Consider the following 133,909-nt stretch of genomic DNA (forward strand, 5'->3'; position numbering starts at 1 on the left):
TACTATTTTCTACATTGTAGAATAATAGTGAAGACATCAAAACTATGAAATAACACATATGGAATCATGTAGTAACCCAAAAATGTTTCAACAAATCAAAATGGATATTATATATTCTTCAAAGTAGCCACCCTTTGCCTTGATGACAGCGTTTCACACTCTTGGCATTCTTTCAACCAGCTTCACCTGAAATGCTTTTCCAACAGTCTTGAAGGAGTTCCCACATATGCTAATCACTTGTTGTCTGCTTTTCCTTCACTCTGCGGTCCAACTCATCCAAAACCATCTCAATTGGGTTGAGGTCGGGTGATTGTGGAGGCCCGGACTATTTGCATTGTGTACCCCCCCCAACCCCTCTTTTTACACTGCTGCTACTCTCTGTTTATCACATATGCATAGTCACTTTAACGATACATGCATGTACATACTAGCTCAATTGGGCCACCAACCAGTGCTCCCGCACATTGGCTAACCGGGCTATCTGCATTGTGTCCCGCCACCCACCACTCGCCAACCCCTCTTTTACACTACTGCTACTCTCTGTTCATCATATATGCATAGTCACTTTAACCATATCTACATACATCTACGACCTCAATCAGTCTGACTAACCGGTGTCTGTATGTAGCCTCGCTACCTTATATAGCCTACTATATATAGTCTTTTTACTGTTTTATTTCTTTACTTACCTATTGTTAACCTAATACCTTTTTGCACTATTGGTTAGAGCCTGTAAGTAAGCATTTCACTGTAAGGTCTACACCTGTTGTATTCGGCGCATGTGACAAATAAACTTTGATTTTGAGGTCATCTGATGCAGCACTACATCACTCTGCTTCTTGGTCAAATAGCCCTTACACAGCCTGGAGGTGTGGTAGAGGTCATTGTCCTGTTGAAAAACATGATAGTCCCACTAAGGTCAAGTGTGCCTTGAATTCTAAATAAATCACTGACAGTGTCACCAGCAAAGCATCCCAACACCATCACACCTCCTCTTCCATGCTTCACGGTGGGAACCACACATGCAGAGATCATCCGTTCACCTACTCTGTCTCACAAAGACACAGTGGTTGGAACCAAAAATCTCAAATTTGTACTCATCAGAACAAAGAATAGATTTCCACCAGTCTAATGTCCATTGCTCGTGTTTCTTGGTCCAAGCATTTTTATTGGGGTCCTTTAGTAGTGGTTTCTTTGCAGCAATTTGACCATGAAGGCCTGATTTACAGAGTCTCCTCTGAACAGTTGATGTTGAGATGTGTCTGTTACTTGAACTGAGGCTGGTAACTCTAATAAACTTATCCTCTGCAGCAGAGGTAACTCTGGGTCTTCCTTTTCTGTGGCGGTCCTCATGAGAGCCAGTTTCATCATAGCGCTTGATGGTTTTTGCGACTGCACTTGAAAAAACTTTCAAAGTTCTTCACATTTTCCACATTGACTGACCTGCATGTCTTTAAGTAATGATGGACTGTCATTACTCTTTGCTTATTTGAGCTGTTCTCGCCAATAATTATTTTTTGTTGTTTTGACTTTGTATCATTTCAAATCCAAAGTACTGGAGTACAATGACTATGTGTTTAAAGTGCAGACTTACCTATTTATTTTATTTTACAATATTTATTATTTGTGAATAATGATGTGTGAGAAAGTTGGAAACGCATAAATATCATACCCCCAAAAAATGCTAACCTCCCCTTTTATTGTAATGGTGAGAGGTTACCATGTCTGGGGTGGTATGATATTTGTGAGTCTAACTTTTTCATTATCCGTAATCATGGCAGCATCCACATTAATGTAGAAGTGTTAAGAAACATATTCTATTCTTATTTACAACAAAAGCAACTCCAAAATGACCCTATTTACTTTTCAATTCTATCAGGCAGAAAATTATCTGAAACACAACCATATATTCAGTTACATGTAATCTGACTACAAAAAAAGAAAACTTAGTAACATTACCAGCAAGAATATTGTAATCAGGTTAGATACTTTTGAAAAACTAGATGATTACTTCTTGGATTACTTTTAAATTAAGAAAGGATGTTTGCGGCAAAAATACATTGACACCTTTATGTTTTCTCAATGACATTCAATTCAGCATTGAAAAAAGGCACACCACAATTCCGAGACCACTATGATGACAGACCAAATGCGTTTGATGGATCCTTTTTTGTCTTCTTCTAATGCTCTTAAGGGGAAAGTAATCAAAAAGTAACTGCAAGTAATCAGATTACATTTCTGAGTTTGGATAAGCTAAAAGTTACGTAATGGATTACAATTGACAGGTAACTAGTAACTAATGGATTATATTTAGAAAGTAACCTACCCAACCCTGCCAGGAATGCATCTTATGGAGTGAGTAGGGGGGACTAGACTCAAGAGAAAGTGGGTTTGAAACTGAGCCAAACAGTAAGGATCAAGAGTACAAGAATGTGCTGTGTTACCTCACTGCTCCCATCCTAATCAATTCGGAGCCTGAGCATGTAATCAAGTTTTATCTAACCTTCCTTAATATCTTATAAAATATTGATTTAATTTTATCTTTAATCCTAGTAATCTTTTTGTGTACTTTCCCCTTACCTCCCCCTTATGAAAGCAATGCTTAGATCAGAGGGCAAAGTTGAGCTGATACCATATCACTTATACCCATTCAGATCTACATCTAGGGGCTGGTGCTAGGAGTGAGGGCTAGGAGTAGTTTCTGGACCAGGCCTACGTAATGCATGGGCAACTTCAGAGAGACTTGCTAGGTGCTGAAGCTCCCTCAAAAATGTTTAGCACACCCAAGATATAATGTATTACTAGATGCATGCTTAATAGATTGCAACCATAGATTGCAACCACCCCTACTCAATGACCAAGCCACCTCTTAATTCCAGTGGGTCACAAGATTACATACACTGAGTTGACTGTGCCTTTTAACAGCTTGGAAAATTACAGAAAATTATGTCATGGCTTTAGAAGCTTCTGATAGGCTAATTGACATCATTTGAGTCAATTGGAGGTGTACCTGTGGATGTATTTCAAGGCCTACCTTCAAACGCAGTGCCTCTTTGCTTGACATAATGGGAAAATCAAAAGAAATCAAGACCTCAGAAAAAACATTGCAGACATCCACAAGTCTGGTTCATTCTTGGGAGCAATTTCCAAATGCCTGAAGGTACCACGTTCATCTGTACAAACAATAGTACGCAAGTATAAACACCATGGGACCACGCAGCCGCCATACCGCTCAAGAAGGAGACGCGTTCTGTCTCCTAGAGATGAACGTACTTTGGTGCGAAAAGTACAAATCAATCCCAAAACAAAGGCAAAGGACCTTGTAAAGATGCTGGAGGAAAGAGGTACAAAAGTATCTATATCCACAGTTAAACGAGTTCAATATCGACATAACCTGAAAGGCCGCTCGGCAAGGAAGAAGCCACTGCTCCAAAACCACCATAAAAAAAGCCAGACTACGGTTTGCAACTGCACATGGGGACAAAGATCGTACTTTTTGGAGAAATGTTCTCTGGTCTGATGAAACAAAAATAGAACTGTTTGGTCATAATGACCATCGTTATGTTTGGAGGAAAAGGGGGTGGCTTGCAAGCTGAAGAACACCATCCCAACCGTGAAGGACGGGGGTGGCAGCATCATGTTGTGGGGGTGCTTTGCTGCAGGAGGGACTGGTGCACTTCACAAAATAGATGGCATCATGAGGCCATGCAAATTATGTGGATAGATTGAAGCAACATCTCAAGACATCAGTCAGGAAGTTAAAGCTTGGTCGCAAATGGGTCTTCCAAATGGACAATGACCCCAAGCATAGTTCCAAAGTTGTGGCAAAATGGCTTAAGGACAACAAAGTCAAGGTGTTGGAGTGGCCATTACAAAGCCCTGACTTCAATCCCATAGAAAATATGTGGCAGAACTGAAAAAGCATGTGCGAGCAAGGTGGCCTACTAACCTGACAGTTACACCAGCTCTGTCAGGAGGAATGGGCCAAAGTTCACCCAACTTATTGTGGGAAGCTTGTGGAAGGCTACCCGAAATGTTTGACCCGAGTTAAACAATTTAAAGGCAATGCTACCAAATACTAATTGAGTGTATGTAAACTTCTAACCCACTGGGAATGTGATGAAAGAAATAAAAGCTGAAAAAAATTATGATCCTAACTGACCTAAGACAGGGCATTTTTACTAGGATTAAATGTCAGGAATTGTGAAAAACTGAGTTAAAATGTATTTGGCTAAGGTGTATGTAAACTTCCGACTTCAAATGTATATCGCCCCAACTGTTGGGCGCTAGTCTCAGAAATCCCAGACCTAGGTATACCGGAACACTTTTAATGTGGAAGGCAACCGGTCTGCCAAGGGAGACTAGATGTTAGCTGTAAGACATACATGTAGAATAACATGTAGAAGTGAAAAGCAGTCATAAAGTAAACAGCCTTCATTTGGAAACCACAACCTGGAATCCCCACCACCATCAAGCATCCAGGAGCCAAGTCAATATCAGGGCTCATATTAGAAAAAAGGGATATAGTTTTAAAAATACATAAAAAAAAACTGTGTTTTTTGGTCACCATACAAAAGCGATTAAAATAAAATAATTTATCAATTACATTGCAGGTGAACATATTTGCCTATGACAAAAGTGATAGATATGGTGCTTGAATAGAATTGAAATATTAGGTGGTTATTTTAGTGGCTGACTGATGTGCTCTCTACAAATCTGATATCATTACAGGCGAGACGGTTCTTTCAAGGCATATCAATATTCTTGATTGATTACAATTGTAACACTTTCAGAGCACTCGTCTTGCATGATAAAAGATAGCTATGCTAAATAACGTACCATATATTTTAAGTGGCAAACACTGACAGTACTGAGAGCTCACAGTGCATGTAATAAATAAACCAATAAATACTGGACATATAGAAGCATCTGGACATGCACAATATGTAGTGTTTTAGGAGCTCAATGATAAGTAATGCATGATCGTGTTGAGACTGCTAGGAGAGTCATGTTTCATATGAGGCCTCAGGCCAACCATCATATCACACTGACAATGTTTTTTAATTTAATATATCAGCAGATCTTCCATTCGGGTAATCGTGACTGACAGTGAGTGCGAACAGATGGACACACCAACTTTCAGTGAGTGCGAAGAGGAAAAAGGAACAGATTGACACTGCACAGTAGCGGTCTGCAACTAATCACCAGGATACAAAACAATCATGGAACACCGAGGGGTTAAATAAGGGGTTAAAGAGAGGCAAAACAATGACAGGCGAGTTTTTGTTTCACTTAGCTAATCATAGGTTTCTGACAAGTCACATTATCTCTTTCGTCACGCGTCATCAAACAAAAACAGTTCCATTCCAGGTAACTCAACCACAACATTAGTGTTTTGAGAGAATGACAAGTTGAAAGCAATTAAGATAGCATCAAACAGCATGTTAATTACAGAAGGAGAGAAGGAAGACAGACGGAGAAACTCCAACAGAGAGATAGAGAGAAAGAAAGAAAACCGAGAACACGGTCAATGAGCTGAGCTGCAGTGGGAGAAATACAAAATTAAAAAGAGGAACTGTTCTGCACAATAACTGTGCTGTGAAATCCTCCCTCAAGAGAGAGGAAGCATCTTGTGTAAATGATTTTAAGAAAACACATGGCACAGCCTGAGGGAGAACATGGGAGGGAGAGGGGTGAGGAGGAGCATGTGTCACGATCCTCACGCCAAAACGGCCTGGTATTGTTGCAATCAGAGATGTTATGATATGTGAAGAGTGAAGACTAACAGCAGAAAACAATATATCTGTCTGGCGGTGGATCAGGTTGTATGTGCCTGGGGGGGTGGGGGTTGGACAGACATGAACTGAATATGAGACAAACAGCTCCATGGAAGCACTATGAGATAAGTGCTGTGCTATGAGGAGAAAAACACTGACGACGTGAAAAACAGGAAAGGGTGAGATCAATAAGTGAAAATAGTCAATGGGGTGAAATGTAGTGTAATATAATATGCTGGCGCAGCAGCTGTAGTAATGGGTTATTTGGAGATGCATACAACATACAGAGATCCTGTCTGCCTGAAGTGGGCCTTGTAGTGTCCATTACGTCATTTCCTTTCATTGTTCGTGATACAATCATTCCTATTTTAAAAACAATACCTGGCTACGCACAGAGTGAGTCACACACAAAGAAATCCAGTGATGAACAACTTATCTAGTAAACATATCAACATCAAAACAAACCAGCATAAATTAGGATATGATAAAAATGACATTCAGAAGAAGCAACACACAGGGTTATGCATCTGTAGTGGAGATTAAATAGACTATGACTAATCGCGTTGTGCTTTTCCTTTCTCGTGCTGTTCAGAGAACAAACAAAACACAATTTCCCTTTTTTAATTCTCGCAATGGTGTTAAAATTATGGGAAACAGCAGGTAGGGTAGCCCTTAAACATGATAAAAAAATTATAAAATGAGTTAAACCACACATGATGAAGAGTGGAGGGGTTTTGTTTCTTAAAACCAGCCGAGTTTGTGGCAGTGTCTGAAATGCCACCCTATTCACTACTATGGGCTTCTAACCTATGGGTCCTGGTCAAAAGTAGTGCACTATATACACTGAGTGTACAAAACATTATTATTTTTATTCTACCTTTTATTTAACTAGGCAAGTCAGTTAAAAACAAATTCTTATTTACAATGACAGCCTAGGAACAGTGGGCCTAGGAACTGCCTTGTTCAGGGGCAGAACGACAATTTTTTACCTTGTCAGCTCGGGGATTCGATCTTGCAACCTTTCGGTTACTAATCCAACACCCTAGGTTACCCGCCGCCCGATTAAGGACAACTTCCTAATATTGAGATCCACCCCTCCTTTTGTCTTAATACACACGGGAAACTGTTAAGCATGAAAAACCCAGCAGCGTTGCAGTTCTTGACACAAACCTACTACCATACGTCGTTCAAAGGCACTTAAATATTTTGTCTTGCCCATTCACCCTCAATTGTCTCAAGGCTTAAAAATTATTTGCCCCTCTCTCCTCCCATTCATTTAGACTGACTGAAGTGGATTTAATAAGTGACATCAATAAGGGAGCATAGCTTTCAACTTGATTCACCTGGCCAGTCTATGTCATGGAAAGAGCAGGTGTTCTTAATGTTTTGTATATGTTATTATAGGGTGCAATTTAGAACGTATCACACCTGTGATTCAGGAGCTGTTAATAGCTCTACAAAAATGTGTCCTGCGCTGCGGTAAATAACAACAAGGTTAATCACCACATAAAATGAAGTCAATCTCCTCCAGTCTCTTCAAGGCGGTTGCCCGTTTCTTCTCTATATCTTTAATCTCTTTTCTGGATTTGCACTTAGTCCTCAGCTGTTGTTCAGCCTGGCTGCCGTCCAGATGCTCTGATTGGCTGTCGCCACCACCTCGAAAGCTTTTTGCCGAGGAGGATTTCCGTGCATTCTTCTTATTCCCGGTACCCTCCCCAACCCTATCGCTGTCGGTGGCTCCACTCCCTTCCTCCTCCTTACCCAGCTTCTTTTCCTCCGCCTTGGCTAGCATAGCTGCGCCCTCTGCTGAAGCTGGGCTCAGCGGGGCAGACATGGCCGCCATCTTGCCGCGCACGGCGCCCAGGTGGCTGCGTACGTACTCCTCGTTGGGTGCCAGGGCCAGCGTTTCCTCCAGGCAGCGCTCCGCTCTCGGCAGGTCTCGCTCCTCGAAGTAGACCACACACAGGTTGTGTTTCCCTTGCACGTTGGTGGGGTCCATACGGAGGATCCTGTGGAAGCAGATCTTGGCACCCTGGATGCCCTTCTTGTGGTTCATCAGGATATCCCCCATGAGAATCAAACCTTTAACATAGTCTGGGTGGTGGTGCAGCAGCTCGTCTAATACAGGCAGGGCATCCACCTCCTGTCGAGGCTGCGAGTAGAGCAGGGCCAGGTTGAAGAGGGCGCTGCGGAAGCCCGTCTGTGGACGGATGGCCTCCCTCATCCAGCGCTCGGCTGCAGCATTCTCGTTGGCGTCCATGGCAAGCATCCCCAGGTTGAAGTAGCCGTTGGCATCGTCTGGAGGTCAGGTAAAGACGGTTGGACTCCGGACGGAACCTGTGTTCACCTGGAAAACACACACAGACAGAGAAAAATGCACACACACATGCACACACACACATAATGGTTAGGGCATAACAACAACAACAGTCATTGTTTATTTTGTTGGAGGTAGGTGTGATTTGTTAAAAAACGTGTTCTCATGGCACAATCACTATACTGGTTAGTGGGTAAAGGTGGGGCACGCACACTCAGCAAGTCACAGGTGCAGATTGTGTAGCAAAAACTGTACGATAGGAATGACATTCAATAAAATGTACACACAAGTTATACTGCCCAATGTTTCACCGTGACGTTTTATTACATCTATCGGTGCCTGCATCTGAAGAGTGTGCCAAGAGTTTTCAATTTTCTTTATTAACTTATTGTATGTGCCCTGTGCCTGTAAACTATGCTGGGTGTACGTGCAGCCGCGCACCGCCTCTGACCAACAACCCCGTAGGGTGCCAGCAAGAGTCCCTTGGCACTAAGTCAAAAACTCACACCTACAATTGAATCAACAGTTGGGCCTCTGTGAACAGAATGAGAGTAATACCAAAAGAGAGAAAGAGCACAAAGAATACAGGGAGCCAGAACAAAAACATTGGTGGTGAGTGACAGCATTATCAGAACACTGATATTAACAATAACACCAAGAGATCCTAAATTAATCTGTCATTTTACAGCTGCAGCGAACCGTGAGTGATCCGGGCAGAGCCAGGGGAGTGCCGAAACACACACACCTAGTGGGTAGGGTTAAGGTGCATTTATAAAAAAATATATAATAATTTTTTTGTCCAATTCCCAAATCTGAAATCCTTGTCGACCCAACCTGCTATCATGGTACATTTGCTCGCACCATGGGGGACAATTAATCACACTGGTATAACTTGTTAGTCTGCAAATGTGAGGAAAGTGTCGATGAGTCGCGCGCTGGGACTTTTGTTTAAATTCACCTTCAGGGTTAGGGAGCACTGTTCAGGCTCTTACAAAGAGGATACGTTACGCTGAAAACGAGCGTGGGTAAAGAGAGCGGCCCAGGAGGAGGGGAAGGGGGTGGAGGGAAAGTCAGCACCAGGAAGAGGAGGAGGAGAGGGGGGGAGGGGGGGAGGGAGGAGGCACCAAGGCAGCACCAGGACTGTGAACTTGGCCGTGAACTCACATGGCTGTCTGGTTAAACAACGACATACCTGAAGGGCTCCAGTTCCATTGAAACCAAGCCTCTTCAGTAGAATAATTAAAGACGTTAGGTTTGTTAAAATAGAGCCCTTGTACTCTAACACAATGGTAAATCTAACGGTATAGGTCCGGGGGTGTCAGAAATATTTTTTGATATTTTCACAGCCATTATTATGAGCTAAATAGCTGCCGGTGGCATGAAAGGCTTGGGTTTAAATCAATAAATAAGTTGTAGGTGTGACGAGGGCTTGGGCACTCACTGGTCCAACAAGGCGTCCCATAGCTTAATACTGCATGCGTTTGTCTTGAGTTCTGTAGGTTATTGATGGTCTTTGCGTTGTCATCAACTCCAATTCGGCTGGGGGCACGAAATATTCTCCTCCTAGTCCATTGTGGAATAAAACTACAGTTTATTAAATAGCATAGGCTAGTGCGTGACAGCTCAATATGTTTGGAGTTAACATTGTTGTAATTGGCTTCAATGAGTATAGGCCTTTACACATTGCACTTCTCCTCAAATAAAAATAGAAGGCTCCTGTAAACTGTATTGTATGTCTGAGGCATGTTCTCAATAAGCAAGACATAGCCTAGGCCTACTGTTGATATGGCGTTATAGACTGAATAGCCTACGTTTGGAGGACCGTGTCTTTGGTAACAGGACAAGAGGCGCTCTTTGGAAATAGGGATGGATACAAGCCTAATGGAGTATGCACTGCAGGTAGGCCTATGTGAATTGTGAATAATGCAAAAGCATGTCGGCAAAAGCCTCACGAGTAGACCATTTAGAAACTTTTTATGCATAGGCTACTTGGCTAATGCATGGCCAGGATAAGAAAGACACCAGACACATTGTTGTGGAACCAAGGGTAGCCTATTAAGGGCTTTGTTTTTTTAATCAAACAAAAAAGGAACCGAATTTAAATGTTTCTAAATAGGAGTGTCACTGGATTATCTCATCTCTCATTCTATGATGGGCATATAGCCTACATGGAGTTTTTTTAATGCACAACCAAAATAATACCCCTTCCACCTCAGCGCAAGCGAGCTCATATAAGAAAGGTGAACTACCAATCCTGACACTAGGGTTTGAAAATAGAAGAGAGACGGCTGTAACAGGTCGAAATTGCAACCGAGCGTGCGTTTGACAATTGCGCTGGCTTGACGCCGGCCAAAAAGAGAGCCCCTAATCTCTTATCTGTTCATGTTTATTAATGACAAGATGAGTCATTAATTGTTGATTGATAATCTACATTTCAAATGGGACTTCCTGATTAAATAAAGGTTAACTAAACAAAACAACTGCTACGTGCTCTGGTTGAGCCTGGGTCGTATTCAGTAGGAGCGAAACGGAAGCAAACGGGCCGATACAGGAAGTGTCATAACAAATGCTTATTTTTCGTTTTCATTATCATAACTCATTTTTATCTACATCAATTCTCTATTGTTGTTTGTTAAAGGGCCAATGCAGCCATTTTGATCTCAAAATCAAATCATTTCTGGGTAAAAATGGTGATTGTTTTCAAAAAGAAACAAAAATAGCCACTTAGAAAAGAGCAATTTCTCATGCAAGAATTTAGCTAGGACTGTCTGGGAGTGGTCTGAGTGGGGAGGGGGGGGAAATTGAAAACTAGCTGTTATTGGCAGAGAGGTTAGAACTCTCTTTCTTATTGGTCTAACTCATTTCTTACACTAAAATGGCATCATCATCATTTTCAGAATTTCACAGTAGTATTACGACCTCAGTGTGGAAATATCTATAAAACACAGGGAAATCATGTTTTTGACCCCACTGGGCCTTTAATGATAATCTGTTTCTCGCTTCCTTTCTCCTTTACGTACATACTATGATGTAGAGCAGAATGTATAGTGAATATTTTTTATTTTATTTTTATGAACCTTAATTTAACTAGGCAAGTCAGTCAAGAACAAATTCTTATTTACAATGACGGCCTACACCGGCCAAACCCGGACGATGCTGGGCCAATTGTGCGCCGCCCTAAGGGACTCCCAGCAACGGCCAGTTGTCATACAGCCTGGATTCAAAACAGGGTGTCTGTAGTGATGCCTCTAGCACTGAGATGCAGTGTCTTAGACCGCTGCGCCACTCGGGATCCCCAGCAGTCAGCTTGGTCAGCTGTGTTAGAGCAGTCAATAACTGGCTTTTGATGAACACTGTGACACTGTGACACTGTGATATGGTAGACTGTACAGTTGACAAGTAGTCTGACCAGACAAGTAGTCTGACCAGCCAACTGTGTTACAGAGCCGATTAATGGCTTTGATGAAGGATGTAAACAAAATACCTTATGTTGGTGTAGAATTAGGGCTGTTGCGGTGACCATATATATTACCACCACACCGGCAGTCATGAGAGTCGTCACAGTAATCTCCTTTTATGCACTCTGGACATGTGTTGTTAGTACCTAACTTGCTAACGACGTCAGGTCGCTAATGGCCTGACACTCAATGCTCTATTGTCCCTCTGACCACTCTGACATCAATGCAAATGCAATCGAAACTCACATCAAACACTCATCATCAAAACAGTATTATGCCTTTAAAACTCAGCGTTAGTCAAACATGTTTGACCTCAATGTGATGATCAATATGAAGAAAGAAGTTCAACAACAGGTTGAAACTGAGTGGAAAACGTGGTCATTGTGGATGTTGTTTGAAAGCCAAACAACAAAACGGACAGAGTTTTCTAAGATGATAATTTATTCAAAGCATTTAAGACGTTGCATGTAGAACAACCCTATGCATATTAGAGCTTATGTATACGCATAGGCCTATATATGAGCCCAAGCCCCCCTCCCCAAAACCTGAATTCAAATAATGATTGTGCCATTATACAATACATAGCCTAATAGCCTACCGCACGGCAGGCTATTACGCAAGGCATTAAAAAAAAAATGATTTACGTAATCGCCTTTGAGTGTGGACTGTTATGTATTGTTACTTTCTATCCACGAGTCTGGGAGAGAACGTATAGGCTTTGGCAATACAGGGCGGCTTACAGAGTTCGCCTACAATTATAGTGAATTTGTATTTTATTTTGAATAGCCTAGTATTAGGGCATTTAAAAAAAAAAAATAATAATAATAAGCTGACATTACATTTAGCTACATAATATCTCACCACTGTGCGTTTCCATCTCCCTCTCTCTCTCCTTCATCCATTTCTCAAGCGCGCAGAGATAGGGGCTGTCAACAGTTTAATTAAATATGTTTTGTCGTGAAAACATGATACTATCGATGTTCCCGAAAAGATTTCACTTGGTTTCCCAAATTAAGCATTGGGTAGCTGCAGGAACAGAGTTGAAGAGCCCATAGCATACAGAGTTTGGGCGGAAAATCACCTGTCGCGCAGCGAGTGGCTGCATACTCCTCTAACAGTGGTTGATGCGTGAAGTGGAACTATTCCTATAAGCCCAGACATTTCTATATGCAATCCCAGATGAAAGCAGAGTTTTGATGGTTTCCACCAAAAAGTGGAGGATCCCAGCTGCTACTATAGTTATTTCTATAAAACCGGAGTAGCCTAGCCAGCATGATTTAAACTGTGGGAAAGCGGTCTCCATTCACTATTTGAGTGCATAGGGATGATTCCCCTGCTCCTTTTCCTACCCGTTTGATAATGGAACATTTTCATTATTATTTTTTTTGTTGACATATGAGTAAAGATTAAATTGGGAATAGTCTGATGGTTGAAAATATGATCACTTGATTAGAGAACAGCGTGTGTCGCCTGAGGCAAGTAACAGAGCGCAAGCTTTTTTTGTGTGCTACTTTTCAAATAGTCAATAGCCTATAGTCGCATCATGCAGCTCATATATGTTTTGATTTCGAAGACATTCTAAGGTTTGTATCATTCACAACAAAATTTGCCAAATAACTATAAATCTAGCGTATAGGACCTGTTTCAAATGATAACGTTTACGCTCAACATAGCCACTTCATATTCACACTCGCTCCGGAATGGGAAAAATATCCTTTCCATTTTATTCAGCTAAGTTCAATAATATATTTTTTTACAATAAAATCATACAATATAAAATAATGGCATGGGACTCATAAGCATATCTTGTCTGATAAATGAAGTAAACTTAAGTCTATGGCATGACTCCTATTTGTTTTTTCTGTAATACATTTTCTTCATATCATGTTTGTTCAGACCTGCCAAAAATAAATTGATTTATTGTGATGGTGTATATTAAATGGATTTACTATACTTTTTTAAATGTAGATGTTCCAAAGGCGTGCATCAGCGGCTTGTAAGTGTGGAGGCCTGGAGATGCTAACCATGTTTATGTTCATTAACGGTCAATTACCATGAGACCGGCAGTCAATCGCATAACAATAACTGGCTGACAAAATGTCATGACCGCCGGAGTCCTAGAATGACTGCTTATGTAATTGATTCATTTAAGTCTAATTAGTCATTTACAACCTACGTAAGCAGTCAATTGACCCTTCGCTGAGATGAATTAATGTAATTGACTGCTTACGTATGTTGTAAATTAATTAATTCAACTTCTGATGAAGGAGTGGCTACTGACGTATATGGTATCCATTCAAATATCAGTAGGCTCAAGGTTGTAAGTAAACAGTTATGATATAAATTGTACATCATACCCTGATGGAGGTAGTAAATACACTAAATAGACTTCTGATGAAGGATGTTAAGAGAAAGTCAACAGCCTTGTTCAACATCATTATTCTGATATATGGTGTAAACTAACCACCTTGCCTACTGATGTAGGATGTTAGTAAAGGGGCCTTGCATGCTGATGTAGGCTTGCTTGAAGTCAGGCCTCATGCTGATGGCCTGTCTGTAGAGTTGGTCAGCCTACTCCAGGCGTGAGTCGTTGGTACGGATCAGGTTTGCCAGGTTAATCTACACGTTCAGGTGGTTGGGCGTCACCCTTCTTCCCTGGAATGATCTTGAAGGGCAACATAATAAACTAGTCCTTATCTGTCATTTGTTGACGATTGATCAGTAACTGATCCATGACGCTTATTCCACATGAAAGATATTAGATCACACTATATTATATGCTTGCAGTTGTTTTGGTTTGTTATTAACTTTGTTCTGACAGGTTAGGGGTACTGGACACTAGTTTGCTATTCCAGGTGAACTATAACGACCAGAGAACGTAGAGCAGGAGTTCTCAAAGTTGGGGTCTGTGGCCAGATCTAAAAATATATATATATTTTTTACATTACATTTTTTAAATGAACATTACTAACAGATTAAACACATTTTGGCTGAGGGATCCATGGAATACATTTAAAGGGTGTTAAATAATACAATGTAATACATGTATAAATATATGTCATTCATTCATTAAAGTGATAATTCAGAATTTTGGCAATGAGGCCATTTATCTTCCTTCATACTGGACACGGACATACAAATGGTATTGACGTGTTCATCTGACTCTGGGGAAATAGATAAAGGGCCTCATTGCCAAAATCCCAAAGTATCCCTTTAAAGGAGGTATATGTCATATTTTTGCATTGTAATTTCAGACAATGTCCTTAATATATCTGCACTAATAGTGTAATGACGTTTCACAATATGTTATCCCACCCAAAGAATATTGGGCACACACAAAAATGCACTTGAATGGTGCAGCCTTCTTATATTGTCAACAAAAGGCATCTCTTGTTGTCAAATTGACTGGGGCAAGCGTCAAACATGTAGAAATTGCCCCAGTCAATTTGACAACAAAAGATGTTCCTTCCCAGGGCCCAATACTTGGTTTGTCCGGCCATGCACTGCCAGTCATAGTAAAACTCATTGTATGCTATTTCTATCTCACTCGAGTTGTGGGGTCCTTGATTAACTTGCCATCACAAAAGGGGGTCCCCCGGCCCCAAAAGGTTTGAGAACCCATGACGTAGAGAATGTAGTGAGCTTATGGTACATTTTTAACTCTGTTACACTCACCCCACAGAGATCCAAGCCGTCAAGCTGAGCACAACTGCGCATCCGGGTCATGGCACCACTGTTACCCAGGTCAGTGTGCTGCTAACAGCTTAGCTTCCTCCACTGTCCCGACTGCCCGATCCTGGGCTCGAACCAGTGATCCTCTGCTTCGCAACGCACGTGACCTCCCTCCTTGATAACGTTCTAACTTGTTGAGCCACCCAAATGGTACCAATTGGATGGCTCCACCCTTAACTTTTCAAGCTAGCTGTGGTGTGAGCTTACGGTACATTCTTCACTGTTACACTAACATCACTTTTCATGAGATTTAGGATCTTAATTTGAGAGATAGCATAGCAGGAAATGCAAACTTGTAGTGTATTCAAGGCTTAAAAAGGTTTCTAAAGTTTGTAATTTCCACTTTAAAATGTCAGACTTGATTTGCACTAAAGAAAAATGTCCATTAATTATAATCCACATAATTATTCACATTTCCTGTTGCTGCAGAATTATATTCCTGCTGTAGCAAACTGGCTCAAATTAAGATCCTACATCTGTACAGACGTTTCGGCATGGCCTTAAAATTACAAAGCAATCAACAGAAGAGACAACACGTTACTTTCTTGGAGGCCTAATAATGACTGAGCAGGAAAACTAGCATATCAATCTAATTTCAAAGCCACCGACAGCCTCTGATGTGGGCAATATGCTTCTGGCATGGCCAACATGAGAGTGGGATTTTTTCACAGTGGGATTTTCTTGGAAGAAAAAGATCAAATGTGTATATATAATCCCACAGGCATACACATACAGCCAGAGGGAAAGAATATCTGTTTCTTTAATGTTTTCTAAACCAATTTATCGAATCAGAGTTTACGCAGTTTTTCAAATAAATTATGAGAACATGAGACTGAGGCAGGGACTTCCTCCATCGACAGGCTCACAGAACCGTATAAAACACGTACTAAAGCACCATGTTGTCTGTTTCATGCCATGGGGTTGTCAGTCATTGGATTCCTGGACATAAGCGGAAATCTGGATATAGAGTTAACTCGTTTGGAAAACCAGTGAATAAAAGAGGCATGATCAAAATAAGTGTAGTGTATCAAAGCGATTATCATTGGGCCCCACGCGGAAATCCTGTTCAGTCCTTTCAGCATCGGTCGTCGATACATGATGGCCATAGCCGCTTGCATGCTTCAGCTGAAAAATCTCTTTAAAAGCTCAGACAAGGCCTCGCCTGTTCCGTTTCGTGATGATAAAATTGAAGAAATCAGCCCCGCTGCTTATTCAATAAATCGTCATTTGTTTCAAAGCTGACCCCTCGCATGGGAAGTACAGTCAGGCCCTTCAAATTATTATTATCAAATAGGCTATAGTCCAGAAGTTGTTTTTCTTGGAAGTTTGGGGTGGATGAATTGAGGGAACTGTCACCCATAAATGACAAAGAAACACCACATCAACGCTTACCTACAATAATGACCAAAGGATTTTCACATGCCAGTCATGTTTGTAGGGATTTCAAATGGTATTTCATTATGTTTTTAACAAGGAGATTGGATCACAGAACTCGGTTTGTATTTTATGAACAATAGAATAGTGAGAACTGGGCAGTTACAGAGAGAGACCGACAGTAGAGATGTAGTCTAGAGTCTGCAGCGTAACCACTAGGCCAGGCTGAGGCACTTCCATTTCCTTGATTCCTGAGATAAACCAACTTTGAGGGATTGGGGTAGGAAATCAGGCTGGCCTCCCACTGACCTCTAAAAACCTAACCTCATCAGAACTGAGGCGACGGAGCTGTATTTCTAAGCATTAGACAGCTGAGCATCACCTCAGACTATTAAATGATCAATTAATGCCAAAGGTTTTTACAAAGACAAGTCTTCAGGAGACCTTTAACATTTAAATGATGATAAATGATCTGTCAAGAGTGAAGAAGTGCCCCTTTAGTTGACGTAATTCCTGAGAGATTATGGTAATTGAAGCTGCACTTAATTTTGTAGAATATTGGCCTGTTGGAAACTACAACTCCCTACTTACATTGCACAGTTCGGGCATGATCTGATTTATCTCTAGAGAAACTGCGCATCGAGACCACAAAAAGTGAGGGGAAAAAACGACATTTTGGTTTGGGTAAGAAGTCAGATAAGAGGCATGGCCTTTATTGACCTCGATCATCATAATCTCTTCATCATAACAGACTAGAGGTGAATGAGTTGCACTGATGAGCATTAGACAGCTAAGCATGATTTAATGACTATAAAATATTTAAATTCATGCCAAAGAATGGCGCTGGAATGTATAATGTCTGTTTTAAGGGCTCCTGGCCCATTCTGCTATTTTGTACCCCCCGCTAATCTTAACTTTTTTTTGTACATAATGTTTCCACCATCGTTTCCTATGACCGAAAAGAGCTTCTGGACATCAGAACAGCGATCACTAACCTTAATTTGGATGAAGATTTCTACTTCAATGAGTCAGCCGCAGAGGACATACTGCTCACCCGGACCAGGCACTAATCCCCGACACTCAGAAGAGAAAGATGGCGATATAGAGGCCGATGTGCGGGTACCCTGATAAAACTACAGCGGAGAGTAAATAATCCGCCTCTACCCAATGCACATTCACTGGAGAATAGTGCTGAGCGATTAACCAAAATGTCGGTTAGTTATGCCCAAGAGGGTGGTGTGTGTCCTTGTTAACAACAGCTGGTGCGCAACCTCTAATATTAAGGAAGCCTCAAGGTTCTGCTCGCCTGATGATAAACTGTAGATCAGGGGTACTCAACTCTTACTCTACGAGGTCCGGAGCCTGTATGTTCTCTGTTCTACCTGATAATTAATTCCACACACCTCGTGACACAGGTCTAAATCAGTCCCTGATTAGAGATGAACAATGAAAAAATGTAGTTGAGTTTGAGGGCTGTATATCACACTATTTACCGAAATAGTTTATCTATATTTACCACTACAAACCTATGCTGGCACTAAGACCGCACTCAACAAGCTGTGTAAGGCCATAAGCAAACAAGAAAAGGCTCACCCAGAGGCAGAAGAAATCTGTCTTACCTCATTTCTACCAGCATGTCACCTGTGCAACGAGAGGCGAAAAAACTATACACCACCTTTACTCCACACACAGAGACGTATACAAAGCTCTCCCTCGCTCTCCATTTGGCAAATCTGACCATAACTCTATCCTCCTGATTCCTACTTACAAGAGAAAAAATTCTAACAGGAAGTACCTGTGACGCGTTCAATACGGAAATGTTCTGATAAAGCGGATGCTAAGCTACAGGAATGTTTCGCTAGCACAGACTGGGATATGTTCTGGGATTCATCAGATGGCATTGAGGAGTTCACCACATCAGTCACTGGCTTCATTAATAAGTGCAGACGACGACGCCCCCACAGTGACTGTACGTACATATCCTAAGTAGAAGCCATGGATTACAAGCAACATCCGCACTGAGTTCAAGGCTAGAGATGCCGCTTTCAAGGAGCGGGACTCTAACCCGGACGCTTATAATAAATCCCGCTATGCCCTTCGACGAACCATCAAACAGGAAAAGCATCAATACAGGACTAAGAAGGAATCCTACTACGCCCTGTAGCACTCACATCTGTAGCCATGAAATACTTTGAACGGCTGGTCATGGCTCACTCACATCAACACCATTATCCCAGACCCCGCTCCAACAGATCCACAGATGACGCAGTCTCTATTGCAATCCACACTGCCCTTTCCCACTTGGACAAAACTAACATCTATGTGAGAATACTGTTCATTGACCACAGCTCAGCATTCAACACCATAGTGCCCTCCAAGCTCATCACTAAGCTAAAGACCCTGGGACTGAACACCTCCCTCTGCAACTGGATCATGGACTTCCTGATGCGACGCCCCCAGGTGGTGAGGGTAGGCAACAACACATCCGCCGCGCTGACCCTCAACACGGGGGCCCCTCAGGGGTGCGTGATTAGTCCCCTCCTGTACTCCCTGTTCGTGACTCCAACACCATCAATACGTTTCCCAACGACACAAGGGTGGTAGGCCTGATCACCAACAACGATTAGACAGCCTATAGGGAGGTCAGAGACCTGGCAGTGTGGTGCCAGGACAACAACTTGTCCCTCAATGTCAGAAAGACAAAGGAGCTGATCATGGACTACAGGAAATGGATGGCCGAGCAGGCTCCCATTTACATTGAAGGGGCTGTAGCGGAGAAGGTCGACAGTTTCAAGTTCCTTGGTGTCCGCATCACTAAGGATCTATCATGGTCCAAACACACCAACATAGTCATGCAGAGGGCAGGACAATGCCTCTTCCCCCTCAGGAGGCTTAAATTATTTGGTATGGGCCCTCAGATCCTCAAAAAGTTCAACAACTGCACCATTGAGAGCATCTTGACTGTCTGTATCACAGCTTGATTTGGCAAGTACTTGGCATCCGACCGCAAGCCTCTACAGATGGTCGTGCGGACGGCATACTACATCACTGGGGCCAAGCTCCCTACCATCCAGGACCTCTATACCAGGCGGTGTCAGAGGAAGGCCCTAAAGATTGTCAAAGACTTCAGTGCCCCAAGTCATAGACTGTTCTCTCTGCTACCACACGGCAAGTGGTGCCGATGCACCAAGTCTGGAACCAACAGGATCCTGAGCAGCTTCTACCCCCAAGCCATAAGACCGCTAAATAGTTAAATACTGTAGTTAACCAAATAGCTACCCGGACTATCGGCATTGACCCTTTTTGCACTAACTTTTTTGACTCATCACATACGCTGCTGCTACTGTTTATTGTCTGTCACTTTATTCATAGTTATATGTACATATCTACCTAATCACCTCGTACCCCTGCACATCGATTCGGTATTGGTATCCCTTGTATATTGTGTATCTATTATTACGTGTTTTACTTTTCTATTATTTCTCTACTTACTTTCTCTCTGCATTGTTGGGAAAGTCCTATAAGTAACCAATTCACTGTTAGTTCACACCTGTTGTTTACATTTATATTTACATTTAAGTCATTTAGCAGACGCTCTTATCCAGAGCGACTTACAAATTGGTGCATTCACCTTATGATATCCAGTGGAACAACCACTTTACAATAGTGCATCTAACTCTTTTAAGGGGGGGGGGGGGTTAGAAGGATTACTATATCCTATCCTAGGTATTCCTTAAAGAGGTGGGGTTTCAGGTGTCTCCGGAAGGTGGTGATTGACTCCGCTGACCTGGCGTCGTGAGGGAGTTTGTTCCACCATTGGGGTTCCAGAGCAGCGAACAGTTTTGACTGGGCTGAGCGGGAACTGTACTTCCTCAGAGGTAGGGAGGCGAGCAGGCCAGAGGTGGATGAACGCAGTGCCCTTGTTTGGGTGTAGGGCCTGATCAGAGCCTGAAGGTACGGAGGTGCCGTTCCTCTCACAGCTCCGTAGGCAAGCACCATGGTCTTGTAGCGGAGGCAAGCACCATGGTCTTGTAGCGTTTACAAAGCATGTGACTTTTTTTTTGTTGAGTTGATTTCAAAAGGCAGGAGGCCTCAGGTGCTCCTTTAAGATTGTCCTGTTGATCAATGATCTGTCATGTGTAGAGATTAAACCAGGTGCCAGGACATCATTGTAAAAAATACCTTGTTCATACTTGACTGCCTGGATAAATAAAAGGTTCAAAAAAAGGTGTGAATGCAGCTGACAACACATAGAAAACACAACTTAATTAACACGTAGAGGGATTTTGTCTAAAAGCCTGGCACAATGAGACACTATTCTTCCCACTCGCTGCTGTTACCTCCCAGCTACCGATTCCTCTCGTTGTCATGTCCCTCAAAGGATGATGAAGGTGAAACGTTGTGAAAAACAAACAACTGATGATTTCCCTCTTATATACACCTGGGTGCTGAGGCATTGTTGGCCTTGTGACATACAGTACCTGTGGCATGAGGGATTTGGCAACCAGGTAGGCTTCCTCAGCCTCCTTGGACTTGTTCAAGTTTTTGTAGGTCACATTGTAGGTCACATCGGAGCCCACATTCATATGGGCTCCAATGTCATCTGCAGGGACATGCCACATGACAATGCACATGGGTTTAGCTATGACAACAACTTGGCAAGGATATCAAGCCTGAATGGGGTTTAGGGATTAGTAGTACTGTACATGCCCATGCAGTCAGGTCAGGTGGCGGTTTGGCTGGACAGTATATCTGAACTGGGCTAATCTGAGGGAGTTTAGAGAAACATTGTATGTGTGCCAATTGCCACCCTATTTCCAATATAGGGCACTACTTTTGGGATGCAACTTTTCAATAGGACCACACAATACACAGCTCTACAACGGTGTAGTGATGGAGAAACAAATCTATACAGTTAAGTATCACAACATTATTCTTAGACAATATTATTTCGATATTTGACTCCATATATACAGTGGGGAGAACAAGTATTTGATACACTGCCGATTTTGCAGGTTTTCCTACTTACAAAGCATGTAGAGGACTGTAATTTTTATCATAGGTACACTTCAACTATGAGAGACGGTATCTAAAACAAAAATCCAGAAAATCACATTTGTATGATTTTTAAGTAATTCATTTGCATTTTATTGCATGACATAAGTATTTGATCACCTACCAACCAGTAAGAATTCCGGCTCTCACAGACCTGTTAGTTCTTCTTTAAGAAGCCCTCCTGTTCTCCACTCATTACCTGTATTAACTGCACCTGTTTGAACTCGTTACCTGTATAAAAGACACCTGTCCACATACTCAATCAAACAGACTCCAACCTCTCCACAATGGCCAAGACCAGAGAGCTGTGTAAGGACATCAGGGATAAAATTGTAGACCTGCACAAGGCTGGGATGGGCTACAGGACAATAGGCAAGCAGCTTGGTGAGAAGGCAACAACTGTTGGCGCAATTATTAGAAAATGGAAGAAGTTCAAGATGACGGTCAATCACCCTCGGTCTGGGGCTCCATGCAAGATCTCACCTCGTGGGGCATTAATGATCATGAGGAAGGTGAGGGATCAGCCCACCTTCAAGGCACACTTACCACAGCATTTTGCAACGATATCCCATCTGGTTTGCGCTTAGTGGGACTATCATCTTTTTTTCCCCCAACAATACAATGACCCAACACATCTCCAGGCTGTGTAAGGGCTATTTGACCAAGAAGGAGAGTGATGGAGTGCTGCATCAGATGACACGTCCGGATGACCCATCCTCTGGGGCAGTTTGCCTAGTGGTTAGATCGTTGGGCCAGAAACCGGAAGGTTGCTAGATCGAATCCCCGAGCTGACAAGTTAAAAATCTGTCTTTCTGCCACTGAACAAGGCACTTAACCTACTGTTCCTAGGCTGTCATTGAAAATAAGAATTTGTTCTGAACTGACTTGCCTAGTTAAATAAAGAATACAAATCTAATCACATATTACATTACATGGACTCACTCTGTGTGCAATAATAGTGTTTAACTTGATTTTTTAATGACTACCTCATCTCTGTACCCCACATAGGTCCCTCAGTCAAGCAGTGAATTTCAAACACAGATTCAACCACAAAGACCAGGGAGGTTTTCCAATGAGTCAAAGGGCACCTATCGGTAGATGTGTCCAAAAATTCAAAAGCAGACATTAGATATCCCTTTGAGCATGGTAAAGTTATTAATTACACTTTGGATGGTGTACTGTATCAATACACCCAATCACTACAAAGACACAGCCGTCTTTCCTAACACAGTTGCCGGAGAGGAAGGAAACCAACCACTCAGGGATTTCACCATGAAGCCAATGGTGACTGTAAAACAGTTACAGAGTTTATTAACTGTAATATGAGAAAACAGAGGATGGATCAACAACATTGTAGTTACGCCACAATACTAACGTAATTGACAGAGTGAAAAGAAGCAAGCTTGTACAGAATAAAAAATATTCAAAAATATGCATCCTGTTTGTGTAGCGTGGTTCATTCTGCGTTGTGTATTTTTTTAATTAGGACGCTGCCACAACTGATGGTCTGCTCGTTGAAATCTTTTTATTTGCCCTGCACACGAAGAGACAACACACACGTTACCCTTGGTGCAGTCACAGCTCTCCGGCACCTTGCTAGCCGAGGGTCAGGCAAAAGAGCGCCAAAAGGAATTAACAGGTGCAGCGTGCACACACTCGCTGCACAACAGCATATACAAGTAAAACTATACAGAACATAATTCTGACAAAATAAAAGACATACCTGCACACGAAGAGACAACACACACGTTACCCTTGGTGCAGTCACAGCTCTCCGGCACCTGCGCGAGCACATGGACACTCACTCAACAACTGTCACAAGTACTCAGAAGTTACAACAGATACCCCAGTCAGTGAGCTCTGTGAAACTTGTTAACATAAATTCCTACACTGTCCACACTATAACAAACGTATGGTTGCAAAACAGTACATTGTATAACCTTATGACGGTTTTATATTAAACAGTTTCGGAGCCAAGGACAACATACCTTGCTAGCCGAGGGTCAGGCAAAAGAGAACGATAAAGTGGTATGGGAATACAGATAACCCGCGATGGGCCAAACCAAAATATACAAAACTTTTACAATCACTTGTATGTACAATATTGGTATGAAAAAGTGTTTGTACACCAAATAAAAACATTAGCTATGCAGCTGTAATTAAATAAAAAAATACACTGAATTATTATTATTATTATCAAATTATTAACATCCCCTCTTGACCTGGCCTATTTGAATTGGTCCTTGTGTGCAATTTGGTGCGTAATCTAGGGGAACAACATCACACTGCTACATTCACCCCCACTGTTTTACACTAGATTATAGGCCCAAAACAAAACACATTACCTCAAAGGTAACAAAGCAAAGAAAAAAAAGAAAATTCACACCCACAGGGCGACAAAGTAACCCAGTGTAGTCCCTTAATTCTAGACCCACAAATGGTCGATCAGCTGAAAAGCTATCCCGCGAAGGATTAGGAAAAATAAGGGGTAGCTAATCCCTTATTCAACCGTATACGAAAAATGCCATATACATTTTATGCCGATGGACTACACACAAAGTTACATGAATTGTCAAATATATTAGACAAACCCACAAATCATTCTAAGACATGCTTAGATTCCTACATTCCTACAAAAGAAAAGGTAGGCAATATCCTACCGTCACTGAGAAACCAAGAACTGTTTCATTTCCTGTGTAGACATAGTTTGGATTAGCCTATCCACTGGCTTAATAAGTCTACCTAGTCTAGTCCGAACACCCTCACCCACAAACCTAGCAGGAATGTCACAGACAGCACTAACCCTGCTCAGAGGTCTAACCTCAGGATGGGGAGTACTACAGATCCGCATCTCCGGAGCCAGCACACTTTCAGTTACCGACTCAACACTAGTAGTGTCAGACGACTGATCAGAATCCTGGTAGATTGTCACAGACCACACTGACGAAGCATCTTCAACCAAGGTAACATCATCCACACTGAATGGAGTTTCGCAATCAGAACTCTTGTAGGCTTCGGGGATATCTCTCTGGTCCACTTCTGCTGAGCACACTTCACTTAAGGGGACTTCATACAGTTGTTCCACCTCACTTTCATCAGCCGGGACTTCACCATCCTCTTGGAGTATCCTCCCAGAAGACTCAGGAAGGCCTGCTACCCAGTGGACAGTCCTGGCGTCACTCCCATCCATTTGGCTGGACTTTGCAGACATCTCAGAGATCACGTCACCACTCGATAGAGATTCGTGACCCTCAGGTTCCTCCCACGAAGGTAAAGGCAGAAAGTTGACTGGCATAATCAGGTTCCTATGCACAGTTTTGATGCGTCCAGTGGTAGGGTGTTGGATACGATATGTGTTCAGTGAGCTGTTCTTTGCAACCACTATGTACACCACACTCTCCCAGCGATCAGCCAGTTTCTTCTTGCCCCTCTCCCCCTTGTTAGCAAGTAGAACTCTATCTCCCTTCTGCACCGAGTGACCCTTAGACCGTCTGTTGTAGACCTCGGCTTGTCTCTTTTGTTGCTTACTGGCATGCTGCTGGGCCAATGTCATGGCCTCTCTCAGATCCTCACCCAGAGACTGGACATACTTATCCACATCTACTGTGTCCCCATCCAACAGCACACTTTCAAACATAACATCTACCGGCAACCTAGGGGTGCGTCCGAACATCAAGAAGAAGGGTGGAAACCCAGTAGTCTCATGAACAGTGCAGTTATAGGAGAATGTCAATGTGTTCAACATCTGAGGCCATTTAGCCTTAGACCTAGCTGGCAGAGCTCTAATCATCCCACCCAGTGTGCGATTCAGACGTTCTGCTTGACCGTTACCCATGGGATGATAAGGTGTGGTGTGGGACTTTTCAACACCAGATAACTGAAGTAATTCTGCAATAAGTAAACTCTCAAAGTTAGCACCCCTGTCAGAATGGATGCAATCAGCGAACCCATAAATGCAGAAGAAATTATTCCAGAGAACACGAGCAACAGTCTTAGCAGACTGGTTTGGACATGGATACGCACAGGCCAGCTTAGTAAAGTGATCAGTCACTACTAACACATCAATAGACTTGTTGTTTGAATCTTCGGCAGTCCAGAAATCAATACACACAAGTTCTAAAGGTGCCGTTGTCACAATGGAGACAAGTGGAGCTCTTGCTTCAGGCTCAGGTGCTTTACTCAACACACATCTCTTACAGTGGGCCACGTATTCCTTGACATCCTTCTCCATAGATTCCCAGTAAAACCGCTGTCTCGTGAGCCACAATGTGCGCTGCTGACCCTGATGACCAGCATCATCATGAACTCCCTTCAACACAAGGCCTCTCAAAGACACAGGTACAACATACTGGAATATTTTCTTCTTACTCACTGGGTGTTTTGAGACACGATACAGAATCCCTAACCGCGTGGTGAGTTTCCCCCACTGTCTTAGAGTATAAACTGTTTCTTTAGCTTCAAAGACTCGCTCTCTCCTAGATGGGCGCCGGCCTCTATCTACAAAGAACATTACTCTGCTGATGATAGGATCCAGTGACTGGTTATCATACAGCTCCTTGTGTGTAAGGACAGGTAAAGGGCTCTGACCCATGGACATCAACTTCTCAAGGTGCTGCACATGTGAAACGGCCCTCACTGTGGCACCATCATCCCATCGGCGATGGGCCTGGAGGACAGCAGACACCTCTTCACAGGAAACCAACCCACTGACATCGTCTCCAGCTCTACTCAACTCACTCCCAGGAGCCATAGACGTTCCACAGCCAGCCTCGGGCTGCTCACAGGAGAGACGGAACATGTCTTGTACATCATCCAGTCGAAGACCTCTGGCTTCCTCCAGCAGGACATCATATGGAATTCTTGTCAGTCGGTGCAGAACTTTGGAGCGGACAAATGGCTCTCTGCTCAAAGCATCAGCAACGACATTCTTGGGCCCTGGTATGTACTGGATATCAAAATCAAAAGGTGCCAGCTTTGCAACCCATCTCTGCTCACATGCATCAAGTCTCGGCTTTGTAAGAATATATTTGAGTGGATTGTTGTCGGTCCACACCGTAAACTTATGCCCTCGCAGCCAATGGCTGAACTTATCATGAATGGCCCATTTCATGGCTAGAAATTCCAGCCGGTGAGCAGGATACTTGGATTGTGCATGATTAAGAGATTTACTAGCAAAAGCTATTGGCCTGGCTATGGCCTTCCCATCTTGCACTTGGGATAGTACAGCTCCCAAACCACTAGTAGATGCATCAACAGAAAGCAAAAATGGCTGAGAAAAATCTGGATGAGCCAGCAGTGCCTGGTCAACTAGTGCTGCTTTCAAAGCTTCAAACGCGAGTTGACATTCAGCAGTCCAGTCTGCAGCAGTGAGCCTGCGAGAGGGACCAGGCCTCTTTCTGCCCTTGCCTCTCCTAGGCTTCTTCTGACCTGTAGTCAGCTGAAACAATGGCCTAGCAACCATGGAACAATTCTCAATGTAGTGTTGATAGTATACTACCATACCAAGGAAAGAACGGATTTTGCTAGGAGACGGAGTGACACCATCAGCTTCCATCATCTCACTCTCAGTCACATTCAAAATGGTTTGAACCTTAGCAGGATCAGTGGCTACGCCCTCCTGAGAAATGATGTGGCCCAAAACCTTAACAGACCTCCTCAAAAACTTGCACTTAGACGGAGACAGTTTAAGATTGTGCTCCTGCAACCGCTGGAAAACCATCTCAAGTCTCTGCAGACTCTCTTCCTCCGTCTTAGCAAAAACCATCAGATCATCCAAATAGCAAATGAGACTTAGAAAGTTTTGGTCCCCAAAGATGGTCAGCATCATTCTCATAAAAGTAGCTGGGCTGTTGCAAAGGCCCTGAGGCAAACGATTGTACTCGTGCAGACCTAAAGGAGAGGAAAAGGCAGTGTATTTCTTATCCTCTTCATGCAGTGGCACATTGTAGTACCCAGATGTCAAGTCCATTGTGCTGAAGAAGGCATTACCTCCCAGCGCCGCCAGTACATCAGCCTGATGAGGCAGTGGATGAGCATCCTTCACTGTGCGGGCGTTTAACCACCTAAAGTCAGTACATAGACGCAAGTCCCCATTCTTTTTCCATACCAGCACCAATGGTGAGGCATACTCGCTGCTGGATTTTCTGACGATTTCCTTTTCCTCCATATCATCCAGTGTTTCCCTGAGTTTTTGGTAATCAGCTGGAGAAAGCCTACGATAAGGTAATCGAAATGGGCGGTCATCAGTCAGCCGTATGCGATGGCAGAACTCTTTTGCCTCTCCACAATCCAGGCTATGTCTAGAGAACACCGTGTCATACTTCTCAATTAAGCCGACAAGTTTGTCTTTCCAGAACTGTGAAACTGGACACTCCTCAACAGACAGGCCTTGAAGTCCAAGATTGCTCAGTGTACTGTTGTCATTAACTACACTGCCACCAACTGAACTCTTAGCTGTAAGACTGCCATGTGAGCTGTCACATTGTACTTTTGCCACGTTCTGGTAAGCAGCTTGCTGCTTGACATCATCAAAATCCTCCAATGCAATACAAGGGTACACATCTGCCACTTTAGCATTTCGTCTCAGGGTAACTGGCGAAGTTGTTGGATTCACAATCTTCACAGGGAGCCATCCATCCCCCCACAGAGGCGTAACTACTCTCCCTACTAGTATGTGTCGATTCACACAACGAGACGTGCTGGGCTCGACAACAACAGTACTGCCCACAGAGAGTTTTGTCTTTGGAGGTAAGCGGCCCCACACCAGATGCTCACTCATGGGTTGGAGCGTTACTGCCCTCTTCAACTTAATGGTGCCCACTTTATCTGGGATGGAGTCTCCTCTCCATCTCTCCAGATTTGATAGGAGACGCAGGAACTGGCTGTCCTCACACTGGCCAGAGGGACCTGGCGTACCCACCACCCGCCAGTAGCTGTCATTTGATTTGAACTGTCTAATCAGAGACTTCAACACGTTAGTGCCAACAATGAGTTCATCAACCTGCCCATCTACAATCAGCACTGGGACTACATAACTGAAGCCATAAAGCTGTAGTTTCAAGTCACACATGCCCACTGGGCTAGTTTGCGTCCCACCACAACCCACCAGTATGATGTCTGAAGGAGCTAGAAAGTTCCCCTCTACCACTCCTGCCTCCCTCAACCGAGGTACAATATCTGCGCGCAGAGTAGTAGCCATGGACCCACTATCTAACATCCCCTTCAGCTCAACTTTATCCTGTACTAGCACGGTGGTGTAAAACAAACTGTCATTCTGAGAAATTCTCATTGTGTTCTGAAAAATGACTGTGTTGTTCTTGGGTACTGACTCACAAAAATAAGAATAAACAGATTGGATATCATCATCAGTGGAGGAAAAATTAGACTGCCTCACATTGCCCTCCTCAGAATGGAGACTTTCTAGTTTTCCTGAGACCTGCCAGTCTGTCCACATACAGGGCTCTTTCGCTTCCCAGTCTCACTACAGTCAAAGCTCATGTGGCCAGGAGAGAAGCACTTGAAACACAGCTGGTGCATCTGACAGTGAGCTTTGGTCCAGTGATTAGTGCTTCCACAGACAGCGCACTCACGCTCACGTTTGGGGAACTGTTTACGGGGCCCTCTGTTCACAGACTGAGTATTGCTGACAAGAGCCTTCTCTAGCATACTCAAAACTTTCTCTAATGTCCCACCCTCAGATACAGATTGGGCCTGTTCTGGTTCACGGCCACATCGAGAAAAAGATGACACATTAGGTCTGCTCTCAGGATCCACTTCCTCCTGGGGGGAGTCGAAGACAGCAGCCACCTGCTGTGAAAGTTGTGTTCTACATGCTTTACGCTCCCTTAACAGTTCATCCAAACGATCCTGTACCTCACTGGCTGTCCAGTCACGAAGGGGTTTGCATTTGAACACTTGGGCCAACTCTTTATCAGGACAGTTGCGTACAAACATGACTGCCAACTCTGAGCACTGAATGGGCAAGGTTCTACCCTCACTTACAAGGTACTGTTCAGCTGCCTCTGCAGCTTTGTTAAGCCTAATCCAGAAATCTAGTGGACCCTCATTAGCATATGGTCTCATTGAATAGAAATCAGCTAATGGCATACCTGAGTAGACAGTATCCCCAAAGTGTTGCTTGAGAACACTGAACACTGCCTTAACATCTGTGACAACAGGGTTGTTACGCATCCAGACTTTGGTCACATCCCGTGCCCTCCCCATGAGCCTAGACATCACCTCCCCAACATTCTCAGACCCAGTGTAACCCCTCTTCTCTAGGTAGACTCCCATTAGCTCCTCCCACTCCAGGACAGAGTACTTATCTGAGCCATCACCCCTGAAGAAAGGTGGAGCACTAACCTCTGACTTCACAACCAGATTCAGCTTGGACGCATCAATAAAAGTTGACCCACATTGTTCAGGGGAATGGGCAGGAGAAAGACTTGAAGCCCCAGGCTGCAGTAAACTCGCTCTGATAGATTCTCCTATCTCTGAACCAATCTGCTTAATAAGGTCACTAAGCTGACTCGGTGTCCCATTATTACTGAGGACTGGGGACAATGGTACATCAAGAGACAGAGGTGGGAGACCCTGGTCAGGTGGAGTAAACAGCCTACCCCTCCCAGTGCTTGTAAACTCAGGACTAGCAGCCACTCTACTCCCAGGAGCTGACTGTACCAATGGTGTAAATGCATAGACACCCCTCCCTCTACCCACACTAACCACACCAAAATCCCCAGCATAACTCATCTTATGGACTTGAGAGTCTTCCATGGCTCAATAGAGAACTAAACTACAATGTAATTTACTGCATACAAATACAAAAAAAATGCAATAAACAAATTCCCTCAAAACATGCAAATAAACACCAATACAATTATCTAGTGAATATGCTACATTCACCTTCACTATTTACAGTATACATTCACTTATAGCAAACCATCAACAAGTGCGCATGCGCGGGTCGCGCATCTCCTCCACATGCACAGCTCCGGTGGTCAGCTTGAGCTAACCAGTCGGCAGGTCGCGGCACCAGTTTGTAGCGTGGTTCATTCTGCGTTGTGTATTTTTTTAATTAGGACGCTGCCACAACTGATGGTCTGCTCGTTGAAATCTTTTTATTTGCCCTGCACACGAAGAGACAACACACACGTTACCCTTGGTGCAGTCACAGCTCTCCGGCACCTTGCTAGCCGAGGGTCAGGCAAAAGAGCGCCAAAAGGAATTAACAGGTGCTGCGTGCACACACTCGCTGCACAACAGCATATACAAGTAAAACTATACAGAACATAATTCTGACAAAATAAAAGACATACCTGCACACGAAGAGACAACACACACGTTACCCTTGGTGCAGTCACAGCTCTCCGGCACCTGCGCGAGCACATGGACACTCACTCAACAACTGTCACAAGTACTCAGAAGTTACAACAGATACCCCAGTCAGTGAGCTCTGTGAAACTTGTTAACATAAATTCCTACACTGTCCACACTATAACAAACGTATGGTTGCAAAACAGTACATTGTATAACCTTATGACGGTTTTATATTAAACAGTTTCGGAGCCAAGGACAACATACCTTGCTAGCCGAGGGTCAGGCAAAAGAGAACGATAAAGTGGTATGGGAATACAGATAACCCGCGATGGGCCAAACCAAAATATACAAAACTTTTACAATCACTTGTATGTACAATATTGGTATGAAAAAGTGTTTGTACACCAAATAAAAACATTAGCTATGCAGCTGTAATTAAATAAAAAAATACACTGAATTATTATTATTATTATCAAATTATTAACATCCCCTCTTGACCTGGCCTATTTGAATTGGTCCTTGTGTGCAATTTGGTGCGTAATCTAGGGGAACAACATCACACTGCTACATTTGCACAAGGCACTAGAGTAAAACTGCAAAAATGTGGCAAACAAATTAACTATATGTCCTGAATACAAAGCGTTATGTTTGTGGCAAATCCAACACAACACGTTATTGAGTACTACTCTTCATATTTTCAAACATGGTGGTGGCTGCATCATGTTATGGGTATGCTTGTCATCGGCAAGGACTAAGGAGTTTTTTGGGGGATAAAAATAAATGGAATAGAGCTAAGCACAGGCAAAATCCTAGAGGAAAACCTGGTTCAGTCTGCTTTCCAATAGAGACTGGGAGACAAATTCACCTTTCAGCAGGAAAATAACATAAAACACAAGGCCAAATATACACTGGAGTTGCTTACCAAGACGACATTGAATGTTCCTGAGTGGCCTAGTTAGAGTTTTAACTTAAGTTTGCTTGAAAATCTATGGCAAAACTTGAAAATGGCTGTCTACCAATGATCAACAACCAACTTGACAGAGCATGAATACTTTTTAAAAGAATGTGCAAATATTGTACAATCCAGGTGTGCAAAGCCTTTAGACTCACAGCTGTATTCGCTGCCAACGGTGATTCTAACATATATTAACTCAAGGGTGTGAATACTTACGCAAATTAGATATTTCTGCATTTCTAAAAACATGTTTTCACTTTGTCATTATGGGGTATTGTGTGTAGATGGGTGAGAAAAACATATTTAATCACGTTTGAATTCAGGCTGTAACAACAAAATGTGGAATAAGTCAAGGGGTATGAATGATTTCTGAATTCACTGTAAGTTGACCTAAGAGTTGTGCAAAGTTAGTAGAATCTTATTTAAAATGATTCACATCTGTAATGGCTGCCTAAGGTCAAGTATTAACTCTGGGGTGTGAAGACATACAGTGCCGTGAAAAAGTATTTGCCCCCTTGCGGATTTTCTAACTTCTGGACATCAGAACTGCGATTACTCACCACGGACTGGCAGAATACTTTTTTTCCTTTAACGAGGCCGACGAGCCCAACGTGAATGATATATTGCTTTCCCGGGAAAGTCGTGAAGAGGGCACGACAAAACCTATTCTACAGCTGCACCATCGAGAGCATCCTTACTGGTTGCATCACTGCCTGGTATGGCAACTGCTCGGCCTCTGACCGCAAGGCACTGCAGAGGGTAGTGCGTACGGCCCAGTACATCACTGGGGCCAAGCTTCCTGCCATCCAGGACCTTTATACCGGTGTCAGAGGAAGGCCCTAAAAAATGTCAAATACTCCAGCCACACTAGTCATAGACTGTTCTCTCTGCTACCGCACGGCAAGCGGTACCAGAGTGCCAAGTCTAGGTCCAAAAGGCTTCTAAACAGCTTCTACCCCCAAGCCATAAGACTCCTGAACATCTAATCAAATCGCTACCCAGACTATTTGCATTGCCCCCCCCCCATCTTTTACACTGATGCTACTCTCTGTTGTTATTATCTACAGTATGCATCGTCACATTAATAACTCAACCTACATGTACATATTACCTCAACTAACCGGTGCCCCCGCACATTGACTCTGTACCGGTACCCCACTGTGTATAGTCTCGCTATTGTTATTTTACTGCTGCTCTTAAATTACTTGTTACTTTTATTTCTTATTCTTACTCATATTTTTAACTGCATTGTTGATTAGGGGCTTGTAAGTAAGTATTTCACTGTAAGGTCTACTACACCTGTTGTATTCGGTGCATATGACTAATACAATTTGATTTGATTCATGCTTGAAAACCCCAAAAACGTTGCTGAGTTAAAGCAGTTCTGCATGGAAGAGTGGGCCAAAATTTCTCCACAGTGACGTGAGAGACTTATCAACAACTACAGTAAGTGTTTGGTTGGAGTCATTGCTGCTAAAGGTGACACAAACAGCTGAGTGTAAGGTGGCAATTACTTTTTTCACAAAGGGGCATTGGGTGTTGCATAACATTGTTTGTTAAATAAGTAGGTAATTGATGTGTTATTTGTTCACTCAGGTTCCCTTAATCTAATATTAGGTTTTGGTTGAAAATCTGGTAACATTCAGTAGAAAACAATATGCAAAAGTAGAAAAAATTAGAAAGGGTACAAAAACTTTTTCACGGTACTGTACGCAATCAAGGCATCTTTATTATTATTATTTTTTTTATTGGCTGAAAATGTATTCAATTTTTCTTTCACTTTGCAAATGTGGAGTATGTTGTGTAGATCAGTAGGGGAAAAAAATCTAATTTAATCCAATTTTAAGGCAAGTAAATGTGAAGACTGTGCATGGGGTGTGTAGACGTTCACTAGCGACTGTACATGTTTCCTGCTCCATGACATGACCTGTATGCACAAGCCATGTTGGTAGAGGACAGGCATATCTGGAGGGTTACATAGTACTATACTTTAGATTAGCCTACCAGTATATTAATTTGCTTCCCCTGCCTGCAGTCACAAAATTTCTATGAGGACAGACAGAAATATTAAGTTCTACAAGTCAACCATGTCACACACTAACTTGTATGAGCTCCGTTACCCTGTATGTCCTATACATAGTCACACGTGTTGAGTTCCATGAAAGGCGTTGTCACTAAATGCTGTGTTCTATGAGAGTCAGCCCAGTCACACATGTTAACTTGCATGACACACATGTTAACTTGCATGACAGTTAATCCCCACTTTAAATGAAACTGTATGACATTCAGCCCTAATTTGAGTTCTATAAATTGGCTGAGATAAGGTCAATCACACATGTTAAGTGTGAACATTTAAGCATTTTTGTTGTGTAGATACACCAACAGCTCTCTCCACACTCCAACTGACCGGAGGAGTCTGGAACATCTCTACTCAGCCAGCAATAATATCTGGGAGACATGGATTTATTTGAATGGCTTTACTGAACAATAATTCTTGGGTCCGTCCCAAGAGCCCTGGACTATATAAAAAGTAATGCACTATATAGGGAACACAGCCCTTATTTCCATGGTCAATGCAACTTCTGTCTGTAGCAGTATAATCGATTAGTAAAGTTTTGCGTGATTCAATTGAAAACAGACAGTTTGAGAAGGAGCTCAGCCAATAGGGCTCGTTTCACACAATACATCAATGTTTGCCACAATAACACTGTTGAGCAGACACAATTATATTGATCAAAATCAATGGTATCTTGTCATCGTTTCATCTTCTACCATAGCTTTGAAGTCCAGCAGAGAATAATATAATGGGAGGACGATAAGTCTGTCTTACCTGGTTGGACGCAGGTGGCCTGAAGGAAATATCTCAGAGCTTTTTCGTAATTGTTTTGATTTTCCAGAGCATGGCCAACATTGTTCCATAGCGTGGCATTGTTCTTGTTGACCTGAGGGGAGACAAGGTAATCAAAAGAAAAGTAAAAATAATGACATGCTCCATTTCTTTGTCTTTCTCAATATAATTACAATATACTGTGTATTTGTGTTGTAATTATATTGTATTACAAAGAAGATTGATGAACTCTAGTCTAGGGCTGTGGCGGTCATTACATTTTGTCAGCCAGTTATTGTCATGCAAAACACTGATGGTCTCAAATTATGTCTCTGTAATCTAGCAGGGGTCGGATGGTCATCTGAATCAGGGTTAGTTCGGCAGCTGGGGTGAAAGAGCAGCGATTACGATAGAGGAAACCAAGTCTAGATTTAACTTTAGCCTGCAGCTTTGAAATGTGCTGAGAGAAGGACAGTGCTCACCAGTACTAAACCCTCAGAGGTAGTAATAACACCAGTGGGAAGAGGGGCATTCTTCTTACCAAACTACATGACCTTTGTTTTGGAGGTGTTCAGAACAAGGTTAAGGGTCGAGAAAGCTTGTTGGACACTAAGAAAACTTTGTTGTAGAGCATTTAACACAAATTCCAGGGAGGAGCCAGCTGAGTATAAGACTGTATCATCTGCATATAAATGCATGAGAGAGCTTCCTACTGCCTGAGCTATGTTGTTGATGTAAATTGAGAAGAGCATGGGGCCAAGGATTGAGCCTTGGGGTACTCCCTTGGTGACAGGCAGTGGCTGAGACAGCAGATTTTCGGATTTTATACACTGCAATCTTTGAGCGCGGTAGTTAGCAAACCAGGCCAAAGACCCCTCAGAGACACCAATACTCCTTAGCCGGCCCACAAGAATGGAATTGTCTACCGTATCAAAAGCTTTGAACAAGTTAATCAAAATAGCAGCACAATATTGCTTAGAATCAAGGACAATGGTGACATCATTGAGGACCTTTAAGGTTGCAGTGACACATCCATAACCTGAGCGGAAACCAGATTGCATAACAGGGGGAATACTATAGACACGTTTTTCCAACACTTTTCATAAACAGGGCAAAATAGAAATATAACATTTAGGATCAGCTTGATCTCCCCCTTTAAATAAAGGATGAACAGTGGCTGCCTTCCAAGCAATGGGAACCTCCCCAGAAAGGAGAGACAGGTTAAAAAGTTTGGAGACAGGCTTGGCGATGATAGGGGCAGCAACCTTAAAGAAGAAAGGATCTAAACCATCTGACCGACATGTTTTTTTGGGGTCAAGTTTAAGGAGCTCCTTTAGCACCTCGGACTCAGTGACCACCTGCAGGGAGAAACTTTGTAGTGGGGCAGGAGGGAAAAAAGGGAGAAGCATCGGGGATAGTCGCATTAGAAGGGGTGGGAGATGAGGAAATGTTGGGCGGGCAGGGAGGCATGGCTGAGTCAAATAGGAATCCTGACTTAATGAAGTGGTGATTAAAGAGCTCAGCCATGTGCTTCTTGTCAGTAACAACCACATTATCAACATTAAGGGACATGGGCAGCTGTGAGGAGGAGGGTTTATTCTCCAGGTCTTTAACCGTTTTCCAGAACTTCTTGGTGTTAGACCCACAGAGAGAGAACGGCTCCTTAAAGTAACTAACTTTGGCCTTCCGGATAGCCTGAGTGCACTTATTTCTCATTTGCCTGAACGAGAGCTAGTCAGCCTGCGTGTGCTGAGCCATTCGCCAAATGCAATTCTTGAGGTGAAGTAACTCTGCAAGATCACGGTCGAACCAGAGGCTGAACTTGTTTTTAATTCTCATTTTCTTTATGGGGGCGTGTTTGTTAACAATACCATTGAAAATATCAAAAAAGAAGGTCCAAGCGTCTTCGACAGAGGGGATCCAGCTGATTCTATACCATTTTACAGATTAACATATTACGATTACAGATGACAGGTTAACAGAACATGAGTTGGCCTATTACTCTATGTTATCTGGCATGCCATAGGCTGTAGGCTTGTTCATTTAGCAGACAAGATATGCTTATAAGTCCCGTGTCATTATTTTATATTATATGATTTTATATTAAGAAGAATATAATTGAATTTATCTGAATAAAATAGAAATTATATTTATCCCACTCCGGACCAAATGAGCATGTGACGTCTATGTTGAGCGTAAAAGTGATCATTTGAAACAGGTCCTATACACTACGCTAGATTTATAGTTATTTGGCAACTTTAGTTGTTAATGATACAAACCTTAGAATGTCTAAGAAATTAAAACATATCTGGGCTGCATGATGCGACTATGGGCTATTGATGATTTGAGAAGGTCGTAAAAAAAAAGCTTGGCTCCGTTCCTTACCTCAGGCGACACACACTGTTCTCTCATCAAGTGATCGTATTATCACCCATCAGACTATTCTCAATGTAATATTATCTTGACTAATATGTTAAAAAGAGATCATCTGCCTATGCACTTCAAGAGCGAATGGAAGCAGCTTTCCCGCATGTTGTTCGTTCGGGTAGGCTACTCCGATTATTTCACGCCATGCATCAACCACTGTTTGAGGAGCATGCAGCCTCTCACTGAGCAACATGTGATATACTGCCCAAACTGTACCCTATGGGCTTCCCAACCCTGTTCCTGCAGCTACCTAGTGCTTAAATTGGGAAACCAAGTGAAATCTGTTCGTGAACATTGAAAGTAACATGTTTTCACAACAAAACCTTTCATTCAACTGTTGACAGCTCCTCTCTCTGCGTGCTTAAAGAAAGGCGAAGAGATGGAAATACACAGTGGTGAGATATTATGTAACTAAATGTAGCCTAATGTGTCACCTTATTAATTACGCAATTATATTTAAAAAAAATCCCTATTACTAGGCTATTCAAAATCAAATACAAATTCACTATAATTGTAGGCTAACTGTAAGCTGCCCTGCACAATCAATGAACCAACAGCATCGCCTAGGACTATACGTTCTCTCCCAGACTCATGAATATAAAGAAAGAAAGAAATACAACTGAATGTGTTTAGCTTAAAACATTTTTTTTATATATATATTTGGGAGGAACAACGGATGAAAATAACAATTGTGGAGAGTTTATTGTAAATTAGGCCAAGAATGAGGAGATCTGGATGGCATACTTTCAGGGCAGAGGTGAAAAGCGTGTATTCAGATTCCCAGTCCCAGTTTCTGTTGAAGGTCTTGACTGTGTATGTGGTGAGGAGCACTCCGGTCACCAGCCAGGATATTTTCTTCATGTGTCTGGTCAATAAAGGGAAAAAGTAAAAAGAAACATTTTGATTCTGTTAAAAGACTGTATATCACCCAAATAATACCCCTCAAATTGATAATGCTGTCTAGTTCGTACAATTTTGTTTGACATTGTGGCTGAAGAGAGACACTGTGGGCTCGTTTCCTGGACACAGATTAAAAGGTAAGCTTTTCTTGTGTTTTGTATCATATTGTACAACAGCTGACGAAACTAACACTGTAAAAGTGTGACAAAGTTGACAGGGGTCGCGTGAGTTTCGAAAACCTGCCGAGCAGAAATGACAATAAGAAGCATTTTAGAGCTGTGTTTACAAAACGCAGCAAGATATTTCATATGAATTGGATTTTATTCGGTGTGAAAAATGCAAAATTCTGCGTTATCGCGGCCACCGTTTGATCAGTGTTATTTCCTGATAGTTGCTGGAATCTACAAAGGACCTTATAATCAGCCTGGTTGCATGGGTGGGAGTTTCGGCTTGCCTGGTGTCATCACCAGGCGGACAATTGGTTAATACACTGAATATACCTTCTTTAACTTGTCTCCTTCCCTTCATCTACACTGATTAAAGTGGATTTTACAAGTAACATCAATTAGGTATCATAGCTTTCACCTGGTCAGTCTATGTCATGGAAAGAGCAGGTGTTCTTAATGTTTTGTGTACTCAGTATAGACTAATAACAAAGTAAGGCTCCAAACCTTCTGCCAATAACATCCCATTCAGACCACTCCCAGACAGTTGCAGCTAAATTCTTGGTTGAGACATTCTCTCCATTTTAAATGGACAACTGTTACATTGTTACCCAGAAATGATTTGATATGGTTATAAAAACGGCTGCATTTGGGTCTTTAAGCCTAGTCTTGGATAATTGAAAGTGCTTCTTAGTCTAAGACTAGGTTTATTATCAGTGTCCGGTATACCGCCCCTGAGAGTGGTCCATTGTTAAAGTGCTTATTTTATGCTTTGGAGACATTTAATACCCCATTACACCCTATGGGAGTTTGTGTTGGAAGGGTACTTACTCACTCCAAATGGTCCCAGATGTATTTGTGTTGTCTTGCCAGCTCCTTTGATCATTGTTGTAAAGACAACACAAACAGATCTGGGACCAAGCTAACTACTGTACTACTCACCCTTTGTGGGAGACAATCCTGAAGCCGTGTGCCACGAGAACACAGAATCCAATACTGGGGACATAGAGCACCCTTTCTGCCACCACAAAGCCCACAGGGAAGAAGAGGTTGGAGGCTGGGATGAAGGGGAGCACGATCAAAGAGAGGGCCTGGAGAAAAAGGGGAAGGAAGAGGGGGGGAGGAGTAGGGAACAAAATACAAATAAGAACACAATGAAAGGCATGATGAACATAAGCCTCCTTGAATACACTTATCCTGCGAATTACTGAAATGCTCATTTTGAATGGAAGAGTGCATTGGCACAGAGGCATGGGTTCACATACACAGTGTACAAAACATTAGGAACACCTTCCTAATATTGAGTTGCACCCCCCTTTGACCCGAGAACAACTCATCGGGGCATGGACTCTACAAGGTGTCAAAAGTGTTCCACAGGGATGCTGGACCATGTTGACTCCAATGCTTCCCACACTTGTGTCAAGATTGCTGGATGTTTCTTTGGTTGGTGGACCATTCTTGATACACACGGGAAACTGTTGAGTGTGAAAAACCCAGCAGCGTTGCAGTTGTTGAAACACTCAGACCGGTGCGCCTGACACCTACTACCATAGCCTGTTCAAAAGGCACTTAAATATTTTGTCTTGCCCATTCACCCTCTGAATGACACACATACGCAATCCATGTTACAATTGTCTCAAGGTTTAAAAATAATAATTTAACCTGCCTCCTTCATCTACACTGATTGAAGTGGATTTAACAGGTGGCATAGTATAAGGGATCATAGCTTTCACCTGGATTCACCTGGTCAGTCTATGTTATGGAAAGAGTTTTGAACACTCATAGATTTAGCTGTTTGGACTCATATACTCAGTACACACACAATATCAGTTGAACACTTTACATTACATGTTAGCATGTCTACATAATACATCATACATCCATACATACAAGGCAAGATAGAGTTTTCCCAACTATATGTTATAGTTCGTTATAAGTGACCATTTCAGGTTGATCAGAGGACACCAAGACAAGCATGTTAGAGGAGTTACTTATCAGTTTGCACACCATATCAGTAGAGCACTCTCCCTTGCATTACCAGTAAGCATATCTACATGATAGATTAAAGAGATCCCTTTCGTATACTTTTTAGATAGTAGTTCTGAAAGTAGCGCTCCCGAGCCAAAAGTGGTCCCTGAAAATTGAGTACCATGTTACATATGTGCAGATACAGTATGTGCACCACGGCATTGCTCTCTCTCGCTCTGCTGTGTGTGCCTCTTGCTAGACGTCACTCAAATGGTGAGGGGCTGAAGCTCATTGGTACAACTCAAATTGATATGGGGCTGGCACACAAGGGGGAAAATGAAGGAGAAATGGCGCAGCGACAGCTTCCAGAAAAACAGTCGCCTTCAAACTAGGGATTCCGTGGCTAATTGAGGTAAGGCTAATTCTGCTTATAGATGATGCATGTATGAACTTCATTGACACATTCAGCCCAAAGCGGAAGGATTAACAAATCATTAGTAGTCACCAAAGTTCCCGGAGTACGTCTTTAAGCAAGGTCAAATTTGCCTGGCATGCATGTCACTCTCAGGAGATGTTTTCAAGTTTTTTACTGCTTGTGAACAAGGGAACAGAGAAACACTTGGCAGGGAATGCAATGCATGTTATATACCAGGGGAATAGGTGTGCAGTATGGAATTCAATGACTGACCGCCAAGTTTGAATGTCACTTGCATAAGTACAGTGAAATGCCTTTCTTGCCAGCTCTTAACCCAACAATGCAGTGACTGGATGTCCTATTGAGTTCAGCAGTTTAAAAGTGAGATTGTGTGACTGTGAAATTCAGCAGTGCGTTATGTTAAATGGTTCGCTAACCACAAAATAACCAGGGGTGTCAAACATAACGTCCGCAGGCAGTTTGCCCGCCTGCTTTCTGATTTAACGTGGCACCCACTTGAGCTCTCGATAACTAGCTTGACAGAGTATTTTAAAATCCTATTTGAGAAGTACAAAAAGGCAGCCAAACGTGGTTTACAATGAAGCAATTGCTTCAGTGGACTCTGAACTTGTCTTGGAGCTACGAGTTATGAATCTGGAGAGGATTAGGCATATATCAGGATAACATTGTATTGTAAACTGTACAAGATCAAATGTTACGTTGTGGTGCCATTTCAGGCACAGGCCAATGAGGCTGTGTCCTTCATTTACTGTTAATATGTACGCTTTAGGCTAATCCTTCCCTATAGTTAGGGAATAAGGAAAGTTCTTAATATGTTTTATGAGTAGTGCATTACCCTAGGATGGCAGTGAATTCATTCTAAGTGGCCTTTCTCCATTCTGATCGTTTTGAACTTAACCAAACTAGGTCAAAACTGACAGTGAACAAGGCTACATTTTTAAGGTACACATCGTCTTATAAAGTCAGGATCGCTCTGGTGTGCACCTCATGTCACCAACCACGTTGTTTAGATTTTGGTCTTTGTTGTGACACTAGTTCAATCATAAGTCTTTCTTGTGTCTGTCTACCAAAACATTCAACTGCCATTACATCACTATACCATCAAAAGCCCTTTGACCTAATGGAGAGAAAAAACCTAAACACTTTTAATTTCAATAAAAACCTTAAACCCGCCGGTTTAGCAGTACTTTCAGACAAAAACTTTGCGCATTTCATCCTCAAAAGCGTCATGACGGTCAAAATTACCACATGCATATTTAACAGTAGAATAGCCGGGCCTTGAGGAGTACCAATAGCCACCAGTCTAATAAATCCATTTAACTAGAAAAGCCTGGGCTCATTGCCAATGTCATTTGGATGTGTTTATGAAGTTGTTAGGTTATACTTACCAAATGTAAGTATTTGAAAGAACTTAACAGTTTCATTAGTTTGTTACTGTGGGCTATATGTAAAAACGAAAAAAACACCTATGAAACACAAAGCATGTGTATTGAAACACAGTAAAAGCTTATGTGTATAATGACAAAACAAATGAAAATACCCAAACCGCAAGACACGCGGTCAATGAAGAAAATAGCAGTAGCCTAAATATCAGTATAGCGTGCTTGTGAACGGTGAAAATCAGCACAAAAGCAATCATGGTATTATAATGAATATAAGTGTCGATATGACAGCGGTCAAAAATAGTATTATTGTCAGTTATTAGACACATTATTTGTGGCCTCGCTCCTGCTTACAGTATTCTGTGCGTCTTCACGCAATAGTTGGATCTCATTTAGTTGTTATCCTTTAACTCACAGCTGAATTAGCTGTCCGGTTCTGTTCTAAGTGCATCTGCCTACCTTGCAGCTTCTCCTCCCCGAAAAGCAGTGCACAATTTGGCACACAATGCATCTTTACTTGGACCTCATGTGTCTCTCAAGCAGCCTGTGTGCCAGACTCATGATGAAGTCTCTTCTGGTCTCTTGGGTGTTGTTCATGCACTGCTTGAACAACACGTGTGCGTTGATGGCAGCCAAGTCAAGCATGTTGTAAAACACAGCAACAGGCCAGCGGAACGTTCCGCCTTTCAGCTAGTACAGCTGTGCCATTTGATCCGAAACATTACCCGAAACCTGCTCGCTCACCCGCTGCCCGATATGGCTCCTTTCCCAGATATGGAAAGCGGTTCAGTATGAATCAGAATAATCATCATCATAGATGTCATGATCTATTTCTTCTCCGCCATCCGAGTCGTTGTTATTCAGATCTTGCAGCAACGCTAACACAGCATGTGCATCCATTCGTCTTGGTCCCATTGTAAATTATGCACGCTCACTGTGTATCTTACTCCAAGTAGGCCTAGAGTAGACAAATGAAACTGCTTGGATTTGGTGGACTGGTATAGGGTACAACGTTTTGAGATTATAATTAGAATAGATTAATAGAATAGGCCTGAATGCAATGGCCGCCCTGTTCTTCATTCCCAGTTGGTGATTACATAATTATGCATCGTCCATTTCCCCTCATCGTTCATTTCAACTATCGGAGAAGGAGCGGAGCAGGCTGGGGAAGATCATAAAAAAAAATGACATGCCCTCCTAAAACTGGTTATAACTCCAGTTCTGTTTGCGATATTAAGATTCTAACAATGACAATGTGTTGTATAGACATATTTAGGAAAAGCGAAGGACAAGGGGGACATTACTTTAAAAATGGTAATTAAACATTTAAACTCGTTTTGAGACATGATACACTCCGCCTTTCTAGTGTTAATATACACAATCACAAATAAAGCCATTCATATTTCGTTTAGGAAGGTCATAAAAAAAAACATAATACAAGGCAATTTATTTAAAGCGAACAGATTGGCATATTTTGAGTTGTATTTATCTGAGCTTAGTAGCTGCGCCATGCCAATGAAATCAACTTGTTCGTTTAGCAGACATCAGTCCTACCACAGTCAACACATATTTTACAGTACGAATATAGTGGAATATCCCAAATGGCTATTGCTGATAGTCACCAGACGCCTACTCCCATGAGGAGTTCATGGAGCCACGGTTATTCTAGGAAAAAGTAATATTTTGAAACAGAGACCATCCGCACAATTTGTACAGTTTTTTGTGTGCCAAAAATCGGTTGATTCAAAACTTTGGAATCTGCTCTTTCTGATAGGGTATAGCAATCAAAACATCTGGAATGCACGCTGCACAGGCCATCAGTCTCGTCATTTTCTATTTGACAATTGATAATATTGTCACCCATCAGACTATTATCAATTTAATCTAGTCTTTAAGCCATATCTACAGTATTATTATTATGTGAAATTAGTTTTAATATAGTTTAGGTGTTGTTTGGACGGGCCAGCTGGGTAGGCAACTGTTTTCTTACAGTCAGAAAATACACTATCACCTTATTTTAGTATTTATAGTCTATTTGCTTCTGGATCAATCAATCAACACATTTTGTGACTGATTACGATTTGCATTTGGTGTCCTGAGGTTTCTTATGATCTATTTTAGCATAATAAATGCATTAATTTAGTATTTATTATTTATGATGGAATATTTATACAATTGAAATATCAACGGAAATTAGGAAAAAATAGGAAATTACTATGAAATAACAAAATATTTCAGATGTGTAAATTGCCTAGTTTTTATTTGATAGGTTTATTATTTGTAATTTCTTAAAGTAATCATCATCTCTGCTCAGGCAGTAGCAGCCAACCAGCAACTATAACATTAACTCTGTGTAACTCTCCCCATAATGTACTGTCTTTGTTCATCCTATTTAGGAAGACTAGTTCTTCAATGTAGATAAGGCATATTTTCACAAACTGTCTCTATCCCTCTCATCATTGTGTTGTGTACATTCCTCTCTCATGCAGTCTATGTGGTCTGTGTGTATCTAACCTAACATTGCAGACGTAAAAGTGTATCCGACCCGGAAAAACACTATTTTCACTCTCCGAGCCGGAAAGAACAGGCGCAATGGATTATGGTCATTGTAGTTTATTAAAACAGACAGTGGTCACATCCCAAAATATACAGGCCCAGGTGCACAACTGAGCAAGAGAACAAGTGCATTAGAGTGTCTAGTTTGAGAAACAGGCACCTCAACTCCTCAACTGGCAGCTTCATTAAATAGTACCCTTCAAAACACCAGTCTCAACGTCGACAGTGAAGAGGCGACTCTGGGATGCTGGCCTTCTAGGCAGAGTTCCTCTGTCCAGTGTCTGTTTTTTTGCCCATCTTAATCTTTTATTTTTATTGGCCAGTCTGAGATGGCTTTTTCTTTGCAACTATGCCTAGAAGGCCAGCATTCCGGAGTCGCCTTGTCACTGTTGACGTTGAGACTGGTGTTTTTCAAGTCCAGTTGAGGACTTGTGAGGCGTCTGTTTCTCAAACTAGACACTCTACTTGTCCTTTTGCTCAGTTGTGCACCGGGGCCTCCCACTCCTCTTTCTATTCTGGTTAGAGACAGTTTTCGCGGTTCTGCGAAGGGCGTAGTACACAGCGTTGTACGAGATCTTCAGTTTCTTGGCAATTTCTCGCATGGAATAGCCTTCATTTCTCAGAACAACAATAGACTGATGAGTTTCAGAAGAAATTTCTTTGTTTCTAGCCATTTTGAGCCTGTAATCAAACCCACAAATGCTGATGCTCCAGATACTCAACTAGTCTAAAGAAGGCCAGTTTTATTGCTTCTTTAATCAGTACAACAGTTTTCAGCTGTGTTAACATAATTGCAAAAGGGTTTTCTAATGATCAATTAGCCTTTTAAAATGATAAACTTGGATTAGCTAACACAACGTGCCATTGGAACACAGAAGTGATGGTTGCTGATAATGGGTCTCTGTATGCCTATGTAGATATTCCATAAAAAATCTGCCGTTTCCAGCTACAATAGTCATTTATAACATTAACAATGTCTACACTGTATTTCTGATCAATGTGTGTTATTTTAAATGGACAAAAACAAGGACATTTCTAAGTGACCCCAAACTTTTGAACGGTAGTGTACGTATGTACAAAATGACAAAGTGTAGACCTGGATGGTAAGATAAATCAACATAACATTCATGTAAGAAATGTAAAAAATATAGAATGAATATATGAAATAAATCATTATTTTGATTCTATGATTTTTGTTAATTTATTGGTAAGAATGTTCAAGGATGCAGTTATGAAATGTAGTGTTTAAGAAAACTCTTACTGTATTTTTGTAGTACTGCACAAACAAATTGCACTGTTCAGGAAAAACGATTGGCTTCGTGTCCATAAAACCAGGGTCCAGTCTACTCTCTAGAGTCCCCAGAATACAAAACAGGTGAGTATTAATATATAAAAAAAACAGATAGGTCATAGGAAGTGTTGCTGGACTTTTATTTTGAAAATGTCACACAATCACAAAAACCCGAACCCATAACCCTGCTACTTTCAGTCCAAAAACCCAAGTCCAAGATGGAAACATAGATTAATTTCGACCAAGGTGGGTTGAAGAAAAGCGCTGTTAATCACCATGATAACCGTTGATAGGCTATAGGTGTAAGTGACCTGGTGAACACTAACCTACGGCATCATGATGTTACTAGAATACTGCCTCAAATATATATATACACAGTACCTGTCAAAAGTTTGGACACACCTACTCATTCAAGGGTTTTTCTTTATTTTTACTATTTTCTACATTGTAGAATAATAGTGAAGACATCAAAACTATGAAATAACACATTTGAACTCATGAAGTAACCAAAAAAGTGTTAAACAAATCAAAATATATTTTAGATTATTCAAAGTAGCCACCCTTTGCCTTGATGACAGCTTTGCACACTCTTGGCATTCTCTCAACCAGCTTCACCTGGAATGCTTTTCCAACTGTCTTGAAGCAGTTCGCACATATGCTCAGCACTTACTTGTTGGCTGCTTTTCCTTCACTCGGTGGTCCAATTCATCCCAAACAATCTCAATTGGGTTGAGGTCGGGTGGTTGTGGAGGCCAGGTCATCTGATGCAGCACTCCATCACTCTCCTTCTCTGTCAAATAGCCCTTACACAGCCTGGAGGTGTGTTGGGTCATTGTACTGTTGAAAAACAAATAATAATCCCACTAAGCGAAAAGCAGATGGGATGGCGTATCGCCGCGAATGCTATGGTAGCCATGTTGGTTAAGTGTGCCTTGAATTCTAAATAAATCACTGACAGTGTCACCAGCAAAGCATCCCAACACCATCACACCTCCTCCTCCATGCTTCACGGTGGGAACCACACATGCAGAGATCATCCGTCCATCTACTCTGTGTGTCACAAAGACACAGCGGTTGGAACCAAAAATCTCACAGACTTATCAGACCAAAGGACAGATTTCCACCAGTCTAATGTCCATTGCTCGTGTTTCTTGGCCCAAGCAAGTCTCTTCTTATTGTTGGTGTCCTTTAATAGTGGTTTCTTTGCAGCAATTCGACCATGAAGGCCTGATTCACGCAGTCTCCTCTGAACAGTTAATGTTGAGATGTGTCTGTTACTTGAACTCTGTGAAGCATTTATTTGGGCTGCAATTTCTGAGGCTAGTAACTCTAATGAATTTAACCTCTGCAGCAGAGGTAACTCTGGGTCTTCCTTTCCTGTGACAGTACACATGAGAGCCAGTTTCATCATAGCGCGTGATGGTTTTTGCGACTGCACTTGAAGAAACTTTTAAAATTCTTGACATTTTCCGAATTGGCTGCCCTTCATGTCATGATGGACTGTCGTTTCCCTATGCTTATTTGAGCTGTTCTTGCCATAATATGGACTTGGTCTTTTACCAAATAAGGCTATCTTCTGTATATCACTCCTACCTTGTCACAACACAACTGATTGGCTCAAACGCATTAAGAATTAAAGAAAGTCCACAAATTAACTTTTAACAAGGCACACCTGTTTATTGAAATGCATTCCAGGTGACCACCTCATGAAGCTGGTTGAGAGAATGCCAATAGTGTGCAAAGCTGTCTTCATGGGAAAGGATGGCTACTTTGAAGAATCTAAAATATATATATTTTGATTTGTTGAATACTTTTTTGGTTTCTACATGATTCCATATTTCATAGTTTTGATGTCTTCACTATTATTCTACAATGTAGAAAATAGTAGAAATAAAGAAAAACCCTGGAATGATTAGGTGTGTCCAAACTTTTGAATGGTACTGTATAAACTATACAAAAATATAAAAACAACATGTAAAGTGTTGGTCCCATGTTTCATGAGCTGAAATAAAAGATCCCAGAAATGTTTCATACGCACAAAATGCTTATTTCTCTCAGATTGCGTGCAAAAAATTGTTTATATCCCTGTCAGTGAGCATTTCTCCTTTGCCAAGATAATCCATCCACCTGACAGGTGTGGCGATACCAAGAAGCTGATTAAACAGCATGATCAATACACAGGTCCATTCTCTCCAATGTCGTTTTAGAGAATTAGGCAGGACGTCTAACCGGCCTCCGAACCGCAGACCAACATGTAACCACGTCAGCCCAGGACTTCCACATCCGGCTTCTTCACCTGCGGGATCGTCTGAGACCAGCCACCCAGACAGCTGACGAAACTGATGAGTATTTCTGTCTGTAATAAAACCATTTTGTGGAGAAAAACTGAATGGCTGGGCCTGGCTCCCAAGTAGGTGGGCCTGGCTGCCAAGTGGGTGGCCCTAAGCCCTCCAAGGCCCACCAATAGCTGCCCCCCTGCCCAGTCATGTGAAATACATAGATTAATAAAACTAATTAATTTATTTAAATTGACTGAATATATATATGGAATTCAGTCAATATATATATATATACACAGGTGAAGTGGGAAGTTTACATACACTTTGGATGGAGTCATTAAAACTCGTTTTTCAACCACTCCACAAATTTCTTGTAAACAAACTATAGTTTTGGCAAGTTGGTTTGGACATCTACTTTGTGCATGACACAATCATTTTTCCAGCAATTGTTTACAGGCAGATTATTTCACTGTATCACAATTCAAGTGTGTCAGAAGTTTACATACACTAAATTGACTGTGCCTTTAAACAGCTTGGAAAATTCCAGAAAATTATGTCATGGCTATAGAAGCTTCTGATAGGCTAATTGACATAATTTGAGTCAATTGGAGGTGTACCTGTGGATGTATTTCAAGGCCTTCCTTCAAACTCAGTGCCTCTTTGCTTGACATCATAGGAAAATCTAAAGAAATCAGCCAAGACCTCAGAAAGAAAATTGTAGACCTCCACAAGTCTGGTTCATCCTTTGGAGCATTGTCCAAATGCCTGAAGGTGCCACGTTCATCTGTACAAACGATAGTACGCAAGTATAAACACCATGGGACCACGCAGCCGTCATACCGCTCAGGAAGGAGACGCGTTCTGTCTCCTAGAGATGAACGTACTTTGGTGCGAAAAGTGCAAATCAATCCCAGAACAACAGCAGAGGACCTTGTGAAGATGCTGGAGGAAACAGGTACAAACGTATCTATATCCACAGTAAAACGAGTCCTATATCGACATAACCTGAAAGACCGCTCAGCAAGGAAGAAGCCACTGCTCCAAAACCACCATAAAAAAGTCAGACTACGGTTTGCAACTGCACATGGGGACAAAGATCGTACTTTTTGGAGAAATGTCCTCTGGTCTGATGAAACAAAAATAGAACTGTTTGGCCATAATGACCATCGTTATGTATGGAAGAAAAAGGGGGAGGTTTGCAAGCCAAAGAACACCATCCCAACCATGAAGCACGGGGGTGGCAGCATCATGTTGTGGGGGTGCTTTGCTGCAGGAGAGACTGGTGCACTTCACAAAAGATGGCCTTATGAGGGAGGAAAATTGTGTATATATTGAAGCAACATCTCAAAACATCAGTCAGGAAGTTAAAGCTTGGTCGCAAATGGGTCTTCCAAATGGACAATGACAACAAATGACAAAAAAGTCAAGGTATTGGAGTGGCCATCACAAAACCCTCACCTCAATCCTATAGAAAATTTGTGGGCAGAACTGAAAAGGTGTATGTGAGCAAGGAGGCCTACAAACCTGACTCAGTTACACCAGCTCTGTCAGGAGGAATGGGCCAAAATTCACCCAATTTATTGTGGGAAGCTTGTGGAAGGCTACCCGAAACGTTTGCCCCAAGTTAAACAATTATTATTATTATTTTTTAATTTTATCCCCTTTTCTCCCCAATTGTCGTGGTATCCAATCGCTAGTAACTATCTTGTCTCATCGCTACAACTCCCGTACGGGCTCGGGAGAGACGAAGGTCGAAAGCCATGCGTCCTCCGAAGCACAACCCAACCAAGCCGCACTGCTTCTTAACACAGCGCGCCTCCAACCTGGAAGCCAGCCGCACCAATGTGTCGGAGGAAACACCGTGCACCTGGCCCCCTTGGTTAGCGCGCACTGCGCCCGGCCCGCCACAGGAGTCGCTGGAGCGCGATGAGACAAGGATATCCCTACCGGCCAAACCCTCCCTAACCCGGACGACGCTAGGCCAATTGTGCGTCTTCCCACGGACCTCCCGGTCGCGGCCGGCTGCGACAGAGCCTGGGCGCGAACCCAGAGACTCTGGTGGCGCAGCTAGCACTGCGATGCAGTGCCCTAGACCACTGCGCCACCCGGGAGGCAAGTTAAACAATTTAAAGGCAATGCTACCAAATACTAATTGAGTGTATGTAAACTTCTGACCCACTGGGAATGTGATGAAATAAATAAATCATTTCTCTTTACTATTATTCTGACATGTCACATTCTTAAAATAAAGGGTTGATCCTAACTGACCTAAGACAGGAATTCTGAAAAACGGAGTTTAAATGTATTTGGTTAAGGTGTATATACACTGCTCAAAAAAATAAAGGGAACACTTAAACAACACAATGTAACTCCAAGTCAATCACACTTCTGTGAAATCAAACTGTCCACTTAGGAAGCAACACTGATTGACAATAAATTTCACATGCTGTTGTGCAAATGGAATAGACAAAAGGTGGAAATTATAGGCAATTAGCAAGACACCCCCAATAAAGGAGTGGTTCTGCAGGTGGTGACCACAGACCACTTCTCAGTTCCTATGCTTCCTGGCTGATGTTTTGGTCACTTTTGAATGCTGGCGGTGCTTTCACTCTAGTGGTAGCATGAGACGGAGTCTACAACCCACACAAGTGGCTCAGGTAGTGCAGCTCATCCAGGATGGCACATCAATGCGAGCTGTGGCAAAAAGGTTTGCTGTGTCTGTCAGCGTAGTGTCCAGAGCATGGAGGCGCTACCAGGAGACAGGCCAGTACATCAGGAGACGTGGAGGAGGCCGTAGGAGGGCAACAACCCAGCAGCAGGACCGCTACCTCCGCCTTTGTGCAAGGAGGAGCACTGACAGAGCCCTGCAAAATGACCTCCTGGTAGCGCCTCCATGCTCTGGACACTACGCTATACACACACACACACATTTTTTATTTATTTAACCTTCATTTTATTAGGCTAGTCAGTTAAGAACAAATTCTTATTTACAATGACGGCCTACACTGGTCAAAACTGGACGATGCTGGGCCAATAGTGCGCCGCCCTATGGGAGTCCCAATCATGAACTGTAACTCAGTAAAATCGTTGAAATTGTTGCATGTTGAGTTTATATATTTGTACCGTGTATTTGATTTGTCTAGCCAAAATGTTAGACCTGATGCATGTTAAATAAAGAATAAAATTCAACAGTTTACACACAATTAAAAACATTCAATATAGTTTTGGTAAACAACTCCAGCATATATTTGGCCTTGTGTTTTAGGTTATTTTCCTGCTGAAAGGTGAATTTGTATCCCAGTGTCTGTTGGAAAGCAGACTGAACCAGATTTTCCTTCAGGATTTTGCCTGTGCTTAGCTCTATTCTGTTTAATTTTATCCAAAAAAAAGGGAGTACTTGCTGATGACAAGCATACCCATAACATGATGCAGCCACTATCATGCTTGAAAATATGAAGAGTGGTACTCCGTGTTGTGTTGGATTTTCCCCAAACATAATCCTTTGTGTTCAGGACATTTATTTTTTCAGTTTTACTTTAGTGCCTTATTGCAAACAGGTTGCACGCTTTGGAATATTTTTATTTCGTACAGGCTTCCTTCTTTTCACTCTGTCATTTAGGTTAGTATTGTGTTAATCCATCCTCTGTTTCTCCTATCGAAGCCATTTAACTCTGTAAGCCATTTAACTCTGTAACTGTTTTAAAGTCACCATTGGGCCCATGGTGAAATCCCCGAGCGGTTTCCTTCCTCTCCGGCAACGGAGTTAGGAAGGACGCCTGTATCTTTGTAGTGACTTGGTGTGTATTGATACACCATCCAAAGTGTAATTAATAACTTCAACATGCTCAAAGGGATATTCAATGTATGTGTTTTACCCATGCACCAATAGGTGCCCTTCTTTGTAAGGCATTGGAAAACCTCCCTGGTCTCTGTGGTAGAATCTGTGTTTGAAATTCACTACTCGACTGAGGGACCTTACAGATCATTTTTACTCCTGAACTTATTTAGGCCTGCCATAAGAAAGGGGTTGAATACTTATTGACTAAAGACATTTCAGCTTCTCATTTTTAATTAATTTGTAAACTTTTCAAAATACATAATTCCACTTTGACATTATGGGGTATTGTGTGTAGGCCAGTGAAACAAAATCTCAATTTAAAAACATTTTAAATGCAGGCTGTAACACAAGAAAATGTGGAAAAAGTCAAGTGGTGTGAATACTTTCGGAAAGCACTGTATAAATTCTACAGACCCTAGTGAGTAATCCGAACCCCACTTTTACTTCCGCACCTAGAAAAGTAAATCTAAACAAATATGTATTTCATATACAGTGTACAGTATATACATACAGTACCAGTCAAAAGTTTGGACACACCTACTCAATCCAGGGTTTTTCTTCATTTTAAATTATTTTCTACATTGAATAAAAATAGTGAAGACATCAACGGTATGACAGAATACACATGGAAACATGTAGTAACCAAAAAACACAAATGCTTTGCTCATTGCAAAAGAAGCTTGAAAATCTGGAACATTTGTTGAATATCACTGGGGGGGAAAAAAATCCAAATCGAACAGTCGGTAGTAGACTACAATCTACAACACCGCTGGGAGGAAGGCAGTTGATTACTAACATCACTGGCCAACAACACAACAGCTCATTCAAGTTGCACAACTCTTAGGACTAGGGGGTTTCCCCACACCCAGATGAAGTCTATTCCTGGACAAAAAAAGCACTTTCAAATGGAGATTCTCAACCGAAAGTGTCCAGGACTGAACAGTAGGCTATTAATCTGGTTCTGGAAACCCAGCCCATCATGGAGAACTCAACAGTTCTAATCCTATAATTAGGAATGATCGATTATGAATGTTCTAGTTCCAGACTGCTAAGAATTACTCAGATGTTCCACACTATCATGACGCCTCAAGTGTTGAGGTAAATTATAGCCTGGATTCTAACAAAAACGGGAATTTTATGTCATTTGCACTACTGTCAGGACAAACATTCTATATCTAATGGAAACAACCATAAATGGCAACGGGTGGTGTACTCAAGTGGTTTTATTTGGAAGACCCTAAACAAAGCACAGCAACACTCCGTCAATGTAGCCAAAACAATAAATGTTTCCTGTTGCTCTAAAATGAGTAGGCTATGGGGGATTTCTTGTAATAATCGCTAAATCAAATAGGACCTATATGTAGTCTCATCTTATCCTTAAGCAACCTGTTCAATATGGCCGCTTTCTCTATTAGGAACCAGAGTAAACTTTTTATTGTTGTATTTCTTTAAAGGTCAACTGCCCCTTAGAAGTTAAAACCAACTTATCTGGTTTTAAGCAGCCTACGTGGCATCGATGAGTCAGAAACATTCATTCTAGTGTCAAAATAGACTACAAAGTGTAAAGTAGGATCATTTCGGTCATAAAGTCAATCTCATCCAAAACTGAGTTTTTTAAGTGGGTTCTTCACGACTTACTGGAGGGTTGGGTATGAATTACTTACATGCCCACTTTTAACAATGATGACCAACAGGGCACAGATGAGCGGTTCCAGGAAGTGAATTCTCAACGCAATCACCCGTTGTGATAATTATTAGTGATAGCGATATTACTGTGCAACGTAGACGTTCTATTTTCTCCCAAGATTGCAAGACAATTAGGATGTTGATGAAGTGCCTATCGGTTTTGAATGTTTCAACCTCTGTGTTGAGAAGTTGTGTTTTTACCGTCAATATCAAGTGCAAAGAGCACTAAAAACAAGACTAACCATGAGCCTTGTGGTCTGGGAAAGATCGAACAGCGGACATATAGAGAGAGGAGGCAAGACAAAGCGAAACAGAATATTGTGTTGTAGGACAGCTGAGCTGACTCAAGAGCGGGCATTCAACTCGCAGTTGATACCGTTTCCACAGTAACATGACATGACGTGATGAAACGTTGAAACTAAGTTTTGAAACTAAAACTTTGTTCTCTCCATAGCAAAACTACCTTAGCTTACCTCACTGTACTCATTACCGGCCTTGTTTGTCGTGATTGAATGGCAAAGACAAACCCAAGAAAACCCAACATCAAACCACACCCCCAAGACAATTGTAGTTTGCCTTCAGTCGTAGCCGCTAGCATTTCTTAATGATCATTGATGAAAAATAAGGCCAAATCAAGAAGTGCAGTCGCCCTTTAACATTATAAATGATCATTTGTGGTGGTCTTTGTCTCATAGGGAGGGTAAAAGCAACATTGTGAGGGAGTTCACTGACCCGTATTGAGTCACAGAGAGAAAACAGCGAGGAGAAAGAAGTCATGGGTCTGTTACTCTGTTACACAATATACACTCCTCCCATCCATTTCTCTTCCTCTATCTATGGGCAGGCAGAGGATACAGTAGTAGATTCAGGGCAGGCATCCACACTGCTGAACTTTCCAATGCACAAAATCTGCCAAGCAGGGTCATTCAGAAGAGAACATTAGTTGTACTGAGCCAGGCTGAGGATACGGAGAAATGCTATCTGTTGGGACAAAAGATTAAAACAACATCCCAGGTTTCTAGTTGTATGTTGGACAGAATTTGAATCGTCTCGAAACAGGGCCACATCTTCCCTTGATAAAAACAGCAGGGTTGGTTATGTGTTAAGCAGAGGCGAGTGAAACCCAACATCAAGAGGTCATCATTCACTTTATACAAGCAGAGTGAGTCAAACGTTTGGCTTCAATATGGGAATTCCCCACTGATGGTTTGATGTCTTCGGCGTGCGTATAGTTATGAGGTTCACAAACAATTAAAGGTCACAACTGGCAAACTTCAGGTCAGACACAACAAACCATACTAGTGCAGACAACACAAACGACACATGCAGAAATATTCCACAACTTTCCGCACCACATAAGAATATCCATGTCAGCTGCCAAACGCACATTGGACAATGAAATGTGGAAAAGTAATAGAAAAAGAAATGTCATCTGATCTGGCAAAACCACAACAACTAATCAAAAAGGCAGCCAGATCCACTAAAGCACTGACACGTTTTTACAAACCACAAACTCTCACTACACTCACCATGAGGACGGTCTTGGTGGAGGAGTTTGAGTGGCGCAGGTTGTGATAGGCCAGCAGGCCCAGGAGGCTGTAGAAGGCCAGGGTGGCAAGGTTCCTCAGGTCCAGAGGGCTCCCCACCAGACGAATGGTCCCCATTGTCCAGGCACAGCACAGCTCTGATGGGTTGAGAAGGAGCCAGGCGTTCAGTGGCAGCAGGTAGTTGAAAGTCGGCTGCCTGGCCAGAGTGGGGCTGACTGCCGCAGGGTTGTCAAACCTGGAGAGGGAGGAGAAAGAACGAAAGGGAGAGAGAAAATGGCTGAACGAAAATAATAATGACAAAAAAAATGGGGAAGGTGAAGGGGAGAGGGGGTGAGTAAGGCTCACCGCCCGCTGGGTTATCAAACCTGGGGAGGCAGGGAGGGAGGGAGAGAGAGAGAGAAGAGGAGAGAGAAGAGAGAGAGAATCATGGAGAGAGAGAGAGAGAGTCAGAAAGAGGGTGAGTGGATATTTGACAAGTTGGGTTAATAAAACTTGGATGGTAAATGGGAGAGAGCGAAAGAGAGAAAGAGGGTGAGTGGACAATTAATAAAAAGTTGGGTTATCAAACATGGTGACAGAGGAGGTGATAGAGAAAGACAAATGGCAGGTGAATAGAAATGAGAGTTCCTGCCTGGAAAGGGAGTGGAACAGGCACAAAGTGGGTGAGTGGAGGCATACGCTTGACTAGACCAGGAGGGTGTGGACGAGAGGAGTAACTGAGAAGATATACGTTTGTTTCTGAGAACCAATTTGTGCCAATTTAGCACTTATTAGCACTCAAGAAACATCCGTGCACAAATACTGTATGCTACCGTCATCTTTGTGGAGCCTCCACTACCTCCTATCTATAATTTTCCCTTATAACTTTGTGAATGAACTGGCATTCATGACTCACATTCTTCGGGACCAAGAGCATTATAGTGTGTCACAAATGGCTCCCTATTCCCAATGTAGTGCACTACTTTTCACCAGGGCCCATAGGGCTTTGGTCAAAAGTAGTGCATTATATAGGGAATTGGGTGCCATTTGTGATGGGGCCTTAGTCTCCATGGCTCTGAGGGGCACCATTCAGACGTAATCTGTAAGGGTTAAACCAATTACTGCTAGCTCCCACACATAAATATAGTGATTATCCAAATATGCACCATTGTTATGTCTGGGAACTGGTTATTTTTCTGATAACACTAATTATGCGATACAATCTAGAGACTGTCAGTGGATTAATTGATGAAGAATTTTAATAGAAACTAATCTTTAGGAATGTTAACTGCATGATGCCATCAATTGACATCAGGTTGTTTATGTCTGTGATTGGATATTAATAAAAAATTCATGTTGGGCCTCCCGGGTGGCGCAGTGGTCTAGGGCACTGCATCGCAGCACTAGCTGTGCCACCAGAAACTCTGGGTTCGCGCCCAGGCTCTGTCGCAGCCGGCCGCGACCGGGAGGTCCGTGGGGCGAAGCACAATTGGCCTAGGGTCGTCCGGGTTAGGGAGGGTTTGGCCAGTAGGGATATCCTTGTCTCATCGCGCACCAGCGACTCCTGTGGCGGGCCGGGCGCAGTGCACGCTAACCAAGGTCGCCAGGTGTGTCGGTGTCGGTGTTTCCTCCGACACATTGGTGTGGCTGGCATCCGGATGCGCGCTGTGCTAAGAAGCAGTGCGGTTTGGTTGGGTTGTGTTTCGGAGGACGCATGGCTTTCGACCTTCGTCTCTCCCGAGCCCGTACGGGAGTTGTAGCGATGAGACAAGATATTAACTACTAACAATTGGATACCACGAAATTGGGGAAATTGGGGAGAAAAAGTCTTCTGACTCCCTGACCTTGTTTAGGTTAACACCTGGAACCCAAAACAATATTTCACATTCTATTGGGGAATTATAGAATCTGATCATGGATTTAGTTTCTAGTCCTGTATTTCCAAAATATGTCTGCAACATATCCATCAATGCGGGTTCTATTTCCCAATACCTTTAACAACCGCTCCGCTTCTCTCTCCACAGGGCCACAGTGACTGCCCACACGTCGAACCTCTCAAGCTGTGAAATACAAGACATATTTCACTGCATAGATGACCAATTACATAGGATAGGACCCCAACCCCATACATGGTTTAATGTACACTGGACGGTAACCTCTTTGTAACATGTTTCATGTACAGTCGACCACTGACATAGGATAAGGTCCAATCCCCACGCATATTAACATTAAATACTGCAAGGATACAATTTATGTCTCTGCATTTGAAGTTTGAAGATAATTGTCATCAGGTTATTGTTAGTGCAATTGCTTGGAGTTTCCAGGTACAGTAGCTTGCTCCTCTCAAATACAGGGAAATACACCTAACTACTCCAAAGCTGGCTGGTTAACACTTCGTACTCAGTATCCTTTTAAAATACACTGGACAGTTGTAACCGCTTGTAACCATTTGGGAAAAGTGAAAACCAGGCCAGGCCTGTTCTATGGTCATGGTGTTCTGGAATGGGGTTCTGGTAACTTTCCCAGATGTGGAGAACAATGTTTTGGCGCCATGACATAGGAATGTTTTCCACCACCACAAAGCACAGCTCAAACCTGTTAGGTCTGATGTAATTACTATACTAAATATGCCGGTGAAATTATGTTCACACTGCAATGCAATTTATTTTGTTTTTAAGACAAAATTGCGCAATCAAATGATGGATAATAGATCTGATATAAATGAGTTTATGCCATGTGTGAATTATGCCATTGTTCGTGTTCCATTTCCACTTGATTTGTGGCTGTTGGTTTCACCACTTTGAAGCCGTGATCCGAAGAGCCTGTATTTCTGCTCCATGCTATCACGGGAACTGCAACAACAGCCCTTCAAACCCCAAAGAAAACATTTTGCTGCCTTGAAAATGCAGGTCCAATATGTATTTGGTTTCTCAATCGATCATGTAAACAAGATCTGTTTCTCACTGTATCTAGGCCTACACTTTTAAGGTCGAACAATGTTCATTGATTGGGTAACAGACAATTTACTGTTCCAAGTGGCAGGGCTACCATGAGCAGAACAGAGAATCTAGATTTCCCGGGTCATGGCTTCAATAGAAAAAATGATTTTATCTTGCCACGGAAACACATCCACGGCTCCACCCACCTGGTAAAGACGGGAAGCTGTGATTGGATGACCTGTACCCTGATGATGACCAGCAGCAAGGTGCTGATGATGAGGATTACGAGCTTGAGGAGTGTCTGCAGGGCGGCATAGGGGAAACCATCTTTACCCCTCAGCACCTGGAGGGTGTCCAGCAGCATGGGTAGTGTGAACTGAGAAAAACGAGGGGGAGGGGGGAGAGACGAGAGAAAGAGAGAGAGAAATAATTAACTGACTGATCTGTAAAATGGGAATCATGATGGGGTGAGGCCAGTTTTGTGTACTTTAGCTTTTTCATTCCAGTCTAGTCAACCTCCGGTTGAGAAACACTAATAAATAACTGTGCATTAGGAAAGTATTCAGACCCCTTGATTTTTTCCACATTTTGATACGTTACAGCCTTATTCTAAAATGGATTAGATAGTTTTTGTTCCTATCGATCAACACACAACACCCCATTACGACAAAGCAAAAACAGGATTTTAGAAATTTTAGCAAAAAGAAAAACTGAAATATCACATTTACATAAGTAATCAGACTTTGTTGAAGCACCTTTGACAGCAATTACAGCCTCAAATCTTCTTGGGTATGGCGCTACAAGCTTGGCACACCTGTATTTAGGAAATTCTCACATTATTCTCTGCAGATCCTCTCAAGCTCTGTCAGATTGGGTGGGGAGCGTCGCTGCACAGCCATTTTCAGGTCTCTCCAGAGTTGTTAGATCGGGTTCTAGTCCGGGCTCTGGCTGGACCACTCAAGGACATTCAGAGACTTGTCCCGAAGCCACTCTTGCATTTTCTTGGCTGTGTGCTTAGGGTCATTGTCCTGTTGGAAGGTGAACCTTCACCCAAGTCTGGAGCAGGTTTTCATCATGGATCTCTCTATACTTTGCTCCGTTCAGCATGATGCTGCCACCACCATGCTTCACTGTAGGGATGGTGCCAGGTTTCCTCCACACGTGACGCTTGGCATTCAGGCCAAATATTTCAATCCTGGAATCATCAGACCAGAGAATCTTGTTTCTCATGATCAGAGTCCTTCAGGTGCCTTTTCCCAAACTCCAAGCAGGCTGTCATATGCCTTTTACTGAGGAGTAGCTTCCGTCTGGCCACTCTACCACAAAGGCCTGATTGGTGGAGTGCTGCAGAGATGGTTGTCCTTCTGGAAGGTTCACCCATCTCTACAGAGGAACTCTGGAGCTCTGTCAGTGACCATCGGGTTCTTGGTTACCTCCCTGACCAAGGCCCTTCTCCCCAAATTGCTCAGTTTGGCCGGGCAGCCAGCTCTAGGAAGAGTCTTGGTGGTTCCAAACTCCTTCTATTTAAGAATGATGGAGGCCACTGTGTTCTAAGGGACCTTCAATGTTTCAGACATTTTTTGGGACCCTTCCCCAGATCTGTGCCTCGACACAACCCTGTCTCGGAGGTATGCACTGTCAACTGTGGGACCTTATATAGACAGGAGTGTGCCTTTCCAAATCATGTCCAATCAATTGAATTTACAATAGGTGGACTCCAATCAAGTTGTCGAAACAGGATGCACCTGAGGTCAATTTTGAGTCTCATAGCAAAGGGTCAGAATAATTATGTAAAGAAGTTATCTGTTTTGTTTTTTTATACATTAGTAATACAAAAAAAATCGAAAAACCTGTTTTGCTGTATCAATCAATTGTGTGTAGATTGATGAGGAAAAACATTAATTGAATCAATTTCAGAATAAGGCTGTAACGTAACAAAATGTGGTAAAAGTCATGGGTCTGAATACTTTCCGAATGCACTGTATACCCAGATGAATCAAGAATCTTTTATATTTAGGACACTTTATAGGCCTCTGGCTTTGGCTCTCTGATGATTTGTGTCATGTAACTAATTTGTCTATTTTTGATCTAGGGGAAGGACAGCCGACAAAACAGCTGCTCACCATCATTCCATCTCAAGTACCTCTTTTGTGGTAAAAATGGGAGCTAGCCAGTTCAACAAAAACAAAATAGTCTCATAACTCAAATCTATTACTGGGGTTTTGAGTGAGGGCGTGACCGTGCAGTGTGATGGTTGGATTAACAGCATGTTGCAGTGTGGAGTGAGGTTACCGGTGCTGGCCCGCGGTGTCTTACCCCTTGTGCAACAAACACCTCATGGACACAGCAGATGCCAATGACTGTGATTCCCTGCTCCTTGCATAATGTAGCTGCAGCCACCAAAACCATGGTCACAGCAATGAGCGTCCACACAAGAGAGAAAGTCAAAATAGGAGTAACATAGAGAATGGGTTGTTGCCAGAGGTCATAGTCAGATGCCCAATCATATCCTAATAAAACTTAGGTGCTGGGTTAATGAGTACCCACGAACAGAAAGACCCAGTACACAGTATGCAGGGCTTTCTGTCCTTTATGTTGCCAGAACATCCACTCAAGAACAAAACTAAAGAGCCTTGGAAACCATTCTAAAAATCGGTCAGTTGGATTTAGTGGAATTTATAGTGAAATTAGCCACATTGTGTTCATCTAAAGGCCCCTGGAATTAATCCCCATCAAATCCCATCAAAATAGTAAGTATTAGATGGTGCTTGTAATGGGGAAGAATGGTTGAGATGGTTCACCTGGTTACGTAACAGTGACAAGATTCACAGTGGAAAAAGCACTTCGAAGTGAAGGTACTAAATGAAACAGTTGAAGTCAGAAGTTTACATACACCTCAGCCAAATACATACAAACTCAGTTTCACAATTCCTGACATTTAATCCTCCAAAAAATTCCCGGTCTTAGGTCAGTTAGGATCACCACCTTATTTTAAGAATGTGAAATGTCAGAATAATAGTAGAGAATGATTTATTTCAGCTTTTATTTCAATCGTCACATTCCCAGTGGTTCAGAAGTTTACACACACTCAATTAGTATTTGGTAGCATTGCCTTAAAAATGGTTTAACTTCGGTCAAACGTTTCAGGCAGCCTTCCACAAGCTTCCCACAATAAGTTGGGTGAATTTTGGCCCATTCCTCCTGACAGAGCTGGTGTAACTGAGTCAGGTTTGAAGGCCTCCTTGCTTGCACACGCTTTTTCAGTTCTGCCCACAAATTTTCTATGGGATTGAGGTCAGGGCTTTGTGATGGCCACTCTAATACCTTGACTTTGTTGTCCTTAAGCCATTTTGCCACAACTTTGGAAGTATGCTTGGGGTCATTGTCCATTTGGAAGACCCATTTGCGACCAAGCTTTAACTTCCTGACTGATGTCTTGAGATGTTGCTAAAATATATACACATCATTTTACTTCTTCATGATGCCATCTATTTTGTGAGGTGCACCAGTCCCTCCTGCAGCAAAGCATCCCCACAACATGATGCTGCCACCCCCGTGCTTCACGGTTGGGATGGTGTTCTTCGGCTTGCAAGCGACCCCATTTTTCCTCCAAACATAACGATGGTCATTAAGGTCAAACAGTTTTATTTTTGTTTCATCAGACCAGAGGACATTTCTCCAAAAAGTATGATCTTTGTCCCGATGTTGTAACGCTCGTCCTCCTCCTCGTCTGAGGATGAGCATGGATTGGACCAAAACCCAGCGTTGGTTGAATACATATCTTTTAATAAAGCAACGAAGACGAAAAACACACTTGACAAAATACAAAACAAATAAACGACGTGAACAAACGAACGAACGAAAACAGTACCGTGTGGCGCACAAACACAGACACGGCAACAATCACCCACCAACAAACAGTGAGAACAGCCTACCTTAATATGGTTCTCAGAGGAAACGTAAAACACCTGCCCCTGATTGAGAACCATATCAGGCTAGTTGACAACCCAACATAGAAACACATAACATAGAATGCCCACCCAGCTCACGTCCTGACCAACTAAACAAGACTAAACAAAGGAAATAAGGTCAGGAATGTGACACATGTGCAGTTGCAAACCGTAGTCTGGCTTTTTTTATGGCGGTTTTGGAGCAGTGGCTTCTTCCTTGCTGAGCGGCCTTTCAGGTTATGTCGATATAGGACTCGTTTTACTGTGGATATAGATACTTTTGTACCTGTTTCCGGCAGCATCTTCACAAGGTCCTTTGCTGTTGTTCTGGGATTGATTTGCACTTTTCGCACCAAAGTACGTTCATCTCTAGGCGACAGAACGCGTATCCTTCCTAGGCGGTGTGCCATCTGTAAACAATTGTTGGAAAAATTACTTATGTCATGCACAAAATAAATAACCGACCGACTTCCTCACCGACTATCGGTCTTATATAACTATGATGGTCATAATGCTTCTTGACAGTGTCATAAAGTGTATTTTCGTAGTCCAAGTGACACAGGATGCCCATAACGCTTCATGACAGTGTCATAAAGCATATTTTCTACAAGTTATTTAAAATATGATGAAAAAAACATGACTGTAAAGGATTCATTACAACAACAAGAAGGATTTAAGAAACACACTTTCAAACGAAAGGAAACTTCGTCAGGGAAAAAAATTATTTGAATAATTGTGGGTTGACACTTATGTAGGTGTCATAACCAGCCATAAAATAACACATATGTCAAATAGGTGTAAATATATGGGTCATGACAGTGTTGTGACTATATTATGACAGGTTATTTCAGCTGTAACGTTTTATGAACAATGCGTGTCAAGTAAAGTGTTATCAAATATTACTAAATTTGCCCAAGTTTGTCATAAGACACGAACAAAATGCATCAGTGATTCGTATTTCCTGCTACTTTCTGAGGAAACAACAAGAATGTCCGTCTGTGTGTGTGCGCGCGTGGGTCTAACACCATGTGTAGCCGTTAGCAATGTTGCTAATGAAAACATTCTTCTGGTAGAAGGCAAGGCTTTCCCAAATACCTTCTCAGTTAAATGTTAATTACAAAGTAGTCTATGCTTTTTTTCCCAAAGTAGCCTAAAGCCTATCGGTTTTAATAAAACACATTATTTGAAGGACAAACATTATTATGGCAATTCATATCGTGCAGTAAAACTGTAAGACTTTAAATCAAGAGAAGACCGGTTAAATCTTAAAAAGTGTTTAATGTTGTATTACTTCCCCTAATAGTCCTGATCATAAAGACCTAGACAATATCCAAAACTACTAACAATACACTGAATTCATACCTTTTCAGTAATTAAAATTGTAAAGTCATGTCACAATACCACTACAAATGTTTCTAATCTGGGAGGTAAACTCGATAAAGTATTCAATAATTTTGCTGTGTATTTCAGATGTAATCAAGGCAGTAGAATGTACCAGAAGCCACCAAAGCAGAGCTCATTTGGCAAAGGCCCCCCCGAACAGCTACTTCTTCTATTTGGCTGGCTATGTACTTGTGGAAAACACTGGTAATTACTTACGTTTTCGTTCCTTGCATGCAAATTCACTTGACAGATTGACTGTTTGACATAATAAATGCAAATAATTGCAGAAGTGTATGTTCTGTTTGAAGAGCCAAGGGACACAACAGACGCAATGAGAGCTTGATGGAAGGTAAAGCCTAAGAAATAGTTTGTCTGGTATAAGAATAACAACATACACATAACTGCCAACATAAAGTGTCTTAATAGGGCATTGGGCCACTACAAGCCAGAACAGCTTCAATGCACCTTGGCATTGATTCTACAAGTCTCTGGAACTCTATTGGAGGGATGCAACACCAGTCTTCCACAATAAATTCCATCACTTGGTGTTTTGCTGATGGTGGTGGAAAATGCAGTCTCAGGCACCGCTTCAGAATCTCCCATAAGTGTTCAAATGGGTTGAGATCTGGTGTCTGAGACGGCCATGGCATATGGTTTACATTGTTTTCATGCTCATCAAACCATTCAGTGACCACTCGTGCCCCGTGGATGGGGGCATTGTCATCCTATGGGGGCATAGCCATGGTAGCCAAGATAATGGGCTGCCCAGCATTTTTATACATGACCCTAAGCACGATGGGATGTTAATTGCTTAATTAACGTTGGAACCACACCTGCGTGGAAGCACTTGCTTTCAAAATACTTTGTATCCCTCCTTTACTTAAGAGTTTCCATTATTTTGGCAGTTACTGGTACAATATTGAATTGTATATTTGGTTAAAGGCTGTATAAACTAACAACTATATTAACCTCTCTAAAACTGGCCCTACTGAGGCTAAATCACCATGGTGAGATATAGGTGAACATACCGGAATCAGCCGATATTAGCTAAAAATGCCAACATCGGTATCGGCCCGATGTCTAGTTTAACGCCGATGTGCAAAACCAATGTCAAAGCTGACGTGCATACCTATATAACAACACAGATAGATGAGAACATCTTTGTATATAACGTAGGTAGATGACGTAATGACACCACGTAAAATGTTGCGCTACACGTGCAACACAGCATTCCTAACTGCCCACAATGTCTGCTGTGTGGACCGAGCAGTCAACAAATCGAGCAGTCATTTGAAAGAGTAAGGACATTGCGGCGAGACAACTCAAAGGCGAAATCCATTAACGCCAAGATAATGGAATTCATTGCCCTTGACAATCAACCGTTCTCTGTTGTGGGTGATGTTGGCTTTCGCCGACTGGTCGAGCACCAGCACACTTTTATATTTATTTTTAAAACTATTTTTCAGAACCCCTACCGGAGTTACACAGTAATAGCGTCACTGTTATTAGCTTAACGACTGACATTTGGACCAGCGATATCTCCCCATGAGCATGCTGAGTCTGACAGCACGGTGGGCCATCGAGGATTTCGTACTGAGGAAATCGTAGTTAGTGCATGCTCGTCATACCGCTGCTGCCAATTCAATGGCATTTGAGAACATATTTGAAACTTGGAAACATGAACACACTAGCTAGCTCCATTCGAACAAATTACTTGAGAAATAAGCTCATCAACTGCGCCTGCAGCAGACGTGATACCCCCCTGTCATGGCACTGAAACGCCTGCTCAACAAAACTGGCAGGGATGTAAACAAATGTGCACAAAATTTGAGATAAGCTTCAAGCATATGGAACATTTTGTGCGTATGGAACATTTCTGGGATCTTTTTTTTCAGCTCATGAAACATGGGACAAACACTTTACATGTTGCGTTTACATTTTTGTTCAGTGTAGTATTCTTATTCTAATTCCTAATTCTAACACCACTGATTCTGTCACAACAGTGGAGTAAGCATGCCCATTCTGACTTCGTCAATGCTAAGTGAAGGTCAAGGTTGAAGGTTTTGTTCATATCGGCTACCGAGAGCGTTATTATACAGTCATCCAGAACAGCTGGTGTTCTCATGCATGCTTCAGTGTTGCAAGCCTCGAAGCGAGCATAAAAAGGCATTTAGGTAGTCTGGTAGGCTAGCGTCACTAGGCAGCTCGCGTCTGGGTTTCCATTTGTAATCTGTAATAGTTTTCAGGCCCTGCCACATCCGACAAGCGTCAGAGCCGGTGTAGTAGGATTCAATCTTAATCCTGTATTGACGCTTTGCTTGTTTGATGGTTCATCTGAGGGCAAAGCGGGATGTCTTGTAAGCATCTGGATTAGTCTCCCGCTCCTTGAAAGCGGCAGCTCTAGCCTTTAGCTCGATGCGGATGTTGTCTGTAATCCATGGCTTCTTTTTGGGATATGTACGTACAGTCACTGTGGGGATGACGTCGTTCATGCACTTACTGATGAAGCCGATGACTGAGGTGGTGTACTCCTCAAAGCCATTGGATGAATCCCGGAACATATTCCAGTCTGTGCTAGCAAAACAGTCCTGTAGTATAGCATCCGTCATCTGACCACTTCCGTATTGAGCGAGTCACTGGTACTTCCTGATTTCGTTTTTGCTTGTAAGCAGGAATCAGGAAAATATAATTATGGTCAGATTTGCTAAAAGGTAGGGTGGGGGGAGCTTTGTATGCATCTCTGTGTGTGGAGTAAAGGTGGTCTAGGATTTTTTTTTCTCTGGTTGCACATGTGACATGCTGGTAAAAATTTGGTAAAACTGTAACTAGTAAGATAAGATAGTGACAATGAGTTGTTACATGTTCATTTCCTTGAAATCAGAAGGGGGAAAACCAGTCAGTCACTTCCCCATTCATCCCTCTCTCGTGATAACCATCACCGTTCAGAAATCAAACCCCTGAGTCATTATCTACCTTCTGACTTTCCTTCAAATCAGGCATCTACTGTCATTTTCCTCAGCACAATGCCATTATCTACTTCTCAACATGACCGCCCGCAGCCTTTAACAAGCTTCTCTTTCCAGTGAATTGATTGAGCTGACCGGACACTCAGAATGCTCAAACCCGTGTGTGCACACAACAAACAGGGGGACAATATTGGTGGAGGGCTACAAGTAGACTCACCGATGGAGTGGTCGGCTCCTTTAGATCTGGTGTAGGCCAGGAACACTGCCAGGAGGAAGATGGAGGACAGGAGCTCCCCTCTTCCTACAACACCAGTCACCTGCCAGAGGAACCAAAAATATATATTTTTTAAAGTCAACATTTCTTGCACAAATAAGTTCTTCTTTCATAAAATGAATCGAAGAGTTCCACTTTCCCCATGACAGCCATTACCTGTCATAGGCACAAAGTTGAAAGTAAACGGTCAAAGTTAACGTTTCTGGCACAAAGATGTTCCCTCGTCAATCAATCATCCTTTAAAACACTTCCTGCTCAGTCTCTCTGGAGTTCACACTTCTCAACATGTCTCCCAGGCATGCTTGAAATTGGCTGAAACCTGATTCTCCATGACAAAGGCTAACCTAAACCTACAATATGCACCCAACTGAAAACAACAAGTCCGTAACTGAAAAGTATGCCCGCCACCTAGCCTAGAACTAAATCATGGAGGCAGACAACAGAGGTAACTCACACTGGCTCCTGCCGGCCAGGGGCCACTTATAGAAATATATGAAGGATGATTGCCACCTTATGGAAGTACATGGAACTGCACATGTCCTGTTTTCACAAACGCAGCTGGGGCTGGTAAATCCTGAACCAAGAGGAGAGCAAATCTGTGTCATGTTCAGTAGGGAGAAATTGTTTTGAAACACAATGAGGTATTAACTGAACTTGACCAGTAAGAATAAGAACCTTACTGAAGATGACCCAGGTGAGGTTGACACACCTAACCTGACCGCATAGATGTCCTAAGAACAACACAGAGACTGATACACAATTGCTAAACACTAGACCGTGACAGTCTCGCCTGACGACTCAAACTTAATTCTTCCGATGCGCTATCGTTCACTACATACAGTACTTCAGTCTGAGACTGCAATTACTGAAGTGTTTCGTGGTGACGTCAAAATGAGGGTGTTGTACAAAACAAAGTCATCAGCAATTGGATCATCTCTAACCAATCTGAGAATCAAAGCCAATGACGAATTTTCAAAATGTCGCTTTACCCGTGTGTTTTGGCTCTGGCCCAACCCATCGATTTCTGGGACCAGTCAGACGGACTAGAACGTATTTACAATCTAGAAATCGTAGGGCATGTACTCAGATCCAGATTCATTGCGGAGAATAAACTAACGTCTGTGGGTGTGTTGTAGCATTTGGCCAAAGCAAGGAGTTTGTGTAGCCAGGCAAGTGACAGTCAGCCTCTTAACAACATACAGTGGGGAGAACAAGTATTTGATACACTGCCGATTTTGCAGGTTTTCCTACTTACAAAGCATGCAGAGGTCTATAATTTTTATCATAGGTACACTTCAACTGTGAGAGACGGAATCTAAAACAAAAATCCAGAAAATCATATTGTATGATTTTTAAGTAATTACTTTGCATTTTATTGCATGACATAAGTATTTGATACATCAGAAAAGCAGAACCTAATATTTGGTACAAAACCTTTGTTTGCAATTACAGAGATCATACGTTTCCTGTAGTTCTTGACCAGGTTTGCACACACTGCAGCAGGGATTTTGGCCCACTCCTCCATACAGACCTTCTCCAGATCCTTCAGGTTTCGGGGCTGTCGCTGGGCAATACGGACTTTCAGCTCCCTCCAAAGATGTTCTATTGGGTTGAGGTCTGGAGACTGGCTAGGCCACTCCAGGACTTTGAGATGCTTCTTACGGAGCCACTCCTTAGTTGCCCTGGCTGTGTGTTTCGGGTCGTTGTTATGCTGGAAGACCCAGCCACGACCCATCTTCAATGCTCTTACTGAGGGAAGGAGGTTGTTGGCCAAGATCTCGCGATACATGGCCCCATCCATCCTCCCCTCAATACGGTGCAGTCGTCCTGTCCCCTTTGCAGAAAAGAATCCCCAAAGAATGATGTTCCCACCTCCATGCTTCACGGTTGGGATGGTGTTCTTGGGGTTGTACTCATCCTTCTTCTTCCTCCAAACACGGCGAGTGGAGTTTAGACCAAAAAGCTCTATTTTTGTCTCATCAGACCACATGACCTTCTCCTGGATCATCCAGATGGTCATTGGCAAACTTCAGACGGGCCTGGACATGCGCTGGCTTGAGCAGGGGGACCTTGCGTGCGCTGCAGGATTTGAATCCATGACGGCGTAGTGTGTTACTAATGGTTTTCTTTGAGACTGTGGTCCCAGCTCTCCTCAGGTCATTGACCAGGTCCTGCCGTGTAGTTCTGGGCTGATCCCTCACCTTCCTCATGATCATTGATGCCCCACGAGGTGAGATCTTGCATGGAGCCCCAGACCGAGGGTGATTGACCGTCATCTTGAACTTCTTCCATTTTCTAATAATTGCGCCAACAGTTGTTGCCTTCTCACCAAGCTGCTTGCCTATTGTCCTGTAGCCCATCCCAGCCTTGTGCAGGTCTACAATTTTAACCCTGATGTCCTTACACAGCTCTCTGGTCTTGGCCATTGTGGAGAGGTTGGAGTCTGTTTGATTGAGTATGTGGACAGGTGTCTTTTATACAGGTAACGAGTTCAAACAGGTGCAGTTAATACAGGTAATGAGTGGAGAACAGGAGGGCTTCTTAAAGAAAAACGAACAGGTCTGTGAGAGCCGGAATTCTTACTGGTTGGTAGGTGATCAAATACTTATGTCATGCAATAAAATGCAAATGAATTACTTAAAAATCATACAAATGTGATTTTCTGGATTTTAGATTCCGTCTCTCACAGTTGAAGTGTACCTATGATAAAAATTACAGACCTCTACATGCTTTGTAAGTAGGAAAACCTGCAAAATCGGCAGTGTATCAAATACTTGTTCTCCCCACTGTATGTTGACAAGACATCACTGTTATGCAGCATTATCATCTCTCAACCACTTGCAACTATTGAATCCAATGAAACTATTCAAAGCATGCATCTTTCAGTTCCATCTTTAGGATTATCAATGTCACACAAACAAAGTTCTAGTTGAATATGTTCACTATGAATATGTTCAGATACCAGACACAGATGCACACAAACTCTGAACTACACATTCAGAAAGAAAGCCATTCTAAGATGCTAATAAAGACAGAGGCATGCACAACGGTCTCTTTGTCCATGTTTATCAGGAAGGGGAGCTTCATTGCTCAGTGTATCAAATGAAAAACAAATGATCTGTTGAGAGAGATTCCAGACCAAGATAACGTGCAGGCCATTGGCCGGGCCAAGGGCTACTTAGTGAATTGTGAAATCGGTCCTTTCAAGCGATTGAGAGGCTGCACTCAGCTGAAGGAGAGAACGACATGAGGAAGATGAGAGGGAGTGAGGGAGCACTAGAGCTGTGTAACGTTACAACTCCCTTTCCCAGAGTGGCAGAATGTTGTCTTTGTTTCACTATTCTGTTTTTGTTTTCAATTCTTCCATTCCGTTTTTCTAAGGCCTGTCTGGTTGCCGGTGCAACTCGGTTGAATGTGGTGAAATACAAGTACAAATTGGGGGTAAGGGGGTTAGCAAAGGCAAGATGAGAGAAGTTGTTGTTGAGGTAGACAGTAATGACTGAGATTAGTTCAATTTAGTTAATTTCCAAACAATTCAGGCATTGAAAGGGACATTAACCAACTGAATGTCCAACTTGTATTGAATTCCATTCTTTCCATGTCACCAATGCATGCAGGTCTGTATAACTATTATAGCAGCAATGTTGAACGTTCAAGCTGCTGCACAGACACTATGGGATTGCTAGTCTAGAGCGCCCGGTTTAATCTAACTGCTTAACTATTTATCTGTACATGGAATTGTATTATACATTTTTTTACTCATGTTTTCCGAATGTTTACAGGAAAATGCCACGGGCACTATCTGATGTGTGGAGACACTTCACTGCAGCTAATGTAGAAGGAAAAGCTGTGTACATTTGCAAATACTGTGCCAAATCATATGTGAAGAATGCAACAAAGATGCAGAATCATCTGGCCAAGTGCATAAAGTTCCCTCAGCGCTCACAACAAGCAACCTCTGACAAACGTCCCTCTACTTCTATTCGAGGTGAAAATGATGAACCAGACACCTTATCGATAGCAACAGCTCATGGTCCTCCTGGAATCAGAAGTTTTTTTGACTCAATGGAGGAACGTTGTCACCTCTGATGCTCACAGGCAATGTGTATTGGAAGAGATTTCAGAATGTTATTCACCCAGCATACACCCCTCCAACCAGACATGCTTTATCTACTCATTTATTGGAATCAGAGTTCAACAGAGTTCAAGTGAAGGTCAAGCAAATCATAGAGAAAGCAGACTGTATTGCAGTCATCTCTGATGGGTGGTTGAATGTTCGTTGTCAAGGAATAATTAACTACATCATCTCCACCCCTCAACCAGTATTCTACAAGAGCACAGACACAAAGGACAACAGACACACCGGTCTCTACATTGCAGATGAGCTGAAGGCAGTCATCAATGACCTTGGACCACAGAAGGTATTTGCATTGGTGACAGACAATACTGTGAACATGAAGGCTGCTTGGTCTAAAGTGGAGGAGTCCTACCCTCACATCACACCCATTGGCTGTGCTGCTCATGCATTGAATCTGCTCCTCAAGGACATCATGGCACTGAAAACAATGGATGCACTCTACAAGAGAGCCAAGGAAATGGTTAGGTATGTGAAGGGTCATCAAGTTATAGCAGCAATCTATCTCTACCAAGCAAAGTGAGAAGAATAAGAGCACCACATTGAAGCTGCCCAGCAACACCCATTGGGGTGGTGTTGTCATCGTGTTTGACAGACACCTGGAGGGGAAGGAGTCTCTCCAAGAAATGGCCATATCACAGTCTGCCGATATAGACAGTCCCTTCAAGAGGATCCTCCTGGATGATGTATTTTGGGAAAGAGTGGTAAGCAGCCTGAAACTCCTGAAACCTGTAGCAGTAACCATTTCACAGATTGGGGGAGACAATGCCATCCTGTCTGATGTTCAGATTCTGCTTACAGATGTAAGAGAAGAAATCCGTACTGCCATGCCAACTTCAGTGGCGAAATACACTTCCATGCAAGGGCTTTGGGATAGAGATGCAATATGGCAGTCGTGCCAACATATCTCATCAGCCACCTGGTGGAAGGGACTTGGTTAATCTGAGGCTCTTTCCCCTGTTGCCTCCATCACTCTCCAAATCCCACCAACATCAGCCGCCTCAGAGCACAACTGGTCCTTGTTTGGGAACACACACACCAAAGCACGCAACAGGCTGACCAATACAAGGGTTGAAAAATGTGTGGCCATCCGGGCAAATGTTTGGCTTTTAGAGCCTGACAACAAGCCATTCTCAACAAGGTTGGAAAGTGACAGTGAATATGAGGCCTCAGAGTCTGATGTTCAAGAGATGGACATTGAGGAGGTCCAGGGAGAAGACATGGAAGCCTGAGAGGAAGACAACCAAAGCTTTAGTTTCTAGACAATCATTTTACAGATGTATGTTAAACACATTTTTGAGAGATGCGATGGATCATTGGGGATCATTCAATTTTCCATTTATTTTGTTGTTCAGTGAAATCATCCCATGTGAAGAGTCAACTCATTTAATTAAAATTCAATTCATAATTAAATAGTTTTTTATATATTGGAAGGATTTAATAATTTGCAATTACGTCTACTTATGATAAGGTAAATATATACAATGCAAAAAAACATATACATTTAAATAGTATTAATATCAATTTGCATATATTTCCAGTAATTCCCAGATTTGCCAGTTCTTGCTGTAGGATGTTACCTCACTCTTCCACCATTTCTGGAGGGAATGGCCCTAGCCCTCACCCTCAATCCAACAGGTCCCAGACGTGCTCAACGGGATTGAGATCTGGACTCTTCGCTGGCCATGGCAGAACACTGACATTTCTGTCTTGCAGGAAATCACGCACAGAACGAGCAGTATGGCAGGTGGCATTGTCATGCTGGAGGGTCATGTCAGGATGAGCCTGCAGGAAGGGTACCACATGAGGGAGGAGGATGTCTTCCCTGTAACGCACAGCGTTGAGATTGCCTGCAATGACAACAAGCTCAGAACGATCCCGCTCCAGGGTAGTCCTTGGTGTAACGCTCATTCCTTCGACGATAAACGCAAATCTGACCATCACCCCTGGTGAGACAAAACCGCGACTGGCCAGTGAAGAGCACTTTTTGCTAGTCCTGTCTGGTCCAACGACGGTGGGTATGTGCCCATAGGCGACGTTGTTGCCGGTGATGTCTGGAGAGGACCTGCCTTACAACAGGCCTATAAGCCCTCAGTCCAGCCTCTCTCAGCTTATTGCAGACAGTCTGAGCACTGATGGAGGGATTATGCGTTCCTGGTGTAACTCGGGCAGTTGTTGTTGCCATCCTGTACCTGTCCCGCAGGTGTGATGTTCGGATGTACAGATCCTGTGCAGGTGTTGTTACACGTGGTCTGACACTGCGAGGACAATCAGCTGTCCATCCTGTCTCCCTGTACCGCTGTCTTAGGCATCTCACAGTACAGATATTGCAATTGATTGCCCTGGCCACATCTGCAGTCCTCATGCCTCCTTGCAGCATGCCTAAGGCACGTTCACGCAGATGAGCAGGGACCCTGGGCATCTTTTCTTTGGTGTTTTTCAGAGTCAGTAGAAAGGCCTCTTTAGTGTCCTAAGTTTTCATAACTGTGACCTTAATTGCCTACCGTCTGTAAGCTGTTAGTGTCTTAACGACTATTCCACAGGTGCATGTTCATTCATTGTTTATGGTTCATTGAACAAGCATGGGAAACAGTGTTTAAACCCTTTACAATGGATTTTTACGACTTATCTTTGAAAGATAGTGTCCTGAAAAGAGACGTTTCTTTTTTTGCTGAATTTATTAAAATATTGTACATTGCGCTAATGTGGACAGTTTGTCTACTTTTTTTTTTTTTAGTTTGGCGTGATCCTGGACAACACCCTGTCGTTCTCAACTAACATCAAGGCGGTGACCCGTTCCTGTAGGTTCATGCTCTACAACATTCGCAGAGTACGACCCTGCCTCATGCAGGAAGCGGCGCAGGTCCTAATCCAGGCACTTGTCATCTCCCGTCTGGATTACTGCAACTCGCTGTTGGCTGGGCTCCCTGCCTGTGCCATTAAACCCCTACAACTCATCCAGAACGCCGCAGCCCGTCTGGTGTTCAACTTTCCCAAGTTCTCTCACGTCACCCCGCTCCTCCGCTCTCTCCACTGGCTTCCAGTTGAAGCTCGCATCCGCTACATGACCATGGTGCTTGCCTACGGAGCTGTGAGGGGAACGGCACCTCCGTACCTTCAGGCTCTGATCAGGCCCTACACCCAAACAAGGGCACTGCGTTCATCCACCTCTGGCCTGCTCGCCTCCCTACCTCTGAGGAAGTACAGTTCCCGCTCAGCCCAGTCAAAACTGTTCGCTGCTCTGGCACCCCAATGGTGGAACAAACTCCCTCACGACGCCAGGTCAGCGGAGTCAATCACCACCTTCCGGAGACACCTGAAACCCCACCTCTTTAAGGAATACCTAGGATAGGATAAAGTAATCCTTCTAACCCCCCCCCCCCTTAAAAGAGTTAGATGCACTATTGTAAAGTGGTTGTTCCACTGGATATCATAAGGTGAATGCACCAATTTGTAAGTCGCTCTGGATAAGAGCGTCTGCTAAATGACTTAAATGTAAAAAAAAATGTAAATGTGTAACTACATTATAAGCTTCCATTTTAACCACATAAATTGAATGGAATTAGCTTAGACATTCTTTTTACCTCAGATTGGTGATATATAGTCATCAAGATGATACTGAATAGATTGCTTTAAACAGATTCATATATTTGGTTTGGTACAATTGCTTTTATCATACGCGCCTATCCGTCGAAGGACTCATTTTCATACTCAAATGGCACAGATAATTTGGTGCGCTCTCTGTATAAAAGTCGCTGGCCACAAACAAATACATGGATTTGACAGTCAAGCTATTCCTCAAATGAAAGCCAACCCCTGTCGCTATGGTAGCCTAGTGGTTAGAGCGTTGGGCTAGTAACCGAAAGGTTGCAAGTTCAAATCCCCGAGCTGACAAGGTACAAATCTGTCGTTCTGCCCCTGAACAAGGCAGTTAACCCACTGCCTACACGGCCCTGATGACTAGGCCGTCATTGAAAATAAGAATTTGTTCTTAACTGACTTGCCTAGTTAAATAAACGGAAAATAAAAATGGTGCAGCAGTGCACTGAATCTCAGAGCTAGAGGAGTCACTACAGACACCATGATTCGAATCCAGGCTGTATCACAACCGGACGTGATTGGGAGTCCCATAGGGCGGCGTACAATTGGCCCAGCATCGTCCGGGTTTGGCCGGTGTAGGCAGTCATTGTAAATAAGAATTTGTTCTTAAGTGACTTGCCTAGTTAAATAAATAATTAGGCGAGGGGGGGTGCTTTGTAAGAACAAAGCATATTTAAGCTATTCCTGTGCTTGTAGCCAATCAGAATCCACAGATTTAAACAGAAGCAGCTATTTTCATGTCAGAAAGCTGCCTTAGACCACTGTGCCACTCGGGAGCATGGATGGGGTAAGGATTTAGGGGTAGTTAATTCAGCTTGTTAGTTCCTAGATCTGTGCCTACACTATGAGCAGACTTAGGGCCTCCATGTGGATGGAGTGCACAGCCGCTGCCACAGCGAACAGCAGTGTTTTATCTGATCCTAGATCTGTGTTTGCCTACAATACGAGCAGACTTACGGCCTCTGTGTGGATGGGGTGCACAGCAAAAAGCAGGGCCGCCGCCACCAGGCTGGAGGTCTTATCCAGGAAAAGACGACAGATGCGCAGGAAGAGCACACACACCACGGCATGTAAGCTCCACGTTGAGCAGGTGGTAGGATTCAGAACTCAGCTCACTGAAGAGGTAGTTCAGCCGGAACGTGAGCACGGTCAGGGGCCGGTAGGACTTATGGCTCCTCTCCTGTGGTAAGAAACAGAAATATGGAAGGGAGAATAGTGCTGTTGTGAATATAGGTGATTTTGTTGGAACTTGCAATCAACCTCCTCTGACTATCATTATGCCAAGAATCAAAGTTCACCAATATACACCACAGCCATTGATTAATTGAACATATACTGAACAAAAATATAAACGCAACATGCAACAATTTTATTGATTTTACTGAGTAACAATCAGCATGCCAATTGTACTCTCCCTCAAAATTTGAGACATATTTGGCATTGTGTTATGTGACAAAACGGCACATTATAGTGGCCTTTTGTCCCTAGTACAAGGTGCACCTGTGTAATGATCCTGCTGTTTAATCAGCTTCTTGATATGCCACACCTTTCAGGTGGATGGATTATCTTGGCAAAGGAGAAATTCTAACTAACAGGGATGTAAACACATTTGTGCACAATATTTTAAAGAAATAAGCTTTTTTTGTGCATATGAAACATTTCTGGGATCTTTTTCAGCTCATGAAACATGGGACCAACACTTTACATGTTTTTCAGTGTAAAATACCTTTGAACTATTCACAGCTGAGATTCAAATAATCCCTTTTCACTTGATCATCTGCATGTTTTGAAAGGGGAGCATAAACAAAGTAAGACGTGGTGCATGACATGTGTAATCTTGTGCACCAAACACTTCCTTCCCCAAGCTCGAGGATATTTCATGATAGATTCATCACCTCAGACATGGGTGTGCCCCAGAAGTCATTGAAGAACAGGTTGCAGAGTGAGGTGGCAGGCCGCAGGTCCTTGTTGTCCAGAATGGCTGAGACATCGTCGAACACAAAGCCACAGGATAAGCTGTTCCAGTAGCATCCCAACACCAGTCCAGTCAAAAGAAAGAAATTAGACTAGAGAGGTTATCTTTATTCATTATCATATCATGGTTCACACAATACAATGTGCTCAGCCCAGATTTGCTAGGATGCCACTGACACAGCTTGGTGCTGCCAGGTCAGGTGACAAGACTGGCATCATAACAATGTATGCCTTCAGGTACACTGAGTAGGTCTATGATCAATACCCATACAATGCAGACATATTATATTAGCAAAAAAACTATGACAATTGCATTGAGGATGTCGTATTAAAACTTGAAAGGCAACAATGTAGTTAGCTAGCTAGGCAACTATATCAACCGAGAACAAGATCCTGTAGTTGCAGTCACGCTAGCTGGTAACTTTAAAAACATTGTCATCCAGCTAGGCAGCATTGGGGTTACGTCAGGATTTTTGCAATTAGGCTTTTTACTTTATCTACTTCCACAGAGTCAAATGAACTTGTGGATACCTTTTGTAAATCTCTGCGTGCAGTAAGAAGGAAGTTCGCGCAATGACTGGAAGTCTATGGGTATCTGCTAGCTAACAAATACCCACACTCTTACTTCTAGACATTGTGTTAGCGACACTGCCTATAACGTCCTTACTTGACACAGATGCATACAAATGGTATCCAAGAGTTCACCCAACTCTGGGGAAGTAGATCAAATCCCGAAGTATGCCTTTTACAAACACACGAACGTTAACTTAGCTAGCTAACGTTAACTGTTGTTGAAGATAACCTAATCGCCTCTTGCATTTCCACTTGATTGTTCACGATTCATGGTCTAGTTTATCCACTGCTGATGAAAATAGTTTACAGTAACATGTCCTAACATATAACATTGTTACAAGAAACATTTAGAAACAAACGTTAACGTATTCGGCGATTGACATTCCAATTTGAACGCTAGCAAGCCAATAAAACCCCAAACTTCCGGGGCAAAGTTTAAGCTAAAAAGGGGCACTGATTTCAGAAACAGCGGTGGCTGTAACGTGTTGTCCCATATGTACTGACACTATCAAAAAGAGGAGAACACACTTTGCTTGGTATAAATCATGAACAGTTTTGTGTTGAAAATCTCTCTAAGCTATCTAGCTGGCTAAATGACTGGCTGGCCTTTTGCGACGGTGAAACGACTTTATCAGCCATAGTAGCATGTTGCGCAAATCAATTTACGATTGTTGTCAGTGGTAACTTAGCAACTGGAGCAGCTGTTAGAACAATGAGAACACATTTGACCAATCTGTGGTATGGTTAGCTAAAATACCAAGTAAGCTCGCCAAATACGTTGTGGCAGGTATATGAAAAAAGGTAAGATTCACACGAAGATTGATTTAAATGAAAATAACCCAGTTGTATGCATAAGTAATTTCTATACATGTAGAATGCAATGTTTAGCAAGTCTGGAAGCAAGTTGCTATCAGCAGCAAACAAGCCAAACATGTTGTTAGGTGCAGTAGTCAGCTAACCTAGTTAACTAGCTAGTTACAACTAAAATGCATATTGCAAGGATAATAGCCACAGCTCTATGTTGTCCCTTTACAGCATTACCCAAGCTTACAATATGTGTCTGTCCATCTATTTGCTCCCCAGTTCCTGTTAGCTAGCTGTAACTACACAATTGTCAAGATGCCTCCTCGTCTTGACTGGAGTAGGGTAATTGATTCTGACCTAGAACAAATGCAGGAAAGTGGAGATGCAGATATAATTAACCAAATGTTTCTACAGGTAACGTTACAGTACTGTTCCAAAATGCACATACCTGCACCCCAAATCCTCTTCTAATCTGATACTGTATCAATCAAATAGTCCAATCTAGTTTTCCGTGTTGATATGGATGTATGACCATTGAAATGAGTGGTTCTGCTACTGATTTGTCTGTAAACAAACAAAGGACCACCCTGCCTTCCGCCAAAGCACATACTGCCTGTGTCTGCAAAATGCATAAACATACTAATCCTCTTCTGCGCACCTCATTTTCACCCCCCTACCATTTCCCCTGGCCAAGCTCAAGCACCTGGCTTGTAGACTAAACAAACGTGTAAGCAATTTTGTTCTCTGCTACTACCAGTGAGACAGGAACATATATAAAAGACCAAGCAGTGCTTGTTACTGGATCTCTAGACACTGCTGGTCACAGGGTTTTACTTCATTTTGCACCAAGCATTACTGTTGATGTGTTTCTGCCTGATGTCAAATTCACCGTGTGTTTCACTGAACAGCTGTGGTGCCCTATTTCTCTGCAGGTCAAACAATGGGAGCGGGAGCTGAAAGATGGAAGCCCAGAGAAAATAGTTCAGCTCTTGCGAGTCGCTCGGGGCCTTCTGAAGGTGTCCCATTCTATTATTACCCATTCAGATCCAGCGCTCACTACATCTCTTTGATCTATTCACATCGCTGTGCTGAATTACATTCCTAATATTATTAGATCCAGTGTTAATATCAGTAGAATACATTACATAGTTGCTTTGAAGAATAAGCAGTGTGGTTTAAGTAATGTAGTAGGGTTTGATTATATTTGCATCACATAGTGTACATGACCTGCTTGTGTGTGGATTTACAACATACATGTGTTCAAATCAAATCGAGTGGCAGCATAGATAATAAACAGCGAGTAGCTGACCACAGATAATAAACAGTGTACAAAAGGGGTCGGGTGTATATTTTTCTGTAGTGGAAGAAAGTGGAGGTTACCATGGCATTTGAACTCATTGATAATGTTGGCACAGAAGCATTGTTGTTAATTAAGCGTTAAGTGTATTGTTAGAAATTAATTGCCCACAGTAGATACTTTAACAGTATCTCTTTTGTATCTTACAGAAAATAAGTGGAAGGCCAAGGAGTTAAAGTGGGAACAAGAGTTTGAGGTAAGGCTTGGTGTGAATGTGGTCATTAAATGAAATGGTGAAGCATTAGAGTCCATATTCAATCGAAACTGCCGGTTCTGGGTAGCAGTTTTCGTTATTTTACCTCATGCTGCTCAGTTTCCTTCAACTGGCTTTGTATACCTCTCAGCCAATAGTCAAGTCACTCATAGTACTTAACGAGATTAGAGCGCGCCAGCTAATTCTTCTCTGCTACGCTGCTGTATGTTGTGGTTTTATCTCTCTGTGTTTTCTGAACAACAAATTTGCCCCGGTCTGTGATTTCTTAAGCACTTTCACATAAGCAAATGGAGACATAATATTGTGTTAGGATCCTGGTAGTTCAAGTGTGTAGATTTATAAGTGTTGTAAACAGATGGAGTCTTAAGAGTTTGTTGTCTGCCTGGTCTCCTGGCCAGATGGCTAAGAAGTCAGGCAGTGGCAGGGGGCAGGACATGCGCTTCATGCGGGACGAGATGCGCACACTGGAGGCTCAACTGGACCGCAGAGAGAAGGACATCCAACAGTTGAAGAAAGAGACGAGCAATGAGAAGAAAATCAACAAAAGTATCTATATCCACAGTTAAACGAGTCCTATAATCGACATAATCTGAAAGGCTGCTCAACAAGGAAGAAGCGACCGCTCCAAAACCGCCATAAAAAAAGCCAGACTACGGTTTGCAACTGCACATGGGGACAAAGATCGTACTTTTTGGAGAAATGTCCTCTGGTCTGGTGAAACTGAAATAGAACTGTTTGGCCATAATGACCATCGTTATGTTTGGAGGAAAAAGGGGAGGCTTGCAAGCCAAAGAACACCATCCCAACCGTGAAGCACGGGGGTGGCAGCATCATGTTGTGGGGTTGCTTTACTGCAGAAGGGACTGTTGCACATCACAAAATAGATGGCCTCATGACGAAGGAAAATGATGTGGATATATTGAAGCAACATCTCAAGACATCAGTCAGGAAGTTAAAGCTTGGTCACAAATGAGTCTTCCAACTGGACAATGACCCCAAGCATACTTCCAAAGTTGTGGCAAAATGGCTTAAGGACAACAAAGTCAAGGCATTGGAGTGGCCATCACAAAATCCTGACCTCAATCTTATAGAACATTTGTGTGCAGAACTGAAAAAGCGTGTGCGAGCAAGGAGGCCTACAAACCTGACTCCGTTACACCAGCTCTGTCAGGAGGAATGGGCCAAAATTCACCCAACTTATTGTGGGAAGCTTGTGGAAGGCTAGCTGAAACGTTTGATCCAAGTTAAACAATTTAAAGGCAATGCTACCAAATACTAATTGAGTGTATGTAAGCTTCTGACCCACTGGGAATGTGATGAAAGAAATAAAAGCTGAAATAAGTCATTCTCTCTACTATTATTCTGACATTTCCAATTCTTAAAATAAGGTGGTGATCCTAACTGACCTAAAACAGGGAATATTTACTGGGATTAAATGTCAGGAATTGTGAAACATTTAAACCCAGTTTATTTGGCTAAGGTGTATGTAAACCTCCGTCTTCAACTATTTCACACTTTTTTTCAAACAATGTGGTTTTTGTTTAAAGGAACATAATCTTTGAAATGTGTGTTGAATTACTGTATTTACACCACCTCCATCTGTGATTTCCACTGCAGATTCTCTTCTTCTTTTGTTACTGTTCAGTCTGTTCTTTTCTCCTGTCCTTACTTGAACTTCTCTTCCATCACCGACTCGTGACCAGGTCATATATGAGCTGTGTGTTGTAAGTTACTCAGTCCTCCATATTTCTTGCCTATTTTGCGTACCTCTCTCTGCTTTTAAAAAAAAATCTCCTTTCACAATATCTCATGTATTTTATTACACAATATTGTTCACAAATCACAACCTGCTGTGATCTTCTGTGGTTGTCCTTCTATTAACGTTGGCTCTGCTCTGCCTGTTCGTCCTACTCGATCCAAACTAATAAAATGTTTTTGAATGTCTTCAAGGCTGTGCAAGAGCGGGACAATCAAATCAAGATGCTGACAGAGCAAGTGGAGTAGTATACGGGGGAGATGGAGAGAAATGCTCTGCTCATAGAGGAACTCAAGAATCCCCTGAAGAAAGACAGAGGTGCTTGTCAAATTCTCTTGTTGTAAAAGCACAGCCATTTAGCACATTAGCATGAGCTCTTTAGCATAAGTGTAGCCATAGACTCTGATGTAGCATTGTTAGCAATAGCTCATAGGTCAACAAAAAATAAAATAATCCCCAGGCTTGCCATCAGCCATCCAGCAGAGGAAGCTGGACAAGCTAAATGCTAAGCTGCAGGCCACAGAGACAAGAGCACGGGAGGCAGAACGTGTGGCCGAGCTAGCCGAGACAGACGCCAGGGACAGCCTAAACCACATCCCCAGCCTGCCCAGTTTCACACACGTCCAGTCGCTTAAGGGTTCTCCAACAAACCCAAGTTCCTATAAACGAATCAAAAAACAATTCTCCCGACCCCTGTGGTTATTCTCATGACTCATGCAACAGATTTTGTTTTCGAGATGTCTGGTCTGTCAAAGCTTGTGTCCTAGATTAAACAAAGTTCGAAAGCCATGGCTGATCTTTCTAGGCTCCCTTTACTGTCCTGCAGAGCACTGATGGTCTGCAGGTGGCCATCGCTGAGATCAAAGAATGTAAGAATCAGATGAGAGTGTGAGACCGTGAGACGGAGGCCATGACCACAGATATCAACCAGCTAGAAATGAGAATCAACGCAGATCTTAAGGAAAGTCTCGTTTAAATTAACAAACGTTAAGTCACATTTAAAGTTAATTTCACGTTATCTCAACACACTTTACAGACAGAATTTTATGTAAAATAAGAACAAGAAACAACAACAAAGAAATCAAAAACAGAGAGAGAGCAGATATTTCATAAAGTTAGTGAATGACCTTATTAGCTAGAGAGTTTTGTTGTTGGAGTGGATATCCTTTCATTCAGTTTCTGTTTTTCATCCATCATCCTCTTTCATAAGGTCTGGAGCCCCAAGAGGAAGTGGATCTGACGGAATTCAGAAAAACCGAATCCCTGAAACAGCGGCAGTTCAAAGCAGAGAACCAGGTTCTCACCAAAGAGGTAAATTCAGATGGGAGGGATGTCAGGTTTGTGTCCCAATTGGCACCCTATTCCCTACATAGTGCACTACTTTTGACCCGAGCCCTATGGACACTGGTCAAAAGTAGTGCACTATACTATGGGCAATGGTCAAAAGTAGTGCACTATATAGGGAATAGGGTGACATTTGGTACAAAACCTTTAGCTCTGCCAGTGGCCCTGTTTCCTTCATGACCCCTTTTGACCCCACAGATCGAACAACTGGAAGAGGAGATACTTGAACTGAAGAAACAAATCAGAGGAATGGTAAAGGACAAAGGTAAATACCAGAGGTGGGACCAAGTCACCTATCATTCGAGTCACAAGCAAGTCTCAAGTCACAAGGTCCGAGTTTCAAGTCAAGTCCCAAGTAGAACTTGTCAAGACTCGAGTCAAGTCCAAGTTGTGCATTCTAAGAGCAAGTAGAGTCGAGTCGCAAGTCAAGTAAAAAAACAAACATGCAATGACTTGTTCAACTACAAATCAATCAAATGTATTTATAGAGCCCTTTTTACATCAGCAAATGTCACAAAGTGCTAAATCTTTGTCTATTTATCGAGTCTACCAGACAGCCCTTTTCATGAGTTTGTCTACAACACATTTTGATTAGCCTATGTAATTGTAAAATAGGGACCTTGTAGCAGTCGTAAGGGCATGAAATCAGCAGAAGGCAAGGCAGGTTGAAGTGCTCAAGAGTGTAGATTTATTTACAGGTTTAGTTGATCCAATGGTGAATGTGCCATATCATACAAAATATACAAGTAGATTTACCAAAGATATGGGCAATAGCCCAAAAGGAATAGCCTCCTGTCCTATCTGAACGGACACAGGTGAGAGGGCAAGACTCTAAAGCGTCCCCTTGAGAAACCAAATCGAATCTGTTTAACAGCTCAAACAGGTAGACCTACATAATATAAGCACTTGGCCCCCAGAACCATACAATTACCCAATTGGCAAATACAATCAATAAACTGGTTCCACAATGTAAAAGCCGATTTCCACATCCTTTGTTACATTGGTACATTCGTCTTAATCAGACTTAATGAATCTTAATGATATTTCAACACCATGCATACATGGAAACGGAATGAAAAAGACATAGGACACAGAACTCCGACATAACCCGGGAAATATGAACAAAGGAAACTATACATTTAATTAAATAAACAGAACTTCTACCTCATGAGTCTTGTGAACATTCATGTGCACAATAAACATCGTGCCCACTCAGGAAAGATGCTGGATAGGCTACTTCGGCTTTATAGCTGAGCTGTGCTTCATATGAGCAGCTGAGAAATAAATATAACAACACTTATTTCACTCCATGCATCAACCATAGCTTTTTAAGGAGCATGCTCTCACTGCACGACTGTCATGCCTACTGCAGGTCTACTAACCACCCGTCCTGGCTCCATCATTGCGCACACCTGCTCCCCATCATTACACACACCTGGACCTCATCATCACCTTGATTACTCTCCCTTTATTTAGCCCTCAGTAGCCTCTGTCATTAGGCAGTATTGGTTTTTGTTCACGTTCAGTACATTTCTCCTGTTTTGTTTATCTGCTTCTCTGATCATTAAACTTACCTTCTGCACCTGCTTCCTGACACCAAGTGCATACGTTCCAGCGACAGGTGATAATCCACCCAAACTCTGTGTGCCATGGGCTCTCCAACCCTGTTCCTGCAGCTACCCAGTGTTTCATTTGGGAAACCAAGTGAAATCTGTTCGGGAACATCGATAGTAACATGTTTTCGCAACAAAACATATTTCACTAAACTGTTGACAGCCCCTCTGCATGCTCGAAAAATGAATAAACGGGAGAGAGAGGAGGAGATGGAAACTCATGGTGGTGAGATATTTTGTATTGTGTGAGGATTGAAAATATGCTTGGCCTATCATGGGTGTGTGTGTGCGTGCTGGAAGTAACATTTTGCAACATATGGTGTGACTAGCGGGAAGGCTGTGGCTAACCTTGGGTGTAGGCAGTTATCATGAGTTGTGGGAGACACATACAGAGCATAGTGTTGCGAGAACAAACTGTCTTTTGTTAGACAATAACAGGAGCCAGATGTGTGATAACTGTATCCAGGGTGTGGGCCCAGAAGGTAATCTGCCCAGCAACAACTACACCTGCCAACAGGAGCGCCTGGGGGCTGGGACCAGCCTGTGCGCCAACGATGGGTTGAGTGAGTCTAGACCTCGCTCAGCCTCTACTCTGACAGGCCAGCTCAGAAGTGGGAACTAACTCTGTCAGAAGTATATAAGAAGAACTCTGTATGAATAAGTCAGTTCTCTGCTTTACCCTGCGTGGTGATACAGTGAACTCGTATATACGAAAATTGCATTTATCGCTTGAGTTTAATAAAAGTACTTATAGTATATTCGGTGACTCTGCATCACATTTATCCTGATACCAGATTCGATTGACGCAACCCTTTACAATAGCTAAAGGTAATCTGTCACCCAATTAATTCTGAAAATATAAAAAATTCCTCCAATCGCTATTTGAGTGCATACGGATGACATGTCTTTTTCCCCCTGCCCTGTTCCTGCCCATTTCATAACAGGCCATTTGAAACTCATTTTACATATTAGTAAAGACAGGAATAAATTGAGAATAGTCACTGGACAGAGGTTGTTCTCTGGTTTTGTGATGAGACAAAGGTGTGGTTGAATCTATTCTGCCACTGTCTTCTTATTGTCTCGGCCTTAGACCTATATATCACGGTCGCAAGGCAACTGAACTAACAGGTTATAGAGCAAACAACACAATTATTACAACACAGGGGTTGTAATATGGCTTTATATATTTGTACAAATATGATCACTTGATGAGCAGTAGCGGTGCTTAGGTAAAATCACTGGGGAAGCCAAGCCAGGGGACAAAGCCATATTACAACCCCTGTGTTGTAATAATTGTGTAATACTAATTCTTCTGAAATGCATTTTCTTCATATAATGTTTCGTTAAACCTGATTAAAATAAATAATGAATTTATTGTGCTGGTGTATATTAAATTGATTTATTATACTTTTTTAAATGTAGATGTTCCAAAGGCGTGCATCAGCGGCTTGTATGAGTGGCGGGAGGACTGGAGTTTATGTTAATTAACGGTCAATTACCGTGGGACCGGTAGTCTTTTGCATGACAATAACCGTCTGACAATTTTATGACCACCACAGCCAGGAAGGAGCGTATCCAACCACTCTGAGGCAGTGGCTGTGTGGCTAGCAGAGGTGTGCTTAGCATATCTGAAAGAGAGGTACAACATTATTTTTATGAGAATTCAGTCCACTTGACAATTCAAACAGAATTCAGTATTCTTCACGCTGTTGATTTGTACAACTTGAGACAGATAGCAATACAGTACAAATATATTAAAATATAATATGGAATGTAACAAAGATACAGATGTGCATGAGATGGTTTAAAAAATAATACAATTACTACAGGTAGTATCTATCCATGCTTTTCCTTGAAATGTTTATCTGATACTTTAGCTAGCTATTTGATGTTGTTCTAGCTAGCTCACCCAGAGCAGTCTTTTCTCCTCCTCGCTGGTCTACAGATGCATGACTACACGATGATGATGTTGTGACTGTAACATTTAACAGACACTAGAACAACAACTAGCTAGCTTGAAGTGAAACGCTAGCAATTGTTGTGGTATTAGATGGAATATTGATTTACCACATAGGACCTATGCATTTAAACGTGTGAACGCAAGAGCAAACATTTCAGCAAGATAAAAATAGCACTCTCCACTGGACCGAGGTAAAGACAGTTTCAGGTTGGATATTCAACGGATATTCACCTGTAGTTTTCCCTACGTCCACCAACAACAGTTAGGGATCGTCAACATAGTGACAAATCATTTTTTTTCAAATTTCAATAGCTCTTTAACCATTACTCCTAACACTTTCAAAACTGTTTGTAGCTAACCCGATGGCATTTGCACACCCTTTAGTTTGTCCATTTTCATCTCACATGGTTTTACATGAATTTTCCTAAACGTAAAATTTCAATAGCTCCTTGGTCATGTGACCTAGTGACTTCAAACAAGGTTCAGAATGTCCACTCAGTGGGCCTGCATATTGCACAACCTTTAGTTTGTCCATTTCCATCTCACATGGTTTTACATGAATTTTTCAAAATGTAAAATTTCAATAGCTCCTTGGTCATGTGATCAAATGTCCGCTGACTACCCTTCTATATTGCACACTCTTGTTTGTGTACTGTAAAATCATGCGGTGTAACGTACATTTTTCATAGTTTCAAATTTGCAATAGCTCCTTGGTCATGTCAATTACACACCTAAGAAGCATACAGTGGATATACACACATATTTCACAACCTCTAGTCAGGTATCTTCTATATTGTTGTACATTATTATTAGTTTGGCAATCAGGGGGTTCAGTCCAGTGTTGTTTACCCTTTTCTTTTATATTTATCTACAATAATTGGTAGTTCTAAGTACTTATTTTCCCAGTTTTTTATTTATTTTTCCACAGTATTTAACAGTGGTACACAATAGGAGAGAGACAGATAATATCTCCTTTCTTTGTTAATGTCAACCATAAAGGAAAAGGGCAAAGTACGAGAGTCATGCTATTAATTGTCCAAAGCAGGGATGGAGAGTAAGCTAGTGAGGTAGGCTGCAGTGGGTTTGCTGGCCAATACATATGCTGAACATCAGGCCCTACACCCAAACAAGGGCACTGCGTTCATCCACCTCTGGCCTGCTCGCCTCCCTACCTCTGAGGAAGTACAGTTCCCGCTCAGCCCAGTCAAAACTGTTCGCTGCTCTGGCACCCCAATGGTGGAACAAACTCCCTCACGACGCCAGGTCAGCGGAGTCAATCACCACCTTCCGGAGACACCTGAAACCCCACCTCTTTAAGGAATACCTAGGATAGGATAAAGTAATCCTTCTAACCCCCCCCCCCCTTAAAAGAGTTAGATGCACTATTGTAAAGTGGTTGTTCCACTGGATATCATAAGGTGAATGCACCAATTTGTAAGTCGCTCTGGATAAGAGCGTCTGCTAAATGACTTAAATGTAAATGTAAACATGTAACCACAGTAATGGTGGCCAGTAAATCAATGAATAAAAATGTAATATTGACAAATTAAACAAATTGTAGACCTTTAATCTTTTCAGACATTAACTTCAATTAAGTATGAAACATTTCACAGTGTTAACTTTCTCTTTATCCTGGTTGATGTACATTTCAGAGCCTCTTCAGTGTGGATGGGGTTTAGCATACATTTTCAACAACAGACTGCACTTCCAGTTTGTGTTCTTTACTCTGTTGAACTCTTTTGTCTTCATTCCTAGGCACAGCACATGGAACCACCGTTGGCATGCAAAACATTCAATCAAAACAAAACAAAGCGTAACACATTATAAATAATATCAAATATCAATGCAGTATGACGAATGACGAATTAGCCATCCATTGTGTTATATCATAAATTGTCTTACATGCCGTCACTGTTGTCCAAAGATTATAAACATGTTAAATAAAGTTACTAACCCAGTCAGTCTTTGGGCCACATCCAGGTTCGTTATCAGTGGCACACATGAAGCAGTTGTTGGCTTTGTTGAACTCTGAAATCATAGGCATGAACTGAACATATGGCCGTCCGACACAACTACATAAAAATAAAGAATTTACATTTACGTTGAATTAAATGTCATTACATACCAGACATTTTTAGTATATCCTCAGCCATTTCTTTTCGCAGTTGCTCCATGTGATTTTGAAGGTTCCATATCGATTTGGGAGGGGATGTTGGGGAAGTTCTGTGCAACTTACTTGGCCATTTACACCAAAAAATAAAATAGAGTTTTTGACCTAATTGTCACATAACAGCTAACCATTCATTATTGAAAATATAACTATCAAACCTGCATTACAAAGACCTCACAGCTGAAGGTGTCCTGCTGCATGGTGTGAGTTATTTCCCCTCCTTTACACTTTATGTCTGCCCAGTCTTTTCCATGGCAGGATCTTCTCATTTTGAATTATTCTCTTTTTTTGTAAAAATAATGGATTTATGATTAGTTATAGGCAAATGAATACACAAGCCAAATGTGTAAGCTGTTTTCCCTATCACTATAATCTAGTAGTAATTTATTAGTAGAGGTAATTTCCTTTATGTCCCATTCTACCGACAGCCTAAATTATAGGCACTGAACCATTTACAGGACAATAAAAGTAGCATATAGGATCCAACCCTATCACAGAGTGAATAAATGTACAGTCATGGCCAAAAGTTTTGAGAATGACACAAATATTAATTTTCACAAAGTCTGCTGCCTCAGTTTGTATGATAGCAATTTGCATATACTCCAGAATGTTATGAAGAGTGATCAAATTATTGCAAAGTCCCTTTTGCCATGCAAATTAACTGAATCCCCCAAAAACATTTCCACTGCATTTCAGCCCTGCCACAAAAGGACCAGCCTGACATCATGTCAGTGATTCTCTCGTTTACCCAGGTGTGAGTGTTGACGAGGACAAGGCTGGAGATCACTCTGTCATGCTGATTGAGTTCGAAAAAACGACTGGAAGCTTCAAAAGGAGGGTGGTGGTTGGAATCATTGTTCTTCCTCTGTCAATCATGGTTACCTGCAAGGAAACACGTGCCGTCATCATTGCTTTGAACAAAAAGGGCTTCACAGGCAAGGATATGGCTGCCAGTAAGATTGCACCTAAATCAACCATTTATCGGCTCATCAAGAACTTCAAGGAGAGCAGTTTAATTGTTGTGAAGAAGACTTCAGGGCGCCCAAGAAAGTCCAGCAAGCGCCAAGACCGTTTCCTAAAGTTGATTCAGCTGTGGGATCGAGGCACCACCAGTACAGAGCTTGCTCAGGAATGGCAGCAGGCAGGTGTGAGTGCATCTGCACGCACAGTGAGGCAAAGACTTTTGGAGGATGGCCTGGTGTCAAGAAGGGCAGCAAAGAAGCCACTTCTCTCCAGGAAAAACATCAGGGACAGACTGATATTCTGCAAAAGGTACAGGGATTGTACTGCTGAGGACTGGCGTGAAGTCATTTTCTCTGATGAATCCCCTTTCCGATTGTTTGGGGCATCCAGAAAAAAGCTTTTCCGGAGAAGACAAGGTGAGTGCTACCATCAGTCCTGTGTCATGCCAACAGTAAAGCATCCTGAGACCATTCATGTGTGGGGTTGCTTCTCAGCCAAGGGAGTGGGCTCACTCACAATTTTGCCTAAGAACACAGCCATGAATAAAGAATGGTACCAACACATCCTCAGAGAGCAACTTCTCCCAACCATCCAGGAACAGTTTGGTGACGAACAATGCCTTTTCAGGCATGATGGAGCACCTTGCCATTAGGCAAAAGTGATAACTAAGTGGCTCGGGGAACAAAACATCAATATTTTGGGTCCATGGCCAGGAAACTCCCCAGACCTTAATCCCATCGAGAACTTGTGGTCAATCCTCAAGAGGCGGGTGGACAAACAAAACCCCACAAATTCTGACAAACTCCAAGCATTGATTATGCAAGAATGGGCTGCCATCAGTCAGGATGTGGCCCAGAAGTTAATTGACAGCATGCCAGGGCGGATTGCAGAGGTCTTGAAAAAGAAGGGTCAACACTGCAAATATTGACTCTTTGCATCAACTTCATGTAATTGTCAATAAATGCCTTTGACACTTATGAAATGCTTGTAATTATACTTCAGTATTCCATTGTTACATCTGACAAAAAGATATGAAGACACTGAAGCAGCAAATTTTGTGGAAATTAATATTTGTGTCATTCTCAAAACTTTTGGCCACGACTGTAGAGCGTTTGTAGACTTTAAGAAAAAAATATTAAGTGAGAGTTTCATCAGTACGTGCTTAAAGAAAGTCATATCACAAAGATCACAGATGACAGTGCACACCAAATCTATGACAATAGAGAATGAATTGTAAGCACCAAAGTGTGTGTGTCAAAATAATATCTGAAAATGTCAGTTGTTGAACATAATACTTCTATTTGCAATTGCAATTTATGATATATGCAGTTGAGGAGTACTCCATGTACCAACACTACATGTAGGACGGCCATAAGACATTCCCACATACAGTATTTTTTATTTCACCTTTATTCAACCAGGTAAGCCAGTTGAGAACAAGTTCTCATTTATAACTGCGACCTGGCCAAGATAAAGCAAAGCAATGTCACACAAACAACAACACAGAGTTACACATAGAATAAAAAAATGTACAATCAATAACACAATACAAAAGTCTATATACAGTGTGTGCAAATTAAGTAAGATTAGGGAGGTAAGGCAATAAATAGGCCGTAGTGGCGAAATAATTACAATTTCGCAAATAAACACTGGAGTGAGATGTGCAGAAGATACTAGTAGAGAAGAGATACTGTGGTGCAAAGGAGCAAAATATATAAATAAAATAAATAACAATATGGGGATGAGGTAGTTGGTTTGGCAATTTACAGATGGGCTACGTACAGGTGCAATGATCTGTAAGCTGCTCTGATAGCTGATGCTTAAAGATAGTGAAGGAGATATGAGTCTCCAGCTTCAGTGATTTTTGAAATTCGTTCCAGTCATCGGCAGCAGAGAACTGGAAGGATAGGTGGCCAAAAGAGGAATGGGGGTGACCAGTGAAATATACCTGCTGGAGCGCGCGCTACGGGTGGGTGCTGCTATGGTGACCAGTGAGCTGAGATAAGGTGGGGCTTTACCTAGCAAGGACTTATAGATGGCCTGAAGCCAGTGGTTTTGGTGACGAATATGAAGCGAGGGCCAGCCAACGAGAGCATACAGGTCGCAGTGGTGAGTAGTGTATGGGGCTTTGGTGACGAAATGGATGGCACTGTGATAAACTGCATCCAATTTGCTGAGTAGAGTGTTGGAGGCTATTTTGTAAATGACATCGCCAAGTCAAGGATCAGTAGGATAGTCAGTTTTACGAGGGTATGTTTGGCAGCATGGGTGAAGGAGGCTTTGTTGCGAAATAGGAAGCCAATTCTAGATTTAATTTTGGATTGGAGATGCTTAATGTGACCCTGGAAGGAGAGTTTACAGTCTAACCAGACACCTAGGTATTTGTAGTTGTACATATATTCTAAGTCAGAACCGTCCAGAGTAGTGATGCTAGGCGGGTGGGCAGATGCGGGCAGCGATCGGTTGAAGAGCATGCATTTAGTTTTACTTGCATTTAAGAGCAGTTGGAGGCCACGGAAGGAGAGTTGTATGGCATTGAAGCTCGTCTGGAGGTTAGTTAACACAGTGTCCAAAGAAGGGCCAGAAGTATACAGAATGGTGTCGTTTGCGTAGAGGTGGATCAGAGAATCACCAGCCGCAAGAGCGACATCATTGATGTATACAGAAAAAACAGTCGGCCCGAGGATTGAACCCTGTGGCACCCCCATAGAGACTGCCAGAGGTCCGGACAACAGGCCCTCCCATTTGACACACTGAACTCTATCTGAGAAGTAGTTGGTGAACCAGGCGAGGCAGTCATTTGAGAAACCTAGGCTGTTGAGTCTGCCGATAAGAATGCGGTGATTGACAGAGTTCGAAAGCCTTGGCCAGGTTGATGGATACGGCTGCACAGTATTGTCTTTTGTCGATGACGATTATGATATTGTTTAGGACCTTGAGCGTGGCTGAGGTGCACCCATGACCAGCTTGGAAACCAGATTGCATAGCGGAGAAGGTACGGTGGGATTCGAAATGGTCGGTGATCTGTTTGTTAACTTGGCTTTCGAAGACCTTAGAAAGGCAGGGTAGGATAGATATAGGTCTGTAACAGTTTGAGTCAAGAGTGTCTCCCCCTTTGAAGAGGGGGATGACCGCGGCAGCGTTCCAATCTTTGGGGATCTCAGATGATACGAAAGAGAGGTTGAACAGGCTAGTAATAGGGGTTGCAACAATTGCGGCGGATAATTTTAGAAAGAGAGGGTCCAGATTGTCTAGCCCAGCTGATTTGTAGGGGTACAGATTCTGCAGCTCTTTCAGAACAGCTGGATTTGGGTGAAGGAGAAATGGGGGAGGCTTGGGCAAGTTGCGGTGGGGGGTGCAGAGCTGTTGACCGGGGTAGGGGTAGCCAGGTGGAAAGCAAGGCCAGCCGTAGAAAAATGCTTCTTGAAATTCTCGATAATCATAGATTTATCGGTGGTGACAGTGTTTCCTAGCCTCAGTGCAGTGGGCAGCTGGGAGGAGGTGCTCTTATTCTCCATGGACTTTACAGTGTCCCAGAACTTTTTGGAGTTTGTGCTACAGGATGTAACTTTATTTTTGAAAAAGCTAGCCTTTGCTGCTTTCCTAACTGCCTGTGTATATTGGTTCCTAACTTCCCTCAAAAGTTGCATATCGCGGGGGCTATTTGATGCTAATGCAGTACGCCACAGGATGTTTTTGTGCTGGTCAAGGGCAGTCAGGTCTGGAGTGAACCAAGGGTTATATCTGTTCCTGGTTCTAATTTTTTTGAATGGGGCATGCTTATTTCAGATGGTGAGGAAAGCACTTTTAAGAATAACCAGGCATCCTCTGTCAGAACCCGGTTACGAACTCAGGTCTCCGGTGTGAGAAACAGTCACTTAGTAAACTGAGCCACTAATAGTCGGCAGAACCCAGAAGATGAGGCAGACACAGCAGTACTTGAGACGGTGATTTAATAAAGTAAAAAGGAAAAGATATTCAGGCAAAAATATAAATCCACAACGTCAAAAGTAAATCCAAGAGAAAAAATGTATATCCTCCAAGACACAAGGAAAATCCACAAAGTGGTAGGAACAGCAGGGGAAAAACAAACCTCAAAAGAAAACAAGAACAAAACCAGAGTACCTCAAGAAACTCCAACTGGAGAAACAAATGTTCACAGCATGGCTGGGGGAGGGTGCTAACATTCAAACACAGAGCAAAGAACTGAGGAACACTAAGGGTTTAAATACATTCAAGGGAAATGAGCGGCAACAGTGAGAGACTTATTTCTGGAAAGGTGGATTTTTTAAAGTAGAAGCTCAATCTGTTTGGGCACAGACCTGGATAGCATGACAGACCTCTGCAGGCTGTCTCTTCAGTAGTAGATTGCAACTCCACCCCCTTTGGCAGTTCTGTCTTGGCGGAAAATGTATACACATACATAAAGGCATTTTTCAGCTATGATTTTACCACTCAGAATCCAGAATGGATATGACAATGGGGCCAGCACAGGATGTAATACACCCTTACAATAATCTACTTTTTCATCTTCTTGACTTGTTATCTGGTAAACTCCTACTATGTGTCAAGAAAAGAGCTCCAATTAGGGGTTAGTGTACTACAGTAAAAAAGAGCTGGTTTAGATTAAAAACTATTGCTCCCCGTCATAGGGGTGTGAGAGACTAGTCAGTGGTAGAATTGATTTGGCACTTTATTGGCCCAAACACTCATAGACCCACAAGGTTGAGGTTACTCATGGACAGTAATTAGTAATAAATAAATAAAAATAATTGATGCATTGTGTCTTCTAACTGTCCAAGAATAGGATCCAAAGTGTTAGGAAATATTTGTTCCCTTAAATACAAAGTAGGATGTCTCTCCTCATACCTCTGGCACTTTAGTCAGACTGCCAGACTGTGCACCACAGAGCCAATCAGGAGAGAATACATACAGGTCAACGGTGCCAATTGAAAGTCAAGGGGTGTGTCTGTGCCTTTTGGATTACTCTCTCTTTACAGAGAACCCCTGCGGTTCAAGTCTGCTCTGCGCATGTCTGAAAGTGACAGAGCCAGCAGCCAAGAGAGTTTTTCACAGTATGTCATAAAAAGGTATTACACTTATGAATGTATGTAAAATGCTAATATGCATTAGATCCATTACAATGGAAGAACTAAGACCTGAATTTGAATGCAGCGTGTTCCGATTCCTCCTTCTCTTTCTGTCCAGCAGGGTCTACCAAAAACACTTGGCCTGATGGTTCATGCAGATACTGGGGAAGCAATATAGAAATGTATTGATCCCTTAAATGATTTTGCTATTAAATGACCCATATCACAACCCTCATACCTCTTCACAAAAATGTACCTAAATCAATTTTGGAAAAAGGATTTTACTCACAAAAGACGTAGGAATTTATTTCCCCAGCTAGAAATAGTAGGCCATGCATCAAATAACTATTCTCATCAGAAAAACGAACCCTCAAATGCAATATTGCATTTTGTAAGTTGTCTGCAGGTGGCTTGTTGTGAATGCACTCAAATATCAAGTCATTATCAGGTTCTGTAAACTGCGTTCTAATACTCAACGTAGAAGGATTTGTCTTAATGTCCAGTATATGAAAGTGATGCTATGAAAAGGATTCTTTCACGTTATCAAGCTCACTGTGACTGACAAGTCACTGCCTATTACTGTGATTAAAAAGAGCATATGAAACAGTGTTTTTCATGAGGCCTACCTGTGCACCTTCCTTTAAGCACATCTGTTTGAACACCTCTCCTGTCCTTGATCTATACCACATACAGCCATTTGTGGATCTTTTCAGTGTCCATGTGAAAGATAGTTATTTATTGTGAGGATGGAATATTTGTTGACTTAAAAAAATATATTTAACACCCATGTAAAATGAAGGCCTGCAAAGCTTACAGATTTAAGTCTAATAGCATGAGATGAAAGTAGACAAACATCAGCGTGTGCGATATGAAGGTATAGTCAGTGGACATTCTGAACCTTCTTTGAGGTCAGTAGGTCACATGACCAAGGAGCTATTGAAATTCTACATTTTGAAAAATTCATGTAAAACCATGTGAGATAAAAATGGACAAACTAAAGGATGTGCAATATGTAGGCCCACTGAGTGGACATTCTGAACCTTGTTTGAAGTCACTAGGTCACACGACCAATGAGCTATTGAAACTTTACATTTTGAAAAATTAATGTAAAATCTTGTGAGATGAAAATGGACAAACTAAAGGGTGTGCAATATAGAAGGGTAGTAATTGGACATTCTGAACCTTGTTTGATGTCAGTAGGTCACATGACCAAGGAGCTATTGAAATTTGAATGTAAAAAAAGTTTGTACTTTGTTTACGCTCCCTAACTAATTCACCATTTCCACATGTTTATTAGCTTTGGAAAGCGAATAATGTCCCAATCGTGAAAATAAGACCTGTGCAATATTGTGCCCAATTTTTCCAACATCATGACACTTATTTGGAGTCTGTGGCTCAATTGGTTTGAAAGCTATTGAGGTTTGAAAGCGCGAATATCCGTTGAATATCCAACTTGAAACTGTCGAACGCAACTGTAGAGCCCCGTGTATGATGCGTCTTCGCCACAGTAATAATTCATTTTAAACAAATTCAAAATGCAAGCTTCATGAGTAAATTATACATTTGAAGCAGTTGTTATATATTCAAATACCAGTAGGCCTATGCTAGTAAGTGTTGCCCCATTGGTGATGAGCTTGCAAAGTAAACTGTTAATATTAATGATCACCAAACAATTTTGGAGCTACATATTTATTTACTATGGCAATCCTCTTCCTATAATTTGACGTTTGCGCGATCCTATCTGAAGCTGTACAGCAAATCAGCAATCTGTTCGCCAGTTTACCACCCGACCTGTTTTGATTGCTGGTCCAGTCAGAGTGCTGAGTATGCGTTTCACTAGCCAATCTGCTGCAGGTTTGCAAGAGCGATGCAGTGGCTACTGCGTGTAATGTAATCCACGAAGACTCTGTGCCACAAAATGATTGACAAAACATTATAAAACCTGGCCAGATAAGTTCAAGTCGAGTCCCGAGTCTTGAGGCTCCAAGTCCACGTTATATTATTTTATATCAAGTCGAGTCCCAACTCATCAAATTTGTGACTGGAGTCAGACTCGAGTCCAAGTCATGTGACTCGAGTCCACAACTCTGGTAAATACCCTCTACCCGCTCCCTGCTACAAAACTATAGGAGGGAGATATGAGTTGGTTAGCCAGCATGCCTTGCAAGTATTGATAACAAGTACTAGTTGTTAGTAGTTATTAGTGTTTTATCCTCCAATTAACTAAGTATATCTGTGTTTTTGTGCTGATAACACCACTTTTCTCCATCATAGGGATCCCAATGACCAGCTTATTGCTAGAGGAAGATGTCAAGCCCGCCAGATCCATCAAACCGATATCAACACCAACCTTCAGTTCTGCAGATGAGGAGGAGATTAAACGCAAGGTTAGATGACAGAAGGAGACATCAGAATTCTGGTCCCTAACCCTTAAAACACGGGTTCCCAAAATTTTTGGGGCCGGGGACCCCTTTTGTGACAGCAAATTCATCAGGGACGCCTTCAAAATCAGAACACAACTCCGACTTTAGAGTGTGTTAAATAAAGAGAGAACATTTTGGAGTTTTAAAGCAAATTTCCTGCAATTATACACATTTCCCATTGGGCATAGAGAAAATGTTGCAGTTTTAAATTACATTCGAAACTAAATATTTAGGGAATAGAATAAACATTGAGTTGAAAATTGGATCATTGATGGAGTACTGTGGATCCCTGTGAGCTTCCCAGGCACTGTTGTAGCCTATATTGGAGATTAATACTATTACATTGTATAGTATTGAACCCTCTAAACTTGTTCCACAGACCCCTTGGCCAAATCTGTTTAACTTCTTATGGCTGCAGAGCAGTATTGAGTAGCTTAGATGAAAGGTGCACAGAGGTGCCCAGAGTAAAAGGCCTGCACCTCAGTCATAGTTGCTAATATATGCATAGTATTATTAGTATTGGATAGAAAACACTCTTAAGTTTCTAAAACTGTTTGAATGAGTTTGCACTTCCCACGGCTTCCACTAGATGTCAACAGTCTGTAGAACTTTGTCGGTTGACTTTACTGTGAAGGGGGGCCGGATGAGAGGAGAATTAGTCAGGTCTGCCATGAGGTGACCATTCTTTGACCATGCGCGTTCACATGAGAGGGAGCTCCGTTCCATCGCTCATCTGAAGTCAATGTAATTCTCCAGTTGGAACGTTATTCAAGATTTATGTTAAAAACATTCTAAAGATTGATTCAATACATCGTTTGACATGTTTCTACGGACTGTTACGGAACTTTTGGACATTTCGTCAGGTTTTAGTGAACGCGCTTCCGTGACGTTGGATTTGTATACCCAACACGCGACAAAAATAGCTATTTGGACATAAATGATGGACATTACCGAAAAAAATGAACATTTCTTGTGGAAGTGGGAGTCCTGGGAGTAAATTCCGACGAAGATCAGCAAAGGTAAGTGAAGATTTATATAGCTTTTTATGAGTTTTGTTGACTGCACAATTTGGGCGGGTAACTGTATGGCTTGCTTTTGTGGCTGAACACTGTTTTCAGATTATTGAATATTGTGTTTTGCCGTAAAGCTTTTTGAAATCTGACACAGCGGTTGCATTAAGAACAAGTGTATCTTTAATTCTATGTAAAACATGAATCTTTCATCAAAGTTTATGATGAGTATTTCTGTTATTTGATGTGGCTCTCTGCAATTTCTCCGGATATTTTGGAGGCATTTCTGAACATGGCGCCAATGTAAACGGAGGTTTTTGGATATAAATATGAACTTAATCGAACAAGACATATATGTATTGTGTAATATGAAGTCCTATGAGTGTCATCTGATGAAGATCATCAAAGGTTAGTGATTCATTTTATCTCTATTTGTGCTTTTTGTGACTCCTCTCTTTGGCTGGAAAAATGGCTGAATTTTTCTTTGAGTTGGTTGTGACCTAACATAATCGTTTGTGGTGCATTCGCTGAAAAGCCTATTTGAAATCGGACACTTTGGTGGGATTAACAACAAGATTACCTTTAAAATTGTATGAGATACATGTATGTTTGAGGAATTTTAATTATGAGATTTCTGTTGTTTGAATTTGGCGCCCTGCACTTTCACTGGCTGTTGTCATATCGATCCCGTTAATGGGATTGCAGCCAAAAGAAGTTCACACCACCCTGGTAAATAAAGCTTTCTGTTTCTGCTTATCTGGCTCAAGCTCACGTTACCCCGTGTCTCTTCCGACTTCACGTCATAGTAGCAGTGCGTGGAGTAGCTAGCTAGCTAGCCCCCCGGTAATTCCATTTGCTTTCATCTGAAATGTCGACAGGCTTACCGGCCAAGTCATCAGGGAAGGGGGAGAAAAAGCAGAGCAAGCCTAGCAAAGCTTGCCCTGTGCAATTGCGGACATTACATGTCCCGGATGGATTTCCATCTGCTCTGTACTACTTGCCTCAGCATTGAACACTATGGAGGCTCTCGTCGACCCCGCTAGTTATGTGCATTGCGCTCAGCTGGGCTCTGGTGTCCCTTGATGTAGAGGGAAGTACATTGGAAGTATCCAGAGAAGGGAGAAGCTACTCAGGCATCCCCTCGCCTGCGCTTCAGGCTGATTCGGAGAACCCCCATCTTTCCTGGGGGGCGGACATTCATTCCAATAAATACGGAAGTGAGGACGACAGCATGTCTCTTGCCGCATCAGGCAGCGCACTCTCTGACCAGGAGATGGATTACACCCTGAAGAATTTCTCCCTTCTGCTCAGTTTGTGCTACCCAGCCAGACTGAAGAGGTAGGGCAGGAATCAATAACTGACATCCCCTTTTTCGAGGCAATCAGACAACTCTGCCACCAAACTTGATGTTGAGCATCTCATACCTCCCCCACCTTCCAAGAAGACTAGGATGGATGGAATCTCTTCTCAGAGTAAATCTACAATTCTACTTCCCAGACTGTCTTGAGTTGTTGGAGTCTTCCTGGGTGGAGCCACTCAAGTCACCTTCTCCTGTGACTGGCTACCCCCACTTGGATATTCATGGCATGAAGTCGTTGGGATGACTCATCCCGCTTCCTGTGGAGCCTTCCCTGGCTGAGCACCTCGACACGAAGACTTGAGCTCCTGTTACTCTGCCCCCAAGCTCATTCATCCCAATGATCGCTTCACTGCATCCGTATATGAGAGGATCTACTGATCTGCAGCTCAGGATGGGCACCGTCGACCAGGAGCAGCTAATGGAGCTAAGTCACATTGCCGACCATACCACCCGGACCCTCACATGCTGACCAGACCGCTCGCCCGCATGTTGATTTTGTCCACCCACACCAGATGTGATCAGGACACGCAGGTTAAAATATCAAAAAACTCTGAACCAACTATATTAATTTGGGGACAGATTGAAAAGCATTAAGCATTTATGGCAATTTAGCTTGCTGTTGCTAGCTAATTTGTCCTGGGATATAAACATTGGGTTGTTATTTTACCTGAAATGCACAAGGTCCTCTACGCCGACAATTAATCCACAGATAAAAGGGTAACCGAGTTCGTTTCTAGTAATCTTTCCTCTTTCAGTCTTCTTCTTCTTTGGAATTTATATGGCGGTTGGCAACCAACCTTAAGGTGCATTACCACTACCAACTGGACTGGAGTGTGGACCTCAGTTCATCTTTCAATCACCCATGTGGGTATATGCTCCAAAAAAACAATGAGGAGATGGCACGTAAGTATATGCTCCTAACGACCAATGAGGAGATGGGAGCGGCGGGACTTGCTGCACATCAAGGGTCACAAATAGAACCAAGTTCTATTTTTGCCCCTGGCTACACAGACGCTCGTTGACGTGTGTCAGCAGTGTGTGTGCAATGATTGAATAACATTTATGTTATATTTTGCAATGCAAGCGGTGGGGTCAGCATGTCAAGTGTACCGCTGAAGCTTCTGGGAGGGTCATGGCGCATGCGACTGTCAGCCAGAGAGCCCTCAGGCTGAACAACGCAAGGGTGTCTGAGAGGGAGAAGGGAAAGATCCTGAATGGACAGATCGATCCCCCCAGACTGTTCGGACCAGCCATATCGGAGATACAGGCCAGGTTCGAGTCTAAGAATAAGGGGACTGCTCCAGCAGGGAAACTCCTTCCCCTCCTAGTGTCTCTGCGGACTTGGTCCCATTTGTCCATAGATTTTGTTACTGATCTTCCCCTGTCTGATTCTCCAAATCCTGCCGTTTTATCCCCCTCTCTGGTCTCCCTACCGCTCTCCAGGTCTCTGAGGCACTGTTCCAGTAGGTCTTCCGGCACTATGGCCTTCCGGAAGACATCATCTCTGACCATGGTCCCCAATTAATGTCGAAGGTATGGAGAGCCTTCATGGAGAAGCTGGGGGTCACGGTCAGCCTCACATCCAGGTACCGGCCTCAGTCCAACGGGCAGGTGGAGAGGACCAACCAGGAGCTGGGGAGGTTCCTGAGGAGTCACTGTCAGGACCGGCAGGGGTAGAGATGGCCCGGTTCCTTCCCTGGGCGGAGTACGCCCAGAACTCACTTCGTCACTCCTCCACTGGGCTGTCTCTGTTTCAGTGTGTCCTGGGGTACCAGCCGGCCCTGGCCCTATGGACTCTTTTCACGTTTCCCACCTCAGGCCAGTGGTTCCTGATCCCCTGGCTGATGCCTTCCCCCACGACACCCCTCCGCCTCCCCTGGACATTGAGGGAAGCCCAGCCTATGCCGTCAGATCCCTCAAGAACTCCTGATGTCGTGGGGGTTGGCTACAGTACCTGGTGGACTAAGAGGGGTATGGTCCAGTGCTGGTGTGGTGTAGCGGAGGGGGGGGGGGGGTACTGTAACATCTACTCCCGCTCTCCCTTACACACACCTGCACCTCATCATTAGGCACCTCCCCCTTTCTCTAGCACTGCGTTGTTATCACCCATTATTGTTTCTGTGTTTATGTTCAGATGCTACTCTCATTCGTGTAATCACTATGTTCGTTGTTATTAAACTCACCGACAGCACCTATTTCCTGACTTCCTGCTTCTTTGTTACAAGTGCAACACATTCCCGAAGAAAAGCTTCCTTTTCATCAGATGAATGTTTTCCTTTAAGTTAATATTTTATTTTACTGGAGAAAAATAGGCTGGCTACACCAAGAAAAGTATCTAGACATCAGACAGAGCGCTGTCTGGTGATAGAATGTGCGTTCATGAATTGTCATCTGAGTTTAGAACTGCAACTGAGCACAAACTTTGTCTGATGCCGAGCAGAATAAGCATTTTAGATGTGCTTTTACAAAACGCTGCAAGATATTTCTTATGCATTGTCTATTTTTTTCTCAATGAAAAACGCACAATTCTGCGGTAACACGACACTTAAGTTTAACTTGCTATGGTTCCTCCTTTAAAAGTTGCGAGCTTACACTGAGGGACTTAGAGGTACCCAGCATCACAGCTTCATTGCTCCAGACCACCACAAGGGGGAGTTAAAGCACTCATTATGCATTTGGGTCACAAGGATTTTATATGACCAATGACAGTGGTACCAATGACAAATTTGACGCGAGCCATCCGTCCCTGGTGACTTTCTTCATCAAAGATGGCTGACAAAACATTACGGGGAAGCAAATGTAAGTTATAACGTCATAACGAGTCAAGCTAAAAATCGCTATTTAGCAAGTTAGCTGACTAGCTAACATTAGCCAGCTAGCTAGCTTATGTAATGACATGAGTGTGACATTGTAATTCGTGTTTAATGTTTTAGGGACTCAAGAGAAAACCAGCAAACCAGGCTGTCATCTTGGGAAACAGTGGATGTAAACAATCTAGCTAGCTAAAGCATTTACTGCAAATTGAATGTTCAATTGTGTAAGCTTGCCGTGCAATGCAGCTGAAGTAACATAGCTAGCTAACTATTTACTTGCTTATTGTGTAGTGGAGGATAAAAATAACTGTATGCCTATGGATGTGTAGCTAGCTACAGTATGTAGCCGATCTGTGTATGGACCCTAAAACGTTAGGTTCTGAACTAATATTCATACCGATCTATGAACCTCAGCTATCATAGTTGTTGAATCAACTTCAAGTCTGAATGGCATTAATGAAGCCTATGGCTTGAGTAGAATATAATAACTTTATTGTGCCAAGGATGCAAGTCCTGTATACATCTACTGTAGTTATTACCACGCATGAGATCCCCACATTGTAGCCTCTACAGTGAATATATTCACTGATCATGTACTCTTCCTTGGCAAATAAAGGTGTGGTTCAGGTATGAATCTCTGTGAGACATTCCTTTTTAGTCATATCCAATGCCAGGTGTATCAAACTCCATTCTTTGAATGATGCTGTGTCTGCATGTATGTATTACAATTATACACTTCAACAGTGTTTACCACTCCTGCTCCTGGGACATCAATGATTACACATTGTAACTATGCAATAGACTAGAAACAAGACTCCCCAACTCTTTGCATTGTACACAATGGCCCATTGCTCCTAGTCTTCCTTTGACCATTCTAAAGCCCGCATGGGTCATCCTTGCCTTAACGCCGCTGACTTTCTGGTCTAACTCTTCATCGGACATATCAGAATAACATTCCTCTGACAGACATATTGTGTTCTTTCATCCTTCTGCAAAAAAAAATGACCATCACATTGTCATGAAGTATGATTATATATCTACTATGAAACAAATATGACATGGCCTGCTTATGAGTTGTCATGAAAGAAAGTTAGATTAATTCAACTGAAAATGGTGAGTACAGGCATTCGTAGCTAAATGCTTTTGGTTAGCTTGAAAATAATAATTGCATGATTTATCATTCTACGGTATGTATGTATGTAATATAGTTATGAACCGACACTGAATCGTAGGAGCTAACTACTAGCTATGTAAAAGTTGGACGAGCTAACTACTAGCTATGTAAAAGTTGGACGGAAGAACGCCCAGTGCTGCTTACCTGAGATGCCATCATCACACAGTCCTTCGTAGGTGTCCGCTATGACTTCCTTTGTGTCGGAAAGAAAGGCTGAACAGTATTGGTTGTAGCCAAACTGACACTCGAAATATGGCCAAAATGGAGGGTGGTTGATAGTTTTGTTTTCAAATACATTTTTGTTCTCTAAATATTTTTGGGGAATAAAATGCATAATGTTTTGTGCTCTATTACAAAATGTTTGATTGCAAACATCTTTTTTTACTTTGAAGCCTCGTTTTTGCTTTCAAAACAATTATTTTTGATTGAAAATAAAAAAGTTTTTGCTCTTGACAAAAATACATCCATTTGTTGCAGGTTGGGGAGGGGGGCTAATAGCAGAACAATAGACTATTCAACCTTTACTAAAGAATAGTCTAATAGCCGAGCTTGGTGTGAAAAAACCCTGTCCTATCACAGACCAGGTTTTCCCTATGACCAAGGAAGAGTTATGCTTTTGGGTCCCAATGCACTACTGTGTCTCTAACTGACAATGAATGGGCAATATAAACCAAATAGTAAACTGATAATTGTGCACGACTTCAAATGAAACAAGCAGGGAGCAGGTTTTGAACCCTCAAACCTCTTGCCCGAATTCCAGCGCACTATCGAATGTGCAGCAAAACCATGCTCAAGCTGCAGAGTCGATAGAGCGCGTCCTCGCGGTAGCTTGCTACTCAATGTAATAAAGTAATGACTTTCAAATAAGTTATCTTACGCGTTATGTTGGCTGGCAATTTGTTAGCTACGCTCATAGCATATCATTACAGCAGTATGTACCGGTATGTTAGCTATCTACCTAACGTATGTAGTTATACATCAAACTTGACAGTATATTAACAATAGGCTATCTAACTACCCAACATTTATTGACTTGATTATTCCCGTCATTCTTAGCTTTGCTAAATGGTATAGTCATTGTGCGTCCTCAAAGGACATTTTGGTGCTTTCGTAAATTCGCTCTGGCTATCTACACCAATTTCAGAGCACTCTCGTCTTAGTACCAGAGTGCAGAATAATGAATTTATGAGCGCTTAACACCTGTTGAATATGGCCGGTGTCAGTAAACGTCGGCAAAAAAGCGTAATTAAATTGTTTCCAGCAGCAAAGTTACAGTCACCAACGCTCTGGTTAACACGAAAACTGCCTAACCATCTCTGCTAGGGTGAGTAAAATGGTCAGAATGGTCTCATTTGTGTCTGGAAGTAGCTAGCAAGCTAGCCAACGTTAGCTTGGGTGCCTGACTGCCATTGTAAGGCCAGAACGCTCAAATCAACCTTACAACGTAAGGGCGAAACAGTCTGAATTTACAAACTGACAATCTGACAACGCTCTGAATTTATGAGCGTCACGTTGTACAGCGCCATATTTTCTATTCCATCCTAACAGAAACCCAGAGGGTTTTTTGTTTTTTATGGAATAAAAACACTATAATATTAATCAAATTAATTAAGGAAGCACCAGTCAAAAGTTTGAACACACCTACTCATTTCAGGATTTTTCCTTATTTGTACTATTTTCTACATTGTAGAATAATAGTGAAGACATCACAACTATGAAATAACACATATGGAATCAGTTAAGGACAAATTCTTATTTACAAGGACAGCCTACTCATTCGTCCCCATCTGGGAATTGAACCCCGGTCTCCCACGTGCCCTCCCCGTCTCTGTAATGCCAATATGGAAGACTATCAAATTCTTCTCAAATATGCCCTCTGGTGGTCAAACTAGCACTAACTTGCAGTAACAGAAAAAATGGCTGACAATTAAATGACGTGCCACTGTCTAGCCTGCAGCTTTGATATGTGCTGAGAGAAGGACAGTGCACCGTCAAGCCATACTCCCAAGTACTTGTATGAGGTGACTACCTCAAGCTCTAAACCCTCAGAGGTAGTAATAACGTCTGTGGAAGGAGGGGCATTCTTCTTACCACATGACCTTTGTTTTGGAGGTGATCAGAACAAGGTTAAGAGTTGAGAAAGCTTGTTGAACACTAAGAAAGCTTTGTTGTAGAGCATTTAACGCAATATCCAGGGAGGGGCCAGCTGAGTATAAGACTGTATCATCTGCATATAAATGGATGAGAGAGCTTCCTACTGCCTGATCTACAGTATGTTGTTAATGTAAAGACGCCAGTGATGCCGACTGCTCCAGGATCACCCAGCTGGAGAAGGCTGAGGTCGAACTACGAGTGGAGGCCTCAAAGTACGTACTACATCCACTCATTTGTAATCTGTGATATATCCTCCTGTGATCTAGTTCTAATTACAAGAATGTGATTCTGATTAGAGAAACTGACCTAATGCCCTAGCCAAAATATATGTTGCCCAGATCGCATCCTTGATTTAGTAAGCTTTACTACTACTGCCCGGTAAGCTTGCGTTTTATAATGTCAGCCGTGAATGGAATAAGATGCTAACCCCATGCTGTATCAAGGTTGAGGGACTTGTCTGACATGGCTAAGATGCAGGTGTCAACCATGGAGGCAAAACGGCAGTCCAGAGAGGAGGTGGAGGCTCTGAGGAGACAAGTCCTCGACTACCAGGTAAGACAGCCCAACCCGGACACTATTCAACCCTATTTAACCCCAGTCATCTAACTCATCCTCAATCTATTCAAAGAACTCAACCTCAAGAGATGATACATTTTCTTATTTTCAGTAGTTGACAAAGTTGAACAATTATACCATGGCTTTTCAAAAGAAACAGTTGTGAGTGAGGCTAGGTTAGAGTGCTATGACTGGGTATTTATTGTGCATAGTTCAAATAGCTAGCTACCGTGTCACTCAAATATATCTTACTACTAGCCTTGTTGCTAATGCTAACATTTCCATTCTGCTCTGTTTTGCTTTGCTTACCCAGTCCCAGTCAGACGAGAGGGCCTTGATCACCAAGCTCCACCAGCACATCGTAGCTCTGCAGCTCAGCGAATCAGCCACTGTAGGGAAACTAGAGGCAACCGCCACCCGGATACAGAAGCTGGAGGCCTACAAACTTCGCACAGAGCAGAAACTGGACGCCCGCGAGAAATCGCTGAACCATGCTCGCCAGGAGGGCCGGAACCGAGCCAGGCATCTCCGACAGACCATCCAGTCTCTCCGCAGGCAGATTGCCAGCGCCCTGCCCTTAGCCCAGCATTAGAAGTTCTCTCAGACCATGGTGTGCCTGCCTGCAGGAGGATAGAGGGACCGCGCAGGATGAGGGCAGAGGGGAAGGCACAGGAGCTGGTGTTGAGGCTGAGAGGGTTAGAGGAGCTCATAGCGACGCTAAAGGATGTGAAGGGAGCTCAGAAGGTGGGTGGGCATGGACGGACTGTTCCAAACACTATAGTCCTCTTGGTTTTCATTAGCTCAGTACTGGAACAATCCCTCTTCACCAAACTCCAGTCCATTGTCTTCCATGGAAAAATACGTTTTTCCTCATGTTTTCTTTATGAATGTTCTCAGGTGAATGAGTGGCACAAGAAGATGGAGGAGGCTCATCTGCATGAGGTGAGGCGAGTCCAGGAGCTGGAGGTCCAGAGAGAGGAAATCAGATACCTGAGGAGCCTGGTGGCCGAGCAAGAGAAAATGATCTGTACCCTTGAGGAGGACAGCGTACAGCAACACATTGTGAGATGAGAAAACACACACTTCAGACAGATAGACAGACACTTTGCACAGACCGACAGAGAGACACACAGAAATTGAATAAACATATACACACATATTGACCCATTTTGGCCATTAGAAATGTGAATGGAGTAATTTCATTTGGTTACATTTGTCTTCAGTGAATTTATGAATCTGTTTACTCTTGCAGGCTTAAAACATGGCCTACCTCACAGCAATAAATACGTACATTTCATTTCTCTCCAGTTCTGGTTTGGGATCGCTTTGGAGTGCCCCTTGACTTAGAGAATCAGTCATAATAGGAACAAGAGGAGAACATACAATTCTTGTTGTCTCTTCATGTATTTGATACTCAGATGGTTTAGTTTTATCCAGCCCTAAAAACACAGTGCTCCAGATGGACTAAATACTAGTACTGGTTGCTTCAGTCAATGCATGTTCTCCAAATCCTGCCATGCTAGGACAACGGTTATGTCCCAAATGGCACCCTATTCTCTATAAAGTGCACTGCTGTTGACCAGAGCCCTATATGGGATTAGGGTGCCATTTGTGACACAGACAAAATCATGATGACATGGGTTAGTCAGTCTGATCAAATTAAATGTACTTTTTACAGGAGAATTGGATCTCTTGCTTCAGAGGCATTTGTGTTTAACACACACATAGGCTTGTTGGGAGGCAAGGAGGCATGTGTGCAAAAATCAAAATATCAAACAATTAGCTTATTTATAAAACCCTCTTAGGCCTCACTTCCCCTTATCTGAGATATCTACTGCAGCCCTCATCCTCCACATACAACACCCGTTCTGCCAGTCACATTCTGTTAAAGGTCACCAAAGCACACACATTCCTGGGTTGCTCCTCTTTTCAGTTCGCTGCAGCTAGCTACTGGAACGAGCTGCAACAAACACTCAAACCGGACAGTTTTATCTCAATCTCTTCATTCAAAGAAAGACTCAATCATGAACACTCTTACTGACAGTTGTGGCTGCTTTGTGTGATGTATTGTTGTCTCTACCTTCTTGACCTTTGTGCTGTTGTCTGTGCCCAATAATGTTTGTACCATGTTTTGTGCTGCTACCATGTTGTTGTTATGTTGTGTTGCTACCATGCTATGTTGTTTTCTTAGGTCTCTCTTTATGTAGTGTTGTGTTGTCTCTCTTGTTGTGATGTGTGTTTTGTCCTATATTTGTATTGTATTTATTTATTTATTTTAATCCCAGGCCCCCGTCCCCGTCCCCATGAGGCCTTTTGCCTTTTGCTAGGCTGTCATTGTAAATAAGAATTTGTTCCTAACTGACTTGCCTAGTTAAATTTAAAAAATTGGTTACTCCAATCATCATTGGATCATAATTGGATCAAATTGTCCTCCGGATGCAATGTGATGCTCACTGTCCTCCCAATTTCTGCAGAGCGCATCAGCGTATAACTATTGTAGGCCTGCACTGACAGGCACCAGCGGTCTTTCAATCATCCAGTTGCAAGATGCGTTTTGAGTTCAAAGCGAGCCGAGTTTGCACATTTGTCGATAATAATGGGTAGTGAGTTATTTGTCTAGTTATAGTACATTTTTGGTCAGCAATGAAAATTCTGGTAAAGTCATGGTGTGTGCCAGTGGCCCATGCCAGAAGAGCGAGAGAGAGAGAGACATTTGCACAGCAGGTCAAATAATGACAGTGTCCCGATTCCTAATGAAGGTGGCTCCCCTTCCTGTTCGGGCGGCGCTCGGCGGTCGTCGTCACCGGCCTACTAGCTGCCACTGATCCTTTTCTCCCCTTTTCTGTTAATTGGTTTCACCTGTTTTGTGTTTGGTTTATTAGTTGGGCTATATTACCCAGCAGGCCCGCCTGCTATTTGTGCAGGATTGTTTTGTGTAACTAGGGTGCATGTTTGATGTATTCTTGTTTAGTGGGTTTTGCTGGACTGTTTCAGTCCCCGGTTTTGGGGCATTTGTTTTGTGTGCGCCCTGTGTTTTGTGGGGTGGCTTATGTTTGCCATTTTTAGTGCATTAAATTAGCACTACTACTGAACTCTCTGCTTCCTGCGCCTGACTTCGCACCCACTACACCCAAAGCGTTACAGACAGACTAACTAGATGGCCAATTCAACATATTGTGTAGTTTGGCTGGTTATCTCGCTAGTTAACTATTTAGCTATGTCCTAAAATAACTTTCCACCGGCACTAGTGTATGGCCAGCCAACATACAGTTGATAAAACCAATGCTGCATACTTAGGTTGTAAAACCGTCTCTCAAACTCTCAAAATTGACAGGGATTCTCCTCTATTCAATACTGGCCATGTAATTCTGACAAAGTAAAAAAATATTCTTAGAATAGCCTAATTGACAAGTAACTCAGATGCTGTCAAGATCTCCTCTGAACACTGAATATTTTAACCTTACAAATAGAAAAACATCGTAGTTAGCTACCTCTCCCACCTTAGCCATTGGATCCCTGGTTCATTGAATGAGGGAATTATTTTATAAAGACATAAATAGTATTTGGTTGTAATTGTAATGGTGCAGGGTGACCAACCCTCGTCCAGGAGAGCTACTGGGTGTGCAGGCTTTTGCTCCAGCCCTACTCGAACAGACGACGTAAAAAAGCCTGCACACCCAGTAGCTCTCCAGATGGAGGGTGTTTTATACAGTTGCCTAATAATAATACATGGGAGCAGAGACAGCTTTCCATTGTCCATACCAGCGAAAATAATGAATGTTATTTTTTGTGAAGTGTTTCCTTGCATCATACAACACAATTTTCATTCACCTTTTTGGTCCATGGTGTTCCAGACCAGTTTAGATTTTTTTGGGCAGGTGACTTCGAACAAGTTAAAAATCCGTCCGAAGGACAAGTGGCTAAAAAAGATCAAGTCAAGCCCTGAATCTTCAACTGAAATGTACCCAGGATTGTTGACGTAATATATGAAGCAACCATGTAAAGAAAGGACAAAACATTTATTGAAAACAATGGCGGCTGGTTTTGAGCTGAAGTGATATTATCAAATCAAATTTTATTTGTCACATACACATGGTTAGCAGATGTTAATGCGAGTGTAGCGAAATGCTTGTGCTTCTAGTTCCGACAATGCAGTAATAACCAACAAGTAATCTAACCTAACAATTCCACAACTACTACGTTATACACACAAGTGTAAAGGGATAAAGAAAATGTACATAAAGATATATGAATGAGTGATGGTACAGAACGGCATAGGCAAGATGCAGTAGATGGTATAGAGTACAGTATATACATATGAGATGAGTAATGTAGGGTATGTAAACATAAAGTGGCATAGTTTAAAGTGGCTAGTGATACATGTATTACATAAAGATGGCAAGATGCAGTAGATGATATAGAGTACAGTATATACATATACATATGAGATGAGTAATGTAGGGTATGTAAATATTATATTAAGTTTAAAGTGGCTAGTGGTACATTTTTACATATTCCTCTTGTCCAGATGGGTTAGGGCAGTGTGCAGTGTGGTTGCGATTGCGTCGTCTGTGGACCTATTGGGTCGGTAAGCAAATTGGAGTGGGTCTAGGGTGTCCGGTAGGGTGGAGGTGATATGGTCCTTGACTAGTCTCTCAAAGCACTTCATGATGACGGAAGTGAGTGCTACGGGGCGGTAGTCGTTTAGCTCAGTTACCTTAGCTTTCTTGGGAACAGGAACAATGGTGGCCCTCTTGAAGCATGTGGGAACAGCAGACTGGGATAAGGATTGATTGAATATGTCCGTAAACACACCAGCCAGCTGGTCTGCGCATGCTCTGAGGACGCGGCTGGGAATGCCGTCTGGGCCTGCAGCCTTGCGAGGGTTAACACGTTTAAATGTTTTACTCACCTCGGCTGCAGTGAAGGAGAGCCCGCAGGTTTTGGTAGCGGGCCGTGTCAGTGGCACTGTATTGTCCTCAAAGCGAGCAAAAAAGTTATTTAGCCTGTCTGGGAGCAAGACATCCTGGTCCGCGACGGGGCTGGTTTTCTTTTTGTAATCCGTGATTGACTGTAGACCCTGCCACATACCTCTTGTGTCTGAGCTGTTGAATTGCGGCTCTATTTTGTCTCTGTACTGGGACTTAGCTTGTTTGATTGCCTTGCGGAGAGAATAGCTACACTGTTTGTATTCGGTCATGTTTCCGGTCACCTTGCCCTGGTTAAAAGCAGTGGTTCGCGCTTTCAGTTTCACGCGAATGCTTCCGTCAATCCACGGTTTCTGGTTTGGGAATGTTTTAATCGTTGCTGTGGGTACGACATCGTCAATGCACTTTCTAATGAACTCGCTCACCGAATCAGCATATTCGTCAATGTTGTTTTTGGACGTAATGCGGAACATATTCCAAACCGCGTGATCGAAGCAGTCTTGAAGCGTGGAATCAGATTGGTCGGACCAGCGTTGAACAGACCTGAGCGCGGGAGCTTGTTGTTTTAGTTTCTGTTTGTAGGCTGGAAGCAACAAAATTGAGTCGTGGTCAGCTTTTCCGAAAGGAGGGCGGGGGAGGGCCTTATATGCGTCGCGGAAGTTAGTATAACAATGATCCAAGGTTTTACCAGCCCTGGTAGCACAATCGATATGCTGATAGAATTTAGGGAGTTTTGTTTTTAGATTAGCCTTGTTAAAATCCCCAGCTACGATGAATGCAGCCTCAGGGTGTGTGGTTTCCAGTTTACAAAGAGTCAGATAAAGTTCGTTCAGGGCCATCGATGTGTCTGCTTGGGGGGGAATATATACGGCTGTGATTATAATCGAAGAGAATTCCCTTGGTAGATAATGCGGTCGACATTTGATTGTGAGGAGTTCTAGATCAGGTGAACAGAATGACTTGAGTTCCTGTATGTTGTTATGATCACACCACCACGTCTCACACCACGTCTCGTTAATCATAAGGCATACACAACATTTACTCTGACACCGGAATGAAAAGTTGCCCCTCACATTTCTTATGTTGCCTGACCACAATATTTGATCTTGATACGTTAATACATACTTATCGTATTCATTTGGGCATGTTTAACTGCCTGGAATATTCACAGAAGTGTGCATAGACCGCAGGCTAACTGATTTTTTATTGATTTTTTTGCTAGCTAGCTACCCATGAATAATTTGTAGCTAACGTTTGCCATCTAATCCCCTCTCTCCACTGGGATTCTCTGCCTCTAACTCTATTACAGGGGCTGAGTCACTGGCTTACTGGTGCTCTTCAATGCCGTCCCTAGGAGGAGTGCGTCACTTGAGTGGGTTGAGTCACTGACGTGATCTTCCTGTCCGGGTTGGCGCCCCCCCTTGGGTTGTGCCGTGGCGGAGATCTTTGTGGGCTATACTCGGCTTTGTCTCAGGATGGTAAGTTGGTGGTTGAAGATATCCCTCTAGTGGTGTGGGGGCTGTGCTTTGGCAAAGTGGGTTGGGTTATATCCTGCTTGTTTGGCCCTGTCCGGGGGTATCATCGGATGGGGCCACAGTGTCTCCTGACCCCTCCTGTCTCAGCCTCCAGTATTTATGCTGCAGTAGTTTATGTGTCAGAGGGCTAGGGTCAGTCTGTTATATCTGGAGTACTTCTCCTGTCTTATCCGGTGTCCTGTGTGAATTTAAGTATGCTCTCTCTAATTCTCTCTTTCTCTCTCTCGGGGGACCTGAGCCCCAGGACCATGCCTCAGGACTACCTGGCATGATGACTCCTTGCTGTCCCCAGTCCACCTGGCCGTGCTGCTGCTCCAGTTTCAACTGTTCTGCCTGCGGCTATGGAACCCAGACCTGTTCACCGGACGTGCTACCTGTCCCAGACCTGCTGTTTTCAACTCTTTAGAGACAGCAGGAGCGGTAGAGATACTCTCAATGATCGGCTATGAAAAGCCAACTGACATTTACTCCTGAGGTGCTAACTTTTTGCACCCTCGACAACTACTGTGATTATTATTATTTGACCATGCTGGTCATTTATGAACATTTGAACATCTTGGCCATGTTCTGTTATGATCTCCACCCGGCACAGCCAGAAGAGGACTGGCCACCCCTTTCTGGTTCCTCTCTATGTTTCTTCCTAGGTTTTGGCCTTTCTAGGGAGTTTTTCCTAGCCACCGTGCTTCTACACCTGCATTGCTTGCTGTTTGGGGTTTTAGGCTGGGTTTCTGTACAGCACTTTGAGATATCAGCTGATGTAAGAAGGGCTATAGAAATACATATGATTTGATTTACGTTTCATAACAACATTTGTTTTAGGTCTTTTTTTTACATGTAAAACTACCTGGCTAGCTAGATTAAAATGATTCACATATAGAGTGCATTAGGAAAGTATTCACACCCCTTGACTTTTTCCCCGTTTTGTTACATTACGGCCTTATTCTAAAATGGATTAAATTGTTTTTTTTCTTAATCAATCTACAATCAATACCCCATAATGACAAAGCAAAAACAGGGTTTTAAAATGTTTGCAAATTTATCAACAAAAAAAACCCTGAAATATCACATTTCTATAAGTATTCAGACCCTTTACTCAGTACTTTGTTGAAGCACCTTTGGCAGCGATTACAGCCTCGAATCTTCTTGGATATGTTGCTACAAGCTTGGCACACCTGTATTTGGGGAGTTTCTCCCATTCTTCTCAGCAGATCCTCTTTAGCTCTGTCAGTTTGGATGGGGAGCGTCACTGCACAGCTATTTTCAGGTCTCTCCAGAGATGTTCGATCGAGTTCAAGTCCGGGCTCCAGCTGGGCCACTCAAGGACATCGTCCCGAAGCCACTCATGCGTTGTCTTGGCTGTGTGCTTAGGGTCGTTGTCCTGTTAGAAGGTGAACCTTCGCCCCAATCTGAGGTCCTGAGTGCTCTGAGCAGATTTTCATCAAGAATATCTCTGTACTTTGCTCCGTTCATCTTTCCCTCGACCCTGACTAGTCTCCCTGTCGCTGCCGCTGAAAAACATCCCCACAGCAGCCACCACCATGCTTCACCGTAGGGATGGTGCCAGGTTTCCTCCAGACGTGACGCTTGGCATTCAGGACATTTAGGTGCCTTTTGAGTCATTTAGGTGCCTTTTAGCAAACTCCAAGCAGGCAGTCATGTGCCTTTAACTGAGGAGTGGCTTCCGTCTGGCCACTCTACCACAAAGGCCTGATTGGTGGAGTGCTGCAGAGATGGTTGTCCTTCTGGAATGTTCTCCCATCTCCACAGAGGAACTCTGGAGCTCTGTCAGAGTTACCATTTGGTTCTTGGTCACCTCCCTGACCAAGGCCCTCCTATTGCTCATTTTGGACAGTCGGCCAGCTCTAGGAAGAGTCTTGGTGGTTCAAAACTTCTTCCATTTAAGAATGATGGAAGCCAATGTGTTCTTGGGTACCTTCAATGCTGCAGACATTTTTGGTACCCTTCTCCAGATCTGTGACACGACACAATCCTGTCTCGGAGCTCTCAGACAACTCCTTCGACCTCATGGCTTAGTTTTTGCTCTGACATGCACTGTCAACTGTGGGACCTTATATAGACATTAAACAGGATGCACCTGAGCTCAATTTCGAGTGCATTGTAAAGGGTCTGAATACTTATGTAATTAAAGGTATTTCAGTTTTTTTTATACATTTGCTTTGTCATTATGGGGTATTGTGTGTAGATTGATGAGGGAAAAAAACAATACATTTTAGAATAAGGCTGTAACGTAACAAAATGTGTAAAATGTCAAGGGGTCTGAATACTTTCGAATGCACAATTATGAAATTACAAGCTTGCGTTTGCTTTATGTTGGCCTTTGTTGGCCTATGTTGGCAGTAGCATGGGAGTGTGCAGTGCTTCTCAAGTGTAAATTTTTATTCTGTCTCCACACTCGTCCTCACAAGAACATACTCAAGAGAACTTCCTCGGAGAAATAACTCGGAGCATGAGAGTGTGGAGCATGGTAGAATGCATTTTAAGAAACACCCTTTGTCTCTCCCCCAACCCCAGGTTCAGGAGGAGCTACAATTGTCTTGGGATCAGCGAGAGGTGGAGTTCCTCTATGAGAAACAGCAGAACCAAATCATCAGAAGGTCCTGTCTAACACCAGACAAACACACACACACACTGGTTGTACCCCAAATGGCACCCTATTCTTCTTATTTTGTAGTATAATGGAGGTCTGCAAACAAGAGATTAAGGTGCATGCCACCTCCTACTGTACTGGTGTGTGGTCATTCACGGTCTTTATAGCTCTACATTGCTATAAAACAAACCCATAATCCTAAATCCTCCTACCTAATTCTGTACTACTAAGAAAGTAAAAAAGAGCCCTACTATTTTCTAACAGACCCTCCTCATCCCCAAAATCCCTTCCAACCCCCCCCCCGCCCCCCCAACTCCATCCAACGTCATTGACCCTACACCTCAATCTGTCCCTCTCTTCAACATACTTACAACAATACAACAACACATGCTCCACCGTTTCATCGACCATACACTCCATACACAAACCATTCTCATGCTTGCCAACCAGATGTAATGACGAGTTCAATGTAAAATGTCCTAGGCCCAACCAAGCAAACACCACCTCTTCCTTCCGTCCAACTCTCTGCCAAAAGGAATGACTGTACTTGAATGCTAAATTCATGTTCAATAAATAATTTAGCCTTGCATGATAAATTAATCATAAGTCACACTGTCTCAAACCATTTGCTGCCAAGTCAACCAATTTTGAGTCTTAGTCTCACTTAACCCTGGTGTGTTTGAAGACTGGTGCCCTGCCAGACTCCTGCCAACCCCTAGTCCACCAGCTGGACTTTGCCTTGGGGAAAATCAAAGAGCATGTCCGCACCATGCTGAAGACCTAGGCCACCTGCAAAACTCTGGATGAGGTACAGTATTACTTTCAGCTCCTTAGTATACACATTACAGCGGACTTCCAATACCAGTGACGCGCGCTTCAAGGCAACAGCTTGGAATCAGGTAGAGAAGTACCTCTGTGACAAGGGCATTGTATAAGTCTATTAGCCTTGCATTCTAAGGGGTATGCTAGTATGGATATTGGAACATCGCCATCATCTCTGAGCCTGTCTTTCTTTTTGTTCTCCCTGTGCAGAAGCTGAAAGAGAAGGAGTCAGCCCAAAGCAGAATGTCCTCTAGGGACAGGGATATCAATGAGCTGCGTCTCCCTGCGGCTGCAGAAAGGGAGGGGACTCCTGGCAGACCTGGCCAAGCACCAGCAGGACGAGGCGGAGAGAGCCAACCAGCCCTCAAAGTGGCCCACCAGACCATGAACAACCTGCAGGGCCGCCTGGATCACAAGGAGGAGGTCCTTAAGAAGTATCAGAACCTATTGGCCCGTGCTAGACAGGTAAATACAATAGATATAGAATTAGAAGAGAGCTAGAAGCAACAAGCCAGACATGATGTACACATCTTTCTTGTATACCAACCAATTTGGACTTCCTCTGTTACCCCAGGAGCAGGAGGACATGAGGAGGAGGTGAGGACACTGCACCAGAAACTGGACCTGCACACTGACACCTCCCTGGACCGCTTCAAATAGACTGCACTGGTATGTAACATAGTCCCACACTCTCTCATGTCTCTCTCTTAGTCTTGGTTCAGAAGTTCCCAGAATTTTGTAAGTCTGGATCAATGATCTCTACCTCAAATACAGCATTGCAATGGACTTTTATGATGTCACTCATTGTTCTTTATTTGGGGAGCCCTTTTCCCGGTATCTCTTCTCTTCTCCTATCCTGGTAAATCTCTTCTTCTCCTTGTCCTCCTCAGGAGTTGAGGAAGAAGCCCACCATCACAGCGCTGACCAGCAAGCACCTGGCTAGATGCATGGGCTCCGATAAGATACAGGAACGATCTGTTTTAGTTTAAGAACTATTCGGTGCGATTCGGTTTGATTAGGGGAACGAATTGTTGCGATATGATTTGATGCACCAATTTATTTTACGTGTGTGTGATGTCAGGTGTATGTAATTACGTGATTTGAGCCATAGGGCAGACTGAGTATCTACCACCCCACTATCAGATTAGGGGTGGGGGCAATATATGCTTTTTGTCCCCCCACTTTTTATCAGAAATCAACATCACCCACTGATAAACTTGTCATTTTTGCAGATAAAAAATGTTGTGAGCTAGTACTATGACAATATTTATCTTTAGACATTAGCATTGCATTTAGCCAATTATTTTAATGCAGCTTTAGATTTTACCCCCGCCTCAAAGGCAAATGGTTTAGACCAGGGTTCTCCAACCTTGGTCCTGGATAGCTACCCTCCTGTAAGTTTTTACTCCAACCCCAGTTGTAACTAACCTTATTCAGCTTATCAACTACCTAATTATTAGAATCAGGTGTGCTGGATTGGGGTTGGAGCTAAACCTACAGGATGGTAGCTCTCCAGGAACAGGGTTGGAGAGCCCTGGTTTATACTGTTTTGAATTTTACAGAGTTCCTCCCGCTCCGACCAATTAATGCGACCATGCGAAGCTCCCAAAATGTTTCAAAGTGATTCATTGCCACTTGACAAAACAACAGGGTTTCTGGTGCGTGTGCAGTTTATAATGTGCATCTTTAAAAAAGACCTTTAATTGACCATTCATTTCCAATGGTATTGTGCTTAATCAGGTAAAAATTGCTGAATGAGTCCAAAAACGTGCTGTGATTGATTTATTTGTATGATATACCAGAAATCACCAAAACGTGCTTGCTCTGCCTATTATTATACTCTTACATCACCTACAGTATACTGAACAAAAATATAAACTCAACATGTAAAGTGTTGATCCCATGCTTCATGAGCTGAAATAAAAGATCCCAGAAACTTTCCATACGCACAACAATCTTATTAATCTCTTATCCATCTACCTGACAGGTGTGGCATATCAAGAAGCTGATTAAACAGCATGATCATTACACAGGTGCACCTTGTGCTGGGGACAATCAAAGGCCACTCTAAAATGGGCAGTTTTATCACACAACACAATGCCACAGATGTCTACACTGAGTGTACAAAACATTAATAACACCTTCTTAATATTAAGTTGCACCCCTCCTCTTTTGCCCTCAGAACAGCCTCAATTCATCGGGGCATGGACTCTACAAGGTGTCAAGCGTTCCACATGGATGCTGGCCCATGTTGATTCCAATGCTTCCCACAGTTGTGTCAAGTTGGATGGATGTCCTTTGGGTGGTGGACCATTCTTGATACACACGGGAAACTGTTGAGCATGAAAAACCCAGCAGCATTGCAGTTCTTGACACAAATCGGTACGCCTGAACCTACTACAATACCCAGTTCAAAAGCACTTAAATATTGTGTCTTGCCCATTCACCCTCTGAATGTCACACATACAGTGGGGAGAACAAGTATTTGATAACACTGCCGATTTTGCAGGTTTTCCTACTTACAAAGCATGTAGAGGTCTGTAATTTTATCATAGGTACACTTCAACTGTGAGAGACGGAATCTAAAACAAAAATCCAGAAAATCACATTGTATGATTTTTAAGTAATTACTTTGCATTTTATTGCATGACATAAGTATTTGACATAAGTATTCAATTGTCTCCTTGTTTCCTGCAATTCTACACATTTTGTCATGTTGTGCAAGATTACATTTTGCCGTTTTAAAGCTAATTTTCTTGCAATTGTATACATTTTGCCATATCTAATGTGTATTCATGTGATATTTGAGTGACTCAAACATTACAACAAAACCTATGGGTTAAAAAAACCTCGCTAAAAAACGTTAGCTGACATGGGTTAGTTGCTCTGGACATTTCTTACAAGTTATAAATGGCTCTCTAAGGTATGCAACAACTGACATGACAAAAGGAAAACGGATGATGCGCTACCCAATTTTGAATTTGCACATTGTGCATGCTACTATTAGAGTTCCTTGGAAAACAACCCTTCACAGTTTGGGAACCACTGCAGTAGGCTGTAGCTAACGTAACCCAATGTAGATAAAGTTAGCTTGCAAAGTTACAAATCACATCGCCAGACAGCATAGCAGCTGGATAATTACATTTATTTGCTTTGGAATGTCTAGCCACCGTATTATGAAAGCTAGCTATAGCAAGATTTTAGGTTAGATAAACAAATGTATTTTGCTAGCTAGTTAACTAAGTTAGCTACGTTACCTCTACTCAACTTCTTAGTAAGGGAACCGATTAAATGTTTCCCCAGCAGCCTTTACTTGCTTGTAGTTTGCACATCCAGGTACTGAGCGTCACACCATGACTAAACTTTACAGTTGTTGTAGACACACAAAGAAAAATAAATTGTTATTCGCAAGCTAATGTTCTATGAACGAGTGGCTGGTCCAGTGAGTAAAGTTAGCTACCTGTTGACACACATTCTCAAACGGATCAACCTTGACAGGGTTGGTAATACGTCCTGAAATCGCTATGAATTCTGTATCTTGTGGTTTGCTTACAACCAGGAAATGTAGCGGTGAAATGTCCCTTTAAGCTGAAAGGTCACAAAGATGATGGGAGAACATAAGCCTAGATTGTGAAATGTTTGTATACACCTAAGATGATGGTGCCATATCAACAGTGGTGGTATCAATCTTGGTGCTTGGAGAACTTGTGCTTGCAGTATAAGCTAACCAACCCAGACCAACACTTCCCTTACCTTCCCTCTATTCCAGGCACCAGCAAGCCCTACCCAGAGATGCTGCCATGGAGGACATGAACATAAGGAACCTCTACCTAAAGGACAGGCTTCACTCCCTGGAGAGCCAGATGTCCAAGGAGCCCCCCTCCAGGCCCTTTGTACGTCTCCTTTTACACTTGGTATTTACATTTGTGCTTATGTTATCCGGTCATTAACGTTAATTTGATACCCTTTCTTCTTCGTGCATCTTTACTTCATCTTCACTTACTCTTATTCTTTCTTTCTTTTCTCTTGCATCCGCTCCACAATCCCATTCATAGTCCATGTCCTTAAAAAGTCTTTGTTCTCTGACGGTTGATGTTGGTGATGGCCATGAGAAAGACACTGTCATGACATCTTTAGCCCACAAGGAGGCTGCTGACCGCTTAGGCCAGGAGGGGGAGCTACACCCAAACCAAGAGCAGAAAGAAACCCAGACAGACTTGGATGAAACAAATGATGGTGTACCTGAGGCAGAGCCGACAGAGAAACCAAGCAGGGCTGAGAGTGGAGGAACAGATGTGACTGGAGAGGGAGGAGATGAAGAACAGACTGAAAATGAAGCAGCAGAGGGAGATGCAGAAAAAGGGGAAACAGAAAGAAGAGGCTGACAGAGAGTCCAAGCAGGAGAACCTGAAAAAGTCAGAGAATGTCAATGAGGTGGCTGTTTATGAACTAGTGGACAAAAGCATAAAGGAGAATATCATTGCCAGACAGGATTCCACAAGTAATACTGTGCTGGATTTGAATGTAACCAAACCCCCTAAATCCCAGAGTCCAGAGGGAAGTGAGCCAGTGGCTGGTGAGCCATCAACCTCTGAGAGGCCTGAGTCAGCTAAACCTGCATCTGAGCATGAAGGGGTGACAGCAGGTAGTGTGATGGGTACAGATGATGCAGGTGGTGACGGAGATGGAGAAACAGAGGGAGGTGGAAATAAGTGGGAAGTGGGACAGTGGTGAAAACGGTCAGGAAAGAAGAGGAGCCGAATGCTGACCCCAGCGCTGACCTCAGTGACGGTGAATCTGACAGTTGTATCATCAAGGAACTCGACACTGAGGATGTCAGCGAAAGCAAGCTTGAGTTTACTTCAGAGAGTATCCGTGGCGCCAAGCTGAATTCAGAGGTCATTACTGATGACAGTGAGAAAATAAGTGAAAAGCTGAAATCTAAGTCTCCCAAAACTCACAAGGTACAAAAGGCTGCCCCTGGCTTCTGACCTGCCAAGATGCTAGTGCAGTTTTTGAGTTTGCAGAAAGTGCCCGCAGTGTTTGTCTTAATAGGATGTTCGGCTCCCAGTCTGTGTACTGTACCTAATTCTAGTCCTATGCGCTAAGTTTGTATGTTTATCCATGTGGTCACCTACAGTGCCATGCAAAAGTATTCATAACCCTTGGCGTTTTTTGCGTTTTTCCTATTTTGTTGCATTACAACCTGTAATTTAAATGGATTTTTATTTGGATTTCATGTAATGGACATACACAAAATAGTCAAAATTGGTGAAGTGAAATGAAAAATTTACTTGTTTCAAACAAAAAGAAAAAAATGAAAATTGAAAAGTGGTGCGTGCATATGTATTCACCCCCTTTGCTATGAAGCCCCTAAATAAGATCTGGTGCAACCAATTACCTTCTAAAGTCACATAATTAGTCTAATAAAGTTCACCTGTGTGCAATCTAAGTGTCACATGATCTCAGTATATATACACACACCTGTTCTGAAAGGCCCCAGAGTCTGCAACACCACGAAGACCAAGGAGCTCTCCAAACAGGTCAGGGACAAAATTGTGGGGAAGTACAGATGAGGGTTGGGTTATAAAAAAATATCCCAAACTTTGAACATCCCACGGAACACCATTAAATCCATTATTGAAAAATGGAAAGAATATGGCACCACAACAAAACTGCCAAGAGAGGGCCGCCCACCAAAACTCATGGACTAGGCAAGGAGGGCATTAATCAGAGAGGCAACAAAGAGACCAAAGAGAACCCTGAAAGAGCTGCAAAGCTCCACAGCGGAGACTGGAGTATCTGTCCATAGGACCACTTTAAGCCGTACACTCCACAGAGCTTGGCTTTACGGAAGACTGGCCAGAAAAAAAGCCATTGCTTAAAGAAAAAAATAAGCAACGCGTTTTGTGTTCGCCAAAAGGCATGTGGGAGACTCCCCAAACATATGGAAGAAGGTACTCTTGTCAGATGAGATTAAAATTGAGCTTTTTGGCCATCAAGGAAAACGCTATGTCTAGCGCAAACCCAACAGAGAACACCATCCCCTCAGTGAAGCATGGTGGCAGAATTGAAGGAATGTTGGATGGTGCTAAATAAAGGGAAATTCTTGAGGGAAACCTGTTTCAGTCTTCCAGAGATTTGAGACTGGGACGGAGGTTCACCTTCCAGCAGGACAATGACCTTAAGCATACTTCTAAAGCAACACTCGAGTGGTTTAAATTAAGGGGAAACTTTTAAATGTCTTGGAATGGCCTAGTCAAAGCCCAGACCTCAGCTCAACTGAGAATCTGTGGTATGACTTAAATATTGCTGTACACCAGCGGAACCCTTACATACAATTTGAAGGAGCTGGAGCAGTTTTGCCTTGAAGAATGGGCAAAACTCCCAGTGGCTAGATGTGCCAAGCGTATAGAAACATACCCCAAGAGACTTGCAGCTGTAATTGCTGCAAAAGGTGGCTCTACAAAGTATTGACTTTGGGGGCGTGAATAGTAATGCACGCTCAAGGTCCGTTTTTTTTTTGATCTTCAAAGTGGTAGGCATGTTGTGTAAATCAAATGATACAACCCCCCCAAAAAGGCAACAAAATAGGGAAAATGCCAAGGGGGTGAATACTTTCACAAGCCACTGTACTTACACTTCCTTTCTTTCCTCCCTTAATCTCTCCCTCTCCTCCTAAAACATATTGTTCCTTTTTTGATTCGTCGCATTCTGATTGCTAAAGCATGATGGCTGATGTTTCTCTTTTTCCAGACCTCAGGGAGAGGTTCAGGCACCCCCTCGCAGATTGAGCATGAGCTGCAGACAGAGAACCTGAAGCTTTCCTAAGAGAACCTGGAGCTCCAACTTCAACTGGAGCAGGCTGTTATGTACTGTTATGCTACCATAAGTTTGTTACAATGTGGATAATATAAAGATTTATGTTAACAAGTTTCACAAAGCTCGCTAACTAGGGTACCTATTGTAAATTGTGAGTACTTGGGACAGTGTTTGAGTGAGTGTCCATGTGCTTGCGCAGGTGCCTGAGAGCTAGGACTGCGCCAAGGGTTAACATAATGTGTGTTGTCTCTTCGTGTGCAGGTATGTCTTTTATTTTGTCCGAATTATGTTCTGTATCATTTAACTTGTATTGTATGGTGTGCTGTTGTGCATTGAATGTGTGCACGCAGCACATGTTATTTCCTTTTGGCGCTCTTTTGCCTGACCTTCGGCTAGCGAGGTGCCTGAGAGCTGTGACTGCGCCAAGGGTTAACATAATGTGTGTTGTCTCTTCGTGTGCAGGGCAAATAAAAATAATTCAACTAGCAGACTGTCAGTTGTGGCAGCGTCCTAATTAAAAGTACACAACGCAGAATGAACTACGCTACAAACTGGGACCTACCCAGACTAAAGGTATGGAATATAGAAAAATGGCTTTGACTTAAAACAAGACTCAAGATCATTAACCACCTTTTATTTCGACTGGGACCTTGAAGCCCAAGAACTTAAGCACTGGAACTAAGTTCAAGCACCAGGTTAAGACCTCAGTGGATGGGGGGCTTTTAAGACCTTTGGTCTGTCAAGACCTGCCAGAGATGTTTGTATACCAGCTCATCCAATTATCCTCTCTCCTTTACTGATAGGACCACATTTCAGACCTCAAAGAGATGTACAATGTTCTGAAGAAGGAAAAGGCGAAGGTGGAGAAAAAACTGGGCCATGTTTGTGGGGTAGGTCTATCCTATTTTTTGTATACAGACGTTTTATTCCTATGTTGTCAGGCTATAGGTCTCCTATCTGTAACACCTGTCTGTGTTCACGCTTGTTTTACAGTCATGACTCATAGAGCCAGTCTCACTTTACAATTGAACCATCTAGTAAATGTGTACGATGTAAGAAATGGATCAAAAAGCTGAATGAAACTCTTTCCTGTTCACTCTAGGCAGGTCGCAGCGGTACAACTGTGCCAGGGTTGGAAATACCATCGGGCTGATGAAGAGGGTGGGGCAGAGGGAGAATGAGACACTGAAAACTCCAGCAGCACTGAGTCAGGAACAGCTCACAACTCTGGAGCGCGAGCATAAAAAAACTCAAGGTGAACTCTTGACTTGTGTAATAGGACATTAAATGTCCTATGACATTTTGAACAACCAGTGGATCTCTTATAGCCCTTCAACACTGCTCGAAGGCTTTGATGTTCAAATATATTTGATCTGTCACGACTTCCGCCCTCGTCTCGTGCCTCACCGGGACCAAAGGTATGTGGACACCTGATTGTCGAACATCTTATTCCAAAATCATGGGCATTAATATGGAGTTGGTCCACCCTTTGCTGCTATAACAGTCTCCACTCTTCTGTGAATGCTTCCGCTAAATGATGGAACATTGCTGTGGGGAATTGCTTCCATTCAGCAACAAGAGCATTAGTGAGGTCGGGCATTGATGTTGGGCGATTAGGCCTGGCTTGCAGTCGGCGTTCCAATTCATCCCAAAGTTGTTAGACGGGGTTGAGGTCAGGGCTCTGTGCAGGCCAGTCAAGTTTTTCCACACCGATCTCGACAAACCATTTCTGTATGGACCTCGCTTTGTGCACTGGTTTATTGTTGTACTGAAACAGAAAAGGGCTTTCCCCAAATTGTTGCCACAAAGTTGGAAGAACAGAATTGTCTAGAATGTCATTGTATGATGTAGCGTTAAGATTTGACTTCACTGGAAGGCCGCAGACCGCAGATCATTATTCCTCCTCCACCAAACTTTACCGTTAGCACTATGCATTAGGGCAGGTAGCGTTCTCGTGGCATTCGCCAAACTCAGATTAGTCCGTTGGACTGCCAGATAGATGGTGAATCGTGATTCATCACTCAAGAGAACACGTTTCCACTGCTCCAGAGTCCAATGGCGGTGTGCTTTACACCACTCCAGCCGACACTTGGCATTACGCATGCTGAGCTAGGCTTGTGTGCAGCTGATCGGCCATGGAAACCCATTTCATGAAGCTCCCGACGAACAGTTCTTGTGCCGACGTTGCTTCCAGAGGCAGTTTGGAACTCGCTAGTGAGTGTTGCAACCGAGGACATACAATTTTTACACGCTATACGCTTCAGCACTTGGCGGTCCCATTCTGTGAGCTTATGGCCTACCACTTCGCGGCTGAGCCGTTGTTGCTCCTAGACGTTTCCACTTCACACTTCCCTTTTCTATTTCAGTACAACAATAACCCATCCACTTCCGCACTTACAGTTGACCGGGGCAGCTCTAGCAGGGCAGACATTTGACAAACTGACTTGTTGGAAAGGTGGCATCCTATGACGGTGCCACGTGAAAGTCACTGAGCTCTTCAGCAAGGCCATTCTACTGGCAATGTTTGTCTATGGACATTAAATGGCTGTGTGCTTGATTTTATACACCTGTCAGCAACGTGTGTGGCTGAAATAACAGAATCCACTAATTTGAAGGGGTGTCCACATACTTTTTTCCAATATGGTAGTCAAACAACTCAATGTCTTATTGGATCAATTTCACATCACCATATCTGTATGAAATATAATTGTAGCATGCCCAATGTGGGGGCCAGGTGAATGCCTTACGACAAACAAGATTGACTTCGACCACTTCCTCACATGTTTGCTTGTAATCAGGATACGTTTAGCCTTCTTAATTTCTCACGCATTACTTAAAATGGTCTGAAGTAAAGGTCTACAAGTGTTTTCCATTTATCTATGTATCAGATGTCAGGATACAGAATTATAGGCCTCAGGAACTGACAATCCAATCTTGAACTTGGTAAACTGCTGAATTTCACTCTCTGTACACAAAGTAGCAGATGTATCACAGTTCTCATTGTTCAAAAGAAAGTTGTATCAGGTTCTTATCAATCAACGTCTGTAATGATGCATGTATACGTCATTCAGAATGACTATATAATGTTGAGACTCAGAAGAAGAATTTGCCCTTTGAGCCATACTTTTTAGCCATGCTCTATCACCATGCTGTTGACCTTCGCTTTTTTAGCCTCTGGTGCTGTTAGCCCCTCTGGTGATGTTAGCCCATATTAAAACCTTTCCTTCGACTGGATCCTGGAAGCCAAGTCTGCTCTTTTCTGACCGCTTATACCCATAATATCTTCAAATGTTCATAGATGTATAATACACAACCAAAGGAGTCAGGTGTGCCACATATATAAAGATGTTACATTATTCCCAGTATTGTGGTAAGAATGAGCCCAAAAAGATGAAACACACATTTCTGATTGTTTTGATCCTTATATGGATATGTAGATATAAATAATAATGGTTTTGGGCTGAATAAAATGATGTAGGTGGTCATCCTCACATTGTTATTTGTCATAATGAAATACTTTTAATCAGTCCACATCCACAACTATTTACACGTATAAAATCCATTTTAAATGTTTGAAGATTAAATATTGCAATTAAGGATCAAAACATAATCTGCAATTCTGACAGCTTTCTGGGCACATTCTTACCACAATTCTGTAAATAATTGAACAACGTAGTTTGTGGAGGTGTTCTGAGAGAGGAAGAAGAGGTGGAAGACAAAAACGAGGGGAGAGGTGGCGACAAGGGGGAGGCAGAGCTGGGGAGAGAGCGAGAGGATGTGGGAAGAAAGTGAGAGAGGGAAGTGGGGGAAGGTAGGGAGAAGAGTGATGATGAAGATGGGAATGGAGGAGTAGAGGTGGAGTTTAAGCTGGTTGTTGACTGGATCAGGTGGGTGGTCGTTGTGATCGTGGGGGCCAGTCTTGAGACTTGTCTCGTTGATTTAGGTGCTGGAACTTTAGGTGTTGACTTGACCCTGTTTTTCACAGTTTTGGTAATAGTAGGTATAGGTGCTGATGTTGAGACTGTTGTAATGGTTCTAGTTTTTGTTGTAGTCTGGACTAGGGATTAACACGGGTAACCGTGATCCCGGGACTGTCCCACCATGCTTCACATTTCCAGAAAACATAAAATGACAAGACGCGGGAAATAAAATTTTCCCCCAATGTCGCGCTAATGCAATTCCACAAAAATACACAACATGTGCAGCAGCAGATTGTCAAAAAATAAAATAGCACATTATACAAGCAGGTTGTTGCATGGAAGCCTTTAGCCTAGCGTATTTACTTGATACAAAGTCGGCATCAATTCAAAGCACACTCATAATTCACACTGCCAGACTGCACACAAGACCCAAATGCAGTTTAGAGTTCTCATCAGCAGTGAAAATTCGATCCCGGTCCGACCCAAGCCCGGTGAGTTGAAGCCCAAGTCTAGGCCTGGTCCAACATTTCAGAAATTAAATGAACCCGATCCTGAAAAAAAAACAGATTTCTCGACGAAAGTAGGCTATATTGATTTAAACCGGTGTTGAGAACAAGGTGACGGAGGCGGGTGGCAGCGGAGTGAGGAGATGAGGAAACGGCCATTGAGCCTAAAAAAAAAGCGCAGAGAGGAAAAGTCACATTAGGAATGATCAACTGAATGATAAAAAATATTGGAATAAAGTAGCATGCATTTAGCATGCATGCAATAACATAGCCTAAATCAAGTGTATTATTTATCTACTGACTCACATAGCCAATCCCACTGAAACCCAAAATCCTGACTCCTGTCTCGCATGGAATTTCCTAACTTTATTCTGTAATCCATCGGTTGCATTATCAAAGCACGTCTCACCTATGCATGTCAAAATACTGCTATAGGCCTAACATTTCTCCCGCTTCTCTGTGCTGTCTCATATTGCTGCCCATGATCAACAAACAGTATGAGAGTAGATATGGATATTTTTTTAAGATACCTTGATATTTAAACAATTTCCTCTCTTCATCTCCCCGTTATTCATGAGCTGATCAGCTATCGGTATAATCATCAATTCAATTTTGCCAAATAGAAGATATTCTGTTATTCGTTGGAGGTTTAGCCAGCTTAGCTACTTTGGTCATTTGACCTTTGTTTGACTGCTGTTACAAAGTTTGTATGACCGACAAAGCTATGGCCTACTCGGAGTGTGCTCTGTGCACACTGAGCGCGCTCTGTGCTAGGCCTGCTGAAATGTGCTGAATTAATTGAGGAACACGCTCTGAATTTATGAACAGCCTGTTTCGCAAGTCACAATGTCATTGGCAATCAAAGTTACTCTATCACCAGGGCCTACTAAATATCAGTTTCACTTGCTGTGAAATCTTTACATAGTGGCACAGCCAAGCCAGCAATTTTGGGAGAACCCTGGCATAGTGACCATCTTGGTTTTAAACGCTTTAAATGAGGACTTCTGATTTTTGCAGTATTTCCGGGAAAATATGAATCCCTAGTCTGGACCTTCTCTCTAAATCTGTAGGGGGTGACAGAAGGCATCAACGAGTATATTTTACATACACTTGTCAATCATGATTAAAAATTTAACAATTATAATCAATATTCTGCTGTAGTTGTAGGTCATTTAACATATTTCAAGGATAAAAGTGATATTTACCTGTTGAATAGAAACAAAACACATGAAATAGTTTGTTTTGGAGCTGCTCTCTATAACAATACCCCAATTTTGTTCTTGCCACATTTCATGCTGTGCACAATTCGATGTTCAACTGCAATCTGTTCATCTATCTAGCCTTATCTGTTTGAAAGACCACACATGAGTTATCATTTGGCTGTGGTTATTTAACCCTAATCTAAGAAAGGTAATTTGTGCTGTGGTTTTTACAAACATAGTGTCTATTAAGTGTCTCTGAGATATAGCCTACCATCTCCAACTGTACCACTACAGGAGCTGTTACTCCTTAGAATGTATATGAATATTTTACTATTTTGCATTAAACAAGCAGATTACCATACACACTATTTGCTCTCCCTTTAAAGGGGAGCTACCCAGTGGAACATTTTCTACAGATTTCGTCTCTACGTTATATTGGCATCGAACATGTCACCCTCCCTAGGAGAGGGGGTGACCTCGACAATTTATTGTTAAAACGAGAGGCTGCCTGGATCTTTAATTTAAAGACCCTTGCTCCCCTTCGGTCTCAACGTAGACTTTGATCTGAAGCCATTCTTGTGATTATTGTGATTTTGCTATTGTAAATGTTTGTAGGCTTATATAGCCAAATTGTATCTATGATTGTACACTATCCATTTATGTTTTTTGTATGCTATTTTAATATATAAGAATTAACCAATGATATCAGGCCACAACTGGCCATGATTACAGACACCTGTGTGTGTCTTTTGACACTATATAAACGAGTCATCTCGCAGTGTTTGCCATTATACCCCGATGAAGACAGCTTGTCTGTCGAAACGTTGGAGGTAAATATTTTTGCATCTGAGCTCCTAGAGTGTGCGGCTCCCCTTTATTTTTTAAGTGGCCCAGGTACTCAACAGAGGGACGTAAATGACCCTCAGACCGTACTCCTCCAATCTCTGTAGTGTAGCGTTCAGGTTTCTCAGGTGCTCCTGCTTGTCTTTGCCGGTGATGAGTAGATCATTGAGGTAACATTGGACCCCAGTGAGCCCGCTCAGTATCTGGTCCATAGCTCTCTTAAACAAGGCCGGAGCTGAGGTGATTCCAAAAGGAAGCCTCCGGTACCTGTACAGTCCTTTGTGAGTCACTATGGTCAACAGTTCTTGTGACTCTTGGTCCACATGCATCTATAGATAGGCCTGACATAAATCTATCTTACTAAATATTTGTCCTCCAGCTAAACCAGAAAAGAGGTCGTCAATGAGGGGTAGTGGATATTTTTCAGCAGTCAAGACTGGGTTAATGGTGACTTTGAAATCACCACAGAGTCTGAGTGATCCATCTTTTTTTATGACTGGAACAATGGGTGTAGCCCATTCACTAAAATTCACTGGATCCAATACTCCACTCTCGACTAGTCTGTTTAGCTCAATTTCAACTTTTGGTTTTATGGAGTATGGGACAGGTCTACCTTTGAAGCATTTTGGCTTGCTGTCTGGTTTCACGGTCCGTTTAACTGTTATGTCCTTCATACTGCCAAGTTCTCCTTTGAACACATCTGCGCGTTTCCTCAATATCCCTTGTAGGTTTGTGTCCTCTTTTGCAACCATGTGAATTTCCTGCCAGTTTAGTTTGATCTTTTCCAGCCATGTGCGTCCTAGCAATGCTGGATGGTTGCCTTTCACGATGTAGAATGGTAGCTTTACCTTCTGTTTGTTGAGCTCCACCGTAAGAATCACGCTTCCTCTCACTGGAACAATCTCACCGGTGTGTTTTCAGCGTCATCTTTGTGGGCTGTAGTGTGAGGTTATGTAGTTTCTCCTTGTATACAGCCTCAGACAGCAAAGATATGGCTGCTCCAGTGTCCACTTGCATCCGTACTGCGTTTCCATCCAGTAGCGGTGTCACCCAGTATCCGTGTCCATTGTTTGAAATGGACAAAACATGCAAAGATTCTTCCCCTTCAGACATGGTATCACTTTGTTCATCCTCTGTGTGCTCCATTTTATGCACTTTCTTTTTGTGAAGTCACTTTTCCTTTAAGTATTTTTGTTTGATTGTGTCTTTTTGTTTTTACATGCACGTTTGATGTGACCCTTTTTCCCACAACTTCTGCAGTCTAAGTCTTTGCACCAACACTCCTCTGCTTGGTGACCTGGTTTCCCATAGCGATAGCATGGCTTGTCACCTCCTGCCTTGTTTTTTTAACTCCGTAGACACCTTATGCACTTGGGTCGATGCACTTAGCTGTTGTGCGTCTTTACTTGCCATTTCCATTGACGTACTCACTTCTATTGCTCTCTGCAATGTTAAGTTACTCTCAGTCAAAAGGTGTTTCTGAATTGCCTTGCTGTGCATGCCACACACTAACCTATCACGTATAGTGTCACTCATTGATCGCCTAAATTCAGTGTTCAGATAACTGTTTCAATACAGCCACAAACTGTGAGATTGATTCCCCCTCCTCTTGATTTCTCTTATGAAACCTGAATCTCACTGAGATTATCAGTGGTTTGGGAGAATAATGTCCTTTTAAGGTAGCCACAATTTCATCATATGATTTATCACCAGGTTTTTCAGGCGTTACTAGGCTGCGCAGTAGATTTAATGTTTTTCCATAACAGTCAAAAATGTTGGCACAACGACTTTTTCATCTGACAAAAATATCAAAAGACACTGAAGCAGCGAACTTTGTGGAAATTCATATTTGTGTCATTCTCAAAACTTTTGGCCACGACTGTAATTTACAACATCCCAGCAGCTGTCTTGGAAATATAACTTTGTTCTGTGCTTCTCCGAGCATGCACTTAGTGCTAGGCCATGGATCATTTGATTGAGACCACACTAAATAGCCTATAAGCACACTTGATATTGTGCGCCCAGCGGAGAATCAGAGATGAGGCGCGGCATTGTGCACACGTCGATATATTCAGTTGATGTCGGACAATTACATACACTTAGGTTGGAGTCATTAAAACTCGTTCTTCAATCACTCCACAAATTTCTTGTTAACAAACTATAGTTTTGGAAAGTCGGTTAGGACATCTACTTTGTGACTGACACAAGTCATTTTTCCAACAATTGTTTACAGACAGATTATTTCACTTATAAGTCCAGTGGGTCAGAAGTTTACATACACTAAGTTGACTGTGCCTCTAAACAGCTTGGAAAATTCCAGAAAATGATATCATGGCTTTAAAAGCTTCTGATAGGCTAATTGACATAATTTGAGTCAATTAGAGGTGTTCCTGTGGATGTATTTCAAGGCCTACCTTCAAACTCAGTGCCTCTGCTTGACATGGGAATCATCATGGGAAAATCAAAATAAATGAGCCAAGACCTCAGAAAAACATTGTAGACCTCCCCAAGTCTGGTTCATCTTTGGGAGCAAATGCCTGAATGTTCCACGTTCATCTGTACAAATAATAGTTCACAAGTATAAACACCATGGGACCACACAGCCGTCATACCGCTCAGGAAGGTTCTGTCTCTGAGAGATGAATGTACTTTGCTGCGAAAAGAGCAAATCAATCCCAGAACAACAGCAAAGGACCTTGTGAAGATGCTGGAGGAAACAGGTACAAAAGTATCTATATCGAAAGTAAATCTAGTACTATATCGACATAACCTGAAAGGCCGCTCAGCAAGGAAGAAGCCACTGCTCCAAAACCACCATAAAAAAAAGCCAGACTACAGCTTGCAACTGCACATGTGGACAAAGGTCGTAGTTTTTGGAGAAATGTCCTCTGGTCTGATGAAACAAAAATAAAACTGTTTGGCCATAATGACCATCGTAATGTTTGGAGGAAAAAGGGGGAGGCTTGCAAGGCGAAGAACACCATCCCAACCGTGAAGCACGGGGGTGGCAGCATCATGTTGTGAGGGTCCTTTGCTGCAGGAGGGACTGGTGCACTTCACAAAATAGAAGCAACATCTCAAGACATCAGTCAGAAAGTTAAAGCTTGGTCGCAAATGAGTCTTCCAAAGGGACAATGACCCCAAGCATACTTCCCAAGTTGTGGCAAAATGGCTTAAGGACAACAAGGTCAAGGTATTGGAGTGGCCATCACAAAGCCCTGACCTCAATCCTATAGAAGATTTGTGGGCAGAACTGAAAATGCGTGTGCGAGCAAGGGGAGGCCTACAATCCTGACTCCGTTACAACAGCTCTGTCAGGAGGAATGGGCCAAAATTCACCCAACTTATTGTGGGGAGCTCGTGGAAGACTACCCGAAACGTTTGACCCAAGTTAAACAATTTAAAGACAATGCTACCAAATACTAATTGTGTGTATGTAAACTTCTGACCCACTCGGAATGTGATGAAAGAAATAAAAGCTGAAATAAATAATTCTCTCTACTATTATTCTGACATTTCACATTCTTAAAATAAAGTGGTGATCCTAACTGACCTAAGACAGGGAATTTTTACTAGGATTAATAACTTTTCATGTTCATAATTGTGTACTCTCCTCAAACAATAGCATGGTATTCTTTCACTGTAATAGCTACTGTAAATTGGACAGTGCAGTTAAATTAACAAGAATTTAAGCTTTATGCCAATATCAGATATGTCTATGTCCTGGATTTTTTTTAAACTTACTTACAACCTCATGCTAATCACATTAGCCTACATTAGCTCAACCGTCCCGTGGAAGGGACACCGATCCCGAAGACGTTTGAAGCCCCCCCCCCCCCCCACGCAAAGCAATACACTTCAAAGACACTCCTCGCTACGCCATACTGAGCACCACCTAACCCAAACCATTACCCTACCCCTTACCCTAAACCAGGTTTGAATCCTAACTCCAGTCGCACCCCTTACCTTAAACCGGGTTCATATCCCAACCCTACCCTGCCCATACACTAATATTTCCCTTCCTTGAGCCCATCCTTCTCTTGTTTTGTCTGATGTTGTTTTGTTTTGATTCCTGTTCTTTGGGGGTTTGATTTCTACAATTGTAAAGTAAAGACTTTGGGTTTGTGCTATATAAGTCCCATGTATTATTATTTTTATTATAATTTTATGTAGATCTGAAAGACTTGGATAGGTTTAATCAATATAGTAGTAGCCACAATTCGTCAACTATCCAGTCCTCTCAGATCTAGGGATTAGAGGCTAGGTAATGTTTTGGGACAGGTCATATTTGTCTTCTTGCTAGTCTCTCGTCCCTGACTCCTAACCCTGGTGCAGTTTGATCTCGTGTTCACAGCAAAGGGAGACCGGAGCAGTCTGCTTCCTTTAACTACTATAAAAACTGTTTTTTAATTTAAATCAGAAAATCAGTATTTGCACTGATTAAATGTTTTATTTGTCTGTTCATATTTTATTCATAATTATGATGGGACAAAAACAAGATGTTTGAAGACTGGATGTACTTGGGTTGCTGCAAGTCATCTCTCTCTGTCTGAATACTGCAAGCATAGGTTTTTTTTAAGAAGAAAAAAGAGACTTTCTTAGCAATTAATAGTTTGTATGAAGAGAATGGCTTTACAATGTTGGAGTGGAGAAGGACTCTCCCGACAAGGTTGTTAAAAATATAAATAGATTTTGAACCTTTTGTATCTATGTTTCAAACATTTATTTTAGTATCGTTTCAGATGAGAAAATGCCCTCTTTATTATATATGTAAATATTGTACTTTAATGATTTACAGGTGAAATTATCGTTACACTATTTGTGAGAAAATGGAAGGTGATTTTAGCCTTCTAAATTAGAATTGTCTTTCATGTAAAGTTTCACCCAGTCATTAACCACGCCC

General features: G+C 42.5%; 1 protein-coding gene, 1 long non-coding RNA gene and 2 pseudogenes across 2 annotated transcripts; 2 read left to right on the top strand and 2 right to left on the bottom strand.

Moving 5' to 3' along the window:
* Window positions 1-5,052: 5,052 nt before the first annotated feature.
* On the bottom strand, window positions 5,053-76,703 carry LOC139539342 (protein O-mannosyl-transferase TMTC3-like; annotated as a pseudogene).
* On the bottom strand, window positions 23,219-30,764 carry LOC139540308 (uncharacterized). Its single transcript, XR_011668158.1, has 2 exons — window positions 30,655-30,764; window positions 23,219-23,494 (listed from the first exon to the last, which is right to left on the bottom strand). It is a non-coding gene; the product is annotated as an uncharacterized lncRNA (long non-coding RNA).
* A 1,453-nt stretch (window positions 76,704-78,156) lies between the features above and the next one.
* Window positions 78,157-116,702, top strand: LOC139539343 (centrosomal protein of 290 kDa-like; annotated as a pseudogene).
* On the top strand, window positions 80,016-85,527 carry LOC139540307 (centrosomal protein of 290 kDa-like). Its single transcript, XM_071344047.1, has 4 exons — window positions 80,016-81,159; window positions 81,386-81,509; window positions 82,402-82,502; window positions 82,734-85,527. Exons 2-4 carry the CDS (start codon window positions 81,452-81,454, stop codon window positions 82,944-82,946), a joined length of 372 nt encoding a protein of 123 aa, XP_071200148.1. The 5' UTR covers window positions 80,016-81,159; window positions 81,386-81,451; the 3' UTR covers window positions 82,947-85,527.
* Window positions 116,703-133,909: the final 17,207 nt, after the last annotated feature.

Source organism: Salvelinus alpinus, chromosome 15, assembly GCF_045679555.1.
Source record: "Salvelinus alpinus chromosome 15, SLU_Salpinus.1, whole genome shotgun sequence".
In the NCBI taxonomy this organism is placed as follows: Eukaryota; Metazoa; Chordata; class Actinopteri; order Salmoniformes; family Salmonidae; genus Salvelinus; species Salvelinus alpinus.

Bases quoted from the DNA above. Each gene is read 5' to 3' on its own strand.
- LOC139540307 (XM_071344047.1), top strand. From the start codon at position 81,452: ATGGAGAGAAATGCTCTGCTCATAGAGGAACTCAAGAATCCCCTGAAG. The intron at 81,510-82,401 runs GTGCTTGTCAAA...CTCTTTCATAAG, and splicing joins TCCCCTGAAGAAAGACAGAG to GTCTGGAGCCCCAAGAGGAA. The intron at 82,503-82,733 runs GTAAATTCAGAT...TTGACCCCACAG, and splicing joins ACCAGGTTCTCACCAAAGAG to ATCGAACAACTGGAAGAGGA.